Here is a 144,179-nt window from a genome sequence, read left to right as displayed (position 1 = left end):
CTTCTTGCTGTCTTAACTTTTTTTTTTTTTTTTTTTTTTTTAATCAACATGGAGCTGAGTTTACATTACAGATTTCATAAATGTTTGGCGAATCAATGACTTGTTGCCAGATCAGATTGTCACTGGCCAACAAGAAAAGGAAATAAAGTAGTTCCCAATTTTATAGTTTCTGTTACCTCAAGTCTACTACTTTTAATTAAAATAATGAAATCAGTGGATAGTGGAGCTTTTCAAATAGACCTTATTTTTGAAACATTCATGACACTTTGTTTTGTACCTCTTTAATGTATTTACCATGTAATATCATATAATGTAGCTGTTTGTGCTGGAGTGTTACTTATCTCCTAGAAGGCAAGCCCCTTGAAGACAGGAACTCTTTTAAAAATAGCTTTTTATTTTCAAAATACATGCAAAAGATAGTTTTCAACATTCATCTTTATAAAATCTTGTGTTTCAAGTTTTTTCTTTCTCCCTTCCCCAAACCTCTCCCCTAGATAGCAAGTAAGCTAATATATGTTAAAACAGGTGCAATTCTATGCATATTTCTACAATTATGCTGCACAAGATAATTCAGATCAAAAAAGGAAATAAAAAAACAAGCAAACAACAAAAGTGAAAATACCATTGTAATCCATATTCAGTCTTCACAGTCCTCTATTTGGATGCAAATGTCTCTCCATCACAAGTCTATAATTCACCTCATTCTTGAAGAGTCTCGTCCATCACAGCTGATCATCACATAATCTTTTGGTTTTACTCACTTCACTTGGCATCAGCTCCAGTAAATCTCTCCAGGCCTCTCTGAAATCATCCTGCTGAACTTTTCTTATAGAACAATAATACTCCATAACATTCATATACCATAACTTATTCAGCCATTTTCTAATGGATGGGCATCCACTCTGTTTCCATTTTCTAGCTACTACAAAAAGAGCTGCTATGAACATTTTTGCACATGTGGGTCCCTTTCCCTCCTTTAAGATCTCTTTGGGATATAAGCCCAGTACAAACACAGCTGGATCAAAGGTATGCACAGGTTTATAGTCCTTTCTGCATAGTTCCAAATTGCTCTCCAGAATAGTTGGACCATTTCATAACTCCACCAATAATGTATTAGTGTCCCAATTTTCCCACATTCCCTCCAACATTCATCATTATCTTTTCCTGTCATCTTAGCCAATTTGAGAGCCATATAGTACAAGGACCTTAACTAAACTTTACAAGCACAATTTCATTGTGGTCTCTAGACCATTCATTAGCACTTAAATGTTCAGTGTCATATCACTATCATACACAGTAAAACGTAAAATTGCAGAATTGGTACACTTACACTTTTCAATAAGTGGAATATAAGGTGTCACAAAAATCTTAGCTTAGCCTTGAGTTTTAATAGCATAAGGCTATTAAACTCTTAATTATAAGTTTGAATTGTGTAAAACTGCACTAAGACTTTTGGGACATTTCAAAAATTAGGAAGGCTTCACCAAGACTGGCTCCTAATTGTAAGAAGCAAGTTTAATAGGGAATACAGCAGATATTCATAAAAGGAAAATTATCAATATAAATCAATGGTAAGTGACAATGTTGGAATTGAATTTCAATAAGATCATTTTGAATTGAGGTAGGTGGTCAGGTAAAGTTATATAAAAATGAAGACAAGCTTTTTTGCTACTATAACACTGTGATCTTCCCTCTTACAAGATTCCCCAAAGTACTCAGATTTGAGACACTATGTGGGTTAATATTTACTCCAAACTAGGTTTTCAGCACTCATTGGTATATTCATCTTTAACTAGATAGATATAGCTAGATGGACTAGTGGATTAAGTGCTTGGAACTGTAGTGAAGAAAGCCTGAGTTGAAATCTAGTCTGATACTTTCTAGCTGTGTGACTTTGAGTAAGTCACATAATCTCAATATCCTCAACTGTAAGGTAGGGATAATATTAGTTCAGAGTAAGAGATATTTAATCAAGCAGCATAATCAAATGACAAGAAATGCTTTTTACTAATCACTGTTGGGGATACTTTTCCATAGATTGTCAAACCATCAGTTGGAGGAAAGGATATGTGCTGGGAACACATGATCAGAGAATGTGCAGGTGAAGATACATGTATCTAGGGAATATCTATGAAGAAACATATGACTAGGTCACACGCATGGTCAAGGCAACTCCAATGCTGAAAAAACATTAACATCCTTTTGTAATGTCATCAGCTGGCCATTTTGTCCACTGAGTGGAGGTCTCTCCTTTCTTTACAACACTGTCTTCTTTGTTAGGTATCTCTGTAGCTGAGCAGTTGTCCTTTTATTTGAAGTCACTGGCATAAAGACAATCATTGACCCATTTATTGGCAGGTAGCATGCTCCTGTTAATGTAATATTGCTCAAACAATTGCCTTAGTCTATCTTCTTGTTAAATTTAAATTATCTATAGCCTCCAAAGTGGCCTTAATTCTAGGAAGATAACATGAATTAGTATGCTCAGAAAAGAGGCAACTTAATGGCCTTAAATGGCCCCAAATTTAGTCAGGAACTCATCCACTATAATCTCCTAATCTTTCAGTATATATTTGTTGTTGCTAGAGTTGGGATTCACACATTGCCAAGTCATTTGGGTTCCTGTCTTTTCACTTCAATCCTTTCAACCCTTCAGTAGTAGTAACTTCTATTTTAGCAGTGGTTAAAGCCACAATCATACCAATGGTTTGGATAGCAATTGCATGCAAGCAGATTTTTCATTGACAATAATTATAATCCTGGTAACTTTTCCTTCTATTAACTTTCAACAATCCAGCTGTTTCACCCAGTAGCAAATTAAATTTTTTCATATTCTCAATTTCTCTGTGAAACTGGAAGGAAAGGACTTCCACAGGGAAAGGCTTTTGATTTTTGTTTCTTATGTATACTTTAGACCAACTTCTGTAAATTTAAAAGGAATTGCAAAGAATCTAATTTGCCCTTGGAATTGCAGCCAACTGCTTTCTCCCTATTGGCAAAAGCTATAATCTGTAGCAGGAAATTCACATAATTCTTTCTCTGATGGTCTCTCTGCTTCCAAGTTCTCTCTTCTCCAACCCATCCTTATCAAAATCATTTCCCCAAAGCATATATTTTGTAAAGCACGTCGTTCCTCTGCCCAAGAATATTCAACTTGTTTTATAAAGCCTTCCAGGGTCTGTCACTAGACTACCTTTCCAAAGATTTCATATTACTCCCTTTCTTACACTCTTAAATTCCAGATGAATTGTTTATTAGCTGTTTCCTGAATTTGGCATTCCTTCTTTCCCACCCCGGTATTTTTGCACAATTTGACATCCATGCCTCAAATATATTCCTTTTATCATTTTTCCCATTGAAATTCTGAACCGAAAGGTTTTACTTTGCCTCCATCTTCTAGCGGAATTCTTGTGTGTGTGTGTGTGTGTGTGTGTGTACATGTATATAATATATAAAAATTTTCAATTACAGGCTAACAGAATTTTTTAAACCTTTTTTAAAGTTTTGATTTCCAAATTCTATCTCTCCCTCCTTCCCTCTCTGCCTCTCTTCCTGGAACATTAAGCAATCAGTTTATATATATGCAATCATGTAAAACATTTCCATATTAGTCATTTTGTACAAAAAGATTCCAATAAAAGAAGAAAAGAAAGTGAAAAACAGCAAATTTCCATCTGTATTCAAATATCAGTTCTTTTTCTGGAGGTGGGTAGTATGCTTCATTACTGGGCTTGTTTTAAATGATATTTTCTGAGAATAGCTAAGTCATTCACTCACAGTACTTCATCAAATAATATTGCTGTTACTGTATACAACGTTCTTCTCGTTCTGTTCATTTCACTAAGCTGTTTATGAAATATTTTCAGGTTTTTCTGAAATCATCCTGCTCATTTCCTACAGCATAATAATAGTCCATTATAATTATATACCACAGCTTGTTCATTAATTGATGGCATCCCTTCTCTTTCCAGTTCAGAAATTTTTTCTTGATCCTTCAGTTGTCAGTATTCTTTCCTCAAATTTTATCTTATTCCCTGTCTGTATAAATGTATCTCTTCCCCTCTATAGAAACACCTTGAAACCAAGAACTTGTTTATTTTTATCTTTGTATCCTCAATGCCTAATATGGTACCTTGAATGGATCTAATAAGTACTATTGTTATCTATAGTATTGCATTAACCAAATCAGATTTGTTGAGTGTAAAAACACTAAATTCTTCTCTTATGTGAAGAATCTCTAGTTTACACCAAGAAATCATCTGGCTAATTCTGTTTTACTACAGAAACCAATAACAACAATAGCTCATTTTAAGTTTGCAGAACAGTTTACATGTTATTTATCTGAGCTTCACTAACCTAACTACATCCCCTATTTTACAGATGAGGAAACTGAACACAGAAAGTTTAAAGGACTTGCCAAGTACCACAAAACTGGAGAGTATTCTTTTTTTTTTCTCTTTTTTTTAATATAGCTTTTTACTTACAAGATATATGCATGGATAATTTTTCAGCATTGATCATCATATAGTTTTGTTGTTGAAGTATATAATGATCTGGTTGTGCTCATTTTACTCATCATCAGTTCATGTAAGTCTCTCCAGGCCTTTCTGGAATCCTCCTGCTGATCATTTCTTACAGAACAATAATATTCCATAACATTCATATACCACAATTTATTCAGCCATTCTCCAATTGATGGGCATCCATTCTGTTTCCAGTTTCTAGCCACTACAAAAAGGGCGGCCACATACATTCTTGCACATACAGGTCCCTTTCCCTTCTTTAAGATCTCTTTAGGATATATGCCCAGTAGTAACACTACCAGATCAAAGGGTATGCACAGTTTGATAATTTTTTGAGCATTGTTCCAAATCGCTCTCCAGAATAGCTGGATGTATTCACAACTCCACCAACAATGCATCAGTATCCCAATTTTCCCACATCCCCTCCAACATTCCGCATTATCTTTTCCTGTCATCCTAGGCAATTTGACAGGTGTGTAGTGGTATCTCAGAGTTGTCTTTAATTTATATTTCTCTGATTATTAATGACTTAGAGCATCTTTTCATATGGCTAGAAATAATTTCAATTTCTTCATCTAAAAATTGTTCATATCTTTTGACCATTTATCAATTGGAGAATGGCTTGATTTCTTATAAATTAGATTCAAATTCTCTATATATTTTGGAAATGAGGCCTTTATCAGAACCTTTGACTGTAAAAATGTTTTCCCAGTTATTGTTTCCCTTCTAATCTTGTCTGCATTAGTTTTATTTGTACAAAAGCTTTTCAATTTGAAAGAATCAAAAATTTTTATTTTGTGATCAATAATGATCTCTAGTTGTTTGGTCACAAATTCCTTCTGGAGAGTACTCTTAAGGCAAGTAGGATTCAAACTCAGATCTTCCTGACTCCCACTCTGTCGTTTGCTTAGCCACTGCCTTAACTAATGTCTACTATGCTGATTTTTGATTGGCTCCACTTATATTTAAGGGAACCCATACACTATTTGTTGCTTTCTATTTAATTCATTAATCCCTTTCAGTTCCCAGAACCTCCATCCTCATTTCAACCACCATAAAAGACCCCACCATTCCCCAAAATTATTCTATTTTTAAAATTCAGAATTCTGAAATTCCCACCTCTCATCAAAATTTCCTGTCCTTTCATCTTTCCGGATCTGAAAGAGAGCCTGTTCTTTGTTTTTATTGATTTCTCTTCCCTTATCTCTCTCTGTATCAAGGCTATTTTCTGCTTTCATTTTTCTTCCTTTTCAATCACAACACAAAGCATTGTTTTCTATATTTGAATCCTTTGCTGCAATATCCTTTTTACACCCAACTAATTCTCAACTTTAAGCCTTTCCTTCCCTCCCATCTCTATCTCTTATCTTCTTCACTCCTGTTTCTAATGTGCCTAAGGCATGTATTAAATGCTTATTGATTGATTGTAGCAATATTCCATTAAATTAATGTACCTTTATTTGTTTTGTATCTTGCCCCCTCCCATCCATCCCCCTTCTTTGCTACCATAAAAAGTATTGCAATCAATGTTTTTATGTCTATGTGGCTTTTCTTTCAATCTTTGATTTCCTTGGAGTAAATGAGTGCTGTTGGGATCCTTGAGTCAAATGATAGACATTTTATTAACTGATTTAAAACCATAACTCCAAATCCCTTTCCAGTTCACAGCTCTACCAATAGTACAGAAGAGTACCTGGTCCACCCTGTTCTTGTTGAGGTCAAGATGGGTCTTTGTAATCACTGCTGAAGTCAGACTCTCTAACCTACTATTTGCAGAAGCTCTCTTTTTTTGGACAAATAAAACATTTGTTCCAGTCTTGAAACATTTGCTCTCCTATGGAAGCACTCATATCTTTTGATGACCTAGCAGAAATCACTAAAGTGACTCAGCAATTGCATCTAACCATTCTGTGAGGATCCTATGATATTTGATCCCAGGAAGGCGAGCTTGGATTTTATTTTTGTGTCATTAGAGAAAGTGATACAGTGGATATAGTTCAGAATTTGAAGTCAGAAATATGTCTTGGACATTTATTAATTATATGATCATGAATAAGGCACTTAACCTCCTAGCCTCAATTTCTTCATCTGTACAAATAGGACAATAACTAGATTTTTAAGGTTATTTTTAAAGAATTTCCTAAGGCAATCTGGAATTATGCCCAAAAAGTTATCAAACTGTGCATACCCTTTGACCCAGCAGCGCTACTACTGGGATTATATCCCAAAGAAATACTAAAGAGCAGAAAGAGACATATATGTGCCAAAATGTTTGTGGCAGCTCTTTTTGTTGTAGCTAGAAACTGGAAGATGAATGGATGTCCATCAGTTGGAGAATGGTTGGGTAAATTGTGGTATATGAAGGTTATGGAATATTATTGCTCTGTAAGAAATGACCAGCAGGAGGAATACAGAGAGGCTTGGAGAGACTTACATCAACTGATGCTGAGTGAAATGAGCAGAACCAGAAGATCACTGTACACTTCAACAACAATACTGTATGAGGATGTATTCTGATGGAAGTGGAAATCTTCAACATAAAGAAGATCCAACTCACTTCCAGTTGATCAATGATGGACAGAGGTAGCTACACCCAGAGAAGAAACACTGGGAAGTGAATGTAAATTGTTAGCACTAATATCTGTCTGCCCAGGTTGCATGTACCTTCGGATTCTAATGTTTATTGTGCAACAAGAAAATGATATTCACACACATGTATTGTACCTAGACTATATTGTAACACATGTAAAATGTATGGGATTGCCTGTCATCGGGGGGAGGGAATAGAAGGAGGGGGGGTAATTTGGAAAAATGAATACAAGGGATAATATTATAAAAAAAATATATATATATATAATAAAAAAAAATTAAAAAAAATTTCCTAAGAGAGTGTGTGTGTGATACTTTGTAACTCTTAAATTGCTAGATAAACATCAATCTCTTCCTAATCTTCATACAATCATAGAATCAAAGAATTTGTGAATTTGAAGGACCCTTAGCATCCATCTATTTCAATTTATACACAAAGGATTTATCCAACAAGTGTTGGTCTAATCTCTGCTTAAAAATCTTCAAGTAAGGGGAACACATCACCTCTGGATGCAATTTTAGACATTGCTGAGAAGTAGTGCTGATATCAAGACTTAAGTTGCCTCTTTATATCTCCCAACTATTGTTCCCAGTTCTGACCTTTGGGGCCTATCATAATCTCCATATAAGACCCCTTCAAACACTTGAAGACAGTTTTCCCCTAAAAGTCTTCTTTTCTCCAGGCTAAAGATGCACAGCTTTTTCCACCAATTCTGTTTTGTCTTGAATTCTGTGCCCTTTCATGGCTCTGGATATTCTCTAGTTTATCAATGTCCTTCTTAAACTATGATGGTCAGACTGAACATAATATCCCTGGTGAGGTCTACCAGAGCAGAGCACTGTGAGACCATCCCCCTCCCTTCCTGGAAGCCAGGCTCTTCTTAATTCAACCCAAGACCACATTCACTTTATTTGTTTACCACATCACACTGCTGACTCATGTTGAATTTTCAGTGTGCTAAAACCTCAAGATCTAGGGTTTCAACAACGAATCCCTTTTTTGCCCCTTTCAGTCCAGGAATTATTGTCCTGGAAAGAAAAAAGAGAAAAAATAAGAATTAACTATTCATTTTATCTTAGAAATATCACTTACACACATCCCATTCTTGCAATGCCATCACCCCTCACACTGAGACTATTGCAATAATCTGTTGGTGGGTATGCCTGCCTCAGGTCTCCACCTCAGCCTACCACAACTCAACTGTCAAATTGTTCTGCCTAAAATGCAGGTCACCACCACTACTGGCTGTCCCCCATGCTGACCAACTCTCTCCTTATCTCCATTTCTTGACTTTCTTGACTTCCTTCAGGTCCCAGCTAAAGTCCCACCTACTACAAGACTTTCCAAAGCCCTCTTAATATAATCTTTTTGGGATTATCTCCAGTTTAACTCTACATTTTATTTGTATATTTGTATATTTTATACTGTTATTTGTATAGTGCATTTGTCTGCTCAGTTGATCATGAGCTCCCAGAAAGCATGAACTAAGTTTGCCTTTCTCTGTATTCTCAACATTCAGCACAGTGTTAGGCACATAGTGTATGCTTAATAAATGCTTGCTGATTGTTAGATTAACTCTTCACCTTTAGTTATCATCATCCTATTCACCCCAGTCATTCTTTAATCCTTCTCTTTCCCTAATATAATATAGGTAAAACTCTACAAAAGAAGCAATAATAACAGACATTTTTTTTTTTTTTTTGTCCTTCTTAGCATTCCTAGACTGCCTCAGCTCACTCTCTACTTTGGCTTTCTTGACCTGCCCTGGAATTATCCTGGCCAATTTTGGACTTAATCAGATGAGAGTCAGGGTTTCACAGCATTTCCCCAGCCATCTCTAAGCCAAGTGGTAAACGGCTCCCTGCCCCCTCCCAAGATATCTTCCCTTCATTTGTTTCTTCCCCCAATATAAGCTCCTTCAGAGAGGCCTGGTTGGGCTTGCTTTTATTTTTATCTCTAGATTTCTAGCACTTAGTACAGTGCCTGGTACCTAGGAAACAATAAATACTTTATATAAACAATTAATCCAGGTTTTGTTATCTAGTCTACAGAAGAATGGGAAGAGGGGAATAACAAATGGGAGGGGGGAACAACTCAGGTTTTGCTATTTAACCTGCAACAAAATGAGGAGTGAATTTAATCAAATGGCACATTATATTAACAAGAATTTTTCCCCCACCACCACAGTTGTAAAAGATGAAATTAATCAAGTGGAAAATTGTCTGCTCTGCTTTTGAGCATGCCTGAATTCAAATGAATTGAAGTCCCTTTTTGTTGCTCTATCAAGCAGTTTCAGGCTGATCAGCTGTTTCCCAATCCCTCATCTATTTCCTCTTTCTGCCTATTGGGCCTGTAGTGTAGTTTGATCATCTTATCACTTATGTCACTGATTCTGTGAGATCTTCCTCACAGTATTCTCCTTTAAACTTCCCCTGCCAAATTTCCTGACAAGACTAGCTTCTAATAATATGGACACTGAATGGCTCTCAAACCCTAACATATACATGCCTTCCCTTTTCTTGCCCACCTTCTTCTTTCTACGTATAAAATAATGAGGTTCCGGTTGATCCAGAGACTTCTTTGTTACAACCTTCATAAATGCCCTGAGAATTCATCAGACTTCTTAATCAGTTAGTCACTGCCTCAGTGTCCATTGTGGGACATCATCAACCAACCACTACTATTCTGCTCTTCTTCTCTGACCCTTCCTAGATGGTCACCAGTCAGCACCTTGGGTCTATGACATCATTTCTTTATTTTTTTATTATAGCTTTTTATTTACAAAACATATGCATTTGGTAATTTTCTTTTTTTTTTTTTTGAAGATCTTACATTTGGCCTTGTCTTTATTAAAGCCCAGAAAATAAACCTCAAGCATAGCAAAAAGTGAATTTCTTTTCTGGTTTTTTTTTTGGGGGGGGGTTAAAGCCTTTTCTTTTTTATTTATTATATCTTTTTATTTACAAGATATATGCATAGGTAATTTTCAGCATTGACTTTTGCCAAACCTTCTGTTCCAACTTTTCCCCTCCTTTCCCTTCCCCCCTTTCCTAGATGGCAGGTAGTCCAATACATGTTAAATATGTTAAAGTATATGTTAAATCCAATATATGTATGCATATTTATACAGTTATTTTGCTTCACAAGAAAAATCGGATCTAGAAAGGAAAAAGAAACCTGAGAAGGAAAACAAAAATGCAAGCAAACAATAACAGAAAGACGGGAAATGGTATGTTGTGTTCCACACTCATTTTCCATAGTTCTCTCTCTGGGTGTCGTTGATTCTGTTTATTATTGAACACTTGGAATTGGTTTGAATCATCTCATTGTTGAATAGAGCCATGTCTATCAAAATTAAACACCGTATGATCTTGCTATTGTAGTATACAATGATCTCCTAGTTCTGCTAATATTTCACTTAGCATCAGTTCATTTAAGTCTCTCCAGGCTTCTCTGAAATCATTCTGCTGGTCATTTCTTACAGAACAATAATATTCCATAACATTCATGTACCACAGTTTGTTCAGCCATTTTCCAACTGATGGACATCCACTCAATTTTCAGTTTCTGGCCACTACAAAAAGGGCTGCCACAAACATTTTTGTACATGTGGGTCCCTTTCCCTCTTTTAAGATCTCTTTGGAATATAAGCCCAGTACTAACACTGCTTTGCACAGTTTGATAATTTTTTGAGCATAGTTCCAAATTGCTCTCCAGCATAGTTGGATTTGTTCACAATTCCACCAACAATGTATCAGTGTCCTAGTTTTCCCACATCCCCTCCAACATTCGCCATGACATCATTTCTTGAAGGACAAGAAACTGACAGCTACATTGAATGAAGGGTTCTGGGTCTTTTTAAAAAAATTTTTATTTAATGTCTTAAACTTCTTTGACAAATCTGATGAAGCCTATAGCCCGCCCCCCTCTCAGAATCATGTTTTCAGTCTAGAATAAAATATGTAGGATTACAAAGGAAATAAAATTATATTGATTTTTTTTTTTTAGAATGTTCATGGACATAGACTTGTGAAGAAAGCCATCTGCATCCGGAGAAAGGACTATAGCAACTGAATGTGGATCACATTAGTATTTTTACCTTTTTATTGTTGTTTGCTTGTTTATTTTTTTTCTTTCTCATTTTTGTCCCTTTTGATCTGATTTTTCTTGTGCAGCAGCATGATAAATTTGAAAATATGTGTAGAGGAATTGCACATGTTTAACCTATATTGGATTATTCACTGTCTAAGGAGAGATGAAAGTGGAGAGGGAGGGAGAAAAATTTGGAACACAAGATTTTGCAAGGATGAATATTGAAAACTATCTTTGCATGTGTTTTGAAAAATAAAAAGTTATTATAAAACAAAAAAGAAAAAAGTTCAGGACTTCTAGATAAAAAATGCCCTGGTTTAGTTCATTTCTCTTAAGGAAAATATTCATATTTGTAGCTTAGCTTCTATTATTGGTCCTTTCTTCCTCTTCTCCTATGTCCCATTCTTCTTACTTTCAGCTTCCTATCATATATTGTATTTCTTCTGCCTCTTCAAAATATTCTTCACCTTTGTTTTTGCCTTTTAGCTCTTCTTTCATTTTTTTTAAAAAAAGAAATGTTCTTGATAAAGAATATATTTTTCACAGCCTAGAGAAATGCATGTTGTAGTTGCTTATTTCATTCAAATAAGGCTTTGCATTTTGTTGTTTAAAAAACTTTTCTCTTTACTGACATCATTTGTTGTTTTATTACTATTATTAAAATAGCATTTATGTATCTCTTTAAAACTTTCAAAGCTCTTTACAGATACCATCATATTTGGGCCTCACTGTCATGTGAGGAGAGTGCTATTTTTATCCCAGTTTTACAGATGAGGAAATTGAAGCTAAGAGAAGTTAAATGCCCTGGCCAGGGTCAAACACTCTACTAAGTGGGGAGAGGGTAAACTTGTGTATTATTGATTATAAATCTAGCAGTCTCTCCATAGTGTGCCAGCTTGTTGCTGCACACTCATTTCTTATCAATTGAGGTAATTTTGGTTTAATACATAGTAAAGTGTTTGACACAAAGGTTTGTTTTTGTTTTATAAATGTTTTTCTTTTTCTCTAAATTTCTAAATACATCCTGCCCTCTATGCTGCGAGAAAAGTAAGAAACAAGAAACTCAGTAGTTCAATAAAGTAAGACTATATTAACTGTAATTGACAATATATATGCAATAGTTTAAGTCCATAGTGCTCACTGTATGAAGAGATTTTGCTTTTTTTTTTTCCCCTGCAGTTCTTATATTTGTATTCAGACTTTTCTTACAGATAGGCTGACCTACCAAAATATTGTAGATCAAGGTTAGATTTTTTTTTTCAACTTAACATTCCCTCACTAGATCTCAGATTAGTGAAAGTGATGCTCAGAAACTTATATGTGGAAACTTCTGAAATATTCTACTCAACCCTTTTAACAAAGGGAAAGGATCCCTTTGTATAAAAAATATTTGCAGCAGAACTTTCTATTGTAGCAAAGAACTGGAAACAAAGTAGGTGGGAATTTGGGGAATGAATGAATTATAGATTAATAATTTAATAGAATTATTATAGCACAAAAAGGGACCAAAGGAACAGATTCAAGGAAATTTAGAGAATAATATAAAGGAAAATATCTGAAAGACTTCAGAAGTTCTGATCCATGAAATGACCATTCATAACCTCAGAAGGCTGAAGCATGTTTTCCACTCTTTGATAGAAAGGTCCGGGACTGCAAATGCAGAAAGTTGCTTTTTTACACATAGCTAATGGGGCTTTTGTTTTCCATAACTAAGATTATTTGTTATAAGAGAGGGCTTTTTGGGGGAAATAGGTAAATAATGCTAGTGATTTCAAAAAAAGGAAAGAACATTATTAAAATATTTTTAAAACTTAGAAGAGAACAGAAGAAAGTCCAAGTGAGAACACAGATAAGGAAGACAGTTGTGATATTACTGTTTTAAATATGTAGATAGTTTGGTGAACAGAGGGGTGATCTTGTAGTCAGAAAGATCTTCTTTTAAATCCTACCTCAGCTACTTCCTAACTTACTAGCTGTTTGACTCTGAGCAAGACAATTTTTTTAAGCCTGTTTCCTCATTTGTAAAATGGGGATAACAGTAGTATCTACCTCAGAGAGTTGCTTTAAGGATCAAATGAAATAATTTATGTAAAATGCTTTGTAAATCTTAAAGTGTTATATAAATGCTATTACTATTTTAAAAACTCTTTTTTTCCCTGTTCTTTATTTGTTGAAATGTTCATGTTTGTTGATTTTAAAATTTATAACAAAAATTTCTAAAAATGGATCTTTTGTTTCCCCTATCTTCTTACATTTCTCCTCAGACTCCTTCTTGTCCAAATCTTTGCCAACCCAACACTCAATTTAATAATAAATTATTAGATTTATGCATTCTAAAAAGAGGTAAAGCTTTGCTTTTCTGTGCAAAGCAACCACAATCAATAAGACTGATGTTCACATCAGGTCTGTTATCTATCATTTCTGTCTACTAAGGTGTAGACATTTGGGAGGGGAAGCCAGTCTTCTTGCGACATTCAGTAATCAATGATTATCCTCCTGGCAATTGATAAAAGAATGTCAAAATTTCTTTAACTGTGGACAACTATCATTTGGAATGGTGGTGAGAAATCTGCTCTCACTTGGTAGTAGAACTTAAAATAAGTATTAAACTATAAAAATATTGACAACAATAACACCTTGCATTTATATAATAATTTTTTTTTTTAACAATGCTGTCCAAACATTACCTCTTTTATTTAGATCCTCATAATAACCCTGGGAGGTAGATGCCTTTATGATCCTCATTTTGTAGATGAGGAAAGTGAGATAGAAAAAGTGACTTTAACATAAAAGGGAAATAATCTAGAGCCATAGAAGCTAATAAGCTGCTGGATGAGGCAGTGATTGGAGACCTAGAGCTGAAATCAGAAAGACTTGGGCAAGTTCAGCTCTCCACCTTTGTCTACTTCAGTTTTCTTAGTAGCAAAATGAGGATCATAGTATCACCTATCTCATAAGACTGTAAAGGATATAAAATTCTATGTTTGGGAAATTCTTTGTAAGTCTAAACACAATATAAATGCTATTGTTGTTATTACTATTATTATTATAAAAGTCTTAGGATTTAGAGATGGAGGATATCTTAGAGATCATTCAAGTCTAGTGGTTCAGAAAGTAATTCAGAGCCCTCTGGGTGTCTCCAAGACCCTTTCAGAGGATCTGTGAGATTAAAACTGTTTTCATAATAGACTCAGACATTTCGGTAGATATCATTGCATAAACAAAATATTTTGGAAGGATAACGTTTTAAATAATTTTTAAAAGCACAAAGGGACTCCAAGACCAAATAAGTTTGAGAACCTTTCTAGTCTATATCTCATTTGCAGATGAGCAAGTACATATAAGTAATATAGTTTTGAGTCCTTTTTGCTTCTATGTAGTTTACTGCTCTTCTAGGTCTTTGTAGAATATCTGTGAGTTTAGGGGATCACAAATTTCATCTTCAGTCTTTAGCTGCGTTGGTCCTAGGATGAAAGATAAGTAGTTTAAGTCCAGGCTCATTCATAAACAAACTCTTTCAATATTCAACTGGAAATAAGCCATGATCATATTCAATTTAATTCAATTCAACAAAGAGGTTTTAAGTACCTACTATCAGCCAGAATCTTTGAAAACAAAAAGAAAAGAATTCCTGGCCTCAATGAGCTTACATTCTGTTAGAGAAAATAACATATACAGATATAAATAAATACAATATACATATAAATTTGGGAGGAGAGGAGAACACATGAAGGCTAAGGTTTTTTATTCCAGTTCCAGGGAACAGTACAAGAAGGGCAGGGAACCTTCAAGCAGAATATAGCCTATGATGGGATTCAGTAAAGAGGATGTTCAAACAAGCCTTCTTTATTTAGGGGAAATACAATATGAAGGCCTGTCAGGAAGAAAAGGAAAGAGGTCAGGTCTTCAAAGACTGGTACCACAAAACAGTAAAGCCCAGTGAGTTTGTGTGGAGTTCTTACCTGAGCAGAGCAGAATAACCCACTGGAGCCCAGATTTGGGGTTTCCTTTATTTAGTAGGTCTGGGAAGCTGCTGAAATCCTTACAAATATGAAAGAAAATGTGTTTACCACAAGAACATAGGTTCCAGAGGGCACACTGAAGGGATAAGGAAAAATAAGATGGGATGGGATTGACAAAGATAGGCTGGAAGGAACTTCCACCAAGTTAGCCTATAGTTCACAGGAATCTGCCTGAATTTGTAGAGAAGCCTTCTAAAACCTAGGCTAACTGCCATACTAGGATTTGTAGATTTAAAGCAGAAGATGGAAAAAGTAATTTTTTTGTTGTTGTTGCAGATTTTCAGCCAAGTAGAAAGATATATACATATATGACTCATTAACTTTTAGTTATAAGGATAAGGAAGAAATTGGATTGCCAGTTAAATAGTTTTACTTTGAGTGTATTTCCTTAAAGAATAATGGGCATGTAATAGATTAGAGAATCAAGTTTCTTTTTTTTTTTTTTTCATTTTGAATAAATCAATATTCATTTGCTCAGGTTTTGCCATTAGAGGTAAACATGTTTCAATTTAATTTCACTGATTAGAATTTATTTGCATGCATTAAAATTTATTTCCTCACTGGGGACAGTGCTATGTATCATTTGGAGAATAGGGAAACCATCTGCTAGGTTATTGGCTGGGCAAGGCAGAAATTAATCATTTCAGAATTTACTGGAACAAAATGGAATCTTGGTAATGCCAGCAATATCCTAGACTCCATTAAATAAATGAAAAATGAAATATATACAAAATGACTTTAAAAATCAATTTCAGAAATATTTTGGATTGTTTAACAAGAAAATTCCTCCAAACTTTTCCTAGAAAAAAGAAGGTATAATGCCAGCAGCAGTGTTTGGGAAATATTCCATGGGTTATCACCCTTAATAAAAATATACATATTAATAAAAACAGGCATTGAAAATCTGAAGACTAATATAAGAGGGTATTCCTTAAATATTTAGCTGACATCTGCTGGATAACAAGTTATACTATAACATCACAGGTCTCTAAAATAACAAAGTATTTCACATCTCAAAGTACCAGTTTGTTCTCAGTTTCTAAATGAGAATCCTGAAAATCTGACACTTGTGTATATATATTTTGAACCATTTTGTACAATCAGAATTGCCATTTTAAGTGAAATATCAGCCTCATCAGCCTTTCATTCACAGGAACAAAAAAGCCATAGTTTCATGCTGTCCTGAACTTAACCATTTGGATTAGTTTATCCACTAGTCCCACTAACTCCAATTTTCTAACATCTCAGAGACAATGGGATTTGGTATAAAGAACACTAGCTGTATAGTCAGAGTACCTCAGCTCACATCCTTTTTTTTTTTTTTTTTTAAATGCTTATTGCCTATATGACTTTAGATATTTCACTAAGCCACACTGAATCTATTTCTTCATATGTAACATAAAAGAGCTTAGACTATATAGTTTCTGAGGTCTCTTCTAGACTGAAGATCATGACTGCCAATAAGGGGCAATTATTTTCAGCAGGGGATAGCCTATCTTTTTTTTTAGGGATAGGGTAGATATTAATTTTTTTATGTAAAAAAAGTTTATTTTAACATATATACAACCTACAAATATGCACTGATCAAAAAGCTTAATCAAGCAAAAGTAGAGTAATATAACTATTCTCTGACTAATGTTATTCTCCCAAGAGGATGTGATTTGTAGGACTGCAAAAGAAGCATTCTCCATTTCACTCCAGCATTTCCCTGACCAAATAATTCCTCCCAGGTCCATGCTTCCTGACAAGACAAGATAATCTTATCCTCCTGTCTGCAGTCAGGATTTTTCATCCAAAAAAGATACTTGCTGTTGGAGACACCTTTATAATGCAGCTATCATCAGCTGAGGAATTCGAGAACTCTGACCTCTTAAACTCAGAACATTATTTCCAAAGCTGGATGCATCCATGTCAGGATTGCTGTTTGGTTATATAAGCAGAAAAGGCATTTAGGAACCTCCAAGATGCAAGTTATGCCCTCCCTACTGTAGCTGTCATATGAGAGTAGGCAACATGCTGTTAGAATGGAGATCACTACTTCTCTCTCATGGAAAGTCTAAAAAAAAATTACATAATGGCACCTGAAGAGTTTAAAAATGTACTAATAACTTACCAGTAACAATCATAGAGTTATTAGGGCAGAATGAAAGATGTATATTAGAATTCATGCCAGAGGAGTAGCAAAAGATTGATATTTATTCTTTTTCCTTTGAGGTCATATACATATTTCCCTTTGATTTTCAGGTTGCTTTAAATACTGGCTTGCTTCAGTTACACTCAAATTGTCTTGAATAGACAAAGTTGAGTCATTTGCCATCTTTAGTTATAAAATATATCCCTCTGAAATGAGAACAAAGACTACTCTTCAAAAGAAATTCATTCAAAGTGTCTAATGCAGGAGCAGCAAAACTTTTTTTCCCCCAAGGGTCATTTGGACATGTGTAACATCATTCTCCAGACATACCAAATTATCAATTGATGGAATTCAAGCAGTACGAGGTATCTAGTTTTCAGCTCATCAGAACTTAAAGTTGCCCTAGCAAATGAATTACGGCTGGACATTCCCCACCCATTCTAAAGAAATGTTTATTTTCATTGATTAAAGCAGTTGACTGTACAAACTTACCACTCAAAAGATTATTTTCCTTAATTTCTTTGCTTGCAATTAGGGTACACAGTTTCCAGGGAAGCTATAGATAGGGCCAGCCGGTTTCTAGTAAATGTTGAACAACCTATTGTCCAAGGGGGCAAAAAAAAGTAGGGCACATTTGGATAGGTTTAATCTGTATTATTAACATTTTCTCCATCATTCTTTTTTAAAATATATTTTTACTTATTTCATCAAATATTTCCCAATTTAAAACATTTTTAGTATTTTTTTTTTTAATTGTGAGTCCCAAATTCTTTCCCATCCTCTCCTTCCCCATCCCTTGAGAAGGCAAGCAATATATTGATTATATATATATATATATAATATATATATATATAGTCATATTTCCACAACAAAATATATTTTCCATATTAGCCATGTTACAAAAGAAAACATTCACACCACACAAACATACCACCACACATACCAAGAAAAAGAAAGTGAGAAAAAATATGCTTCAGTTTCCACTCAGAGATATCGGTTCTCTCTCTAGAGGTAGCATTTTTTGTCACAAGTCTTCTGGAATTATCTTAAATTTTCTTATATGAACTGATGCTAAGTGAAGTGAGTAGGCCCAAGAAAAAATTGTACACAATAGCAAGTATATGTGATGATCAACATATGTGATGGACATGCTCTTTTCAACAGTGAGGTGATTCAGGCCAATTCCAATAGACTTGTGATGGCCAGAGCCATATGCATCCAGAGAGAGGACTATGGGGACTGAATATGGATCATAACATAGTATTTTCACATTTGTTGTTGTTTACTTGCTTTTTTTTTTACTTATTTGTTTTATGGTTTGATTTATCTCATTCTGAGAGTGCAAGGTTGAGATCTCCCACTATTATAGTTTTTATTTCTTCTTGCAACTCTCTTAACTTCTCCTTTAGGAAGTTAGATGCCATACCACTTGGTGCATATATATTTAGTATTGATATGGCTTCATTGTCTATGCTACCCTTTAGCAGGATATAGTTTCCTTATCTCTTTTAATTAGATCAATTTCTGCTTTTGCTTGATCTGAGATAAGAATGGCCACCTCTGCTTTTCTGACTTCACTTGAAGCATAGTAGATTCTGCTTCAGTCTTTTATCTTAATTCTGTAAGTATCTCTCTCCTTTAAATGTGTTTCCTGTAAGCAACATATTGTAGGGTTCTGACTTTTGATCCAGTCTGCTATCCACCTCCGCTTAATGGGAGAGTTCATCTCATTCATATTTACAGTTAAAATGACTAATTCTGTATTTCCTGCTATTATATTATCCCCATATTGTGCCTTTTTTCCCCTAGTCCCCCCTGAACCCCTTCCCCAGTATTAAACTTATGGGCCCCACTTGTGTCACACAGCCCTCCCTTTTTAGTATCCCTCCCCCCTCCTTCTAAATCCCTTCCCCTTTCTTGTATCCTTCCTTATTCCTCTTTGCCTTTTCCCTTTTCCTCTTCCCCCTTTTAATGAGGTGAGAGAGAATTCTCTGAAAAACAAATATGTCAATTATTAACTCTTTGAGCCTACTCTGATGAGAGTAAGATTCACACAATATTCCTCCCCCTCTCTAAATTCCTTCAGATATGGTAAATTTTATTTGCCTCTTCCTGGGATGTAGTTTTCCTCTTTTTATCTCCCCTTTTCCCGTTTTCTAATATTATCCCCTTTCCCTTTCTACTTCCCCTTTTTTTTAATGTTATATCAGTAAAATCAAATTATACATGTGGATTTTCTGTATATCCACAACAGAAATACAGTTTTTAAGAGTTCCTTTTACCTTTTTCTGCTTCTCTTGAGTCTTGTTGTTGAAGATCAATTTTTTTGTTTAGATCTGGTTTTTTTCTTAGAAACAAATGGAATTCCTCCATTTCATTAAATGTCCATCTTCTTCCATGGAAGAAAATGCTAAACTTAGCTGGGTAGTTTATTCTTGGCTGCATTCCAAGTTATTTTGCCTTTTGGAATATCAGATACCAGGCCCTTCAATCCTTTAATGTGGATGCAGCCAGATCTTGAGTGACCCTTATTGTGGCACCTCGATATTTGAATTGTTTTTTCCTGGCTGCTTGCAATATTTTTTCCTTAGTCTGATAGTTCTGCAGCTTAGCCACAATATTCCATGGAGTTGTTTGGGTTTTTTTAAGGGTCTTTTTCAGAAGGTGTTCTATGAATTCTTTCAATGCCTATTTTCCCTTCTGTTTCTATTATCTCTGGACAGTTCTCTTTGATGATTTCCTGTAAAATAGAATGTAGGCTCTTTTTTTTCAACTTCAGGAAGTCCAATGATCCTCAGATTATCTCTCCTAGATCTATTTTCCAGGTCTATAGATTTTCCCAGTAAATATTTGACGTTGTTCTCCAGCTTTTTATTTTTTTGATTTTGTTTGACTGATTCTTGGTGTCTCAATGAATCATTCATTTCTATCAGTTCTTATTTTTAATGAGTTATTTTCTTCATTCACTTTTTTTAGTTCTTTTTGTATATGTCCAATTGAGTTTTTAAATTAATTATTTTGCTCTGTGGAATTTTTTTCTATTTCGCTAATTTTTTTTTTTTTTTTTTTTTTTTTTTTTTTAGTGAGTTATTTTCTTTTTCCAGTTCACAGATCCTATTTCTTGGGAATTCTTTATCTTTTCTAATTCAGAAATCCTTTTTTCCTGTGAATTCTTTATCTTTTCCAATTCAAATTTCAGGACATTGTTACTCTCTAGCATAGCTTCTCTTTCCTTTGCCTATTTATCTTCTAACTCCCTTTTGAGGTCTTTAATGGTCTTTTCTAGGAGAGAGTTATGTGATGGGGGCCAAGTAACATTCCCCTTTAGGGTATTATCTAAAGATTATCTGCTGTTAGCTTCCTTAGGGTTAGAGATCCACTCTTTTTCTATGTAGAAGCTGTCAATTGTTCTCTTGAATTTCTTACTCATTTTTGGTCTGCTTTCTTGGTAGGGGGTTACCAGCTTCCTCTACAGAACAGAGATATTATGGAAGGCAACTGTCTTGTGAACGGGCTGGAAAAGTTAGAGGGTGCTCTGGGAGAGAGTTCCCCCCCACTGGAAGTTTTTCAGAGCCGGGCGGGTGTGCCCAGTGAAGAACCCCTGCTGTGTAGCCAGCGACTGCCCTGAGGCTAGAAGCTGAACAGTGAAAGCATCACAACCCCAGGCCAAACAACCCCCCCCTCCCCATGGGGCCTTGGATATTAGCAGCTGACCAGCAAATAGCCCCAGTGCACAGAATGGAATTGTCTCTGCCCTGGGAAGCACAGTCACTGTTGTGGGAGGTTAGCTGCTGTGGAAGTACCACTGCTTTGGGCCGAACCCCCCACTGTGAGATTAGAGGCTGCCTCAGGCTATGTCTCCCCCACTGCCTTGCAGGTTCTTAATTGCCCCAAGGAAAAGCCTCGGACAGCAAAAGGTGCCCCCTGATCTGTGCTGACTCACTTCCAATTTGGGGTAGCTATAGGCAGTTTCTGGCAGGTTTTTTTTGTTTTTTTTTTTAAAGTGGCTTGATTTTTCTGCTGGTCTGCTCTTTTGCAAGCAGAGTAGAGCTATCAGCCTATGCCAGAATCCTCTGTCTCGGTAGCTTTTCTAACCCCAGAGGCCTCCCCAGCCCAATTGGCACAGTAAGCTAGCCTTTAGCACTGCCTGTGCTGGTCCTTTTTCTCCCCCACCCACCCCCCCCCCCCCCCCCCCCCCCGCCCTGCATTACAGACCTTTTCTGATGAAGTTCCAGATTCTCTTCAGCTGGTAAGTTGTTATGTTTCTAATCTTCGTGATTTTTACCAGTCTAGCATTATTTTTGAGGCTGAATTAAATAGTTGGTATTGAGGGTAAGAGAGAGTTTAGAAATTCATGGGTATCTTCTCTGCAATCTTGGCTCTACCCCTTGTTTTTTACTTTCTCATTTTTCCCCTTTTTGATCTGACTTTTCTTGTGTAGTATGATAAATGTGAAAATGTTTAGAAAAATTGCACATGTTTAACCTATATTGGATTATTTGCTGTCTAGGAGATAGGGGAGATGAAGGAAGGAGAAAAATTTAGAATACAAAGTTTTGCAGGGTGGATGTTGAAAATTATCTTTGCATGTATTTGAAAAATAAAAAAAACCACTATTATTAAAAAATACTCTGTCTTTTTTTTTTTTTTTTCATTTTTCCAAATTATCCCCTCCCTCCCTCCACTCCCTCCCCCCGATGGCAGGTAATCCCATACATTTTACATGTGTTACAATATAACCTAGATACAATATATGTGTGTAAATACCATTTTCTTGTTGCACATTAATTTTTAGCTTCCGAAGGTATAAGTAACCTGGGTAGATAGACAGTAATGCTAACAATTTACATTCACTTCCCAGTGTTCCTTCTCTGGATGTAGTTATTTCTGTCTGTCATTGATCAACTGGAAGTGAGTTGGATCTTCTTTATGTTGAAGATTTCCACTTCCATCAGAATACATCCTCATACAGTATTGTTGTTGAAGTGTATAGTGATCTTCTGGTTCTGCTCATTTCACTCAGCAACAGTTGATTTAAGTCTCTCCAGGCCTCTCTGTATTCCTCCTGCTGGTCATTTCTTACCGAGCAATAATATTCCATAACCTTCATATACCACAATTTACCCAACCATTTTCCAACTGATGGACATCCATTCATCTTCCAGTTTCTAGCTACAACAAAAAGAGCTGCCACAAACATTTTGGCACATACAGGTCCCTTTCCACTCTTTAGTAAAAATACTCTGTCTTAATCAGAGTAGCTAATACTTTCACAGTTGATCATTGTTACAATTTTGCTGTTACCATATATACTATTCTCTTGGTTCTTCTAAGTTCACTTTGTATCACTTCATATATGTCTTTTCAAGTTTTTCTGAAACCATTTCTTATAGCTCAATTGTATTCCATCACAATCATATGCTTAGCCATTTAGCCATTGATGGGCATCCCCTAAATGTCCAATTCTTTGCCACCACAAAAACAGCTGCTATAAATTTTTATATGGATATGTTCTTCCTTTTCTATCATTTTTTTCGGGTAGTGGTATTGCTGGATCAAAAGACACACAGTTTATATGGGCATAGTTCCAAATTGTTCTCCAGAATGGTTGGACCAGTTCACAATTCCACTCAATGGTGCATTGTTGTTGAACGTTTTTCAGTCATATCTGACTTTTCCTGACACCACTGAGAGCTTTTTTTTGTTGTTGTTTTGTTTTGCAAAGATACTGAAGTGGTTTTATATTTCTTTCTCCAGATCATTTGACAGATGAAGAAACTGAGTCTGAGAGGTTTGTTTGTTTGTTTTTTGGCAAAGATGCTGAAGTGGTTTCTTCAGTTCATTTGACAAATGAGAAAACTGAGGCAAACAGGGTTAAAGTGACTTGCCCAAGGTCAGACAGCTAGTGTATAAGACCAGATTTGAATGAATGAAGATGAGACTTCCTAACTTCAAGTCCATTAATCTATCCACTGAGCGACCAAACTACCCTTAACAGTACATTAATGTATCTATTTTTCCATATTCCTCCAACTTGTCAGTTTCTATTTCTATCATGTTAGATGATTTGAAAGGTTTGAGATGGTATTTCAGAATTGTTTTAATATGCATTTCTCTAAAGTGACTTGCAATATTTGTTATCACTTAATTCTAGACAATCAACCTTAGCCTACACAAATGGGTACAAATAGTAAATGTTCACTTAACATTCAATAATAAGCTCTTTGCTGGTTTGAGCTGTCTCCAGCACACCCCAAGTTAGGGCTTATATTAAACTGCTTGGCTGTTGGTGCTCATTAAGGTTGTGAAACTCTTCCCCTCTGTCATCTGTATTCTTTCTGCTTGCTTTTCAGCAAACTGTAGAACAGAAAGACTTTGCTTATACTCAGGGCAGGTATGTCTTTGCATGAATCTTAGTGATGGTCTTTTTCCACATAAGGAGGGTATTATTTTCCCCACTTGAAGGGAAAATAAATCTTTCTTCCTCTTTATAAGCATTCAGTTCTTGGCTATCATGTTTACTAATTAGGCTCAAATAAGGTGATGCTTCTTAGCATTTTAGCATAATGGAGAGAATACCAGACTTGGAGATAGAATAACTGGATTTAAAGTTTGATTCAAATACTTACTATTAATCAACAATCAATCAAAATTATTTATTAAATTCTTACTAAGTACCAGGAACTGTGCTAGGCAGCAAGAAACAAAGATAACAGTCTTGGCCTTCAAGGAGCTTACATTCTATTAGTAAGCATGTGACCACAGGTAACAACTTCTCTGAGCCCGTTTCCTCAATTGAGAATACTAAAAAGGAGGAGACATGGATTATAATTCAATCCTCAGATACTCACTGTGTGACTATGAGTAAGTCACAACTCCCTCCCTCCCTCTCCTTTTCACTCTTCCTTCCTCCCTTCTTCCCTTCCTCTCTCTGTCCCTCTTCTTTCTTATTTGCCCTTCCTCTCTCATTTGCCTCCTGGTAGGTTCTGTGGTCTGTTTCAACTCCACAGCCCCTGGCATCCTTGGACTGATGACCTGGTCCCTTCTTAACTTGCTCTCTTATACCCTATTCTCTGCCACACACTTACTCCCCTCCAGTGCTTAGGCCTCCTTCCTGTTCCTTTCATGTAATACTCCATCTCTCAAATCTGAGCATTTTCATTGACTGTCCTCCATATTTAGAAGATGTTTCTCCCCCATCTCCTCTTCCTTCTCACTTTACCCCCAAATACCAGGACACCAACTGTGATTACAAAAGCCAGTTCCAAAGGGGCTTACTTTCTTATGGAGGAAGATAACCTCAGGAGGCAAAGTTTAAGAGGTCTCCTGTTCAAAGGTAAAACCTCTAAACCTGATTACATTCTCTTGTGGTTTTCAATTTTCTAATTTATTTCATTTTTCTAATTTAATTTTCATAACTTTGTGGAAACCAAATAAATCCCCATCCATTTCTCATAAAGTCTTAGCCAAAGTCTCACCTTCTGAAAGGAGGCCCTTCCCAATCTTTTATCTTAGTGCCTTCCCTCTAATACTCTCTCTGCCTCTGTTTCTCTTTCTCTGTCCCTCTATGTCTTTCTGTTTCTCTCGGTCTCTGTCTCCTCTCTCCCTTTCTGTTTCACACATTCTCTTTCTCTGTTTCTCTGTCTCCTCTGTCTCTCACACATCTATACATCATGTAACTTATTATCATTATGTATTTTATTTACATATTACATATTATCATGATAGCTACATATGCCTATCTTTTTTTTTACCTAATTGTTTTCACCCTCTCCTCCCTTAGACTGCAAGCTCCTTGAGAACAAGTTCCTTTTTTGCCTTTCCTTGTATCCCCCTCCCTTAGCACAGTGTATGGCACATAGTAATAAATTCTGGCTGACTGAAAATGTAAATGGGCAAATACCTACAGCTTTTAACCTTAAAGAGCTGCTTGAGGGTGCTACTAAAGTTCCTTGCCTGTCAACCCATAGGTGTTATTTGTCAGAGATAGATCTTGAACCTGAGTCTTCCTGATTTCTGATTCAGTTCTCTATGTGTTGAACCACATCAGAACTATCTCTCTGCTTTATGTCATAGTTAAGAAAGGGAATTCACAAATTTGTCAAGTAAGAAAAACACATTTGAGTAAACAGGTCATTAGTAAATTAGACAAAGATACACAAGTGTATTGTTAAGAATCTTTTGGTGAATTAAAGCAGCAGAAAGGTTGGAATATACTATTATGGAAGCAAAGGAATTGGGGCAAGTGGTACAGTGTCTAAAGTACTACTGGGCTCATTTTTTGAGTTCAAATCTGGTCCTACACATTTACTAGCTATGTGATCCTAAGCAAGTCACTTAGCCCTGTTTACTGTAGTTCTTCATCTGTAAAGTTAGCTAGAGAAGGAGATGACAAATCACTCCAGTTTCTTTGTGAAGAAACCCCCAAATGGGGTCACTAAGTCAGACAAAACAGAAATCACTGTTGATCAGACAATGATAATCACTGACAATCAGACACAACTGAAATCAATAACATAGGAGCTAGGATTACAACCAACAGTGATTTACCCAACAAAACTGAGCATATTTCTTCAGGGGAAAAATTTACATTTAATGAAATAGACAACTTTCAAGCAAGATGAAAAGACTAGAGCTGAATAAAAAATATGACATTCAAAAACAAAACTGGAAAAGCATAAAGAGATAAGAGAAAAAAACAGATGAACTTAGTCAAATTAAAGTATAATTTTCCCATTTTTTTGTAATACAGCTGATATGGAAAATTTTCATATGTATAATTGTTATCTTGCTTGCCTTCTTAGTGGGTAAGGGAGGGATAGGAGAAAAGAAAATCTCAAATTCAAAATTGTTTTAAAATGTAAAAAAATAATATATTTAAAAAATAAAAATCATCACATTAAAAAAATTAAAATGCCAATGGATTTGTCAGTTATTCTAGATGTTTCTGTCTCTTGCTCTCTCTTTCCTTTGAGGGAAGTACCTTCTAAGGACTTAATTTGACCAAACTGATTCAGTTTCTCTTTCTCAGTTTCCAATATCACCAGTTAGTTTCTATTTCTTCTACCTCCCCACCCAGAAATCTTCCTGAACCCAATTGTCAGTGTTTACAAAATAACCACCTGCCTAGACTGAATTTTAAGTTTTTCAGTCAAAAAGCAAGACAACTCCCCAACCTTTTTTTATTTTCTTTTTCCTCATGTTCCTGTTTCCTGATTTTCTGTGCCCTGACATTTTCACTCATGTTTGAATTTCTTAGCCACCCATAGTCAATCCAATTTAAATCCACCAGTCATGATCCTCTAATTAAAAAAAAAAAAAAAAATGCTATAATTTCTAAAAGTTTTCAACCTTTTGTTTTACTACTATTGTGTATTATTTATTGTGTATTATTTACTATTATTATGCATAAAATGTGAAAGAGAAATATTGGTCTGGCCTAAGAAAGGATTTCTCATTTTATTTTTATTTGTTGAAAAGTAGTATATAGAAAAGATAGACAAGAAGCTTTGTTGAGAAGCTGAGGACTGTTTTTTACTTTTCTTTTCATCCCCAAGGCTTGACATGGTGCCCTTTTGAGTAGTAGTATTGAGGGGTGAGATACCCTAACTGCAATGAGAGTCCCTAGGCTGGTGTCAGTGTCACAGATTTTGCAAAAGAATTCGCAGTGCTAGTCTCCAAGCGAGGTTTGGCAAAAATGGGTTTATTTTCACTGAGTTCCTCTCAGTGGGCTGCTTCCTGATTAGGAAGATAGTAAAGATTGGGATACAGAGTCTTGATTTTATTTAGTTTTCTGTAGCTTGGGGCTAGGGAGGGGATTTGAGGGATTAATTTCCAAACCAATAAGGATGGTGATTGTTTCCTAGATAAAAGTGATTTTCAGATCAATTGGAGGTGGGAGTTTCCAGTGGGAACTAGCTAGGAGGGTGGGAATGCTTTTACAAGCCAGAAAGGGCTGAGGTTCAGAGTTTTTCCAATCCATGCCCACCTCCCCAAAGATCAGTGGGACACAGAGTCCGATTACATCAAGGGGACCCCCAAACCCACTGCTATGTTTCCCTAGAAGTTATAACATATGAGTAGGTCCTTAGTAAACACTAGTTGATTTTGACTGGAGCACAATAACTCTCAAAGATTAGGGATTGCAATCTGAATCAATTGTAGGACCCATGCACTATTTGAAATCATAAATCTAATTTCTCTTAGACAGTGAGGTGATTCCGACCAATTCCAGTGGTCTTGTGGTGAAGAGAGTCATCTGTATCCAGAAAAAGGACTGTGGGGACTGCGTGTGGATCACAACATAGCATTTTCACCTTTTTTTTTTTTAATTGTTTTTTGCTTGCATTTTGTTTTCTTTCTCATTTTTTCCGCCATTTGTAACATGCTCTCCTGGCAGTTACAATTACTAGTCTGTCCTAGGCCCAGAGTACCTTTGACCACTGATCTTTGCAGTGTGAACTCTACCCGGCTCGCCTCCTCTGAGGCCTTCAAAGGTCTCTAGCCACGATCTCTTGAATCTATAGTTTAATAACTGGTAGCACGCTCAAGAACAGCCACATGTAATCTTAAAAGCCTTTATTATACCTACTCACATAATGCCCTGACTGATTTTTTTAATGAAGCATAATAATTGTGGAAATACATATAGAAGAATTGCATGTTTAACATATATTGGATTACTTGCCATCTGAAAGAGAGGGTGGGGGAAGGAAAGGAGGAAAAAAACTGGAACACAAGGTTTTGCAAGGGTGAATTTTGAAAACTATGCATACATTTTGAAAATAAAAAACTTTAAAAAAAGAAATCATAGATCTTTGAAATATTGAAGGAGGGAGGAATAAACTGAGAGAAAGAAATGAAAAAGAATGGGACAGTAGCTAACTTGGAACCTCATTTCTAGTACAATAGCTCTCATTTCTGTGCTCTTTATAGCTTATGAAACTCTTTAAATAGAACTGATAGGGGTTGAGGTCCTTTTAAGATTCCTTTCTGATTGCCCAACCCCCATGGCTGACCTTGATTCACAAATCCTGGTCAAAAAGCACCCTTTTGAATATCCGGGCTCAGCCCCACTATCTGCTCAGCTTCCCCCAACCCCCACCTGATCTGAGCTAACTGAAAAGCCCGCCAAGAACTTGGGGTACTGCCCATCTCCTTTTAGGTATAAAAGGGATAAACTGGAGCTCTCTCTTTGTAGGAGCCCTTCCCCCCAACACATAGTATTTTTCTGGCACCCTGGCATCTTTCTAACTGAACTTTACTTCCAATTTCTACAATAAACCTTTTATTTATCAATTTAGGTTTTCAGGCTTGTAAATTCATTTACAGGACACTGCGCCTCATGGGACTATCTTACTATCTTTGCGCCAGCAAACAGGATTCCCCCTTTCCTTTTCCTCATCAGAACTTCACAAAAATCAGTCCATTTGTATTTTGTAAAGTGGTTAGCAGCCGTTTACAGATGAGGTAATTGAGACTCAGAAAGCTGAAAAGACTTAAATCTCACTAGGTTTTGTGGGCAAAGCTGGGATCTGAGGCCAGGTGTTTTCACTCTACCTTCAGAGATTTTTTTCTACTCTTTCCATAGTATGCATACTGGGCACCATGGAAAGGGTTAATGCAGTGGGAAGGAGGGAGGAGGTCTCAGCTAATTGTCTATTGGAAATATTTTTCTGCTAGGGTAATGATGCTGGGAGTTATTCTGGGTTGTTTCCTGAGGCATGATGATACAGGAAAGGAGCAATCATTTATTCTCATTAATATTCTAAATTTTCCTCTAATAGACAAGTATTAATCATTTGACAGGTAGGCCCCACATTTTGGCTGAGGCTGGCTCAGAAAGTCCCTGGGGGGGAATGCACACAAAGCTGCCAAAGGGCAGCTCAAGCCTCAGAAATGACCAAAATGCATTGATGGAACTGACAGTGCAGTGACAAGGACACAGGCACTGAGAGGAAGCTGGGAGAGAAACAGCATTTAGGAACGGTTCTATTTTATGAACACTGATGTTTCCCCTTTAGGATACTGGGAAGAGCTGTTGGGGGATACATTGAACAAAATGCTGGGAGTTATAATTAGAAATGATGAGGTTTAGATTTAGGGAACCAAAATGAAATTAGGGTTTCTGGTGGTCAGGGAGTTAAATGATAAGGTCTAGTGGCAGGTTTGGGGTTCAAGGAACCAAATGGAGAGGTTTGGCTCCCCTGCAACCCCTTGGGATTTGGCACAAGGGGAGGGAGTTTTGGGGACCCCCTTCTGAAAGTGCAGAGGTTCTCTCTAAAGGAATTTACAGACCCCAAAATCTAGATTGATAAAAGGGTTTATTATGGGGATTGAAAATAAGGTAAAGTCTAGTTAAGGAAATAGGTGAGGGTAAAGAGAAGATGGCACTGGAAAGAGCATTACAGTGGGTAGAGGCCCTTTGCAACATGCCCTCCTGGCAGTTACAATTACTCGTCTGCCCTATGCCCAACAGAGTACCTTTGACTACTGACCTTTGCAGTGTCAACTCTACCAGCTCTCCTCCTCTGAGGCCTTCAAAGGTCTCTGGCCACGATCTCTTGAATCTATAGTTTAATAACCAGTAGTATGCTCAAGAACAGCCACATGTAATCTTAAAAGCCTTTATTATACCTATTCACATAATGCCCTGACTTGATGCCCTGACTTGTTGGTTCCCTAGTGAACCTGGTCTGAAGACCCACGTGTTCACTACCAAACTCCTTACCTCTCATGGCTATCCATCAACTTGGCTCAGCTACCCCAGGTTAGGGAGCCAGGTTAAAGAGAGCGACTGCTGTCTGCAGTGGGCTTATAAAGGGCCTGTGAGGTCACACACACAGCCAATCAGCGAGAGAGTCATCACCCATTTCTAAGCTATCTTAATGTGGCCAAGATCCCACCCACAGGGCAGTCCTAATATCCACAGAGATTACTTCCTGGGGCACTCAATCTCCTGTTGTGCTGTGGTGCTGCCCATTTAAAGGGCCCTTACAGCCCTTGGCATCCCAAGCATGGATCTGGCATAGTTGGAACCTCTTCGAAGAGAGAGTTTTAGTTTGGCTCTTTTTATAATGAGAGATTTAGCTGAAAAGAGCCATGGGTGAAGTCCCAAGTTGGCTCCTCGATGGGTTTTAGCTTGAGCTAGAATTTGAATTGAATTCAATGAGTTTTAGGACTGAGATGATCCCACTCAGATAACAAGGATGAAACTGTTTGTCCCTTGGGCCAGGGTCCCTCACTGAGGCAGAGTTGAAGATTTTCTCCTCCAAGGATTCTCCAAGTTTCAGGGTTCCCTCTTCAGGAAGACCCAAGGCAAAATCTGGCCTCAGACACTTACTGCACAACCCTAAGTAAGCCATTAGTCTCAGTTTCCACAACTGTAAAATGGGATAATAATGATATCACTTATCTTCCAGAGTTTTTGTGAGGATCAAATGAGATATTTGTAAAGTATTTAGCAGAATATCTGGCACATATTAGTTACTTAATAAAGGCTTATAAAAAAAAAAAGTTGGCAATGAGGTTGTGTGGGACAGTATTGTTCATAAAAACAACCAGAGACTGCAAAATAAGAAAAAGCAAAAAGGGCTTATTAAGATCTCCCAAGAAAGGACATCTCCCAAATGACAAGGTGTTTGTCAGTAGAGGGAGTGCAAAGCATAACTCCTAAACACAAGATTAAATAGCCTAAAAGCAGAAGGCTCTGAAGGCCCGCCTCCCCTCCCCCCAAGACTGGCCTTTTCTCCCATTATTTGGGGGAGTCCAGGCTTACATTCTAATGGGGGAAATCTAAGCCAGAAACAAAGGAATACAAGTCAATAATAATAATAAACTCTTAATTTAAATTTCCCTAGAGAACTGATCTACTAGCAGATATAGAATTCAAAACCATCATCATCTTTAAAAGAAGTACTTAAAAGCTAATTAAGGAGTAGTGGGAAAACAGGAGAGGACAACACTTGCAACTTTTAGCTAAAGCTCCATTTGTTATTATAAAGTCTCAAGTCACAATTATAATATGGTTTAAGGCTATATTCCCATAAGAGTGTCTTCACTTAGTTAATTCACATGGTGGTTCAGGACAATTTCAACAGATTTGTGATGGAGAGAGCCATCTGCATTCAGAGAGAGGTCTATCAGGACTGAATGTGGTTCATAACCTAGTATTTTAACCTTTTTTTCTTCTTGTTTGCTGTTTGTTTTTTGTTTTTTTTTCTTTGCTCTGATTTTTCTTGTGCAGCATGATAATTGTGGAAATACATATAGAAAAATTGTATTGGATTAATTGCTGACTATGGGAGGAGGTGGGGAAGGGAGGGAGAAAAAAAATTGGAAACAAGGTTTTGCAAGGGTGAATGTTGAAAACTTTGCATCTATTTTGAAAATAAAAATCTATTTTTAAAAATTGAAAAAAATAAAAATATTTTGGGGAAAGGAGGACTAAATAATGAAAATGTGGTTTTCTTAAAATTCTGATTTGAGGGTGGCCAGAGCCTGAGAGAGGCATAGTGGTAGCTGTTCTATTATATTTAGATAGATAGATAGATAGATAGATAGATAGATAGATAGATAGATAGATAGATAGATAGATAGATAGATAGATAGACAGATAATCTCAGGATTTAGAGCAGATGAGGTTTTAACAAAAGATATTCAATTAACTATAAAATTGCTCCTTAACCTAATTGCTTAACTTAACCTTTACAAGGTGTGAGCACTTTTCTGGTTGAGGTAGAAGCAAAAATTAATCACACCCTTGGAAGCTTTAACAACCTAAACTCTAGGACAAAGCTTCTTAAGCTGTGGGTTTCAAACCAGTATGGGGTCATAACTGAATTGGGGGTTGCAAAATGATTTGTTATAAGTAAATGTTTGATTTGCATAACTTTTTACCCAGTCATAAAAATTTCTCAAGCAAAAAGGAGTTTTGAATGAAAAGAAGTTCAGAAGCCCTGCTATAGGGAATTCATGGAGGTAAAGGCTGGGAGTGATAATCTTGCAAGGAAGTTAAGGAGGGAATTTTCTTCTTCTTCTTCCTCATTAGCCATGGGATCTAAGATATTTGCCAAGAGGGAAATATTTAGATGTTAAAAAATTTTCCAGTTTGGATAGTTCAAAGAACAAGTGAGGGAGTTTCCCTGAATTGTAATACCTCAGTTTCCATGAATTCTTCTGTCTCAGTATTCCTGGTGACCACACCCCCTCTTTCTTGCCCCAGTGAGACTGAGAGAATAGGGGCCTTGAAGCTGTGGCCACTCTCGCATTCCAGAGTCATGAAACTCCAGATGGTTACTTCCTGCCTCACACTCCTGTCTCCTGCTCCACCATCTTCTTGACCCCCAAACCTGTCAGAATTTTTTTTTTTCCAAAAAAAGCAGTTCATTTAATTAGTGCATAGTTCTTATTATTTTTTTTTAATTTTTAATTTTATTTTATAATTATAACATTTTTTGACAGTACATATGCATGGGTAATTTTTTACAACATTATCCCTTGCACTTACTTCTATTCAGATTTTTTCCCTTTCTCCCCCAACCCCCTCCCCCAGATGGCAAGCAGTCTTATATATGTTAAATATATTACAGTATAATTTAGATACAATATATGTGTGTAGAACCGAATTTTTTGTTGCACAGGAAGAATTGGATTCAGAAGGTAAAAATAACAGTTTACATTCATTTCCCAGTGTTCCTTTTCTGGATGTAGCTGGTTCTGTCCATCATTAATCAATTGGAATTGGATTAGCTCTTCTCTATGTTGAAGAAATCCACTTCCATCAGCATACATCCTCGTACAGTATCATTGTTGAAGTGTATAATGATCTTCTGGTTCTGCTCGTTTCACTCAGCATCAGTTGATGTAAGTCTCTCCAAGCCTCTCTGTATTTCTCCTGTTGGTCATTTCTTATAGAACAATAATATTCCATAACATTCATATACCATAGTTTACCCAACCATTCTCCAATTGATGGACATCCATTCATCTTCCAGCTTCTAGCCACTATGAAAAGGGCTGCCACAAACATTTTGGCACATACAGGACCCTTTCCCTTCTCTAGTAGTTCCTTGGGGTATAAGCCCAGTAGTAGTATGGCTGGGTCAAAGGGTATGCACATTTTGATAACTTTTTGGGCATAATTCCAGATTGCTCTCCAGAATGCAAACCTGTCAGAATTAAAAAGTTATGGTCTTTTCCTAGAATTTCCACTGGCCCAAGGCACTACCCCCTCTCCCCACCCCCCTGCCCCACTCTTTGTTTCCCTGATAGCTGGAGCCCTATAAAAGTCTCTGGAATTACTTGCTGGGTGCTGGACGCTTTGAGACAAGTCCCATCCAGTGGCTAGTATGGCTAGTCCAAATTCTCTAGTATTAAAATATATTAAAAACCTAATCTGTCTTGCCTCAGTTTCTCTGACAATTCTGGAGGCTCCAGCGAGATGTGAGATCTGAGAGCAAGATTAGAGATTAGAGATCAACAGGTATCTGCTGGGAGACTTGTACCTGCTGGACCTGGACTTTTTTAGGGAAGCCCTTCCAAAATCCCATGGAGAGAGCAGTTCCAGCGGTAGCAAGAACTCACTATGGACATCTCTATTTCAGCTATGTTGAGTAACTGGTTTAAAACCCCTGCTGGTTAAGTTTTCTGTGTGGTCTGAGTGCTAGCAAATCTGGGTCTCCAGAAAAAGTTGGGCTCACAAGGCATACAACTCTGGGAAGTATCAGAGGGATGCCTTGTGGCAAATCTGATCTATGTGCCTTCTGGCACAAATTTGGGTGCTTTAGTGCACTACTCTGGGTGTTGCTTTTTTTTTAAAAAACACTGTTTGGTTCTGGGTGCCTCCAGGCAGAAATCTGGGTGTTGGGTTTTTTTTTTTTCACATCTTGGTACTCTCTGGGAAGGCAGAGAACACATTAGACTTGAGTATTGGAAGCCTATTTAAAAGGCTCAATTTGGGTTTCTGGGAGGAAGAGATAGTGGACCTGAAAACTCCCCTCACGGCATTTCTGAGATAGCAGGAGTTTGACCCTAACTTGTATGTGTTAAATGTTGTGTCCATGTGGTTTGTGTTTGTCACTTGCCTGTTGTGTTGATTTAAGGAGCTCTGTTAAGTTTTAAGAATAATGATTAAGAAATTTGGCAACTGGTCATTTCAATATTGCAAAGGTGCTTAGGATAAAAAAATGCTTGTGGTTTTTAACTTCTCATTTTCTCATACCCTGTTTGGACTAGTTTGAAAGAAAAAGCTTTGCTGCCTTTAAAATCTGTCATAAAAGCCTTTTAGAAGAAAAAAAAAGTGGGGGCAATAAAGCCTTATATGATTTAAGTTGCAGCTCTGCCTGAGGGGAGGTAAGAGAGAGAACAAAAGAAGCTGATGTTAATTGATTTGGAGAAAAAAAAACAACTCTGGTGGAAAAAAGCCATATCCTTATGGCTGGCTTATTGTCTATTGAATTTTGGGAACTTAGTTTTTAAAATGGTATTGTGATTCTGAAATTGTGGGAAATAATTATTATTGCCTTATGCATGCTAGATATATTTATTCTGGGTATAAGATCTTAGGAATTTGTTTGAATATTGAATATTACTGAAAGACAAAATTTTTAAAAGCTGTATTTGATTTGATTCAGTTTAAAAGTAGCTTGTTAAAACAAAGTCCTGATAACTTACTTGAAGAGGTCACATACCCCCAAGTAGATGGAGTATGTTATCTTCTAAATTGGGTAATTTTTTTTTATTATTCATTTTTCCAAATTATCCCCTCCTTCCCTCCACTCCCTCCCCCCGATGATAGGTAATCCCATACATTTTACATGTGTTACAATATAACCTAGATACAATATATGTGTGTAAATACCATTTTCTTGTTGCACATTAATTATTAGCTTCCGAAGGTATAAGTAACCTGGGTAGATAGATAGTAGTGCTAACAATTTACATTCACTTCCCAGTGTTCCTTCTCTGGTTGCAGTTATTTCTGTCCATCATTGATCAACTGGAAGTGAGTTGGATCTTCTTTATGTTGAAGATATCCACTTCCATCAGAATACATCCTCATACAGTATTGTTGTTGAAGTGTATAGTGATCTTCTGGTTCTGCTCATTTCACTCAGCAACAGTTGATGTAAGTCTCTCCAAGCCTCTCTGTATTCCTCCTGCTGGTCATTTCTTACAGAGCAATAATATTCCATAACCTTCATATACTACAATTTACCCAACCATTCTCCAATTGATGGACATCCATTCAACTTCCAGTTTCTAGCTACAACAAAAAGAGCTGCCACAAACATTTTGGCACATACATGTCCCTTTCCGCTCTTTAGTATTTCTTTGGGATATAATCCCAATAACAGCAATGCTGGGTCAAAGGGTATGCACAGTTTGATAACTTTTTGGGCATAGTTCCAAATTGCTCTCCAGAATGGCTGGATTCTTTCACAACTCCACCAACAATGTATCAGTGTCCCAGTTTTCCCAGATCCCCTCCAACATTCATCATTATTTGTTCCTGTCATCTTAGCCAATCTGACAGGTGTGTAGTGGTATCTCAAAGTTGTCTTAATTTGCATTTCTCTGATCAGTAGTGATTTGGAACACTCTTTCATATGAGTGGAAATAGTTTCAATTTCATCATCTGAGAATTGTCTGTTCATATCCTTTGACCATTTATCAATTGGAGAATGGTTTGGTTTCCTATAAATCAGGGTCAGTTCTCTATATATTTTGGAAATGAGACCTTTGTCAGAACCTTTACTTTTAAAAATATTTTCCCAATTTGTTACTTCCCTTCTAATCTTGTTTGCATTAGTATTGTTTGTACAGAAACTTTTTAGTTTGATGTAATCAAAATCTTCTATTTTGTGATCAATAATGATCTCTAGTTCTCCTCTGGTCATAAATTCCTTCCTCCTCCACAGGTCTGAGAGGTAGACTATCCTCTGTTCCTCTAATCTATTTATTATCTCATTCTTTATGCCTAAATCATGGACCCATTTTGATCTTATCTTGGTATATGGTGTTAAGTGTGGATCTATATCTAATTTCTGCTATACTAATTTCCAGTTTTCCCAACAGTTTTTTCCGAATAATGAATTTTTGTCCCTAATGTTGGTATCTTTGGGTTTGTCAAAGATTAGATTGCTATAGATGTACCCTTTTTTGTCCTTTGTATCTAATCTGTTCCACTGATCTACCGTTCTATTTCTTAGCCAGTACCAAATGGTTTTGGTGACTGCTGCTATATAATATAGCTTTAGATCAGGTACACTTAGACCACCTTCCTCTGACTTTTTTTTCATTAGTTCCCTTGCAATTCTCGACCTTTTATTCTTCCATATGAATTTTGTTGTTATTTTTTCTAGGTCCTTAAAATAGTTTCTTGGGAGTCTGATTGGTATAGCACTAAATAAATAGATTAGTTTGGGGAGTATTGTCATCTTAATTATATTCGCTCAGCCTATCCAAGAGCACTGAATGTCTTTCCAATTATTTAAATCTGATTTTATTTTTGTGGCAAGTGTTTTGTAATTTTGCTCACATAATTCCTGATTATTCTTTGGTACATGGATTCCCAAATACTTTATACTCTCAACATTTGTTTGGAATGGAATTTCTCTTTGTATCTCTTGTTGTTGCGTTTTGTTGGTGATATATAAGAATGCTGAGGATTTATATGGATTTATTTTGTATCCTGCCACTTTGCTAAAATTCTGAATTATTTCTAATAGCTTTTTAGCAGAGTCTTTGGGGTTCTCTAAGTATACCATCATGTCATCTGCAAAAAGTGATAGTTTAATTTCCTCATTTCCTACTCTAATTCCTTGAATCTCTTGGCTCTTATTGCTGAGGCTAGCGTTTCTAGTACTATATTGAATAGTAATGGTGATAGTGGGCAACCTTGTTTCACTCCTGATTTTACTGGGAAAGGTTGCAGTTTATTTCTATTGCATATTATGCTTATTATAGTATTCCTATACTCTTAAGAGTTTTTAGTAGGAATGGATGTTGGATTTTGTCAAATGCTTTTTCTGCATCTATTGAGATGATCATATGGTTTTTATTAATTTGATTATTAATATGGTCAATTATACTAATAGTTTTCCTAATATTAAACCAGCCCTGCATTCCTGGTATGAATCCTACTTGATCATAGTGTATTATCCTGGGGATGATTTTCTGAAGTCTTTTTGCTAATATCTTATTTAAGATTTTAGCATCAATATTCATTAAGGAAATTGGTCTATAATTTTCTTTCTCAGTTTTCGATCGACCTGGTTCAGGTATCAGTACCATGTCTGTGTCATAAAAGGAGTTTGGTAGGACTCCTTCATCCCCTATTTTTTCAAATAGTTTATATAGCATTGGGGCTAATTGTCCTTTAAATGTTTGGTAGAATTCACATGTAAATCCATCTGGTCCTGGGGATTTTTTCCTGGGGAGTTGATTAATAGCTTGTTCTATTTCTTTTTCTGAAATGGGACTATTTAAGCATAAATTGGGTAATTTTTAAACATTATAAGTTGTATTTTAAAATTTTGTCAGCTCTTTTGAACATGTGTATGAGCTTTATGGAGTTATTTGGCTGTTTACTATATTGTGAATCTTAAAGGTTTTGAAGAAAAAGAAAATAAAGGAAAGGAGAAAAGAGATGATTTTATATAAATGGGATAAGAAAGATTGATTTGCAGAAACAACTGACAATTTGAATGAGATATCTGGTTAAAATATCATATGGAAAAGTATTGATTTTGTTTAAAAAATTTAGTTGGTGTGTATGTTACAATTTGAAATAACTATAAATTACATGAGATTCCTATCCACTTTGTGATGGGTTTTGTTATGTTTGTTTGGCTATCATTTGTTGAAAATTTTAAAATTGATAATTGATAATTAAGTAGAGGTTACAATATTGTAACCTAAAAAATGTTAAAGATTTGATAGGTTGTTGGAGAAAGAGGGGAACAGTATAGTCAGGAAGAAAAGAGAGAGATGGAACTTGTTGGGAAGGGAGATAAAGCATGTTGTTAATTGAGAGAGAAAGAAGGGGGAGAGAGAGAGATAGAAGGGGAGAGTGAGAAAGGGAAAGAGGGAGAGCATGTTGAAGTGACAACTGTTTTAATGGAAGGAATTTGCTATTGGTTTGGAGAAAGAAAACACACTGGCTGGTTAAATCCTGAGAAGGATTTGGCACGTTAAAAGTTAATTATAAAGAGAAATAGAGGGTAGGAGGGGAAAAACAGGAAGGGATCTTTTGGCTTTAAAGGTGAAAATTTAACTCACCTTCCTGGCCACTCTGGCATTCTAGAGTCATAAAACTCCAGATGGCTTATCTCAAATGCCTGGTTATTTCCTGCCTCATATTCCTGTCTCCTGCTCCACCATCTTCTTGACCCCAAACTTGTCAGAATTAAAAAGTTATTATCCTATCCTGAAATTTCCACTCACCCAGTGTTCTTCCCCCCACCTTTGCCTTTGTTTCCCTAATCGCTGGAGCCCTATAAAAGTCTCTAGAATTACTTTCTGGGTGCTAAATGCTGCCTGGCTATGGCTAGTCCAAATTCTCCACTATTAAAATATTAAAAACCTAATTTTTGTCTTGCCTCAGTTTCTCCAGCATTACAGGAGCAGATTACATAGTCTAGATAGTTGCAGAAATGTCAAATCTGAAGAACATGACTCAGGGAACTTGGAAGCCAAGAAGAGAGCCAATTATCTATTGCTCTGAATTGTGGAGAGGAACAGACCTTGGAATCCAGCTGAGCCACCTGTATAGTCAAGACACTACTAAAGGAAAGCTTTGGGAAATTGCTATCAAGAAAGGATTTCTAGGTTTTGCAAGAGGAGCTATAAATTACACATATACTTTTTCTTACACATATACTACTGCTGCTAGTTGTCCTCTATGTCTACTCTTTTCATGGATGCTATGGGAGAGTGTACCACAGGATTATGGAGGTAAAGTTCCTATTTCATTTACTCTATGCTAAAAAAATTATTGATGAGAAAGAAACTAATCAGGGATTATGAACTATATAGTTTTTTTTAATAATAGCTTTTTATTTTCAAAATATATACAAAGATAGTTTTCAACATTCACCCTTGCAAAAGCTTTGTTCCATTTTTTTCTCCCTCTCTTCTCCCCAGGCCCTCCCTAGACAGCAAGCAATCCAATATATGTTAAACATGTACAATTTTTTATATATATTTCCCCATTTATTATGCTGCACAAGAAAAATTAGGACAAAGAGAAAAAAAGAGAAAGAAAACAAAAAGCAAGGAAACAAGAAAAAGGTTAAAATACTAAGTTGTGATCCACACTCAGTTCCCACAGTCCTCTCTCTGGGTGTAGATGGCTCTCTTCATCACAAGACCACTGGAACTTGCCTGAATCACCTCATTGTTGATGACTGATGTACATCAAAATAGATCATTGTATAGTCTTCTTGTTGCCGTATACAATGATGTCCTGGTTCTGCTCATTTCACTTAATAGCAGTTCATGTAAGCCTCTCCAGGCCTCTCTGAAATCATCCTGCTTGTCATTTCTTACAAAGCAATAATGTTCCATAGCATTCATAGATTACAGTTTATTCAACCATTCTCCAATTGATGGGCATCCTCTCAGTTTCCAGTTCTTGCCACTAGAAAGAGAGCTGCCACAAACATTTTTGCTTATGTGGGTCTCTTTCCCTCCTTTAAAATCTCTTTGGGATATAAGCCCAGTAGTAACACTATAGTTTGATAACTTTTTGAGCATAGTTCCAAAATGCTCTCCAGAATGGTTGGCTTAGTTCACAATTCCACCAACAATGTATTAGTGTCCCAATTTTCCCATATTCCCTCCCACATTTGTCATCATCTTAGCCAATCTACACACTTAGAAGTGTGTAGTGGTACCTAAGAGTTGTCTTAATTTATATTTCTCTGGTCAATAGTGATTTAGAGCACTTTTCCCATATGACTAAAAATGGTTTTATTTTGTCTGAAATCTGTTCATCTGTTCATATCCTTTAACCATTTATGATTGGAGAATGGCTTGTATTATAAATTTGAGTCAATTCTCTATTTTAGAAACGAGGCTTTTCTCAGAACCCTTGGATATAAAAATTTTTCCCCCAGTTTTTTGCTTCCTTTGTAATCTTGTCTGCATTGGTTTTGTTTGTACGAAATCTTTTTAATGTAATATAATCAATCCATTTTTTTTTTTCTTTTTGCTGAGGCAATTGGGATTAAGTGACTTGCCCAGGGTCACACAGCTAGGAAGTGTTAAGTGTCTGAGACCAAATCTGAACTCAGGTCCTCCTGACTTCAGGGCTGGTGTTCTATCCACTGAGTTACCTAGCTGCCCCTAATCAGCCCATTTTTCATTTCATAATGTACTATAGTTCTTTTTTGACCATAAATTCCTCTTCTCCACAGATCTGAGAGAGACTATTCATCGTTCTTCTAATTTTCTTATAGTATCACTCTTTATGCCATTTTGACCTTGAGGGTGTTAGGTATTGGTCAGTGTCTAGTTTCTGTCATACTATTTTCCAATTTTCCCAGAAATTTTTGTCAAATAGTGAGTTCTTATTCCAGAAGCTGGGGTCTTTGGGTTTGTCAAACACTAGATTACTATTGGCATTGACTATTGTGTCTTGTTGACTTAACCTATTTCACTGATTGAATACTCCTCTATTTCTTAGCCAGTACCAAATTGTTTTGATGACTGCTGCTTTATAATATAGTTTTGGGTCTGGTACAACTAGGCCACCTTCATTTACATTTTTTCATTAATTCCTTTGAAATTTTTGACCTTTGTTCTTCCAGATGAACTTTTAAATTATTTTTTCTAGCTCTTTAACGTAATTTCTTAATAGTTTGATTAGTGTGGCACTGAATAAGTAGAATAATTTAGGTAGAATTGTCATTTTATCATATTAGATCTGCCTACCCATGAGCACTAGATATTAACTATATAGTTTTAAAATATAAACCCAGGGGATTACATCTTCTAAAACTTGAAATAATCACCCTAATGGGGAACGAATTTGTAAACCCAGAGGCCCTAAATTGGAGAGAGTGTCCCAGAGGAGATATTATATGAGATTTTCTTTTGTTGAGTTTTTTGTCTGTGAATGAAAACTGTTTACATGTAATTTTGCTTCTTGTGTGGCTCATTTCATTATATCTTGTTCAAATGATTAAGATTCTGTGAAATTCAGCAAATTCAGGGAGGGAGAAAATTTAGTGGGATAGAACAAAAGATGCATTGACTATGTTCCTAGAGTGGTGTTTCCTATTTAGTGTCCTTGAACCCTCAGGAGATCACAATGATGGTTCGAGTCAAATTAAAAATTCTTTTATGGTACCATAAGCAGCAAATAATTGCTTAATTATATTACACATATATTTTTACTCTGTGACAAATAGATATATATTTGAAGCATCATAGGATGCTCTTGCAGCAATTTGGAGTGACTGTGCAAAAATTATCATTGTAGTTATTATAAACAATTAATTAAAAATTCTAAAGGTATATTATAATTAGTTTGTTAAATTACTCTGGGAGTCCACAACACATTTTTGTTATAGTTGAAAGGAGTTCATAGAACAAAGAAAACTTGGGGAAACTATTACTTTGGACCAAATAGAACTAAGTGCTGCCATTCAGAAAGAGGTAACAAAAAGGTTATCAGTACCAAGGGGATTCATGGGAATCTATATATCTCTATGGTAAATAAGAACATCATAAAAACTAACACTTTCTGACCACTTTTCAGGGAGCTGCACAAAACTGTAAATTTAGCATGGGACTTTCTAGTTATCAGGTTAGGGCATTATTGCCCCCTGGTGGTTAAAATTGATAAACTGATGTTTAAAAATTAAAAGACTACAAAACCTTAGAAGAAATTTTTTATTCTAAAGGGATACCATTTGCTTACTTGGTTGTTTGTTTGATTGCCACAAAATAGTTTATACTCGCTGGAGCAAAATCTGAAGAATGAGGAGAGGAAAGGGGAATTGAGCTGGAATTTTAAACATTTAGTTGAGAATTATCTTAAACTTAGAAAAAATCAGTGACAGTTAAGCTGCCACAAGACTTCATTGATAAAGTATATATGTACCAGGGAAAGAGCCATTGAGTCAGAAGACACTGGACTTAACATCCTTGCAGATTATTTTCCTCATCTATAAAACTCTATGGCCTTGGTGATCAGTCTTCTAATTTATTCTGGTACATTTAAGGCACCAGAAAGGTGCCCTCATGGCCTCCCCAGTCCTCAAATACAGTAACCAAAACATTAATTATAATTTGAGAAATTTGAAATTATATGTCATTAGAATAATTTTCTTATATATTTTTTTTTTCAGAAATAAACATTGAAATATTTGAGGAGCTTATAGAAATTATACCTTTTCATTTGAGGTTATTTTGGTCACATATTTTCCTATCAATAAAACCTATCTTTAGCAGGTACTTTTAAGTTCAAGATTTTGTATTTTAAAAACTAATTTCTCCAAATTACACAGAAAAATCATTACTATGTAGAAATTTTATTCTGGATGTTTCTAAACATCCACATTAACTGTTTTTCACTCATAATAACAAGCAGGTAAAAATTCTATACAGAAAGAAAAGACATTTAGGCTGATACTAAGAAATATGAGGCTGTCACAGCTATACTATACATTGGGGGAAATTGGCTGCTATTTTGTTTGTTAAGACTGACAAGTAATGAGCTTCAATTGTCCTTGGGCAAATTCATTAGTCCATCTGTAGTAACAGAAATTACATTTAATATATCAGATATATTCTCTAATGACAAGTTTTTCTGCCATTGATGAATTATATGAGGAATATCTATAGTTTTTTAATGTAGGGCACCTCAAAATATCAATTTTTATAATAACACACTTTTTAGGGATAGCTTAGAGACTTCCTCTTAATTAAGTTAATTGTAAATATAAGCAAACATTTGAAGACTCATCCCTAGAACTAAAATGTATTTCTTCTGTATGGCTGTGTACTACCATGTTTCTCTTTCTTTTAGGTTTAATAAAAGTAACCTCAATGGGGATACAAATGACAGAATGTCTTATTTAAACATAGAGTGAATATTTTGGGATTCCAAAATAAATTAGGTTCTCAGTTTTATTTTATTTTTCAAAAATCATTTATTGAAATCTAGAAAAGGATAATACGTAAGCTAGAGGAAGAAGTGTCAGTCTATGTTATCAGCGATAATTACCACAGTCGGTAATTCTACAAGTATAGATTGGTCTTTCGTTTGTTGTATCTGCTACTTCTAGAATTTGAAGAACTCTTGTTCCTTCAATCAGTTGCCTGTAAACCAAAAAAATGGTAAAAAAAAAGTTTCACTATTAATTTTTTCTTATAATCTTTATCATGCCATCCAACTTATTCAGTTCAATTCATTACTTTGGCACCATGGGCTAGGTTCTGTGTTAGAGACACAAAAACAAAACCAGTTCTATTCTCAGGGAGCTTATGTTCTCTTCAGGAAATATAACATATATAGAAATAAGTAAAATATATAATGTATATTATATATGTTTATAATATATATATATATATAATTAATACAAAGCAATTTCTCCAGTGCAAAGAAACACATTAGAAAGGTAGGAAAGACTTGGCATAAGAGTAGGCATTTCAGCCAAACCTTAAAGCAGAGACTTTTTTGCCCAAGAAATTTTTGTGATCCCAATTTTACATGTGTATATATACATATATATATACACATGCAAATCAAACATTTACTGATAATAAATCATAATTATGTGGCCCCCTACATTCGTTACAAGACTCTATAAGAGGTTAGGAATCACAGTTTAAGAAGAGGAGCCTTAAAGGAAGCTAGGGAACTTAGTAGATAAAAGGAGGAAAAGAGAATTTTAGGTATAGGAGACAGCTTGCACAAAAGCAAGGAGGTGGGAAATAGAATGCTGTGCATGGGAAAAAAGCAGCAGGCCAGTTTTGTTTTTGTTTTATTTCAAAGATAATTTATATTTTAGTCAGCCATAAATCTACAAGTTGAATCTCTCGAATAGGTTTTCCTTGGGCCTTTACCAATAAATGAAGTTTTTCTTTAAGTAGAAGACAGGGTTAAAAATAGACACTAGACCTAGATGGATGGGGGAAAAAATGGGAATAGAGCAGAGAGGGATAGAATGAATGAGGGCCACATGAATACATGAGAATGAATACATCCATCCATGAACACATGAAAATGGGCTCCCAGAATTTTGTTACTACACCTACACTGAAGAGATTTCTTGAGAAAATGTGCAGATGAGTGCCCTGTCAATACAGACCTGGAATTTTCTTTAAGTTCTTTCTATGGGTCACCCCGAGTCTGAGGGGGAAGATAGATTGTGATGGGTTTTTTTAAATGAGGAGCTCATATTTCATTCCAGAGGCAAGAGAAAGTCATATAAAATTATTAAGCAGAAGAGTAACATGTTCTAACCTATGAGTATTGTATGAGACAAAGTGAGTGTAATGGATACCTTAATGAATTTTGGAACCAAGAGAATCAGGGTTTAAATCACATTTCACATGCATACTACCTATGTGTGACCACAGACAAATCATTTAACTTGCCTCTGTGTGTGTGTTTAATTTTATTTATTTAATTTTTAATTTATGGAAGAATTTCTATAACATAGTATAATAAAAAAGATGACTGCACATGAATCTGTAAATCTATTGTGAAAAATTTGCTATTCCTTCTTAATATGTGATAGTTAATATCATTTTTTTCTTCCCTGTTTTTCTCAACTTAGAGATGGCTACCATCAGATGCAAATAAATGTATATGCATATATGTATATATGTAAAATTATCCTCTCTCTCTCTATATATATATAGATATATTTCTATTTACCAGTTCTTTCTCTGGATGCAGATAGGTATTTATAATAATCAAAGCAATTTATTTACTTCGTCTTTCTTAAAAGAATATTGCTGTTACAATGTTCTCTTGATTCTGCTCATTTTGTTCATTATTTTGTGCCTCTTTCCCTGTTTTTTTAAGATCATTGAGCTCATCACTTCTTATAGCACAGGAGTATTCCATTACAAGAATACATTACAACTTCTTTGGCCATTCCTGGTTGATGGGCATTTCTTCAGTTTCCAGTTCTTTGCCACCACAAAGAGAGTTGCTAAAACATTTTAGAACATATGGGTTCTTTTCCTTTTTCCCTTTATCATTTTTGGAAACTGACTTAGCAGTGATGTTACTAGATCAAAATTTCCTCATCTGTAAAATCAGGAGAATTCAATGACCATTACAGCCATTCCCAGATCTAAATCTATAATCCTTCAATATCAAGTTGGCAAGTGTGAAGAATACATTGGAGTTAGGAGAAAATGGAAAGCAAGAACTGTTAGAAGTTTACTGCAACTGTATCTAGCCCTGGTAACTAGTGAAACCTGCTGTCTGAGGTAGGGTCTGTGGGGACTTTAATTTGATATTATGACATACTATAAAAATTATTTGTGATAATTTTTTAAAAAACGAAGTTTATTGCAGTAGTCTAGACGTACCCCTAAACTATGAAAGAGATTGTGTGAGTGGAGAGAAGAGACTGGATATGGGAGATGTAGAAATTGACAAAACTTACTAACTGATCATGGGGAGATAAACTGAGTCAAGGGTATTGCCATAGCTTGGGTAATGAGGATGGATCGTTCAATTAATGAACATATATATATATATGTGTGTGTGTGTGTGTGTGTGTGTGTGTGTGTGTATGTGTATGTGTATATATATATATATGTGTGTATTTGTGTATGTATATATGTATGTGTATACAGGTTATAGGTCATATGTATATATACATATGTATATAAATGTATGTATACATAAACACACACACACACACACATATATATATATACATATATATATACATATATATATATATATATATATATATATATATATATATATATATACATCTTTTAATCTTTTAATAGAAGAGATAGTCTCAATTTGAAGAAAGAGAAAAACCTTTTTGGAAATGGCCAAGGTGTGGGTTTACTTTGTTTAACTATATCTATCATATGAGAATTCTCATTTTATTTGGTGTGGAATTTAGAAACAAAAATTAAAGGTCATGTGAGATGGAGAATGAGAAGTAGAGGGTAACACCAAAGTTATGAATCAAGAATACTGGAAGAATAGGTTGGGAGGGGGAGGGAAATTTGGCAAGTGGTTGAGTTTGGGGAAAAAGATAATGAATTCTCACTTTGACATATTGAATTTGAGGTTCCTCTGGGACATCTAGTTTGAAATATTCAATAGGTATTTGGTGAATTGGGATTGAAGCTCAGGGGAGAGTTTGGGGTTAGATATATTGATTTGGCAATCACCTGCATAGAAATGATAATTAAGCCCAAGGGAGCTGATGAAATTACCCAGAGAAAATAGAAAGAGGGAACAAAAGAGGATGATAGTAGCCTTAGTAGGAATTAGGGAACTTAGAAAGAAAGGTTGACTTGAAGGAAAGGATAATGAATTCTGTTTTGGACATGTTGAATTTGGGATATTTGTGAGACATCCAAATGGAACTTTCTAACAGGCAGATGATGTTAGGGGCCTGGAGCTTAATATATCCAAGGCTTATTCCACAAACTAAACCCAATCAGCATTAGTCACAAAGCCTCCAAATCCAAGTGATGCTCATTTGCCTGACTCTACATCCTCAAAAGACTTGGGGGTCTTTGGGGAGTGACCTGAAGTTCTCCATTGCCAAGATTTCACACTAATTCTAGAACGTGACAAAGATCAATCATCATTTATGAAAGTTAATCGGATTAACAGGGCCAAAATTTTATTATAGCTTAGGCTATAAAGACAAAGTCTAAAACCAAGACTGGTACAAGGTGATCTGTGGTCCTGTGGAAAGACTAACCTAGCTGCTCATCTTTTCCAATCTGCCTCCTTCTGTGACTTCTGATAAAGACTGAGTTATATCAGCAATTGAGAATGTTCAGGGAGAGAAAAGACCCCCACCCCATGACTACAATACTTTATTAGTGAGGTGAAAGAGTATTTACACCTCCATCATTTCTCAGCTGCTGATCTTTCCCAAGAGTAGACTCAGTGAACAGAGCATCGCCCTGGGTCAAGAGGCCCTGAATCCAAATAACAGCCTTCTTCACTGGACACTGGGCAAGCCCCTTCATCTATTTGTCTTAGTTTCCTCAAGTGTAAAATGGAGACAATAATAGCATCCACCTCTCAGAATGACGGTAAAGATTAAAAGAAATATTTGTTAAAAGTGCCATGGAAGAGTTTATTTCCACTTTCTCTTCCCTTGACTTATCTTTATCAAGGTATGATGTTCTCACAAAGGTTGCATCTGCCAAAAAAAAAAAAAAAATCAGAAACAGAACATTTTGCCAAATTCCTGATTCCAGCTTTGTGGACCTCCATATTTTACAGGGACCTGGTATCTGACAATAATCAAAAGCTTAAGAAGCCTATGAATGTTTAATGTGAGCTTTCAGGCTTTCAAGCCAATTTGGATATGTATTTTCAAAGATCTGAAATATCTTAGGAAAGAATATCTTAGTAGAAAATAAAATGTTCTTTTCTAGTTGTACTCATGGCAGATGTGGAAGAAGCAGCTGCTAGCTGTACCAGAATCCCTTCTGAAAAGATCAAAAATTTTTGCAGAATTGAAGGACAAACATGTTAAGGATGTGATTATTTTTTTAAAATCTTCAAAAGATATGGAGGAAGATTATTCATGAAGGAATGAAAGCCTACCATACAGAGATGTAGATGTAGATTAGTGAAGTTTGACTGAAGAGAATGGTGTGAAAGCATGAATTCAAATCAACTTTTGTGATTAGAATTAAGAGATATCAATAGTGTCAGTCCAGAGGTCCATAAGTATTGCAGGGTCCTTGCCAATTCTTTAGTGGTACTTGGTTAAATTCCACAAGATTTCAATTAATATGTTGAGGATTTTGGAACCTTAACCTTTGGGTCATCCTAAGTAATACATTGTTTGGGGTTACCCAAATCTGAAGAGGAAGAAGCATTTATGTAGACTTACTATGTGCCAGGGACTGTGGTAAATGCTTTTTTGCAAATATTATTTCAAATTCTCAAAACAACCTAAGATAGGAGTGCTATTATGATCTCCTATTTTACAGATGTGGAAACTGAGGTAAACAGAAGTGAAAGGTCTGGCCCATGGTCATACTTCTAATTGAGTGCCTGAGTCTGGATTAAAACTCATCCCTTCCTGATTCCAGGCCCCAGCCTCTATCCACTATGACACTAGCTGTCTAACTTGAACTGAACTGGTCATAACTCAAGAAAAGGGGGGTTTCCCTTTTAGCATGTATGATAATGCCCTTATTGTAAAATCTCTTGGCAAATATGGAATTATCTGCATGGAGAACTTGATCCAGGAAAACTAAATTGTTGGCAAATGCTTCAAAATTATCAACAGCTTCCTGTAGCTTTTCTGTTCCCTCCCTTTGATTATCTTTTCTGTGGGATGGAATGAAGAAGAAAAAAAGACTATTTTTGTGGAAGGTGGAACTGATGATAACAAGGAAAACCAGATCAACAGGCTTATTAGAACAATAAACTAAAGATGTCTACTATGATTAATATTTTTTCTAATGTTCTGTAAATTTAAAAATGCCTTTGATTTTATAAAAAGGATAAAAGTATTTTGGGCTAGAAAAGTCTTTCTCAAATTATTTCATCCCTGAAAATTGGAATTTTGTAGAAAGATCTGTGACCAAGCTCAAGAATGAAATAGAAATACGTTCATATTCAGAAGACATATGTTATAAGGGGCTTTTTTTCATAATGGATTCCAATGTTCCATTATTTTGTTGTTTGTTTGTTGTTGAGGCAATTAGGGTTAGGTGACTTGCCCAGGGTCACACAGCTAGAAAGTATTAAGTGTCTGAGGCCACATTTGAACTCAGGTGCTCCTGACTTCAGGGCTGGTGCTCTATATACTGTACCACCTAGCTCCCCGCAGTTCCACTAATTTTTGAGCAAAATCTTATCGTTTTGCATCTCACCAAATATTTACTGATTAACTACTGTATTCAAGACATTGTAGGAAGTAGGCAAATAGAAAGATCATACTTCTTTCTCATTTAGTTAATAATTTAACCAGGGATGAAAATAAAGATACACATAAATAAGTATAGCATGAATTTAGAATCTAAATGTTACATAGGTTAAAAAAAAAGTACTATGAAAATCCAGAGAGAGATCTTACTATGGAAAGAGGCAACCAGGGGAAGGCTTATGGAAGGAACAATACCTGAGAAAAGCAAGGGCATGGAAATGGGAAAAAGAAAAGACAAGTTAAATTTTACTATATAATACTAGGTCTATAACTATATATATATAAAATTCTGTACAATGTTGTAAAATATATTAAATATATTTGTAAAATACATTAACAATATATTTCAGGTCTAAATGCCTATAAGTATGTTGGTATTAAACTCCTTAAAATTGTTATCTGAGATATTTCAGTATTAATCATCATCCTTTGGCAACCTAATGTTATCAGCAAGCTGGATAATTTGATTTCTTTATTAAAGTTGATTAGTTGTGAGAATGCTTTCACTTAGTGAGCAGAACTAGAAGAAGAACATTGTACACAGTAATAGTAACATTGTGCAATGATCAACTGTGATCAATTTAGCTCTTCTCAGCAACAATATAATGGTTTCAAGACAATTCCAAAAGACTCATCAGAAAATGCTATCCACATCTAGATAAAAGAACTATGGAATCTGAAGGTAGATTGAAGCATACTATTTTCATTAAAATTTTTTTTTTGCATTTTTTTTTCCTTTTCCAATTTACAGACACTTTTTTTTCACATGTACTATGTGATTAATATAGAAGAATATTTTATATAATTGTATCATATCAATTATATCACCTATATAAAATTGTTAATCATCTTAGGGAACAGAGAAGGCAGGGAGAGAGAATTCAGAACTCAAAATTTTACTTTAAAAATGAATGTTAAAAATTGTCTTTACAGATAATTGGGAAAAAATGCTATTTAAAAGAAAAAAGGGGAAAAAAGGCTTCATTTTTGGAACTTTACCTTCACAAAGCTCTGGATTTAGGGATTCTAATCCAAACAATAAGCTATTATACAATGTATCACAGTAATTTTAGAATTGATTATTCACAGTAGCAGATTAAAATACAATACAAAGGTAATGTTCAATATTTTATTTTAATTTTTTTGGTGAAGCAATGGGGGTTAAGTGACTTGCCCAAGGTCACATAACTAGTAAATGTTAAGTGTCTGAGTCTGCATTTAAACTCAGATCCTCCTGCCTTTAGGGCTGGTGCTGTATCCATTGTACCCCTCAGTATTTTAAAAATATATTTCTACAAGAAATTTGTTTTAAATGTCAGTTTTATTCATCTTATAGGTCATCACTGACTTTTTGAGCCTCCATTTTACATTTTAAAATTGTAAATAGACAAACTTGTTATACATACCCAAAAGCCACATATTTTCGATCTAGATAAGGAGCTTTCTGTAGTGTGATATAGAACTGTGACCCATTGGTGTGTCGTCCTTTGTTGGCCATGCCAAGAACTCCTCTTTTATCATGTGGCACTATAAAGTTTTCATCTAGGAAAGATCAGGAGGTCATGTAAATGCTGCTTATTAGTTAATTTCCTCCATTATCTTCATCAGTAGTAACATATAATGAACAAAAAAGAACACCTTTTTACATTCTCATTTGTAAGTGTTTGAGTCTATTGGCAAATTTTTAACATTTGGTTTATTTCCACATTACTTTCCATTTTTTCAAATAGCCTCTAAGAAAAATAGATATAAAATCTCATTAATATGTATAAAGGGCTAGGATTGAGCAAATGCACTTGGATAACGGAGCACCTGAGACTAATTGCCAATTGGACGGTTCTCTATTAACATGTTTGAAGGTTGACCCTCCCCAACTATTCTCTTCTCGCTTGGGGGACAAAAAAGGGGAAGTGACTTGTGTGGGTGGAGGAGGAGAAGGGAACTGAGGCATTCTCCTGGCAGTGGAGAGAGAGGAAGGTAGTGTGGAGATTGCTAGATTTAATCCCCTGACAGAGACCCCAAGAGACCAAGAATAAAGATTTTTGGTGATCCTGACTCTGGCTGATTTCTGGGAAGACAGAGTTCCAGCATTTGGCATCCAACGTGAACTAGGCACCCTACCTCCACTGAAGTCCTCATTAATATGGACTTTGCTATTTTTGACATAAGACAAAATTAGTATTAATGGTAAATAAGATAAGTTTGCTCATAAAATTAATAGTGAAAAAAGAGAAGCTTACCCTACTTAAGAATAAAGGTCAATAAACTTTTTTATTTTTCCATTACCACTTTAGTATCAGTGTTTAAATTCAACCAGTCAGCCTGCTGATTAAACATGATTCTTATCTATGAAAGTATTTACAAGCTAAGCTAAGATTTATACTTGGTTCCTTTTTTCCCTTGTCCTGTCCTTGTCTTCAGCATTTTTATATGTAGTTTAAAGATACACAACTTCATTTCCTTGGAGAATGGTTTATAGTTTTTTACAATAAAACTATCCTTCCACTTAATTAGGAAAAAAAAAAAAAAGCCTTTTAGGGACTGTCCAACAGCTATTCTTCTAAGAATGTGGTTTGATCCTAAGTATTTATGGTAATAAATTAACTAATTTCTTGGATTTGGGCACTCCCTCCATTATTGTAATCACAATAATCTTTAAAAGTTATGACAGGAAAAATATTAACAGTAACTTACTGGCTAGTCTTGAGGCTGAGCCTCTTGGAATATAGCTAAGCTAATCTTAGTGAGTATATTTGTTCCTACTTGGAAATCTTTTCAAATTTTAGGAGACCTGACAGACCTTGGCACTCCATTGGTTTAACTTTAAGAATTCCAAACCACAATGAAATAGTAGAGTAAGACTTTGACTGAGGATGCTTTTAAAAATTATATCTGATGGTCAAGCTAAGTTGGTGAGTGGGTTAAGAAGTGGACAGTAATTCTTTGTGTCCATCATAATTTTGTAATACTTGTTCTTGCCAGTAATTGCCTTGTGCAAATAAGTCAGGCAATCTGAAATGAGATAGTTCCAAATTAACCAAAACTGGGATCTGGAAGAAGACTGAAGCTGGCAGAGAATGTTGACATAATAGAGGAGACTAAAGGTCAAAAATGAGTAAATGGGAAGTGAAGATAAGACCAAGACAGAAATAATACACAGAACTTAATGCCAGTCAGACTGGCTAGAAAGAGGAAAGAAACATGAAAAGAGGAAGATTAAAAACTGAAATTATAAATAAAACTGCTTGCCTTATATAAAAGTGGGTGAAAGTTAAATTATTTGGGTCAAGAATAACTGGATGGTTGGGCATATATAATTTTAAAATGTAAAATGAAGATTTAAAAAAGTAATCCTAAATGAAAATGTAAATGAAAAGTGTAAAGTAGATGAAACTAATTCACTTTTTTTTACTTTACTATAGAATTTATTTATTTTAATAATAAAGCTTTTTATTTTCCAAACATATGCACAGATAATTTGACAACATTGACCCTTGCATAGCCTTGTGTTTCTGATTTTCTCCTCCTTTCTCCCACCCTAGGTGGCAAGCAATCCAATATGTTATACATGTTAAAATATATGTTAAATCCAATATGTATAAACATATTTGTACAATTCTCTTACTGCACAAGAGACATCAGATCAAAAAAAAAAAAAGAAAGTAAATGAGTAAGAAAACAAAATGCAAACAACAACAAAAAAAGTGAGTAGGTTATATTGTAATCCACATTCAGTTCTTACAATCCTCTCTCTGGATGTAGATGGCTCTCTTAATCACAAAATCACTGGAACTAATTAATTTACTTTTGGAAAAAAAACAAATCTAAACATATCAAGTTTCTTGATAGTGGCAAAGTATTACATCAATGAAAAACAGAGTAGACTGGCAGAAATATTTATGGAAAGTTTTTATTGGCTTTTAAAAAATCACCAATATTCTGTAACCATGGAGAAATTTTAAAACATAAGTAAGCATTTATTTTTCTCCTCCCTTCCAACAAGTTTGTAATTAGAAATAAAGCTTTGCTTTTTATACCATATTCTATCAAGTATTATTTGGAGTATGATTGCCCATTTATCAAGTAAGAATAATCTCATATTTGAAAATATGAGAAGGGCACAGGAAGGCTTTTAAAAGCAACTATGCTCAGCAGACCAAATCTTTATAATCACAAAATTAACAGAAAATACAGATAAAGAAGATCCCACCCTAATTATTTTATTGATTTACAAAAAAAGTTACAAAAACTTGTTCATTACAAAAAGGCATTTGATTCCATCGCCCCAAGCAAAGACCTACAGACCTCCTTCTAACACAATATCTTGTATGTCTTTGTTAAACTTCTGCAAAGGTAACTATAACGATAACCCTAAATTCCAAATGTTACTGAGTCAGGCATAAAAGCAATGAGACATATGCTCAACAATGGTGTTTGTCTCTGTGATGAAGGATATGTTGGCCAAGGTCCAAAAAAGAAAAGCTATTTCTTACAGATGATAGTGTACTGATTGCATCAAACTCCAGGACATTATAGAGAGAGAGATTCCAAATTTCTTTTGCTCTCAGTAGCATTTTTTTTTGCCATGAGCATATTACAGGAGAGTACTTAGAATATTCCCAAATACAATGCAATTCTGAGTTCTATAGCCTTGTTAGTTAGCAAGGGGGATAATGGAAGGGGAAGTATGGAAAAAGCAGAGGCAGCAAGGGGATCTATGAATATACTATCTGATTTCAAGTGAAAAATACTTCTTCCCTGAACTGAATAGGATTATGAACAGATGAATCTAGCTCACTGACCTGCCTAAGAAGTATCTTCCTGCACAGAATTTTGTGGTTTCTCTGATTGTTGATGCTACTGGGACACGATGAATTTATTCCCTTTCTGCTTCCTCTCTCTGATTGACAAACAGGTATATAACTTCCTTGGGAATTTCTTAAAAACAAAAACAAAAACAGCCTGAAAAGCTTTGTTTACTTGCTATATGTACTTTTATAATGCATTTGTCTCTAAACTCCAGATAAAGATGAGCTGATTTTTATTACATTATAAGCCAATGGTTTCTAGAGAGGAGTAAAGCACACAATGAAAAAGAAAAGAACCCACAGAAGATTTAACCTTGAGCTCATACTGAAGTCTCTCTCTGGAGACACAAATAGGGGCTTTCAGCTCCATATAGTAGTTCATGGTAGAGAAGTCATACCTTGAGCCTGTTCAATTAGTTTTATGTTTATTTAAAAGACACCACAAGAAGTTACCTTTATCCACAAAGCCAAATGAATGAATGAAAAATGTTTTATGTCCAATATTTGACCTACAGTTAGAAGGCTGTATTGAGGGAGATAAAATGAACATTAATATATACAAAATATGGGGAGAGGAATTGGGACCTGACTTGTGATTTTCATTGGTATAGGGAACTCTCCGGTAAGGAACCTCCACCAAAGCAGATTGGCTCATTCTCTGTTATTTATGGTTTTGGAAAGTTGCCAGAAAGCAATGAGAGACTTCCAGGAGTCATATGAATGTATTAGCCTTTCTGATTTTGAGGCTGGCTCCCAATTCCTCTATTAGACGCAACATATCATGTAAAATAAATACAAGACATGGTCTTTCTTATTTAGCCATCACTATATACATTATGTGTTTATCATCCCATATTTATAAGGCCACATGATTAATTGAGCTGATTTTCAACCCAAATTTAACATTGGGTTCTTTAAATTCTGGATGGAAATTGTCAGCAGGGTTTTAATTAAAGCCTAATATGAATGTGTTACTTAAAGTTTATGCTAAAATGAAGTAAATGAACTTTTTAAGAGATGGGAAGGGGAATAGAATAAACATTTATATAACACCTAATGGTGTACCAGGCACTTTTGTAATTATCTCATTTGATTCTCACCATATTCCTGAGAGGTAGTGACCTGACCAGGGTAACAGTGTGTATCTGAAGCTGGATTTGAATTCAAGTATTTCTCAATTCATTATGCCACTAGCTGCCTCTCCTGGTTGTAACTAAAGTGGTTATTTTAAAATATTGACTTGAGAACTAAAGACCATTGAGTCTTTACTGGAAGTTTTGTATCAAAATTGCAAAATGAGACTTTTACTGGAAATTTTTTGTTTAAATTGCAAAATGACACCTTAGTTTAAAAGGCTTTCCGTAACTGTGCTAATTCCTAGACATTTCTATAGGAGATAAAAATATTCCATTCACAGAATTTTGCAGTGAGTGGAAATCTGTCAAAGATAAATATTAGCATCTAAAAGTGTTATATGTCATTGCTTTCAGGGAGTAAAATTATAATTTTTTTCAATTGTTTAAGAAAATCATTGTTACATTTAAACTTTTCTCATAATTTTGCTGTTGGTGAATTTTTCTTTCTATTCCTTAATTGTATTAAAAGGAAAATCATTTTCTAAAAAGTTATAAATTGGTTGGGGTTGGTGGCTGTTATTCAGTATTGGAAATAGTCATGGGGGACACACACACAAAAAAACGTGCAGGGAACACTCATTCCCTCTTTTTCATTTATATTAGTAGCCAACTGAGCTGTCAAACAGAATCAGATGGCAATTAATCTTGACATAATACTGGCTGACCCCAGGCAGACTGATAGTTGTGTCTTCCAGTGCCAAGGAATAATGGAACAAGATGGGTCGAGAGACTGGCCATAGCTATTTCTTTTCTTTGCTAACTCAGCACAGAAGGTGATCCTAGACCATAGTTTAAAGATGCATAGTAAGTGGGAACTGAGTATGGATCACAACATATAGCATTTTCACTCTTTTTGTTATTGTTTGCTTGCATTTTGTTTTCTTTCTCTTTTTTTTTTCTTTTTGATTTGATTTTTCTTCTGAAGTAAGATAATTGTATAAATATGTAAGCATACATATATTGGATTTAATATATATTTTTACCATGTTTAGCATATATTGGATTACTTATCTTCTAGGGAAGGGGGTAGAGGAAAGGGGGGGGAATTGGAACACAAAGTTTTGATACTCCTTTCTCCTTCTTTTCCTCCCTTTTCAATCTATTCAGTTGACTTAGACCTAGCACAACCCTCAAGGATATGCCCTAAGGCTCTGTCCTAGGGCCTATTCTCTCTTTACTCAGATGCCATTGCTCCTCTTCCAGAACAAAGGACAAACAACCACCCCTATGAGTAGGAGTAGGGAGCTCCCCACTGTGAGGACCCAATTGGAAGTAGTCAGTGGGCCAATATAACTCCTTTTTTTCCCTTTCTTTCTCTTCTTTCCCTTCCCTTCCTTCTATCTGCATTGGACATCATATTCTTAGCTGCAGGTGCTCTATCCAGAGGAATGTCAAATTTGATCACTGAAGTCCCAAGATATTTGGGGGCTTACAGGCTAGGACTAGTTCTTACACCCAAATCACTCTAGCTCTCATTGATTGACCCACAACAGGTTCCAGATTAAGCCCCAATTAGTCACTATTTGGGCCCTGATTGGATCATAGTGAATGTAAATAGCAATTGTTTTTATTTGGCCATAAATCCTTAGAGTCTTTCCTTCTTAAATTAAGTTTTGTTTTTGTTTTTAACCAGGTAACTCTTGCAAAACTTTGTGTTTCAAATTTTTCCTCCCTCTTTTCCTTACTCTACTTCCCTAGACAAGTAAGCCAATATATATTAAATTCTTCTCTCCATATATTTCCAAATTTATCATGCTGCACAAGAAAAATCAGATCAAAAAGGAAAAAAATGAGAAAGAAAATAAAATGTAAGCAAACAACAAAAAAGAGTGAGAATATTATGTTGTGATCCATACTCATTTCTCACAGTTCTCTCTCTCTCTCTCTCTCTCTCTCTCTCTCTCTCTCTCTCTCTCTCTCTCTCTCTGCAGATGGCTTTCTTCATCACACAGCCATTAAAATTGGCCTGAATCATCTCATTGTTGATGAGAGCCACTTCCATCAGAATTGATCGTCATATAATATTTCCGTGTACAAAGATCTCCTGGTTCTCCTCATTTCACTCAGCATCAGTTCATATAAGTCTCTCCAAGCCTTTCTGAAATCTCCTACTGGTCATTTATTACAGAACAATAATATTCCATAACATTCATGTATCATAATTTATTCAGCCATTCTCCAAATGATGGACATCTACTCAGTTTCTAGTTTCTTACCACTACAAAAAGGGCTGCCACAAACATTTTTACACATACAGGTTCCTTTTCCTCCTTTAGGATCTTTTTGGGATATAAGTCCAGTACTAACACTGATGGATCAAAGGGTATGCACAGTTTGATAACTTTTTGGGCACAATTCCAGATTGCTCTCCAGAATGGCTGGATGTATTCGCAGTTCCACCAACAATGTATCAGTGTCCCAGTTTTTCCACATCCTCTCCAACATTTGTCATCTTTTCCTGTCATTTTAGCCGCTCTGAGAGGTGTGTAGTGGTATCTCAGAGTTGTCTTAATATACATTTCGCTAATCAATAGTGATTTAGAGCATTTTTTCATATGACTACAAATAGCTTTAAAGTCTTGTTTATATTCTTTGACCATTTATCAATTGGAGAATGTCTGCCTTGTTTCTTATCCTTGTATTAATCACTGATTGGGCACTGTCTCAGTCAAAGTGAGACATAAAAAAGCCATTATCTCCCATTGCATTCAAGGCTATCTCCAGTCATCCTGATCTATATCTGGCCCCTGGACCCAGATGGCTCTGCAGGGGAAAGTGAGGCAGGTGACCCTCCCTCACTTAAATCCAATTCACTTGAATGTCCCAGCAATGTCTCCCTAATGTCTTGAGCCTCTTTGGGAACAAAGGACAAACAACAACTGTATAGAAGCTCTCATACCTATAAAACCTGTCCCAGACTCTCATCTGAGTTCTAGGCTTGCTTCATTAACTAGCTGCCCACTAGATATTTAAAACTGGGTGTCCCATAGGCACCTCTAACTCAACAGTTCTTAAACAGAGCTCATTATCTTTTTCCTAAAACCCACATCTCTTTGCTACTTCACAATTTCTACTGGGGATACCACCATGCTTCCAGTTTTCTAGTTTCACAACCTCAGATCATAATCTCTGACCCCTTAATGCCCCTCACTTCAAACAGCCCAATCAATTGCCAAATCTGCCTTCTATTTCCAAAAAACCTCTTGCTTTCTACCTATTCCTATGGTCACCATTTGGTTTCAGGACCTCATCATCTCTCACCTGGATTATCTCACCTATACACTTCAACAGCTTCATTTTTCCTGGCCCAAGTCTCTTTCCACTCCAATCCATCTTTGATTGAGTTGCCAAAGTGATTTTCCTTAAAGTGCTGATCTGACTATATGACTTCCCTACACAATAAACTCCCTACTGCCTCCATAAAAAAAGACAAGCTTTTATTGCCCTTCACAAATGATCCCAACCCATCTTTCCTGCCCCATTATAGAGTAATTCCCTTCTGGTCAAACTGGCATTCTTGTCATTCTTGCTAAAGGGCATTCCATCTCTTAAGCTTTGCCCTGGCTGTTCTCTGAGCCTGGAACATTCTCTTCTGTGTCCAAGAATCCCTTCCTTTAAATACTAAGCTTTTCTGATCTTCCTAACTGCTAGTGCCCTTGTACCTAAGCTATCTTGTATGGATTTTATATTATTCTGAATATTTTACATGTCACAGATGTATATGAATACTTTGTCTCTCAGACAAAATGTGTGCTTCTTGAGAGCAGAGAAGTGTATAATACATTGATGTATTTATCCTTTACCTATTCTATTTCCCTCTCCAATATATTTCAATTTAATATACAGAATAATATAATATGCACATCTAACGAAGGAAAGCACCCCACGGATACTTTAGGAATGATTCCAAATTGCTCCCCCAAGCGGATCCGTTTTCCCACAGAGCCTCCACGCTGCATGAAAGTAGTGTACCAGACGGAGAACGGGCCCAGAAACCAGAGGGACTCGGACGGGTTCGGTTCCTGCCCCTGACACGTGACGGCTGGGCACTTCATCTGGGCTCCTTCTCAAACTACAAATTGCGGAGAAGTGCCACCCTGCATCGGTGGAGGGGAGTCTCCGTATGCTAATGAAATCCCCCGCCAGGCCCCGTCCCTACCACTAATTCAAATATAAGATTATTTGTTTAAAGAGAAATGTCCTTGATTATAAATAATGAAAAGATTCTGATCAATAAGTTCTTATGTTAAGTCAATCAATAAACTTGTATCGGGCGCCTCCACTCCATGCCATCCTACTGTTGGTAAGCTGTGGAGAAGTCGCGCAGTGTTTCTATACCACAGAGCGAGATAACCTATTCCGTCAAGGATTTACCGCGGGATGCGAAGTGTTTTCCCGGGACTAGGAGGCCCCACCCCCCTCGCGTATGGGCCGCCCCTCTGAAAGGGGGGGAGCCGTCCAGACGGCGGCTGTGATTGCAGTCCGGACCCCGGGGCGTTTTGCCTTTGCCTTCTCGGGCTTGTTTTCTAGATGGGGAAAACAAGGTTATTGAGCGACTTGCCCAGCGTGTCCGAGGCCAGCCTAGAACGGTCCTGACGTGGGGCTCCCCCCACTGTGCCGCCCGGCCATTGCCCCTCAAAACGCCTAAGGAAGTTCTGCTTTCTTCCATTCGTTCGATAAAAGCCGCCCACGCCAGCCTGCGGAGCGAAGTCCTTCTACCACAGCAGGACGCGGGCTTCCGGCGGTGAGCGGGACAGGGATGGCGACATCCGAAGGCGCGTCCGTGGCGCGCGAGAGCAAACCCTTCCTCTTCCTGTTCCCTAACTTCAGTCCCAGGATCTCTGCTCTCGGGGCGGCAGGCCATTAACTTCTGTACGCGCTTACCGAGCGCCGGGTACCGAAAGATGCAATCTGACAGACCACTAGCGACAAACACGTGCAAACCAACCCGGACCGGATAAATGGGAAGAAGGCTTGGGAGGCTTCCTGCGGGGATCCCAGAAGGCTGGGATGAGATAGGGAGGGGTGAGGACGGAGGGCGCGCTTCTCTCCTTACTGCCCTGAGGTCTCCTACTGGCATTCCATTCGTAGCTTGCTAGTTCTATGGTCAGATAACCAGGAACCCAAGTTACTAACCATTAATCTTGGGATAATGTGTTCTGGGCGCGAATTTCGGTTCCTTTTTTTAAAGAACCTGTCCCTAGGCATGCTCTAAGAGATAGCCCCTTCTATAAATGTCCAGCTAAGGTCCTATTTTCTCTATTATCCCTAAATTCTATTTTGTAAAATTTTTTTAGTGTTGACAAATTGTTTTTTAATTGTTCAATCTGGTAAATAATCTGCGGTAAAGATTCAGAAAATGAATATTCAGATAAATCAGCACGATAATTCCATTTTACAATCAGGGTAAGAAATGAAAGTGAAAAGTGAAAGAAAGTTCAAGGACATTTATAAGCTATGGTAGAAATTCAAAACCCTATTATTACATTTTCCATGAGTAATAAATTCCTACCAGCATTTGCTACTTTACAACTGGATGTTAAAGTGGAAGTTATTACTCTCTGGTTAAAACTGGTGGTATTTCTAACATGTAACTCTCTGTAAAAAAAAAATATTATCTTTTTGGCTTCAATCTTTATTTTTATGATGAGAATCACCTTTTCATTTTCATAATTCTTGTGACCATCCTTAATTCTTGTATTTTGATAAGCTCTACATATTTATTTGATACATGTGTGTAGATGGGTTGAAACAAAATAGCATAAATATTCAATGACAAAAATTGTAATTAGATAATTTAGGTAATTTCTATATAATTTTCTCCATGTGGTTACATAAAATTAATAATACAGGAATAAAAAACCCATTTATTGAGCATGTACAACCTTTATTTCTTTAACCTACCACGCCTAAGAATGGTTATGATCAAATTAATTCCCAGGTGCTATTTGCTGATGTTAGTTATCTGATATTTTTACATGATCTAATAATTCACAGAATATTGATTAGGATTGAACTCTCCGGGCCTGGACCTACTATAAATTATTATAATTCTCTACTTCTTTGAACTTTCTTTTCAATATTTGAAAAATGTGGGTCTACTCCTAAAATTAGTATATGCCTTTGAGATTCCAGTTCAGAAAACATTACAATAAAGATCAATTCAGTCATTTTTCAGTCACGTACAACTTTTTGGGGCCCTATATGGGGTTCCTTGGCAAAGACACTAGAATAGTGTACCATTTCCTTCTTCAGCTCATTTTATAAAGAAACTGAGACAAACAGGGTCACACAGATAGTAAGAATCTAAGGCTGGATTTGAACTCCAAAAAAATGAATTTTCTTAATGTCAGACTCTAGCACTCTATCCACTGGACCATGTAACTGCCACACAATAAAGATTTAGTATATCAATCTTTATCTTAAAAGCAGTGATAACAAAGTTATATTTATTTAGCAAATCAATAAAAAAAAGTAATTAGTAATTTAACCTAAATTTGAAATATTACTGTTTCTTTTTAAGATTTTGGTCACCATATTGAAAAATAATATTGTTTATACTAATTTAAAAAATAAGATGCTAGGCAAATGACACAAAAATTATTTTAAATTTGCTTTTTTAAATAAAATACTAGAAATTAAGATGCTAAAAAAAAGAGGAAAGGATTTACATGTACAAAATATTAACAGTAGCTCTTTTTGTAGTGACAAAAACCTAGAAATTGAAAGGATGTCCATCTATTGGGAATGGCTGAACAAGTTATGGTATATGAATGTAATGGAATGTTATTGTGCTATAAGAGCAGGATGATTTCTGAAAAACCTGGAAAGGCTTACATGAACTGATAAATGAGCAAAATGAACAAAACCAAGAGAATACTGTACACAATAACAGTATTATGAGATCAATTATGATTAACTTAGCTTTTCTCAGCAATATGATGATTCAAAACAATTTCAAAGGATTTATGATGGAAAATGTTATTCACAGCCAGAGAAACAACCTATAGTCTTAATGTAGACCAAAATATACTATTTTCACTTCCTTTATTTTTTCATTTGTTTTCTTTTGATCTGTTTCTTCTTTCACAACATGACTAATATGGCACACTTATATAATCTATATCAAATTGCTTACTCTTTCTTGGGAGGGAGTAAGGAGGGGGAGTTGGAAAGGGAGAAAAAATTGAAACTAAAAAAAAAAAAAAAGCTTCTATCTGTGATTTCATTAATATAGGAAACCAGGAGACAAATAAACTTCCTTTATCAATGAAAGTTGCCACTTTCTTTGTAATAGAGAATTGCTGAAAGCTTAAGTAAAATTTGCATAGGGTCATGTAACTATTATGTCAGAGGCAGCATATGAACCCAGGTCCTTCTGGCTTTGAGGCTTATTTTCTATTCCCAAAATATACTTCCTCTCGATTCAACTTAATAAGTGTCTCAATTTACCTTCATTTAAAAAGGTCAGTTTCTGTATACAAAATTGACATAGATTATATATTATGTGTCTATAATATAAGCATATAGTGTAGGACTCAAATATCCCACTGTGGTCTATTATAGACCATCGATAAACTGTAAATTACTAAAGCTAATTGGTATTTCCTAATTGTGGTTGAGTACACTATTTCTGGGCAGCTAAATGACACAGCAGATAGAGTGCCAGGCCTGGAGACAGACTCATCCTCCTGAGTTTAAATCCATCCTCAGACACTTATTAGCTGAGTGATCCTGCACAAGTTACTCAACCCTGTTTGCCTCAGTTTCCTCATATGCAAAATGAGTGGAGAAGGAAATGACAAAAAACTACAGTCTTTGCCAGTAAAACACCAAATGTGATCACAAATCCATAACAATGACATACTATTTTTAGATGCAAAATAAAGACACTTTAGAAAATCGAAACCATTTGTTGGTTAGGGATTTGGCTAAGGTCTAATTATATCTGATATTTACTTTTTCTAATATCAAAACCTCAATATAATAGGTGACATAGGTTAAGATTGGTGACAAATAGCCTAATTATGTTTCAAAAAAACATTATTTACCTTCAAATGTTGGTCCATAAATTGATTCACCACCATCTCCTTTTCCCATATAGATATCTGAATAATGGATAGAAAGAAAAGATTGTGTGAATATCAATCACATAATTCTTAAATGTCTAATTTTCTAGCAGGGACTATGCTAAATGCTGAGTATGCAAAGACAAAAAATGAAACAGGATTTGTACTTACATTTTATCAGTGGAAATAATATGTGCACTTACAAGTGAACATAAATCCAAGGTGATTTTTTTTCTTATTTTTGGAGCAGAGGAGAAGAATACTTGTCAGATGGAAATTGGTAAAGTCCTCATGTAGGAGGTGGTATTTACTTTGAAGGAAACTGGATTCTTAAGACTTGGAGGAGAGGAGGAATATGTTGTAAGCACACAAAACACAACTTTTGCATGGACACAGAGATAGAAGATGGAAGACTGTATGAGGACTATCCAAAAGGTTAATTTAGTTGGATTGTCAGGGGATCAAAGGGAATGAGTGTGTAACAAAGCTGAAAATTCAGGTTGAAGTCAGATTGTAAAAAGCTTTCAATGACAGAGGAGCTGGTATTTGGTCATAGAAATAGCCCAGTACCATGGAATTTACTGAGCATGGGAATAACATGCTTTAAAATAGTCGTTTTTGCAGTTGTATCGAGGACAAACTGGAGAGAAGAGATGGAGAAGGGAGACCAGTTAGGAAGCTATTGCAATGGTCCAGGGGAGAGATGATAAGACCCAGCAGTAGGGAGATATGAAAAGGAGGTAGATGCATGAAATCCCATGGAGGTATAAATGACAAGAGCCTGCAATTGACCTGGATGTGTAGCTTGATAGACAGGGATGTCAGCTCCAAGGTACTCTGTGACTTAGCAACTAAATCCTAGGGATTTGACTGGGTCACGGAGAAGTGAATCACATAAGAATCACCCAACTAATAATTCAGAACTGGCAATGAAGCCAGGTTTTCTTGATTCCAAGCCCAGAACTTGAGTCATCATGCCATCTTTATCATTATGCCTCTTTTCAAATAAAGCAGGATATAAAATAAAAAATATAAATAAAAGATCAGGATAGAGAAAATGAATGTACACTATGTAGGTCAAAATTTAATAAGGACAAGTGGGAACTTCATTTAAATTTGATTTTAGATCTGTTAGTAATATCATCATCATCATTGCTAACATCTATGTAGTTAACATTACATGCCAGGTACTGTGCAATTATTTTACAGATTACTTACAAATTTACAAATATTAGCTTATTTGATCTTCACAATAACCCTGGGAAAGGAATCCCATTATTATCTCAGTGTTACCAGCAAAGAAACTAAGGCAAACAGAAATTAGTGATTTTCCCACTAGCAAGTATCTATTTCGAACTAAATTGGTTACAAAACAAGAAGTAGCTAGTAAGCTTATCAGATTTCAGATTGAAACAAAGTTGGGAGAAATAGCTAAATATGTAGAATAAAAGAAGAAGGAGAGAAAAAGAAAACTTCTTGAATGATGTAAAGGAAGGACTGGATCTAATAACAAGAAATTGAATAAAGTTCTAAGTAAATTACTGCATTTAGGTTTAAATAAGCAATTACTCAATTATTTTATTTGGAATCAGATTTGTAATTTCATTGATAAAGAGAATTCCCAGTAAGGAAATGCAGGTACTTCCTCTGTAACCTGTAGTCTGAGGAGTTACACGTTTTAGTTTCCTTCATAAGTACAGAATGGGAAAACATATGGCTAGATAGCAGTTTATATGAAAAAGAACTGGGGGGTGGGATGTTTCATGGAATATAGTCCTATAAGCTTCATTTAAATGGACACAAATGGTAAAGTAGCTAATGCAATTTTAAGTTGCATCAGTAAAAACAGAGTGCTCAGAAATGTGATAGCCCAATTATATTCTATACTGGTCAGACTATACCCAATTCTAGATACCACCCCATTTTAGGAGATTGTCCCTGGAAGCTGTAGCCAGGATGATAAAAAATTTTAAAGCCCTCTCAAAACCAAGATTAGTTGAAGAAACTGTCAAGATATTTAACCTGGAAAAGAGATCAGAGGGACTTGGGGTAGGGAGGAGAAACATGATTCCTATTTGAAAAGTTATAAACTATTATAACGACCAAATAGGAAAGGAATCAGACTTTGTTTAGTTACATTAAACAGAACAGTACCTATGAATGCAAATTATAAGAAGAAATAGTTTTACTCAACAGAAAGCTATATTTTCCCAAAAAGAACAAGTTTCCAAAAATCAAATAGGCTGTTTTGGTAAGTAGCAAGTTTCCCACTGCTATAAGCATTCAGATGGCTTACTTGGTGATTACTTGTCTGGGATATTAAAAAAGAAATTAATTCTTTAGGAGGAGGCTGAAATAAATGGTTTCTTCAGAGTCTGAAATTCTATGATTCAGTTTGATTCAACATTTACTAAGATCTTAGTATATGAACAGAGCTACATTCTATTTTATACTCTTTAAAAGAGATTTCAGATGATGCAATCTGCCCTTGAGTCAGACAACTTCACTGGAAATCTAACTGATGTCTTTATCCCTGTCCATTAATAAGTGGCAATGCCAGGAAACAAGCTGGTTATCGAGCTCAAGTCCAGGATTCCTTCTACAATACCATGCTATCTCATTTAGCATCTAATTTCTTCTTCCCCATAATACTGTAAGATGGGAAAAATTAGAATACAAATTCTTTAGAATTCTAAAAAAAGTCTTAAAATTAGTAGAATTATATAGAGAGAAGCTGTCTATTTCACAATTTTATCTACTCCTGTTTTTCATGTAATAAAGGAAAACTAATAATATTCTTATTTTCATTATGTTTTACACTCGAACTACCCTCTAGCAAAGGCAAACTTTTATTTAAAATGCAGCCAGCTGTCATATTTTAAAAGCTCATCATGTTTAAAATCAGAGACAGATGTTAAAGGCAGTCTGGGAACTCTCTGCATAGGAAGAAGTTTATATCTTCTCTTTATTGGTGGAAAAGAATATCAACTCATCCAATTTGAAGTGACAAGTACAAAAATCACGAGAAACATTGAGGAAAAACTAAAGAAAAAAAGTAAAACCATCCAAGAAAAACAATAAAATTATGAAAAAAAGTTACCCAATTAGAAAAGAAGGTACAGAATCTCAAAGATGAAAATATAACTCTGAAAATTAAAATTGGGCAAAGGGAAGCCAGTGAAGCTATAAGAGACCAAGAAATAACAAAACAGATTATAAAGAATGAGAAAATAGAACAGAATATGAAACATCTTAGAAGAAAAATAGCAGATCTAGAGAACAGATCAAAAAGAGAAAATATAAGAATAATTGGACTGTCAGAAAATTGTGACCAAAGACAGAACATTGACACAATAATATAGGAAATAATCCTAAAAAATTGTCCTGAAGCGATGGAACATGAGGGTAAAGTAGAAATTTTAAAAATTCGCTCATCACCAACTCAACAAGATCCTTTGTGGAAAACACATAGGAATATCATTGCCAAATTTCAAAACCCCCAGATCAAAGAGAAAATTTTGCAAGAAGTAAGAAAAAAACAATTCAAATATTCTGGAGCTACAATTATAATTGTATAATTATCAGCAACTACAACAAAAGACCGTAAGTCCTGGAATCTTAACTATAGACAAGCAAAAGAATTAGGCTTATCGCCAAAAATATCATATTCAGCAAAATTATCTATAATTTTGAATGAGAAAAAAACAGACATTCAACAAACTTGAAGATTTTCAGGACTTTCTATCAACCAAATCCAAACTTAAGAGAAAATTTTAACATATGATATAAGAAAGATCAATTTAAAAAAAACTTAATATGGACAAACTATTTAAAAGTGGACAAATTATTTATATTTTTATTATGTATATATATATATATATATATATATACACATACATATATGTATGTAAGATTCACATCAACAATAGGGTAGTTCAAAAGAAAGATTGGCAGAATTAAGGTAAAAATAGCAATGTTATACAAATGAGGTGCAGAGCATGAATAGACACAAAGCCATTAGGGAGAGGAGAAGGGCTGTGAATTCTGAAAACCTACTCACACCAGCAATGGGTTCAATAGGCAACACTACATATCTACTATGAAGGGTATATCACCTTCCAACATCTATAAAGAAAGAAATAAGGGAGGAGGGATGGGGGGATGGTGAAGCAAAGTGTGAAGGAAGAAGTCAAGGTAAGGCTCCCTGGGTGGGGGGAGGTTAACTAGTAGCAAAGCAAGTTGTATAGCAGAATTTAATGAAAGAGTCAGCAGGGACAGGAAATTAGTGTGCATGTAAGTGGAGTATGTGTATGTGTGCATGCATGTATATCTATCTATCTCTATATATGTATCCATAAATGCAACTATTCTTAACTGTAGCTTGTTTGGGGGTAGTGAGGGGGATGAAAGGGAGATATGTATGTGTGTGTATGTGTATGTATATATCTACACATACACACACACACACATACATATATATGTATATCTCCTTTCTGAACTATAGTCTGCTTGTGGGTGGAGAGGAGATGAAAGGAAGAAAAAAAGAATAAAGTAAAAAAGATGAGCAGTAGAGAAAAGAACAATTTGCAAAGAAGTAAAGAAAAGACACTCACAATTTCTTCTACTAATATCTATACTTTCTTAAATGGTATTTGTTATTATGTACGTTGAATCCTCCCTGACGTTCTGCTGGGCACTTGATAATGTTCTCTTTAGTTTTGTTTCGTTTTGTATTGCTTTGCTGTTTTTCTTATTCAGTTTCTTCAAATAAAATAAATTTGAAAAAAAAAGTTCTAAATTATGTGGGGAGGGGGAACATAAGAGGGAAAGAAATTTAAATATAATTAATTTATTTAACTTCCTGACAATATCATCAAATTTAAGCAAACATTTCTCCACAAGCCAGTTGTTTAAATTACTCAAATTAGATAAAGATATTGGTACCTAATGAGTGCTATTGATAAAAATGATCATTATTTGGATGTCTTCAAATTTTAATTTTATGGTTATTAAGGCACTTGGTTTGTGGAGTGACAAAAATAAAGCCCTACGAAATATTTAGAAATGGATACACTTAATACCAAGAAAGAAATTCTCTAAATTAACACCATTTACTTTAGTTTTCATTTGTTCATGTAAACATTTTGGGGATTCATCTAATGTCTATCACTAATAGATTTGTGTCACCTGCAAATTTGATAAGCATGTCATTTATACTTTCATCCTAGTCATTAACAGAGATATTGAACAGCATGGGGCCAAAGACAAGTCCCTGAGGCACTCCCATGGAGACCCAGTAGTATACTTTTGACATGTTTCCCATTGATAATTAAAGAATTTTTAAAAAGGAAAATCTCTTCTTTCATTACTACTTTAAAAAAAAGCTTTACCACACAATTAAAATATTATTTAACATGGTTCAGTAAAATAATATTTTAGATATGTTGACTTATTGATACAACTCAAATTTATTTAAGGATAACTTACCTCCACCTTGTAACCAACCATTTTTGACCAATCTATGGAAAATGGTATTTTTATAATGCAATTTTATACCGGATTGAGAAAACCCTGCTTTCCCTGTGCATAAGGTCCGGAAATTCTCACAAGTTTTGGGGCAAAGATCAGCATAGAGCTAAAAAACAGAAAAAATAATTTGCAAAATTCAATTCTCAAATTTCAAATTTTAAGGGTTAGAAGTAACTTTAAAAAAATTATTTCATACCTCAAATATCAATCTTCCAATAACCCGTTTATTTACTGTAACTTCAAAAAAGACCAACGGATGCTATTAATTTAGGAGATAAAGAAAAAAAGATCAAAGTCAAGTAAAGCACTCATACCACTGACTAAACAAAACAACATAAATTCTGATCTAAATTCTCATCTGGAAGGGAAATTGATCCCGATGCTGAAAACTTGATTATACTCTATCAAAAACATTTCTTGAGGCAGTATAGTCTCAAATACTGTTGCATCCATTTTCACCTAGATATGAACCCCTCTATCCTTTTTTTCTCTCATGTTGACAATACACATTTGAGGGAAATTGTCTAAGCCCTTGCAAAGACATCTAAAAACAGAAGAATACTATACTTCTGTGAAGTTTTTTTTTTTTTTTTAAGAAAAAAAAATCTAAGAAAGAACATTTCAATCAACCAACAAGCATTTTTAATATTTTACTTTTCCAAATACATGCAAAGATGGTTTTTAACATTCACCTTTGCAAAACCTTGTCTTCCAAATTTTTCTCCCTCTAACTTCCCCTCTCCCCAATATAGCAAACAATCCAATAGAGGTTAGACATGTGCAATTCTTCTAAACATATTTTTATTTTGTTATACGTGCAAGAAAAATCAAATCATAAGGGAAAAAATCAGAGAGAGAGAAAAAAAAGCAACAACAACCAAAAAAGTGGTGAAAATACTATACTTTGATCCACATTCAGTCTCCACGGTTCTCTCTCTCTCTGGATGTGGATGGCATTTTCCATCACAAGTCTATTCAATAAGCATTTTTAAAGCACTTACTATGAATGGAGTGAAGTAGAGTATACAAAACCAAAAATAACAGTCCTTGGCCTCAAGGCCTTCACACTGAATTTCAAATTCAGTTTTTCAAATTCATTTCAAATTAGTTCTTATTTTAAAAAATAACTTTTATTTACTCCTATTAGTACAAACTGAAGTAAAACATAAATAATTTGTTTGAAAATATTTATTTTTATTGTGTGCATTTTCATTTCTGGAAATCAAATTCTAATTGTTATTATTCAATAGCCTTCAATGAAAATTATTATATGAATAAAATTATGATTAAGTTTATATGCTTCTGAATTGATATAAATCTTTGTTAAACTTTGTTAAACTTAAGGAAAACTGAATTTCCTCAGAAAAAGAAACTCAGGTCAAAGTTGTTAGGAAAACAACTTAAAGTTTTAGATTATGGATCATTTAATTTTTGTCTTTTTCTTCCTAGCTCTGAATCGGGTACTTTCTAAATAATAAATCCTTAATAATTTTTAAAGAATGAATTGAAGAAAATATGAACAGGTCAACCTTCTTAAAACGTTTAGGCATAAGTTCATAAATGAGAGTCTATATGAAATTGGTTTTTAAAAATATTTTTATAACTGCATTCCAACAGTCTTTTTGTAATTCTATGTATTTTATCTATTAAAAAATTTTTTTTGATAAAGGAGGAAACTTCATTAGACTATTAAGGGTATTCATGATAAAAAGTTAAGCTTCAAGTTAATGATTTAACAATTTTATCTATTTTCCCTAGGTACATTTTGTTTTTCTTGCTGTGGACAGTAGTTCAAAAGAAGGTGGGAAGGACTATTATAAAGTCTTACTGAGAAATGAACAATAAAGACTGGAAAAACTAGAAAGCAGAGGATTGTCTAGGGCCATTACTTTTTATGACCTTGTGCAAATACAACAGCCTATTATAGATGCTCAAATCCTACCACAAAATGAGATCTCTAACTTCCCTGAGGTTATTAGCACTGTTCCCTTCTACAGAATTTCTGGGAAGAAATTCTTGAGTAGTAAAATACAAATGCACTATCTAAAAGAATTTAGTCATCCTCAAGTCAATTCAACAAACATTAAGCATCTACTATATGCAGAGCACTGTTTGGAATGGGAGAAAATTTTGACATAATGCAATTTCTAACTTGATGGAGCAAGTAACTACAATATTACAAGAAAAATGCAAAGTGAAGTAAGAGAGGTTATAATCTGCTGGAGACTTGCAAAAGGTTTCAGGGAAAAGGTGACTTTTGAATTGGGCTTTAAAGAATGGGTAGGAATTCAACAAACAAAATAAAGGGATCTTTCTGGTACAGGGAATAGACCTGGTCATCGAGTTTAGATCCAGGAAAAATTGCAGTATGCTCATGTTTGACTGGTGCAGAGATTTTTGTGCAGAGGATAGGTTTCCAGTTTTAAGATCGGTACATAAGGGAGATGAGTCTCATAGTGGGAGAGGAAGATAGGTAAATGTTCAAATGCTGCTCAGGGCAATAGACAAGGATCCTGGCCAGGGAATCCTGCAGGTGTAAGCTGCAATTGTCAATAGCACTGATTGCATGTTGTTCATCCTTCTCCTTCAGAACCAATGACATCAGGAGAGGGACGTCTTGACTTGCTCATGAATTGGATTTAAGTGAGGAATATCTGAGCAAAAATGTCAGCCTACCCTCTCTTCCAATCTTTTAAGTAGTGGCAACACATAAGTTAAAATGACTGGCGATGGCCCAGAATGCAGTGACTGTGAGGTGCCAGAGGAATGAGTCAAGCCACTGCCAGTGACCTTTAAAACAGCCCAGAGGTGGGGGAAAAGAGCCAAAAATGAAGGGGCTGGCGAAAATGTGAATAGTAAGGAAATAAAAGCATTATATAGAGACAATGTTTAGAATTATTTTAGTGATTTAATGAAATAAATTGAGTAATTTATATAGTAAATTAGTATTTTAGTAATTATTTAGTAAATACAAATTTTAGTATTTTAGTAATTTTAAGAGAGGAGGAATGGGATGGTAACCAGATAGAAGAGAAGGTCAGTGAAAGAGTTTGAGGAAAGTCTGATGGAGTGTGTAAATGAATAATGACTCATTTATGTATAGTGCTTTAAGATTTGTAACATGTTTTATATATATTCTCTCATATGATAGGCGGATGGGAAGAACTTAGTAAAGAAATGATTAGAAATACAAGAAAGAAATAGAAAGGGAGGCTGGAGGCTGGAGGCAGGGTCCTGTTGCTTATTATCTCTGTTGACACCTTCAAAGTATTTCTTTGATCCTGTCCTTCCATGTTAGGCAGTCCCATTTTGATCATTTTCAATGACATGTCTTAATATCACCTCAAACTTGATGTGTCTTCACAAGATCCTTGAAGATAGGATATTTAGTTTTTAGTAATAATAGCAGCTAATTTTTATATAGTGCTTATTATGTAACAGGTAACCACACACAGATCAAGATTAGAAATGATAATCACAAGCAATCCCAATAGACTGTGGACAGAAAATGGCATCTACAACCAGAAAAAGAACTAAGGATCAACACATACTATGTTCATTTCTTTTTGGCTTGTTCTCTCTCTCATGGTTTTTCCCTTTTGCTCTGATTTTTCTTTCCTAATTCATAAAACAATGTGTATTAAAAACTAAAATTTAAAAAAAGATTAGAGATAATAGATTTCCCTTTCCCCTTTTTTACCTTGGAGTTCTTCTGACCCCAGTGTTCCTGTCCCTCTTCATCTCATCATGCCTTTCTTTGCCTCTGCATTTTATGGGCTATTTAATGGTTACTGTTTTAGGAAAAGTGCTTATTATTGGAATCAGAATTGCATATGGAAATGTGTATTTTCAGCAATCTCTAGAGAAAGATGAGTTTTTGGTGGTTGCAGAACCTTAATCCCCTATTTCCCATAGGTTCATTTTATCAGTATTCTCCTTTTTTGACGTTTGTGCATCTTCTAGGAATGTTATACCATACTCTTCCCTTTCTGTGAGAGTTGAGTTTACATGCAGGGGTATGGGATAGGGCAATATAGAGTCTGAGAAGATAGATACCAGGACATATTGGATGCATTCTACAATAAATGTTTCTATGGGCTCAAAAAATCAAAATAAATACTGAAATAAACCAGATATCAATATTGCAAATTGTGTCTTCTGGGTCCAGTGTCCTAGAGGGCATTGAGAGGTACTATTTTATTATGTCCTACAAAGCTGAGGAACTTTGGCAAGGTTCTAGTAGGACCTCCACTTTAATGGGATTTATACCTATTTCCTGCTAATCTATTATGTATTTCAAAAAATTCATCTTTCTCCTTGAATCAACATTTCTGCGACTATAAAAATAACCATTGTTGACCAAGTACTAGGGATATCCTTGATAAGTACACCATGTTTAATGGGGTCCAAAGACTAAATGAGAATATACTTAAGAAACACTGAGACTTATTCCCTTAGTCTATTAGGAGATCTTAAATTATCCAGTTTTTGAACCTTGCAAAAATTATTGAGCAACAAAATTACATAAATCAAAATTCAAAATTACGTAAACTGAAATTATGTCATAGCAATCATTTTCTTATACAGAACAATGGCACTGGTAGACAAAGTAGAGAGCTGGATGACAATGGAAGCAGTGGGAAAGGAATACTTTAAGGGCAGGTATATAAAAAAGGGATTAATCAGATTTGTTTCTATTTGGTCCCAGAAAACAGAACCAGGATCAATGGGTAGAAATTTTAAGGAGATAAATTTGAGTTAGATAGATGAATAAACATTTTAACAATTAAGAGTTATCAAAAAATGGAATTGGCTGTGCCATTGAAGATCTCTTTGTAGAAGCTAGGAGACAAAGCTGCTGAGTCCACTTTCTTGGAGTCTATCCTTGATGCCCAAAAGGGCCATGAGAGTTTCTCACTAGCTTCTGAGAGCTCTGTTGGAAGACTGGAGCCAAGATGGCAGAGAAAAGGCAGGAACTTGCCTGACTCCAAAATTCCCCTCCAAACAACTTAAAACAATGCTTTAAAACATGTGTGGCAGTGCCCACAAAAGGATGGGGTGAAAGTTTTCCAGCCCACGACAACTTAGAGGGAAAGGTCTGTTACCCAAGGTGAGAGTAGAGGTCACTTCAGCATGGCCCATGCCAGTTGCTGTCCATACCACAGGGACCAGCAACAGGCCTTGGGAGCAACTGAATCAGGGGCTGGAGAGGTTGCTTATGGAACATCAGCCCACAGACAGTAGGGCTCAGGCCAGGAGAGTGCAAGGGTCTCTCTGCTGCCCTGGGAGCAGGCCTCTGCCCATCCTTCTGTCTGGGTCATAGTCCCAAGGGAAGGAGGCTTGGGGCTGCAGGGGCCTGAAGACACACCTCTGGGGCAGAAAAGAGTGCTTGTGGACCCTTCACAAACCAGGGCACAGATCAGTAAAGTAATGAACACATCTCTCTTTAGATCATACAGCCTTGGTTCACAGACCCCCAGAACAAGCTGAAAATAGCTTCAAAAAACCCCTGCCATGCCAAGAGCAGAGCCCAACTTTAACATGAAGCTAAAAGTCAAGAAATAGGCTGGGAAATGAGCAAAGAAAGATCCTGACCAGAGAAAGTTACTATTGTGACAAGTAAAGTCAAACAACCAAGTCAAAACTGCTATATCCAAAGCCTCCAAGATGAAGATGAATTGGTCTCGGACACAAAAAGAATTCCTGGAAGAGCTCTAAAAGAATTTTAAAAATCAAATAAGAAAGGGAGAGAAATTTTGGGAAAAAGAATTGACAGTGATGCAATACAATCATGAAACAAGAGTCAACATTTTCTAAGGGACACATACATATACAAACTGAAGATAATAACACCTTAAAAAGCAGAATTGGCCAAATGGAAAAAGCGATAAAAAAATTCACTGAAGAAAAAAAAAAACTCCTTAAAAAGCAGAATTGTTGGGGCAGCTAGATGGTACAGTGGGGCAGCTAGGTGGTGCAGTGGATAGAGCACCAGCTCTGAAGTCAGGAGGACCTGAGTTCAAATTTGTCCTCAGACACTTAACACTTCCCAGCTGTGTGACCCTGGGCAAGTCACTTAACCCCAATTGCCTGAGGGTAAAAAAAAGAACTGAATTGCCCACAGACTTGTGATGGGAAGTGCCATCTGCATCTAGAGAGAGAACTATGAATGTGGATCAAAGCATAGTATTTTTATCTTTTTTTGTTTTGTCTGCTTGTTTTTTTCTCATTTTTCCCCCTTTTGCTCTGATTTTTCTTGTGCAGCATGACAAATATGAAAATATATTTGGAAGAATTGCACATATTTAACCTATATCAAATTGCTTGCTGTCTTGGAGAGTGGGAGCAGAGAGGAAAAAAAATTTGGAACACAAGATTTTTTAGAGGTGAATACTGAAAATTATACTATTTAAAAAAAAAAAAGTAGAATTGGCCAAATGAAAAAAGAGATACAAAAGCTCAATGAAGAAATTAATTCTTTAAAAATTAGCTCTGGAAAAATGAAAATTAATGAGACATCAAAAAACAAAATATAGGGGCAGCTAGATGGCATAGTAGAGAGAGCACCAGCTCTGAAGTCAGGAGGACCCGAGTTCAAATTTGACCTCAGACACTTAACACTTCCTAGCTGTGTGAATCACCTGGGCAAATCACTTAACCCCAATTACCTCAGCCAAAAAAAAAAAAAAAAGGAAGCAAACAGACAAATCAAAACAATGGAAAAACAGGAAAAAAATGTCTCATTTAAAAAAACCACTGACCTGGAAGATAAATTGAGGAGAGATGATTTAAGAATTATTGGATTATCTGAAAGCCATGATCAAGAAAAGAGTCTAGACTTTTTTTCTCCCAAGAAATTATCAAGGAGAACTGCCCCCATTTGCTAGAACTGGAGGGTAAAACAGAAATTAAAAGAATCCACCAATCACTTCCTGAAAAAGATCCCCAAATGAAAATTCCAAGGAATGCCATGGTCAAATTCCAAAGCTCCCAGGTCAAGGAGAAAATACTTCAAGCAGCAAGAAAGAAACAATTCAAGTCCTGATTTGTAGCCCAAATTTGTCCAAAAGTGTGTCCAATCGTGTCCAAATTTCCAAAGTTCAAATAAATGCTGACACAGAAAATTTAATATCTGGCACTTCCCTGTGTAAATCCAGTAGGATAGCAGGAAATAAATTAAGCATTACTTGTTTTTTGGTAGCTTAAATTCAATTTTGTCTTAAAAGAATCCCCATTTAGGTAATATTATTTGCATATTTAACAATGTTTGATCACTTAAGATTAAGTATCTCTATTTTGTTCAGCCTCAGACATTCCAAGAGTAAACTGGTTAAAAGAAATTCTAGGTTGTATTAAATGGAAGTAACAGTGGTAGAGAAGACATAAAAGATGATGTGGTGGTATACATTAACCTTTTGGAGTCCCCCTTTTTCTTGTCTCTGGAAGTCTAAAGACCTTCACAGTAGCATCCTATCTGTGCCATCCCCAGTGCTCCAAAAGTATTCCTCCTTTTTCCCACCCCCAATCATTTGCTCACTTATTTAATCAATATTTATTAAGTGCCTTCATAAATCATACATTCTCTCATTACTTTTGACCTCAGATAGATGTTGGGAGGAAAGCATTTTACTTAAAGTCACTCATATGAGAAGGACCAAGAGGCCTCATTGGACTTAGACTTAGTCTGTTCGACTTAACGAGGCAGAAGAGAAGTCAAGAGGTCAACACTCCAATTCTGAAGAGCTGGATGGGACAGTATGGAGCCAGTTCCATTACTTATAACTAATGTGAGAAGCAATAATGACAATAGCTAATGGGGACAGAGAACTTATAGTGCGCCAGGCACTGTGCTAAGTGCTTTATGATTATTGTTTTGTGTGATCCTCACAATAATCCTGGGAGGGAGGTGCTGTTATTTATCCCCATTTTACAGAAGAGGAAACTGAGGCAAACAGAGGTAGGCTCCCACAGCGTAAAGTAAAATTTAAATCCAGATCTTCCTGATTCCAGGCCTAGAGCAAGAGTTAGAAACCTCTTTCTGCCTCAGTTTCCTCATCTGCCAAATGGGAGGAGTTGAACTAGACAATTTTGAAAGCTCCTTCTAAATCTATGACCCAGCTACTTTACAACTCGATTGTAAGCTTTTCAAAGGCAGAGGTTATCATCTATCTACTCTTTTCTATTCTCTATAGCACCTAATATAGTTAATGTGCATGTAGCATGCATTCAATAAATGTTTTTGTATTAATGATGAATAAATATCAGTGATCCAGGATTCCATTATTCCCTTAAAAAAATAAGCACAACCTGCCTTGGAATTTCTCAAGTAATCAGCCACATAATCTGAAGTAAGAGCTTGATAAAGTGCTATGGGCTTAAAATCTTTAAGACCCCATCTCTTATGAGCCCATTTCTGCAGACAACCTTCATTGCCCATCAGCTGATCATTAATAAAACACATCACTGTAGAAGGGTATCTCCATGTTTCACCCTTGAGTTCCTATGAAGGAAAAGAAAAAGAAAAATTATTAGATTGGAAAAATTGTTATTAGATCCTTAAAATATAATCTATGATTAGCTGAAGGATGATTTAATTTACTCCCTATTGACAAAATCTCTTTTTTCATGCTTTGAAATTTTGCTCTGTTGAAGAAAAAACATTTAATATGCAGGGCCATTTTAGTTTCATTTACCAGAAGCAATTTTACTATTTATAATTTTAAATTGGCATTAACATATTCATATCTTTGTACCTCTCTATATTTCAGGATTTGAGGAAAATTTATAGGAATCTTGAAAAAAGAAAAGGTCATATGTTGTTAAAATACAATTTGGGGTTAACAGTCTAGAATGGTAACTACTTAGTTCCTTCCTTGACCATTCCCCTCAAGGATTGCAGGGCTCCATCAGACAAAGACTTTTTTAATGGAGAGTGGAGAGTCCAGTCCCTTTAGGAGGATGGTGGAAAGTTAGGATTTTAACCAGATTAGAGGTATTCATTTTTAAAAGTTTAGTTTCTATCCCATAACACCTATTTCTGTTAGAAAGATCTTTCTTCCTTTTGTCCTGGATTTATAGTCATCCTTCTAAGGGGAAGAAGGAGCCACTTCTGGAAAGGAATTTTAAACAGAGAAATATTAATTTTTAGGTAAGATACAAAGGAGCTGCTTTTACAGATCTTTCAATAGTTTAAAAAAAACTGTCAAGAGTTTGGCCTAATAGGATTGAAGATTTAAAAGCACAGCTGGACATTTTAATCATCTTCTATAATGTGTACAAGATTAACGTGGTATATTAGTGCACACATAACATTCTTATTACATTAACTATTTACATTTTATTCATCATATCATTTTGAATACAAAATGAAGTCACAATTTCTGAAGACAGAGATTTTACTTATTTCATACTTTGGAAGGAGTTAAAGCAAGGTAGGACCGTATAAGGTCTGTGAAATCATTTAGTTTGGCCCTGCCAAGGCAACTGCAGGCGATGATGAGCTGAAAACTAGTTTCAACAACTTTCCACTTTTTGAGTTTTTAGGTTGATAATTTTATACGGCTCGAGAGGTAAGCCACTAACTAAACTAGTAAATGGAAAAACCAGTGATTGCCCCAGCAGGGAATCTGGAAAGAGAACCCATTTCTCCTCCATGCTTTTCCCCAGGTGATGTGCTCTCTTCTCTATTCCATCTGTTAGAGTCTCAAATTTCCTTGGAAGCTCTCCTCAATTACCAAATTCCCCCAAGTGCTTGTACTTCCCTCTTTCCTCCCTGCAGCTTCCTGACTCAAAACGCACCTTGTACTTCTTTTGTAAATGTTTTTATGTGTCATGTCCATAGTTCCTCTGAGGAAACGCACTTTTTGTGGGAGGAGAGATGGTCTAATTTTTGTCACCATATCCCCAATATTAGGTATTCTGCTTTGTATACAGTAGGCACTTGATAAATGCACAATGGCTCAAAAGAAAGGTGAGAGGTGGAAAACTTGGAGATCCCTCTACCACCAATGTTCCTGTGGACCACCTGTGCTTGGTCTGTGGCACAGCCTTCCAAGCTGGGCTGAGTGGCCACAGAAGAGTGATCCCAACATAGGGAAGGGTGCTCTTTGAGTACAAAGGACAACAACAAATGGATGTCTTAACTCTCATTCCTATGGGTTTTTTCTGGCAAGGCAGCTGGGTTAATCGGCTTGCCCAAAGCCACATAGTTGGGCATGTCTGAGACTGGATTAGAACTCAGGTCAGCCTGGGCTAGTACACTATCCATTGCATCATCTAGCTATTCTAATATAATTCATATCAAAGCAATAAGAGTATTATTGTAAACAATTATAATCATTTTCATCAATCAGCATTGACTGACATCCCATTAATGTGCTAAGAAGTACTACACAGAACACAAAGGTCAAGTCTTACCTTTATTAGGTTCTCCCCAGAATAAAGGTCTATAAATATTTTACTATTTTGCATAAGCCTGACAGAAATAACTTGAAAAACATATGATTTAACAAACAACATGCAAGCATACCCTTTCAGATTTAAGACAATTCTAAATAGAAATAATTAAGATAAAACTTAATTGTTTGAAAAAAAAGTTTTAAAAGTACCCTTTTTTTCTCTCGTAGAAATTCTTGCCATGCAAATTCATGAAGAGGAACTATTATAGGGTCTTTAAAATTGTCTGGATGAGAATGCTTCAGACACTAGATTTTAAAATGAAAGAAATAATTTTTCAGTGATTTTGCTCATAAGATAAAATTGTTCTACTTATATTTTATACTATTTCAGTTAGGTCTGAATAATTTAGTTTGCCTAAAGCAGGTTTCTTAAACTTTTTCCACTCTGTTGGCCTGAGAAATTTTTACGTGATGCTGGGTATATGAGTATATAAAATGAGTATACAAATCAAACATTTATTGATAATAAATCTTAACTTTGCAACCCTCCCCCCATTTTCAATTACATGACCCCATATGAGGTTGCAAACCATAGTTTAAAAAGCTTTGTATTACAGGTTCATGTTAGTTGTTTTTCATCCATTCGTGTTCTTTTAGTTCAAATTTCCCTTTAATTATCATTGAACTTATTTTATATGCACTTTCAACAAGACAAAAGAACATTTTTAAAAAATAATTGGTAAAGTTGGTAAATTATCAAATGATGCAGATCAAACTTTATTTTTAGAAGTTCTTCTGGAATTCTAAAAGTATGTCTATATTAATTATTTCTGTCCAGAAATGAAATGTCTAGATATTTTAAAGTCAGGGGTTCAAAAAAAGTAAGCAAACAAAAATCACAACCATTTTTCTCCCTCAAGACCTTTTCCTTCTAGAAAAATCTGGAAGCTCTGAGGTGGGGGATAGAAATTGAAATACATTAATTACTTAGCTGTTCTTTGAAGTACTATTTAGAGGTCAAGAGCTTTGTTAGTTGAGGAGTGCATAAATTTATTATTCGTAACTTGATTTTATTATAAGTATATATAGGTCAATTCAATAAACATTTACAAAGCATGTAATATATGTAAGGCACTGTGTGAGGCTGTAGGAATACCAAGTTAGAATCAATCATGAAGCCTGATTTCAAGGAGTTTTCAAGGAGTTTACAATTTAAGAGAGAAGAATGACATTAACGGACAATTAGTTCATATGATAATAGGTACACATTTGTTAAATATATATTTTTACAGATCTTAAGCTAATGAAATTCAAGGAAACAGCTTTTCATATACTGGAGAAAATTTAAAAACATGAAAAATCAACACTACAGTAAAACAAAGATAGTTATTGCTTCTTTAGGTTAATGTCCTCTTCAACGTCCAGCAATTATAGAAGTCTTATTTTGAGAAAAAAAAACAAAAAAAGTTGAGGGAGGACCCCAAACTTAATGAACACAACCTTTTTACATGTAGAACCATAATCCTTCTTTCCCCACTGGCTTTTCCCCATCTGCTTACAAACATACGTAGGTCCCTCCAATTTCAAAAATTCCATCATTCTCTCCTTTTATTGTTTATAAAAACCATAGGGTGTTTCTGTGTTGCCCATGTAGGTTATATGCATCCAACATGTCTAAAATTGAACTTATCTTCCCCCAAATCCTTTTCTTTTCCATATTTCCCTGTTCTCCAGCTCATCCACACCTAGAAGTTGGTCTTCTGTTACTTGATTTCCTAGCTTCAATTTAGGGACTGGGAAATTATATGACTTGCTCAGAGTTAGCTAATCAGTGAGTACAGTGGAAGTTGAACCCCACATCCTAGAGACTCCAAATGCAACACTTACCCCTATACAATGTTGTCCATTTCCTTAATAGATACTTCAACCGAATTGAGCCCACCAAGTGTGGGCCCTTAAATGCCAGAATCTTTGACTTCTCAGCATTATCAGACATTACCTTAGGAAAGACTACATTCCCACTAAAAAGATAGTCTCACTCCTTATTTCTAATCTACTATCCTCTGATGGTTCTCCTCCTATTCCTCCATACTTTCCTTTGTCTTCCCTTAATCTTCAACTCTTTATACAACTATTCCCTAAAGTTCTGTCCTGGATCCTTCTCTGCTTCCTACTCTACTTTTATATCCCTGATAAACTCATTCTCTCTCATGGTTTCAACAACCACCTCTATTCAAGTGGCTCTCAAATCCATAATATATATTCCTCTATACTATTCCACTAAAGATTTACACCCACAACTCATCATAGTGCAGAGGTAACCCCGGATTCTCAAAAGCTATGGTGGTAAAGTGCAAATTTTGGCTAGGAAATCTTGGAATAGGGCAATAGATCAAGCACCAGCTCTGGGGTCAGGAGGACCTGAGTTCAAATCTGATTTCCTAGCTGTGTGATCCTGGGCAAGTCACTTAATCCTAATTGCCTCAAAAAAAATCTTGGAAGTATAGGCCTAATACATCCACTTTTTGAGGCTGATAGGTAAGTTCATAAAGGCTCATCACCATTTCCGCCAGGCAGTAAAGGTAACAAATTATTTCTGGATACAGACAGTCTCTCAGATGACCAGCTAAGTTATAAAGAAGAAAGTACCTGCATAATGAAACTACAGGCCCTTAAGGACTGTCTTATATTTGATGTTGTAATAATTTGATCCTTTTTACTAGGGAGACCTAGACTCTGATTCTCCTAGAGGGAACCCTGGATGGGGGATGAGCCAAGAGTGACTCCTTTCTGCCTAAACTTAGAACTTCAGTGTGAGGCACTTTTTATTGGAATATCTGATATATAATTTGGGGCCAAACAGTAAAGGTGTTGCTCTGTGCCTGAGGCTTATGGACACAGAGTGGGCTGCTTCCTATCCCTTGGAGTCATTCAAGCATCAGCAATAAGCAAAAGAGCTTTGGATATCAGAAAGTGCCTTGGATGTACTGAAGGCATGTACTGGACAGAGTTTTTGTTGATTGCTTAGCAGCTTGTGAGTTAACGAAAGAAGGGGAATAGTCTTCTTCAGCACCTAAACAGAAGTGAACTGGGTGTCTTGTGGGAGCTTAAAATGAATGAAGAGAGGATTTGTTACATAGAGAAGAGAGAAAAAGTGAGATAAGTGGGATGGCATGTGTCCAAGCTGGTGAACCTTGCCTCTGGTCTGAAAAACTCTGAATGTTGAAGTCTTAGTCTAGTGTACTCCTTATTTAATGAAATAAACTAGTTGGAAAGAGGAATAAGAGGCTGTTTGTCACATTTAGTCTTGGACCATTGAATCGTGCTTTTTTTTTTTTTTTCTCTTTCCTATCTCCACCAGAGGAAAAGCCAAACAAAGGAAAAACCATTGCATAAATATGCTTAAATAAGTAAAAAAAAAAAAGATACCCATATTGGTCATGGCCAAAATTATGACTTATTTTGTAAATTCATCTACTTCTGTGTGGCGATCTATAGCCCTCTTTATCACATCCCTGGAATTATGGTTGGTCATTTTGTTAAGTAAAAGTGTTAAGTTCTCTGTTTTTAACAATGCTGACATTTGGTATTTAATTGTTTACTCATATTACTGGAGATTACAAGGAATTGTTATTAGAATTTTACTGTCAGTCTCTAAACTCTGAATAGCAGGAGCTGCACCAAGCCCTCCTAGAGACAAGTTTTAGAGATCAAGCAGCTGTTTAAGTAATCACTTTCACAGTGAGGAATACAGTTTGCAAACTATTGCAAATTGCAGGTTCTTCTGGGAAGGAGACCTCCCCGTTGCAGAAAAAGATGAGATTTTATACATAAATCCAAAGTGAGATGGGAGGGAAAAGGTAGATTACAATACAATCATTTTCAGAGACTTGGTGGTTTCCCAAGACAAGCCTAGGAATGCAGGACAATATGGGTGTTTTCCATTCCTGTGGGAGCAGTTCATACATGATTGCTTCAATCACGGGTGTCAGTACTTGGAGGGGAGATAGGACCAGAATTCTGAGATGGGGACAGGTTCTACAATCTTTGATTCATATCACCTAACACAAAGATGTGCACTGTCAAGAATTGATTGATCATTTCAAGCTGCATGGTAAGACTAATTCCCAAACCAGAAAAGGCAGCTCTGAGAAATCTGAATTATTAGTTATTCATTACATCTATCATCTTGATAATTATGAGAATTATAATAATTTTTTCTCATTCCCTTCTTTCAATCAAAAGGCCAGGATAATCCTGAAGATCAACCAGGAACATTTATTTGAGACATGACCTTGACTTCAAGTAAAAAATAAGTGTTTTGAGGTGAATGCCAAGGTAGATGGCAAAGCAAAGAAGAGAAACATCAAACGAGGGAGGGCAGAAGAGAAAATATTGCCAAAGTTTTCAGGCAACCACGAGAGTAGATCAAAGGAAAGGGGGATAAATTCTTCAGAATGTTCTGAACCCTATTCCCTGACCCCTGCTGATCTCTGGAGATAAGGGATGACTATAAGGTGGGGCTAGCTTTTATTGGCAACCTTCAGATTGAGAGACTATTCCATCAGTAAAAGAGGTTGGGCTCTGGCATATCAGTTCCTCCCAAAGGTGGAAAACAGCAGGTAATGCAAAAAGCTGCAGACTTGATGTAGCCTCTCTCCAAACGGACTGACAAGCAGGGCTGGGAACAATTGGTCACTGAATCAACAATAAGGCACATGTCTTATTTGGAGCTAATCTTGGCTTATAGTGAAAGGTATATATATGATTTCTGTCAATTTGCTGCCCATTTTTTCTTAGAAGTTTTTGTAAAATATTAATTCTCAACTTGTCATCTGTGATTTGGAGGCTACTAGGATTTGTTTCTATACATTCTGTATATAATCTGCTATAATTCTGTATATAAACTTGCACTTGCACTAAAGCATTTTGATGGTTACTTCAATACAGATTGAAATGTGGCACTGCTTAAGCCCTTTTCTTTCCCATTTTTTATTATTTCCTTTGAATCAATCAATCAATCAATGTTCCTACTATGTTCCAGGTACTATTTTGAGCACTGGGGATTAAAAAGAGAGGCAAAAGACAACCCTTGCCCTTAAACAGTTAAGGATATCATGTAATCCCTTAAAAAATTCATTTTACTTTTTATTGCTATTTTAATAGAGTAATGGAATTTCTCTTTCTATCATTTCCTGCTGGATTTTGTTGGTAATATACAGAAATGATGCCTTATGTGGATTTATTTTATATGCTACAATTTTGTTGAAATGATGGTTTCAATTAATTTTCAGGTTGAATCTCTTGAGTTTTCTAAATACAGTCATAGAATCTGCAAAAAGTGATTTTTATTTTTTTTTTGCCTGTGCTTATTTCCTCAATTTCTTTTTCTTGTCTTATTGCTATTGCTAAACTCCCTATCACGATATAATATAGTAATGGTGACAATGTTCTTCTTCCTTTTATGCCTATTTGTACTGGAAAGAAATCTGGTTTATCCCCATTATGTGTGCTAGCTCTTGGTTTTGGATATACATTATTATTAATGAAAGACCATTTATTTCTATGTTTTCTAGCTTTTTTTTTGTTTGTTTTTAAACAGAAATGGGTATTGAATTTGGTCAAAGCCTTTCTCTGCATCCATCGATATAATCACATATTTGTGGTGCATGGTGAAATGTTTATTGTTGCTTTCAGTCATATTTGACTCTTTGCGACCCTCTTTGGGGTTTTCTTGATAAAGATATTAAAGGGGTTTGCCATTTCCTTCTCCAGTTCATTTGCCAGTTTCCTTTCTTATCCAGGATGTAGAAAGAAGTGGGTTGAGGAGAGGATTCCTGGTTTGACTTGAGATTGATAGGGTTCACTTTTCTCCAACCCATGTGTATTTGGGTGGAGGAGTGGGGCGCGAAAGAGGGAACAAGCAGCTGGATCTCTTAAAAAGATTTTTTTAAAAATGTCTAGAGCAGGAAGGAAACTGAGGCAAATAGTATGAAGTGACTTGTCCAGGGTCACAAAGCCAAGACCACATTTGAACTCAGGTTTTCCAGACTCCATGCCTGGAACTCTATCTATGTACTACCTAGCTTCCCAATTATGTTTATAGTTTTCCGCAAATTGAACTAATCCTTTATTCTTCTTACAAATTCAACCTGGCCATAGGATACAATCTTTGTAGTACATCTATGGCTTCTCTGGCTAATATAATTTTTCTATAAATGCTCATTAGGCATATTAATCAAGTTGTTTTGTTTTGTTTTCACTTGCCCTAGTTTAGGTATAAAGAATGTTTTATCTTAGAATTTGGGAGGATCTTTTTTTTTTTATTACTTTTGCAGTTTTTGTAACAGTTGTTCTTTGAATACTTGATAAAACATATGTAAAGCCATCTGTTTTTTAGATTTTATACTATGAGAATTCATTTTGCCTTAGTTATTTTTTTTTGAGACAAGAGTGTTTAAATGTTCTCTTTCTTATTCCATTAATCTGGGTAGTTTGTATTTTTGTAAATATTCACCCATATTATTAAGTTCTTGGGATTTGGAATACATAATTGAGCAATATAGTTTCAAACAATATCCTTGACTTTATTTTTATTTTCAATTTTTCTATTTTTGATATTGCTAGTTTGGTTTTTCTTTTTAAAATTAGCTAGTAGTTTTATTTTTAAAAGCATCTGTTGGTTTTCTTAATGAAATGATTACTTTTTGATTTTGTTTTGATTACTAAAAGATTCTTCTCTGATTTTAAGGATTTTTATTTACATCATGAGCTCTTTAAGAAAGGGGAAGGTCTTTTGCCTTTTAATGTAATCAGCAATTAAAACAATTCCTGGAACATAGTAACTAATAAATGCTTAATGACTGACTATATGGAATTTTTAAAAATTTGTTGATTTTTGTTGTTGCATGCCCTATGCATTGTTTTTTTAATGAAAAGTAGTTATATTGTAAAAATGTTAGCAGTCTCATTGTTGTCATCTTTAATGAAATTATCTATTGTATCTGTTTTTTTTGATTCACCAATTCTTTGGGATTAAGTTGTTTAGTCTTCAGTTAATGTTTGTTACTTTTTTTCAAAGGCTCTTTGAGTATAATTTTTATTGTACTTTGGCAAGCAACAGATTTAATATTTCTGCTTTTCTGCATTTGAGAGATTTGCATATCCTAATATGTCATTTTTATTGTTACAAAAATCCCATAAACAGCTGAGAAATAAACTTTTTTTTATTCCTATTTCAATAATGGAAGGAATTTATCATATTTAATTTCTTCTAAAATTCTTTTTAGTTCCTTAAGTTTTTTGTCTAGCTCTGAAACAATAGTATTGAAATAGTGTGGATTCTACTGTCTAATTTATTATGTTATCTTCTATTTTGTGGATGAGCTCATCGCCGTTTATGATTTAATTGTGCATTTTTTTCCATCCTGTTATCTTAGATCTTCTTTCTTTGTTCCTCACCATCTCTTTACAAAGAGGATCTTATGACATGAGTGCATTCAGCATTAATGCTCCATGTTTAATGTAACTTTCTCTGCTCTTCTTTTCTTTCCCTAACTTAGGCCCAAAAACAAATTCTTGCACTTTCACAGCCTTCTGTGCCCTCTTCTTGGTGATCTCAACAGTTCTTCTGGGTTTAATTACCTCCATTTAGATGACTCACAAATTTGTACCTCCATCTTTAATCTCTCTCCTGAACACCAAAAATTAAGTCACCAAATGAATATTTCCATCTGCATAACTTAATGTATCCAAAATGGTGGTATCTTTTTCCCTAAACCACTTTTCCTCAAAACCTTCACATTTGTTGAAGACATTAGCATCTTCCCTAGTCAGCCAAGCTCATAATTTCATTCTTAATTTTCACCTCTCCCTCATAACTCATATCCAATAAATTGACAAATCTTGAATCTGTCTCCATACCATCTCATCCAATCTCAACTATTCACATGACTGTACTAGCTTGGGCTCTGAACTATTTTAAGAACCTTTTAATTAGTCTTGCTGCTTGTATTCTCTTCCTTTTCTAATTCATAACTGCCAAAATAATCTCAGGCACACATTTGAGCATATGTATCACTGAACTATTGCTCAAAGACCATTACTCCTTGTTGCCTCTAGCATAAAATTCAATTTCCTCGGCTTTGTATTTAAGGCCTTCTACAATAAAGTTTCCACCAACCTTTCCAGTTGTATTTCATATTGCCACCCTTTGATATCCAAGATGTTCCAGAAAAATTGTATTATAATAGATAGTCCATCAAATACCATACCTAGGCATAAATCACTCCCCAATGACTGGAAGTTACTCCATCCTAAATTCTGCCTCAAAGCTCCTTTATCTTCCTTCAAGGTTCCCTCCCACTCAGGTTCTTCTGTGAAATCTTCTTTGATCCTCCCCCTCCCCAGTTAATAATGCCCTCTCCCTCCTCAAATTATTTTGTATTTGTTATTTTCCCTGGTAGAAGGTGAGCATCTTGAGGGCAGTGACGTTTAATCTTTGTCTTTTAGTTTTGTCATATTTCCAATATCTTGCACTTAAAAAAAAAAAGTCAGGGATCCTAGATCTGTGATTTCATTTCTATGGAAAACATCTAATGAAGATATTAATGCAGCATGACAACTATTCTTCAACTTTCAATCAAAATAGAGGCCATGGGTATTAAGTAGTTAAATGACTTATCCAGGAACATCCAGCTGGAGTTGGTAGGACTATCTGATCATGACATTCTGTTCAAAAAATATTCAGCAACTCTGTATTAGCTACAACTGGCCTTCTCAGATATTACTTCCTTCTAATGTACTCTACATTATAGCCTAATCATGCCTGAATATGCTCTATCCTGTTCTACATTCATGCTTTTTGCTCGTGCTGATTACTGTGCCAGTAATGTCTTCTTTCAACCTTCTTCACTGGATAAATTATCTTTAAAAATTTTCAGATGGCTTCCTCTCTGTGATACCTTCCCTTATTTACCCCAATCACATATCCACAAACTTGTCCTTCACAGTAACCTCACCTTTAGCTTCACATTTCACTTTGTTTTACTCCTCTGTAATGCACTTATCATGGTGATACACAATAATACAACAAATGTTTTATCCCACTCTGGTCTATAAATCGTCTCTCTTGTGACTCATCTCACTCAAAACAAATACCTTGTGAAGATTTTTATAATAATCAATATGTGTAATGAATATATTAATAATCTAGATTTTCCAGTCCCACAATGTTGCTTGAAATGATCAGTTTTTGACAATGATCTCCTATGTTAAATGAAGTGAATCAGATTGCAGAACCTGTTCCTATCATAAAACTCTAGTCCTATCCCCCACCAAGTAAACACTTCTGGGATTTGAAACACTTAGGAACTATTCCCACAGAATTAGAAAACTCCATTGTCCTGCACTTGTGAACTTGTTATGGGTGAACACTCGGGCCCTGAAAATGATTGTATTGTATCCTGCCTTCTCCCTTCTTTTTCACTTATGATTTGTGCATAAAATTTTTGCTTTTAATGCAACAGGCAAGGTCTCCTGCCCAGGAGAGTGTCTAGTTTGCAAACTGTATTCCTCACTCTGAAAGTGATTAAACCACCACTTTATCTCTCTAGGCCTGCTTTGTGCAGCTGAGAGATGAGAGACCTCTACAGCAAAATTCTTTTAATCTGTACTGGTCATGTTAAAAAAAAAATGCTGGTTTCATTCTATATGCGGAGTCCCTCACCTATCAGTAGATGGGTCCAAGACTTTGTAACTGGTCTCACTGTACTTACTAATCAAGTCTGAAGTCTTCCAAAGCAATTGGTTTTTTGCTGCTTGTTATATAAATCACTCTCTTGCCTCTCTGCTCCTGCACTCTTATCACTTGATAAAAATTCCCCAAGTTTCTTTGAAATTGTCCCTTTGGACATTTCTTACACTATAATAATATTCTGTAACATTCATATGCCATAATTTTCACCACACCTGATGGGAGCTACCATAAATTTTGTATAAAGCCAGTAAGATGCACAGAGGATTGAGATATGGACTTGGGAGTCAGAAAAACCTGTCCAAATCCTCCCTCTAATGTTAGCTTTGTGATCATTTGGTCTCTGTGCACCTCAGTATCCTCATCTGTAAAATGGAAATAACTAAGGGAATGATGAGGACCAAAGAAGATAAAAAACATGAAACAGTTTGCAAACTTAAGACCTTATTTAAATGCTATTATAAGGGTCCTTTTCCTTTCTTTGAAGTACAGGTAGGCCTAGTTAGGGGTGTCAAGGTGAACCTATTTTTTCAACTTTTGGGGAGATAGGGTTGCCAAGTGCTTTCCAAAACATCTATTTTTACAGCTCCACCAGGATTAAAGATCCTGTATTCCTGAAGTCCCTCCAATATTTGTCATTCTCTTTCCATCTTTGCCAACCTGATGACTATGAGGATTGCTTTAATTTGTATTTCTCTAATTGAATGTGACTCACTTTGGCTGCCTTTATGCCGCATGTCAAATCCTACCCACTGAGATTTCTCTTTCCTCAGGTTGCTAGTAATCTCTCTACCATTACTTTCAATCTATTGATGAGAGTTAGGTAACCCATATCACTATTAGTATTTCATATTTGTTTCCACCTTGTCTCCCTCCCCCTCATATTGTGCTCTCTTTGAAGGAACTGTTTTGTCTTTGCATCTATATATCTATACAGTATGTAAACATATATCTATATATTTGTAGCTCACCAGAGTTTTTCAAGTAGAAAGTGCTTCATAAATGCTTGTTGCTGTATTATCTGTCTCCTACCGAGCACAATGCTCTGCTCAAAGGGTCTTAATACTCAAACTGAATGTCTGTTTTAATACAAATTGATAGTTTATTGCTCCTTTTGATGTTTCATTACTTATTTTCACAAACATCTGAAAAAAAATCAACTTTGCCAGAATGCAACCACCTTTCATATGTCTATTTCTTGATTTGGTCTGTTTTTACTTCCCTAGAGGAATTTTAAACAGATAAGAAGTAGAAGGAGCCTGAGACTATGTAATATTACATAATATTTAGCAGGTATAGCCAAAGCACTCAAGGTCAGTACCAGTTGGATTCCCAACTGTGGGGTTCAAGTTAATTACAATCTTTTACTTCTACAGATGGAGGATGATCAGGGCTTAAAGATCTGATTGAATCTCTGGGCTGCTTCGTATTTTGCTCTATATCAACCACCTAATAACAAATCCTAAGTGTGCTGCAATCTAGTCAAATTTAGGGCAGTGCTATCTTTACTTATATTTTGCCTTTGGAATCTTGGATCCAAGAGAGTTCTATTTAATTGTCTTTCACTTTATTTCCTTTTGTCCTCATGAATGTATATGTGCTTTTTCTCGAAAAAAAAATAGCTTATTTTTAACATTTTTTTGTTTTGGTAAGTGTTTACTAAAATGTTAATGATTAAAATAAGATTCTTCCCCAACATCAGTTTTTAGAAATTATTTTGGAGGCATAAAGCTAGGTATATTTATATAGATATTTTATCTTAAAATATTTTTTTTTTTGAAAATGGGCCTGATTTAAAACCAAACCAAACCCATCCCTAACCTCCATCTTCTTTGATCCTTAATACCCTTACTTCAATCCTTTTAACTTGAGGAAGGAGAACTGGACTGCCAAAAGTGGTGGAAGTGGTAGGGGGAGGTGTGTACTCCCAGTTCTGCTTCATCTGTAAAATGACTAATTATTTAGAGCTGGAAAGGATCATAAGAGATCACTACAGCTAGTCACATAAATGACTTGCCCAAAATCACACACAATAATAGGGGCAGAATTAGAAGTTGGATTTTCTGAATCCAAATCAGAGAGTCTCCAGAATATCACACAGCCCAACGTGTAAGTACTATTTGATCCAAGTTTCTTGAACAAAACCCTTCATCTCTCTGCTCCTGGCACTCTCTCTGGCCGTTCCCCATTTCTGTTACACTTTCTTCAACTTTTTGAGTACTAACCTCCCTAACTTCCATTAGATGCCAAATAAAATCCCAACTTCCACAGGAAGCCATAAATCCAGTGCTTTCCCAGTGCTAATTCATCTCGTCTATAATTTGCTTTGTATATATTTGCGTTGTCTCTCCCACTCCATTGTAAACTCATTTAAGGCAGGGATTACTTTTTGCCTTTTTTTATATCCCACTCGATCAGCTCGGGGCCTGGCACATAGAAAGTACTTAACAATTGACTGATTGCCTCCTAGGTATTCTAATTTCGACAAGCAGGGGCGTGATTACAAAACTGGATGTGTTAACATTTTTACACTTCAAAAGCTACAAATCGGGGCACGACGTATTGTTGATTGTGTGGACTGAGAAAACGATGGCCAAAATAACTCGGGCTAAACTTTTAAGTAAGCCGTGAGGATGACGTTTTTGGCGGGAGAGGGGAGCTGGTTGTTACATTTACCCGAACACTCGTAAGCCACTTAAATACTGTGTGATTCTTAACAAGAAGGAGCTAGCCAGCTGCTTCCAGAACTGATCAGAGCGGCATCTTGGCACGGTGGCTACTCCCTATTCTTTATTAAGAACACTCTGAACCCACGGAGGAAGGTAAGGAGTGAGCCAGAAAACCAGCCCCGTAAGTGCAGGAAATCTGCTTTTTGAATTGTGAATCCCAGCTGTTATACCCAAGTCCTTCTCCAGTAGGGAGTGAAGAAAAAATTATTTCGAAGTTGGGTCCAGTGAGATGTTCATAAAAGCGTTAAGAGCTGGAAGGGACTTTAGTTAATTATTAAGCATCTGCCGAGTCCGGAGAGAAGCTACATAGGGACAATTAAAAAGGCAAAACCAGTCCCTGCCCCGCAGCTACCAGGAACAAACAATAATACAGAAGGACGTTCAGGTGCTTTAAATTCTTGACCCCCATGGACTTTTTTTCCTGGGACGTCTTCACAGCACATATTTCCCGACTTCATAGTTTTAATACCAGCGCCTAACTCCCGGGGTCTTTGGGAAGATCGAATGAGATCCCATTGATAAAGCGCTTAGCACCGCACTCTCGCGTTTTTAAGGCGCTGCTGCATTATTAGGCTTTTTATTCATCTGTTGCTCTCACTAAGTCATTTCGGAGGAGAAAGCCTGCCTGGGTGGCTCGGTAAGAACGCTTTTTATCTCAAGCAGGAATCTTAACCCTAAAAGAAAATTCAGGACCAGGCCGGAGCCGCTGAGATTCCGCTCCGGGGGGCAGTTTCTGGCGGGCCCGGACTGGTTTTGCCTTGGGGTCTTTCCTAGCTCCGGGCTCGGTTTGCGGAGCCAGAAATGGGGGTGCTCCGCCCCCGGCGCCTCCCAACTCAGCCCCCCTCTGCACGTGTCCACCAGAACCTGCCATCTTTTACCTCTGCTGTGCACTTCGCTATCTGAAATGGGACCTCCTTGAACAGCCCCACCACCTTCAGCTGGAGGACCACCTCAGGTGGCTTCTTCAGACCGGGGCAGGAGAAAGGTGCCCAGGGCTGGCTGGGGGGCCGGTTCTCCATGACCCCCGCCCACCTGTCTCCTGAGGGCCCCGGATCCCGCCTAGCCCCGAGCTAGCCGCTCGCTCTCTTGGTGGAGAGACCAAACAGAGGGCCGTCCCCATGGTAACCGCGGCCCCGGGAGTGATTCCCCCTCCCCCTCGGAAGGAGGGGCAACCCTGGAGGGAGGCAGATAGTGGGCTCAGTTCAGACGCTTCCATCCCACCCCGCAGTGGTCCGAGGCGCCCCGCCTACCCACCCTCACATGACACTTAGGAAGGTCCCCAAGGGGCGTTTATTCACACCGCCGACTTCCTATTTTGCTCTGCCAGTCTCCCTTCCGGCCTGACCGCCGACCAGTTTCCTCACCTAGCAGCGACCCGCACTTCTTCCTTCTGAGAGTGTAGGGAAGAAAGGGTTCGATAGGCGGTTGTCTAGGTAACGAAGGGAGGCGAGGGGGCGGGGCCGAGGGGGCGACGCGCGCGCGGGCCCCCGATGGGGGGGCGGGGAAGGCGAATTCGGGGAGCGCGAGCGCGGAGTGGGGGCGGGGGGAGCCCGGGACGCGCGCTCTCGGTTCCTCCCTCTCGGGGGCTGGGCTGGGGGCGCTTCCTGCGCGCGCGCCGACGTCTTCTCCTCCACGCCCCCCCTTCAAGTCTGCGGCATCTCGGCGCGGCCCCGACTGGGACCGGGTGCGGTGCAGGCGTGCGAGTAGGCTCGGAGGGACTGGGCGGAAAGGGGCTCGCCCCGGCCCCCTGCCCGGTCCAGCTCCGCACTGCGCTGTGCCTCAGTTGGAAGTTGCCAGAGGTCATTCTCTAGGGGAGGTCGGGCTGCGGAGGGAGCATTTCAGTCATTCGGAGGGGGGGGGGGCGGGGGCTTGCTGGAGCAATGGGGGAGGGGCACCTGTTCACTGCTCCTGCCTTCCTCCTCGTCCGCAGGCTCGGCAGGGTCTCTGCACGAAGCCGCCTTCCCGAGGAAGGTCCAGGAAGATCTGGGCAGGGAAGGTCCTGGGACCTGGGCAGCCTGTCCTGCCAGCCATGGATTCCCACTCCGGCTCTTCCGTGCGCTTGAAGGTCTTCAACCTCAACTGCTGGTGAGGGAGGATGTTCGTCTTTATCTCTCTGAGGTGCAAAAGCCACAATGGGGGGGCCTGGCCGGTGGAAATCTTTTCTCTCAGCGGGGGGAGGGGGCCGTCGGTTGTGGGAAGACCTGCCCGAGGTACTTCCTTAAAATCCTGGGGGATGGGGGGATAGGAAGACCTCTCAGATGCAATCCTTTATTTCTTCATACTAAAGTGTGTGGAGAGCGAAGGGGATGTGGGAAGATTTGCTTGGGTCTTTCGGCCCTTACGATGCAAAAACCTGGATGCAAGGGGCGGAGTGGGGGAGGGGAGGTTGCTTGGGAGACCCGATGGATCCTTTGTCTCCCAGGAAAGCCCGGGTGAGGGAGGCTAGTGTGGGGGGGGAGGGTGGAAGTGGAGGATTTGAGGGCTGCAAATCCTTTGTCTGCTCAGTGCAAAAGCCTGCATAGGGAGGAGGGAATCTGGAGGACCTGCCCTGTTGTCCCTCCGGTGCAAAACCCTTGGGGGGTGGGGTACATAGGAAACCTTTGTGTCTCTGCGTGGTGCAGAATTCTGGAGGGAGGGTGAGGTGGGGCAGATGTGCTTTCGTTGTTACTGAGTGATACTGAAGCCCCGAGTAGGTTGGGGAGCAGGAGTGAGGGCAGGAGATCCAACATGTGTATACATTGTATCTTCCCGGTTTAGAAAACTGAGTGGGGGAGGGTGATAGATGAGGGCACCATGCAAAAGCCTGGATGGAAGCAGGGAATCGGACTGGTCGTACACCTGACTGATGAATATCCTTTGTTTCTGCACGGCGCAGAAACCTGGATGGGTGGGGGCACGTGGGCGGAGGTCGGGCCACGTCGTTCCAGGATGACGTCCAGTGTCCATCCCCCACCCCCATCCCCCCTTCCCTTACCAGGGAAAGGATCTCGAACAGGGCTACTTAAGTTTTGGTATAATAACAGCAGCTAATACATAGTAGCGATTTGCAAAGGTTTGGCGAAGCCCTTTACTCTTGCTCTCCTTTGATCTTTATGCCTCGGACCTCTTTGACAGCCCCCTGAAATTAGGGACCCTTTCTGGAAATCGTTAAGCATTAGAAGGACCGAGGAGATAACAAATTATAATTTTACTTTGAAATAACAACATTTTTACTCTACTGACTCTCTTTTCTTTGCCATGTGGATTTAAAAAATTGTACCAGAGTAATTGATACAGGTTGGACTTTTGGAGATACTCTTAAATGCTGGTCCTTGTGTAGTGTTAAGCTGGAAATAGCTAAATTTCAGTTAGTTTAGTGAAAATAAACATGTGATTTCCCCCCCCCCCTCCCATCCAAGTTTAGAGACCCTCTGAAATCTATCCATAGACTCTTAGTCTGAGATCTAACCCTAATATCCTGCTCTCAGTTTGTGTCATTTCTGGGGACTTAAGCCACTACACGGAGGAAAAGACTGAAAGGCTCCCATTCACAATGTGCTCCTATCTTTCCCAGGGCTATTCCCTACTTGAGCAAGCATCGGCAGGTCCGCATACAGTACCTGGGGGACTTACTGAACCAGAAAAACTTTGACCTTGCCCTGTTGCAAGAGGTATGTGTGTGAGGTGGTGGAAGGGAAGGGGTCAGGGAACTAGAAGGAAAACTCCCACATTAGGGTCCATCTGTAAAGTTTCAGCCTTCATCCTGTATCCATAGGTGTGGAGTGAACGGGATTTTGAATCCCTGAGACAGAAACTCCTGCCCAACTATACCTGGGCCCACTATTTCCGAAGGTAAGAGGGACCTTGGGACATGGCTAGTTCATGATCTCCTTCTTGCCCCCTTTTCTCCCACTCTCACAACTTGGTGTGGGAGGAAGTGGAGAGAAAGGAACTGAGGAAGTGTGTTCCCGGAGCTGGCTCATCCTTGGCTGCCTTATCAGGTCTTATCACCACCTTTGTCCCCCTCCACCCCAAAGCACAGATCTTGGCCTTGAGCTTAGTGGGGGAGGGGTGGGGCTGGAGTTGTGGTGGTTATTGTATTGTAGCACTAGGGGGAGAAAGGGGTGAGAAGGGGTTAGGGACTCTTGCTGGTCACTGAACTGAATCTGGCTTTCAGTGGATTCATCGGTAGCGGCCTCTGTGTCTTCTCCAAACATCCAATTCAGGAAATCTTCCAGCATACCTACAGCCTCAATGGCTATCCCTACAAGGTAAGCCTGTTCTGTATACTATATCTCTATATTTTCCTCCCACTATTCTGCCACTTAGTGCTGGAAAGGCAGCTAAGACAATTTTTGTGAGCCTGGAAAAGCCCCTTAGGAAGCATCTATCCCATATTTTGTTTCCCCTTGCAGGGGATAATGGGTTATAAAGAATAGACTATCTCAACTTGGTGGGAGGAGGGGAAGGTGGGTGAATCTATGTCCTTGATTTAATTGTGATTTTTAATTATGAGAACTGTTGTTAGATTTTTGGGTTTTCTAGTTTGTCTTTTGGTGGAAGGGGATAAAATTTGATTACTTAGCTATTTGATTACATCTGCTCGTGGAGAGAGTACCACAAGTCCCATTATGAAACTTCTGATTGGCTAAGAATGAAGTTGGAATTGGAAGAATGGCTACAAATCCTGAAATCACAGGGCGAAGTTTTAGGAAATTTATGCATACATTCAGGTTGGGGTTCTAACCCTAATAAGCCCTCAGTTTGTGATTTTGGGGAAAATGGGAGTGGTTCTGAGATGGTTTTGGATAAGGAGGGACACTGCATTTCAAATCTCCTTCCAGATACACCATGGAGACTGGTTCTGTGGGAAAGCTGTTGGCATGTTGGTGCTGGAGATCTGTGGGATATTGGTCAACGTCTATGTGACTCATGTGAGTAACTACCCCGGGGCAGGGCAAGACAAGGCAGAGGCAACAATGAAATGAAATGACTGAGTCCCAGATACTGTTCCCAGGTGCATGTAGTAGGTTTAGTGATAGAACCTCCGGGGAGGAAAGGATCCCGCAGCTTTTTTAGACAATCTGTGGGGAGAATATTTTCTGTAATTCCTGTCCTCCCAAGAGGGCATAGAATAGCTAGACATGGTCCATCTCTTTCTCTCTTTCTCTCTCTCTCTTTCTCTCTTTCTCTCTGGCCCTCAGCTCCACGCTGAGTACAATCGAGAACATGACTACTACCTTGCCCATCGTGTGGCCCAGGCCTGGGAACTGGCTCAGTTCATCCAGTGTGTGAGCTGTGGTACTTGGACTGAGCAGGATAGGGGAAACAAGGGTGGAGCATAGAGGGGTTTGGGCTCATGGGCTTGCTTGTACTCCAAATTGGGGGGATGGGGAGCCCCAGGGAGTGTTAATTATTGGACCCTATTAAGCTCCCACTTGTGTGCTGCAAGGTTATCAGAGTGTAGAACTGGAGAGGGCTGAAGCATGTCTGGGGGCTTTGAGCTATAGGGGAGAGCAGTGAAGGGAAAAGTTCCTGTCTCTCACCATGCTCGGGTTCTCCTAGTCATACTTCCAGAAAGGCCGATGTGATTCTGTTGTGTGGGGACCTCAACTCACACCCAGGAGATATAGGTTACCGTCTCATAAAGGAGTGGATCGGCCTGGAGGATTCCTACCTTGAGACCCAAGACTTCAAGGTAGGTGCTGTCACTTTCCTCCTCACCCACTGCTCATTGCTCCCCATAGAGAGCCAGCTGCACCCTGGGGTGAATGAGCATCAAACACGTTTTTCTCTAGGGCTGTGAGGAGGGTAGCACCATGGTGCCCAGCAACTGCTTCGTCAACCCTCGTGAGATGGAGCATTTTCCCAGAGGAGTCCGCATTGACTACATCCTCTTCAAGGTCAGGCCCTTCCCTCTGCCCCAACATTTTCCTAGACCTCTTGGTGCCCATTCTCTCAGATTGCCCATTTATCCTCTTTTTTTGTGTTATTTTGAATCTGAAGGGGCCCATCTTGCAAGGAAATGGGTTTGTTGGGGGATTCTGAGTGGTGTGTTTCTGGCTTTTTTATTATCTAGTCTGTTTCTGGGTTCCGTATCACTTGTGAAACCTTCGAGACCACCAGAGGCAGTGGTCCTGATGACACCAGTGGCCGCAGCATCCCCCTCTCTGATCACGAGGCACTAATGGCCACACTATCTATAAGGCCTGCTTCCTTTGAGCAGAGTCACAACGCGGCACATGGTGAGTCCCCCCCCCCCCCAATCACTTCAGGGCTGCACATTCCCCCGGCACCACAGAGGGGCCTCTTGCCTCTCCCTCCTTGTACCTGACTCTGTTCCCTTATTTCAGATGCAGAAACACAGGCATCTTTGATGGGCGTGCTACACGAGGCATGGACAGAGATGGGGCTAGGCCTGGCCGCGGCCCGCCAGTGGGTTTACTCTACTGGTCACCTGTTCAGCCTGGGATTGCTGCTGCTGTTTCTGGGAGTAGGATCTATGTTGTTTGAAGAAATCCCCTGGGTGGCTGAAGCCTTTTTCATGATCCTTGGAGCAATAGTGCTTCTTGGGTCAGGTGGGCTGTACCTTACATCTCTCCATGAGAGTAAGGCCCTATATGAAGCTCAGGCTGAGATAGAGCTGGCCATGGAAATGGCTAAAGAGATTCAGCCTGAAGCTGTGGAAGTCAGCTCCACCTCTTCCCTTCTACGGACCTCCATACAGTCAGAATCAAAATAAAACTTTAATAAAGAGTTATTATCTGCACTTCTGACTCTCCCTTTTTGTTGGATGTGGGAGGAGGGTAAAGAAGGAAGCTCTTTCTGTAAGCCCAGGTCCTATCCCAAGCAGACCACTGCAGCCAGCCTAAATCCTGTGTCTAATGGACCTTTATTGGTACCCACTGGGTGGGTATTCAGTGGGACCCAGTTGAGCATGGCCAGTGCCGTGGAATCCAGAGCTGGGGTTACATGCAGGAACCCAAGTAGCACTTTGAAGGAATTTGGCAGTGAAGGCAGCAGCAGGGACCCCTCAGCCTTGGTCTCCTGTCCCCTCTGTCAGTTCAAATTGGCGATACTGTTCACGGAAGTGGATCAGGTCATCTCTCTGTTTCACCACATCCAGCAGCTTCTTCAACATATTTTCTTCGGTTTGCTTCTCCACGGCTGTCTTTAGGGTCTCTAAAAGAAGCAAAGGAGATCTTAGAGAAGGTGAACGTGAATCGCTGCCATCCTCACAATTAGGGTCCCACCATCCACCAGAAAGGAGCCCCTGATTTGGGAAACCTCCCTTCCTTCTTCCTCACCTTCTCTGTCCATGTAGCTTCTCAGTTCCTGGTCCAACAGCCACTGCTGCTCTTCTAAGTCCAGCTCCTGAACCCTACATGGAAGTTGAGAAAAGCAGGGAAAGAGCTACAGATGCCCAAAAGAGAAAAGCAGGGACAGAGCTACAGATGCCCAAATTGCAAGGAAAAGCTACAGATGCCCAAAAGAGAAAAGCAGGGACAGAGCTACAGATGCCCAAAAGAGAAAAACAGGAACAAAGCTACAGACGCCCAAATTGCATATGACATACCCCACTGCCTGCCAGTCTATGTGCTTACGTGATCATAAGGTCAGCTTCCTCTGCTACCAAATTGTTCTTCTTCTGAACAAGGTAAAGCAGTTTTTCTACCCATAGTTTCTTCTCCTCTTCTGGGGAACCTATGTTATAAATTAAGGGAGAAGACATAGAGAATAGTAGGAAATACCAAGAAACAAGATTACTGCAGGAGAAATAGACTGAGCTATAAGGAACCAGAGACAGGGCTTGCCGGAAAGGGAGAGGCAAAGGGTATACTCCTTGGGCCCCCTCCCCTCTCTTGGCCTCCACTCACTCTCTTTTTCTCTTAGAGCAGACTCCAGTTTCCTGCCCTCCTCCTCCAATTTTCGAAGGGTAACTTCGATCTCATCAAGACGCCGCTGAACGGTCTAATGTAAAAGACATAGGAATTATAGAACTGCAGGGGGAAAGGACATGAGGGTCAGGAAGGAAAGGGTAGGCCCTAAGGAATGAGCAGGGATTATCCCTATTCCTGTTCCCTGCCCTCCCCCATTTCCCTCCCTCTTTCTCCAAACCCTGCTCCTCCATTTCTTCTCTTTGCCCCATGTAGGTCTCACCTGGGCCTTGCAGAACCTTTTCATCTCTGCCTCTTTGGCTCTGCGCAACAATGTTTGCCTCCATACTGGGTACTTCTCCATGGTGCCCGAATTCTTGGCAAAGTTCAGTAAGCTCTGTGACAGGGCCAAGCAGGTCAGGAATGGGCCCAGGGGCAGGCCTGGTATCTATGCCTGACATCCCTAGTGAATGGATTCTCAGAAAGCGGTAAGGGAAGAGGAAATGGAGTTTGGGTAAGTGAGGGATGGACCTTGGGAAGGGGAAGAAGGAGAACTTTTGCATTGAAAGGAATAAGAAGACATTCTGTCTCCACTAAGATTGTCAATTCCTTGAAGAGTGCAATCATTCTGTTCTCACAGACCCACAATGTGTCCTGAAGGCAGAGGGTCTAGGGCATAGAAAGGCAGTTTAGGAATCAGGGCTCATATATGCTGGCTGTGAGTCCAGACACCGGACCTACCTCCTTTCTAGGGCCAGGAAGATGCAGTCAGCGTTGGTGGTGGAAGTCCCTGCCCTGATGGAGTCCGCCTCATTCCTATGTCACAAGGTACATCTTACCTGAAATTCTTCTCCACTCACCTTTTCTACATCCGAGGTTAAAACCAGGTCTTCTTCCTCCACTTCTTCCTCCTCACTAGAAGAGATTCCCTCATCTTCCTCTTCCTCCACATTTGAAGCAACGGGGCCAAGGAGCTCTGTACCGGGAAAGGGCAGATGAGTGGCTGGAGGCCAGAGGACTTCATTTCTAGACTAATCAGCCAAGCCGCAGTAGAGAAGTTTATGCATGGGGCAGTGGGCTGGAGGATGGGCTGCCTGAAGCACGTCTCAGGTGGGAAACAGAAAATAACTCTGATCCATAGCTAGCTCAACTTTATGTGGAGTGTGAGATAAGAAAGCCCTGGGCTCTGTCTTGAGGGAGCCAAGCCAGCATCTCTCTGCTTACTTCCTCAGTGGCCTTGAGTGTCGTGGGAGGGTCCACGGGGAATGTGTAGAACCCTGGGCCTGCTTCTCACGGGAAGCTCCAACCTGGACCAGTGCACTGGACTCTGGTCAAGTTCTCCCCACCCTAGCCCTTCCCCATTGTGGTTAGCTGGTACCTGGCGGAAAAGACAGCAAGGTTTGTTGTATCCTCTGCACAGGCACTCCCCAGCCTGAGAAGCTGCCCTCTAGGGCCTCGCGGGCCAAGGCAGAACAGCTTCGGGGAGGTTTGGGGGGCCCCTCCATCTCCGCATCTGGGTTGAAGTTAAGGGATGATAGAGACCGGCGCTCAGGGCTGGAGAGTCTGATCAGTTTTCTTGAAGGCAGCTTGGGAGGACCTTCCACCTCCTCGGGGGCTGCCGGTGCCCTGGGGGACACTGCCTCATGCTCTTTTTCTTCATCCTTGCTGGAGGGTTCCTGGAAGAGTCAAGATGAAAAATTGTTTACTTAAGACTGACCTCTCTTTACAAGCATTAACCTGAACCTCAGCATTGACCCCAGAGACAATCTACAGGAAACTTAACATAAATCCACCACTTAATAAAGTTCATCAGAATGCGATCCATCTCCAGAGGGAGAACTGACACTCTGATTGCAGGCTGAAGCATACTTTTTCACTTTGGTTTTTTTGGATTTTTTTTTAAGCCTATTTTTTCTTTTACACCATGATGAGCATAGAAATATGTCCTGTAAGACTTTGCATGTATAATTAATACAAAGTTACTTGCCTTCAGAAGGATGGGGGAGAGGCAGGAGGAAGGGAGAGTATTTAAACTCATAATTTTAAAAAATGAATATTAAAATTTTTATTACATGTAAATTGGGAAAGATTTAATGAAATAAAAATATGGGGAAGAAACTGTCTATTCATTCAAAACCATCCTCTGCCCTGAGGCACTTGTCACTCTTACCTGATGTTTGGGGGCTCCATCACAGACATCTATGTTGTCAGACTGAGGGAAGTGTAGGAGGCAGTAGAAGTGGCCTGAGGATGAGAAAGGGTGTGGGGTGTGTATGACCTGACAGAAGTTTGGATCTATCAGTCCAGTTATCCATCATTCCCATGGGGTCAGGGACCCACCAGCCCCAAACTTGGGAGTCTTAATAGGAAGGGAATGGACGGCATTGAGAAAACAAATTGAGATGGAAGCAGTGTTGACTTAACTTATCCCTGGAAAGCTCCTTTTTAGCAAAAAAATAGCAAAAAACCCCGCAGCCTACTGCCCCAATTCCTCCAGCCCCCAGCAAGCCCCTCACCATCCCCGGGGTGCTGCCGGTAGCCTTCTGGCCACAGTGGGGCCTCACAGCTGTGGCAGTGGAAGCAACTTCGGTGGAAGAAGCGGCCATCAGCACAGATTCGCTCCACGATGTAAAGACGCTCCCCACACAATGAGCACAAGTCACCGGCCTCTGCCTACCTCCCAAGGAAATAGTAAGAACAAAAAGACAGAGAATGATGGATTCAGACCTGGCCCGGAGACCCTCTGAGCAATTGGAGGTTGGTTCTGTCCAAACTGCTTCAGGTTCTGGGCCCAGTTTACATATGCTTTTAGGTTATTGTTCAGTTTTTCAGTCCTGTCCAGCTTTCTGTGACTGCATTTGGGGTCTTCTTGGCTAGGACTTTGGAATGCTTTGCCATTTCCACTCGCCCAGGGTCTCACACCTGGTAAGTATCTGAGGTGGATTTGAACTCAGGAAAGTGAGTGATCCTGACTCCAGGCCCTGCACTCCACCTCACTGCTCCTGTGGTTCTGCACACCATTTGTTATTCGCTTTGCCCCTTATTGTTCCAAACCTGCCCAGAAGCCTCAGCGCTCACCTCTAAGTCGGCTGGCAGAGGCTTCAGCGGAGCTCCCGGCTTCAGGAGGGTGGGCTCAGTGGGACTTGGCATCTTGGACTCAGTCTGAAAGACCATTCACACATTAAGGGTGAAAGGAGGAATCCACAGGGTGTGAGAAGAGTGAGGGATAGCGAACATAAAGGATGAGGTTAAAAAAACGATGGAAAGCTCTCACCTCTAATCGAGGCTTTTTGCCGCCACCATCTTCTCCATTCTCCTGGAAAAATCCACAACTGGCTTAGGACTTGCCCTTACCCTCCTCCAGGTCCTTTTACCTCACCCCCTAGTCTAACAATCCTCCCCACATCTGTGAACACGCTTCTTCTCTGCCTTGGTGTCCCATTTGTAAAAGGAGAGGCTCGCTTTCTGTGATCTGTTAGATTCTAACTACTTAGCACCCTCGAAGTTCCTCTCACAGGGAACCCCTCAAAGGAACTAGAGGTCAAAGACCACCCCTATTCCTTTCAACTCCCCGTTATAAAACTAAAAAGACCATGCTTCCATCACCCCAACCGGGAACGATTCCTTTGTAGAGTCCTCTGCAGTTTGCTCAGGAACAGAACAGCCCCAGAAGTCCCTTTAGACAGGGAGCTGACAGGATCTGAGGAGAAAGACAGACAAGGTGGCCGTCAGCACAGAGAATTACTGCTCACTCCATCCCGGCCTGGGTCTTCCCCCCGATCCCTGAAGAAGTCTGAAGGAGGATTCACTCCTATTATCATCCCTCTCTCTAAGGTCTCTAGAAAGCATTTCTTTCTATGATTTATTGTTTGACCCACTCATTCTTTAGAATTAGATCATTTAATTTCCAATTGGTTTTTAGTCTGTCTCTCCCTGGTGCTTTATTGAATATAATTTTTTCTGTCTTTCTGCATCTGATTATGAGATATGCTCTAATGCAGTGACCACTTTTTGTGTAGGTGCCATGTACTACTGAGAAAAAGGTGTATTCCTTTTTGTCCCTATTCAATTTTCTCCAGAGGTCTATTATATCTATATTATCTACTATCTATCTATCTATCTATCTATCTATCTATCTATCTATCTATCATTTTCTAGAATTCTATTAATCTCCTAGGAAGCATTTCTTTAGAAACATTTAAGATAACATTTAAAGTGGATAGAGAATGCCAGGCCTGAAGTCAGGAAGATTCATCTTCCTGAGTTTAATAATATGACCTCAGACATATTTGTCTTTGTGATCCTGTCTGCCTCGGTTTCTTCATCTGTAAAATAAGCTGGAAAAGGAAATGGCCAACCACTCCATTATTTTTGCCAAGGAAATCCCATAGGGCATCATGAAGAGTTGGGCATGACTGAACAACAATAATTTCTTTACAATAACAGCTAGATGATGCAGAGGATAGAACACCAGGGAGGCCTTTGTTCTAGTTTCTAGCTGTGTGACCCTCAGCAAGTCATTTCACTTCTGTCTGCCTCAGTTTACCAACCTATTAAGTAGAGATAATAAAATAGCAATTACCTCACAGGGTGATTGTGAGAATCCAAGGTAAAGAGGTAAAGTGCTTTGCAAACCTTGAAGCACTATATAAATACTAACTGTTATCATCATCATCATCATCATCATCATAATCTTTCTGCCAGCCTTGGTGAAAGCCCTATTTGGCAGCTCAGAGTTGGCGATACCAACATTGAGAAAGTGCTGTACAAGAATAATTACCCTCATTTTACAGATGAAGGAACTGAGGGAAAAAATGGCTCGCCTGCTCATTCCTATGACCGCAGGGCCTTACAGAGATACCTGGGCTAGGAGGAGCCTTTCCAAAGGCGCTGTAGAAATGGGTGAGGTAGGCAATGAGGCCCAATGGATCAGTTCCAGCCACTAGCACTTGTGGAGGGATCACTGGTGAAATACCCAATTCTTGTTCAGCCAGCTTTACTGCCAGGGCTGTGGTCTCCAGAGCTCCAGCCCCTTGCAGGCTTGAGAAGTCACTAGGAACAAGAGTAAAAGAAAAGGCAGAAATAATAAGGGGCAATGGAGTCATCAAAGTACAAAGGAAAAGGAAATGGGGAGGAAAAATTATGGGGAGCAAAGGAATTTGTGCAGCTAGGGGAGGGGAAAGGCCACATTGAGAGTAGGAGGGAAAGGAGATGGGGGGGAGGTTAGCAGAGAACTCCTCCTCCCCCTTAAATGAGTTACAGACATTAACTTTAGGCAGAATTAAACAGAATAAGGCAGGGTGCACAAGGGGGTCTGAATGGGAGGGGTCTTATTTATCCAACAAGACTGCTAACCACCCTCATAGAAACCCCCCAAAATTCCTCTGCACATCCCATTCTCCAAGAGCAGCCCTTGCTTGTCACTCACAGCAGAGTGGGTCGGAGACGGTGCACCAAAGCACAAAGGGCCCGACCGTCGACCCAAGAGGATGAGAAGTCCATCACCCGAACCCCCGGGTATCCAGCTGTCTGCTTCTGGCACCACAAGAGCAGCTCCTCCTGGGTGCCCGCTGGTCCTGGAAGGAAGGGGTAAGGTCATCAGAACTCACAGAAATCACAACCGACAAGGCTCTTCAGGGTCCTGGCAGCAGGGACCATGGGCACTGCTCTGAGCATAGGGCAGAGAGGGCAGCTGATGGGCAAAGGACACCTAACATCGCCACCATCATCCCTCCTGTCTGCAGCACTTTGCCAAGTGCTCTCTTACATAAGGTCTCGCTGCCCAGTTTATAGGTGACAAAACTGAGGTACAGAGGAGGTGAGTGATTTGCTCATAGTCATACCTAGGCAGCCAGATGCTATGGTGGAGACATCGCTGAACTTGGAGATGGGAGGGAGGACCTGGGTCCTCAAACACTTACTAGCTGGGTCACCCTGGATTAAGACCCTTAATGTCTCCAAGCCTGAGTTCCTCACCTGCAAGGTGGGGATAATAACAACCTATTTCACTGGGTTGCTTTCAGAATCAAACAAGATAATGTAAATTGATTTACAAACTCTAAAGTACTATATAAATGCTAGCTATTGTCATTATCATCATTATTTTTTCACACATTTAATAACGTAGTATAAGTTAAGCTTAAATTCATGTCCTCTGACCTCAAACTCACTGGGTTTTTATTCCACCCTCACTCTCTCTCCTTAATAGCATTTTTAGCAACAGCAGAGGTCAGAGTGAGCTCTTTGTTGAGACAGGCTAAAGACCCACCTCCTAGGGTACATGGGCCACCTTGCTGGCATCAGGGTATAAAAGGAGGGCATCCATCTGAACTGCCTTTGCACTGGTGATGGGAGAAGAAGAGGGCCAGGGAAGACTTAACTCCAGGTCCTATCAGGGGAGCCTCTGATTTGGCAGGAATTAGAAAGAAAAGAAAGGAGGGAAGGTGGCCTGAAGAAGGAAAGGGATTTTTCTTGGAAGTGGGAGGAGCAGGGCAAGGAATGGTATCTGGGCCACAGTGTTCTGCAGGGCCACTCACTATTCTTCAGAATAGGGATGGTTAAAGTGGGGCAAAGTACTTGGCAACACAGATAGACAACAGAGGGCACAGCCCACTCACCAGGAGCAGGGGGCTTGGCAGAATCAGTCTTGTCATTCTTCTTCCGCTCCAGGTCCTTGCCTCCTATGTCATAAAGATCTTCTACCTAGAATTGGTACAGTTTTAGACTATTTAAATGACTGATCCTCCTTCCCCACTACCCACCCAGGTTAATCTAAATCCCTTTCTGTCCATAGCTCAGCCCATCATGAACTTGAACTTTTCTTTACTGGGGGACCAACAGGGCAGGTGATAGATAAGAAAGGTGACTGACCTGCTGGGGACTCACAGAGCGGATATTCAAGTTGGGATATCGAGAAGCTGGGTCTAGAGAATACTGGGATATATTTCGATGCATATTTTCAGGGGATGTCTGTGATAAGAGCTGGTACAAGCTCTCCCTGGAGAAAGAAAGAAATAAGGGGAGGGTTAAGGACCGGGGTAGTAAGCAGCAGAGTGATGAGTATGGAGGTAGTTGGTGAGTTTCCAGAATCATGGAGAGCCCATCAACATTGTTCCCCGTCTACCAGTCTCGATTCATTGAAAACTTTATTTCCATTGCCCCTACTTTACAATCTCTACCCCTTTATCGGCCTCCAATGTCCTCTCCATCTCCATCTTCCCCATGGTAGTCCTTGGCCCCAGGCTTACCTCTCTGCCAGAACAGCTAGGGGCTGAGCACCCCCTGCCCACATCTTCACTGTCCAAGCTGCATCAAAGGCTGCCAAGAAGCCACGGGCCACACCAGTGCCCAGAGGCCAAAAGGGCTGGAGGGACATTGAAGTAACAAGAAACAACAAAGCACATAGTGGGTAGGCGAGTATTCATTTCCTCAACATTCCTTCTAAATGCTCAGGCCCATCTTTAAAGTTTCCTCAATATTCCCTCTAAATGCTCAGGCCCATCTTTAAAGTTTCCTCAATATTCCCTCTAAATGCTCAGGCCCATCTTTAAAGTTTCCTCAATATTCCCTCTAAATGCTCAGGCCCATCTTTAAAGTTTCCTCAATATTCCCTCTAAATGCTCAGGCCCATCTTTAAAGTTTCCTCAATATTCCCTCTAAATGCTCAGGCCCATCTTTAAAGTTTCCTCAATATTCCCTCTAAATGCTCAGGCCCATCTTTAAAGTTTCCTCAATATTCCCTCTAAATGCTCAAGCCCATCTTTAAAGTTTCCTCAATATTCCCTCTAAATGCTCAGGCCCATCTTTAAAGTTTCCTCAATATTCCCTCTAAATGCTCAAGCCCATCTTTAAAAAGTTTCCTCAATATTCCCTCTAAATGCTCAGGCCCATCTTTAAAGTTTCCTCAATATTCCCTCTAAATGCTCAGGCCCATCTTTAAAGTTTCCTCAATATTCCCTCTAAATGCTCAGGCCCATCTTTAAAGTTTCCTCAATATTCCCTCTAAATGCTCAGGCCCATCTTTAAAGTTTCCTCAATATTCCCTCTAAATGCTCAGGCCCATCTTTAAAGTTTCCTCAATATTCCCTCTAAATGCTCAGGCTCATCTTTAAAGTTTCCTCAATATTCCCTCTAAATGCTCAAGCCCATCTTTAAAAAGTTTCCTCAATATTCCCTCTAAATGCTCAGGCCCATCTTTAAAGTTTCCTCAATATTCCCTCTAAATGCTCAAGCCCATCTTTAAAAAGTTTCCTCAATATTCCCTCTAAATGCTCAGGCCCATTTTTAAAGAGTTTCCTCAACATCCTCTCCATCTTCTCAGGCCCATGTTTAAAGAGTTTCTTCAACATCCCCTCCATCTGTTCAGGTCCATGTTTAAAGAGTTTCTTCAATATCCCCTCCATCTGTTCAGGTCCATGTTTAAAGAGTTTCCTCAACATTCTCTCTAAATGCAGGCCCATGTATAAAGAGTTCTAAATCCCAAGAGCCAGAGAGAGCATCTTCCCTCCTCTCCCTTCTTCTTCCCTACCCTATAATCATCAGGCAGAGCCCCTCACCTCCACCAGGCAGTCGCCCACTAGCTCCAGCAGCACTCGAGCCCCATGCTTCTCTTGAACTCGTGAAGCACTCTCTGCCCTTGTCATGCTTGTGAAGTCAAAGGCGGCAACGTCGGGCCGGCCACGGGCATCACAGGCAAACTCAGGGTTGCCTAGCTTGCCATGGGTGGCAAAGTCAGCAGCATCACGGGCAAAGCGGTGTAGGGCCTCTGGTACTATGTTGTCACTGCTCAGGAGCTGATCTGTGTCTGCAAAGTCCTGGAGGCATGCAATTAAAGATCCAGAAAATCAGCAAGAGAGTTACACTTGGGAGAAATCTTAGGACCAGGTCTAGTCATTGAGCACAGAAGAAAGGAATTAGGGTCCAGAGCTGCCTGAGATCACACCCCAGAGGGTGGAAAAGCTGGGATCTGAACCCACTCATCTATAGTCCAATCTTGGGCTCTTTCCTTGACTGCTGTGTTGGAGATCCCCTGCTTCCTGCACCCCCAGGACCCCATCTGCTAAAATATCATGCATGTGCATTTGTTGTTAAAGTGAAGTAGAAAATCCCTGTAAAAAACTATAGAACTCTGTGCAATCCTAATTATGAAGCTACAAGGTAGACTTAGAGTTAACAACCGAGTCCAAATCAGATATTTCTCGGTTATGTATCTTTCTCAGCCTCCATTTCCTTATCTTAAAAATAAGCATGATAACAGCACCCCCATCCTCCAACCCTCAAGGTTAAATGAGATGCAAAGCACTTTGCAAACATTCAAGAGTCATAGAAATGTCAGCAGTTATTACTATGAAGCGTGTCTCCTGTTTTGGGGAAGGAAGCAAAGCTGGAGAGGGTAGAAGAAGGAAATGGGGCCAGCAATTTGTAAGGGTCTATTATGGGAAAGACATTATGCTAAGTGCTTTTCAAATAACACCTAAAATTTATAGTGTTTATTATGAGCCAGACACTGTGCTAAGTCTTTTGTTAATATTATCTTATCCAAGGCAATCCCAATGAACTTTGGATAGAAAACATCATCTGCTTCCAGAAAGAGAACTATGGAAATTGAATGTAAATCAACACATACTATGTTCACTTTTTTGTTTTGTTTTGTTTTCCCTCTCCTGTGCTTTTTTTTTTTTCCCCTTTTGTTCTGATTTTTCTCTCAACATGATTCATAAAGAAATGTGTATTTAAAAAGTTAATACACATTCAATATAAAATATTTAATTTTAATTAAAAATTAAATTAAATTAATTTTTATTAATTTAATATATATTATCTCATTTGATCCTCACAACAGCCCTGAGAGATGGATGCTATGATTATCCCTGTTTTACAGATGGGGATATTGAGGCAGAGGATAGATGACTTGTCTAGGATGATAACGTTAAGTAAATGTTTGAGGCAGGCTTTGAATTTCAGTTTTCCTGAGTAATCTTTCCAGCATTCTATCCATCATGCCCCCTAGCAGCCCACTAGAGAGGTATCATACACTCATTTTTTAAGTTGGGCAATGTGCTGATTATGTCTGCCTAGGTTTATTTGTTGGAGAATTTCTATTCATCAGGAGAAATTAGGTTATTAAAAAAAAGAAAGAAAAGTTCATCAATAACATATATTTAACTTATTTCACATTGCCTGCTATCTTGGGGAGAGGGAAGGTAAGGAAAACAGGGAGAAAAATTTGGAACATACATCTTACAAAAATGAATGTTGAAAATTATTTTTGTATTTGGAAAAATAAAACACTTGAGCAATAAAATAAGTAAATTAAATTAAGTTTAAAAATTTATTCAATACATAGTAGAAAATTAAAGAGTTTCATAAGGGGACCTAAGATAACTTTGTGAGTACCTTGTTAAATTTAATATATACTTTAAAATGTATATATAAGGTTTATGGTTTTGTATACAAATTATTTTTGCATTTCCTAGAATAATGAAATTTATTTTTTATTGATAATTAAGTTTATAATAAAAAAACAAGAGAGAGATGAATAGCATACCAGGTATAATCCTGGAACTAAAGTTAGGAAAATTTAAGTGATTTGTCCAGGGTGTACTCAGGTCTTCCTAACTTCTCCACCCAGCAAGCTTATTATTTTTTTTATAAATAATAATGGCTTTTTATTTTTCAAAATACATGTACAAATAATTTTTAACATCTACTCTTGCAAAACTTTGTGTTCTAAATTTTTCTCCCTTCCTCTTTTCTCTACCTTCTCTTTCCCCTAGAGAGAAGTAATCCAAAGTACATTTCTTCTAAATATATTTCCACATATATCATGCTATGCAAGAAAAAATCAGATCAAAAGGAGGAAAAATGAGGAAAAAAACCCAAGCAAACAAACAACAAAAGTGAAAATATTATGTGTTGATCCACATTCAGTCTCCATAGTACTTTCTCTGGATGTGGATGGCTCTCTTCATCACAAGTCTATTGGAAGCGCAGTATTGAGATAAACTCATCATCCTGAAATATCTCATCAGCCTTGTCCTTCTGATTACAAGGTGGAACCAGGTACTCCAACCCTCCACTTAAAGAGAGCCAGCTTACAGAGCACCTCATTTCTCTGCTGGCTGCATTAGTATGGGACGTTTGTCACTGACTTCTCCACCATTCCCTGTGCCCACCCCAGGTCCCTATCACAAGGGCTCAGCTCCTCTTTTCTTTCCCCCATGGATAGATAGAGATCCTTGAAGGCAGATCCTGTCCTCTTCTTCTTTTTTTCACTTAGCAAGTCCTTGGTACACAGTAGGCACTTCATAAATATTGATTGATCATAAAAGGTGGTTATGAGGACCAAATATCATATTTGTTAGTTTATTCTATTTTATTTCAGGACTTACTATTGCAGTTTTAATTTATTTTATTTTTACTGCAAGGCAATTGGGGTTAAGTGATCAGCCAGTGAATGTTGTGAGAGCACATTTGAACTTAGGTCCCCCTGACTCTCTGGATGGTGAGCTCATTCCACTTCACCTGCATAACCCTGAACTCAGCTCCATCTCCTTATTACTTGCGCTGCTTCCAATCCTGCAAGCACAGTTACCTCCCTCAGTCCTATACTTCCCCAGAACATCCAGGTCCCGTCCCTGTCTGTGCTCCTACCTGACGAAGCACTCCCAGCCGAAGGAGACTCTGCTTCTTGGCAGTCATCACAAAGTAGTGGGTATCATCCTTGTAGTAAACAATGTTTTCCAGGTCAATGCCTATGGAGGAGGAGGAGGAGGGGAAAAGGAAGGAGGAAGAGTACAATTTTTGAATGGTGGGAGTTTCAGGATTGAGGTTTCTTATCTTCAAATCTTTCCTCAACTCATTACCAGTTGGGATTAAAGGAGGGCAGTGCCCACTGTTATCTTGTTTTTTTTTTTTTTGTTTTTTTTTAGTTAATTCAGTACATATCTTTAAAATTAATGTCTTTTATATTGGTTCCTTGCCATCTGCAGAGGGGGTAGGGAGAAAGGAAGGCCTGATTTGAATTCAGGTCCTCCTGACTTCAGGGCTGGTGCTCTATCCACTGCACCACCTTGCTGCCCTGTCACCTGAATTATTGACCATTGCTAGATCCTAGGTAAGCAGAGAAAGGGTCTATATCTATATCTGAGAAAGGGTCTGCTCCTTCAGTCATTACACACACACACACACACACACACACACACACACACACACACACACTTCATACTTGCAGCCATGCACTATGTGGCAGAGCCTGGCACTAGGAGGTGCCATGACAACCCAGATGGAGGTGCCCAGACAGTAGGTAGTCCAGGGGATGGAAGCAGCCCTGACCTGTGGCCTTGAACAGGTTCTGGAAGAAGCTCTGGTTGTAGATTCTAGCCACACCACTGATCTCCGGCACCTGCGTTTCAGCCACCGTGCGTCCATTCACAAAGTTGGCCGTGATGCCGATGGCCAGTTTACCCCTCAGTTCTCTGACCGAGAAACCTGGGGATTGGTAGAAATATGGAAAGAGATGTGAACAAAGGAAAGTGAACAGGAGTCACCCTAATGTTACTTAATTGTATTTCAGTCATATTCAATTCTTCCTGATTTCATTTGGGGTTTTCTTGATAAAGATGCTGGAGGGGTTTGTCATTTCCTTCTCCAGATCGTTTAAGAGATAAGGAAACTGAAGTAAAGTTAAGTGCTTTGAGCAGGGTCATACAGCTAGTATTTATCTAAATTCAGATTTGAATTCAGGGTCTCCTGACTCCAGAACTAACACACTATTCACTGCACCACCTAACTGCCCTATGGAGTGACCCTGTAAAGTTTAGTGGGGCTGGGATGTGTGTGTGTGAAGCTCAGAGTCAGGAGTTTGGGAGGCTTGGGAGGGGCTGGCCAAAGAATACTTAGGGTAAAGGAGTCACTCACCTTCAGGGATGAATTTACTGCCAGCAGCAGAGATGAGAACATCAAATTCATACTGGGCCAGTTGGTCAGAAGGGTTGGGTTGGAGCTGTGCCCTCCAGCCGATCCCTAAGGGGGACAGAAGGAGAAGTGACAGAAAATAAGGAATGGGGGCTAGAAGCTGAGAACCAAGAAGGAAGAAAATAGGATTGAGCTGTCCCTCTTCTGAGACCACAGCTAAGGAAGCCACTGAATGGAAGGAAAGGATGCAAAGTTACCCTTTTGAGATGGGGGCAGGAGGCCTGTGAAAGTGACCCCCCAGTGAATCTCCACCCCTAGCAGTAAAGCCACCTTCAGGAGGAGCAGTTGAAGCTGCCGGATACCTGGAAAAGAAGAGGGATGGGTGAGTACATAATAGGGAAAAAACTAAACTGAAGGGGTTATGAGGGGCAGGGAGAAGCCATGGCCAGCTCCAAACCTCAGTCCAATCACTAGGGATCCCCTGTTGCCCTGAAACTGATGCCCTCTGCCCTTTTAACTCACTGATGTGGTCCAGAGTGCCTGTGCAGAAGCGCCCGTAGAACTTCTTAGCACCAAGCCCCCGCAGGTCGTGGATGGTAAAGGGCCAGAGGTGGAGTACGTTGTGGCGAGAGAATTTGGTGCGCTTCTCCACCAGCACCACTCGGGCGCCCAGCAGGGCCAGTTCCACAGCTGTGCGAAGTCCACAGGGACCGGCTCCTACCACCAGACACTGCCAGGAAGGGAGCAATGGGGGGTCAGGAGCCCATCCTGACTGTTCCCTCACCCCCAGTTTCGTGGCTCTTCCCGTTTCCATGTCCTGCTCTAGGCCCTCTGCCCTATCTCCACCTGCCCACCTGGGTGCTGGCACAGGCCTTCCCCTGCTCATAGACGGGATGGGAGGCCCGCTTATCCAGCTTGGCCCACAGGCTCTTGGCATTCCAGTAATTGAGCTCAGCCTTGAGCTTGTGATACAAGGACAGCCTCCCACCAGGCTTCAGGCCCAGACACATGCAGAGGTCCTGGAAACTGCTGAGCACATCCTTGCATAGCTGTGCCTGCAAAAAGTTCTCAAAGAGTCCGTGGGCAGGATTCTGGGAAGCAGTAGTTGCCATGGAGGAAGCCAACAGGGAATCTAGGGGAAGGGGAACAATTGGTGAGAGAGAAATAGTCACAGAGAGACACACACACATCCCCATAGGACTTCTGGAGGAGGGGAGAAAGAGAATGGGAGGAGAGGGGGCAGAGGAGAGATCCCAGCCCTGATTGGCTCCATAGAGCCAGTCAATATCATCAGTTCCTTTTCCCCTCCTCTCACAACTTTCCAGATCCCTAGAAACAGCTCAGCTTCCTGTGATTCTCAGTGGGATGCCAAATTTGGAAATGAAAAATCGGCAGTCCTGGGGACAGTGGGCTCTATTCATCCCTTGGTTTAAAAGAGACTGCTTGTGTTCCGCACCCACTCCCCAACCAGAGCCTCAGGAGCAGGACCCCATCTCAAAGATTCTCATGGACTTGACAAATACAGCCCTAAGTATGTGTGGATTCTAAAGGGTGAGAGCTCTTAGTTCTTCTCCACAAGAGGACTTGGGAAAATAGGTTTAAAATTCCAAGGAGAGTAAAAGGAGGTAGAGGAAATAGGGGTAGGAGGGTTCAAGGACAAAGATTAGGAGGCAAAATTCCCAGGCTTTATGAGTTTGCAAGTTTGTATATTTATCCCACACTTCCAGAGCACTCTGGACATCACAGCATCACAGACACCCCGGCACTATGCTGAGCAGCGGATCACCAGCAACTTAGGGGAAGAAGTTAGGTACTTCCCTGCGTCAGGCTCCACCTACAACCCCCCAAACCACCTCAAGCATCAGGCAAACAGAGGAAGTGGGGAGAGAGTTTGTGACTGGACATCCATCCGGCGGCTGCTGTGGTCATGGCACTTCCCTCCTGTGCGCTTGAGGCTCATCTGAGGCCCCTGGAGGAGGGCAGGGATGGAAGACTTTTCTAACCAATTTTCCTCTGCCCTGAATCCCCAGCTCTGGAATCTCCCCAGAACAAGACCTCCCTTTATTCCTCCACTTTGCTAGGGGTAGCTTGGGAAGGAGCGAGCTCCAGGAAAGAGAAGAGGAGTTGGGCCAAGATTGGGGAACAAAGGAGAGAAGCAGAATTGGGCTGATACCTCGGTTCTTCCCTGGCTGGGCCAGCTTCAGATTCTGTGGGCATCAATTTCCTTCTCTGTAAAAGGGAGCAGTTTGGACTAAATGATCTCTTAGGTTCCTGCAAGCCCCGACAGTCCCCGATCCCGTCCGTTTGAGAAGTGGAGGGGATTTGTTTGGAGAAGGAGTCCTTGGGGAAGAACTCCGCGGGATCTACCCCGCCCCCTCAGGAATTATGCCCACAACGAGTGGGCAGGCAGTAGCTATCCAACGGCAACCGGACGGAGAGAGTTCTCCGCCTGCAGACGCCTGGTTCACAGCTGTCACCGAGGTGCGTACGGAAGGCCAAAGGCGGCTATCAGGGTGGAGAAACAGGACGGGTAAAAAGCAATCAAGGCACAAGAGCCTTCCAAAGGGGCCAGCCCCGGGTGGACTTGGGGCGTGGGGGAGAGCCTGAACTCGGACAGAGGTCCGACAAAGTCCCAGCAGGGATGGGGGCGCGGTGGAAGGGACCCCTTCAGGGCTCTGGGAGAAGGGACCCCAAGGATGGACCCTTCCTTGGGATCACAGACGGCAGAGGGAGGGGGTGGGCTTATGATGCCACAGCCTGGCCCGGGGCTTCGCGGACTCCAAGACATCGGCAGAGATGCATCTGCCCCGCGGGGTGCAGCCCCGGCGCTGGGCACGTCCGGGGAGCGCCTCGCCTCCCCCCTCCTCCTCATGTAGGAGCCCCGGCCAAGCTCATCGATGAGCGGCAGGGGGACCAGGGCGGGGGCGGGAGGGGCACGCATCTGGCACCGCTGGTCACTTACCGGAGCAGAGGCGCACCGGAGCCGGGATGGAGGGGCGCAGGCTGGCCGGGGAGGGGCCTGACGGAGGAGCCGCTTCCTGCTGGGGCCGGGGCAGCGGAGTAGGGCGGGGTTGGGGGAGGTGGGGCGCAGAGGGAAGAGAGGCGGAGGAAGCGAGGAGGAAGCGGCGCGGAAGCGGTGCGGAAGCCCGGCTAGCCCGGGCGGGAGCAGCGCGGGGCCCCTCTCGCCACCCTCCCACCGGGCCGGGATGAGTGTGGGCCGGGGGACTCTGGAGCGCCCTCCCTCCCCCAGAGCAGTCGCCCTTATCATCCGCGCCTGAAGCATCTCATGACTTAAAAAGGCCGGGGCTGGCCGACCTCTAGGTCCGCCCCCACTCCGCGCGAGCCGCGGGCCCGGGCAGGGCGGAGTGGAGGAGGTCGGGCGCGCTTGGATTCCCCTGCGGCGGGGGAAGGCGAGGCCGGCTGGGGGCGCGGGAGGCTGCAGGGTGGGGTGGGAGTTGGTATTTGCTGCCGGAGAGGAAATCGCTCACACTTCGGAGTTTCCGAAACTTTTCCACGCTCCACATCCCGCGATGGAGGAAAGGCAAACACGAGCCCGCGGCTTGGGATGGCTGAAGGACACGGGAAGAACGGAGTGGAAGGGCCCCGGACGGGCCAGCTTTGTCTCCGTCCCCTTTCCCCGCCCCCTTCAAAGGTTCTATTTAACTGGAAATCGTTAAATGGGGCTTTTTACCAACTCACATTTTTTCCCCTTAAAACAACCACGTTAAGTTAAATTCACGAATTTTTGAAGATGAGGAAACCGGTTTTCAGTGATTCACTTGTCCGTGGTCACACAACTGTGAAGCATCTTAGATGCTGTTTGAACTAAACTTTTCCACACCAGGAAGCGCCGTCTCCACTCCCAAAGGCCCAGCCAGACCTCAAAATCACAAAAACCACAAGGTGAACCCAGAGTCTCAATGCAGCCCAACCTAAAAGCTTGATCTTACCCCTAGAACAAACTGAGCCAGTAATCAAGGTGCTTCCTCTCTCTAAGGGGTGAGAATATTTGCGCTATCTGCGTCATAGGAAGAAGCGCAGAAAAGAAAAATGGGTTATGACAATTCCCCACGAAGTACCACGGGGCTCCTACCAGCATATTTGGGCCACTTTATATCCTCCGGCCCAGGCTGTGTGGGGCTTCCTCCTGACCTTACAGGGGAGGGGGCAGAGCCGACCAGGGCAATCTTCCCCCAAGCTTTGGCCCTGCTCGGCCCCCTGGTCAGGAAGCTAATGAGTAAGCATCTCTTTACTGCTTCAAGGGAACTGGGCAGAAAACACCCACAGACTACCACTGGGGGTTTGCAGATAGACGTAAGAGACCTCGGGGAAGTTGACTACAGCCTGAGTTTCAGCTTCCTTGTTTATAAAATTAGAACACTGCGGTGTGTGTGAGCATGAAAATCAAATAAGATAACATGTAAAAGTAAATGTAAAGCTCTGTAAACCTAAAGGTGGTCTGCCGATGATATCTATCTTTATAAATAAGGTAAATGTCTCAGAATAAACAGCTTTGAACGTCAGGTGGAGTTTGGTTTTAGAATCTTGGAATGTTAACTTGCTGGGAAAAATAGGACCGAGTTTATGACCTATTTTATAGGTGAGAAAACTGAGCCCCCGCAAGGTTCACTCTCGTGTTTAAGGTGGAAGGCAGGGCTAGATCTGACTGCGCAGTCCAATGCTTTCCATTCTGACAATCGCGGCCGCAAAATTTCTCACCTCTTTATCTAACAGTATGGACAGTCATATCATAAATATGAAAATCACAAGGCCAGTGGGCCATGACTCACACTTGGAGAGCCAGGGCTTCGTGGGAGTTACTTGCTTTGTGGCTCTCACAAAGCACACACTCTTTGCTCTGCCAAGCGAAGGCAGCTTGGCTTAATTTAGTGGTGAAGTGAAGGGGGCAAGGGAGGGGGAGAAGAAAAGAGGGTAGGCAAGGAGGGGGTGGGAAGGTCTCATTACCATTCTGGAGAACGAAAAGGAGGAGTTGCCCAGGGGCCTAAGTGGGGAAAAACTAGAGAGCTTTCCTGGCTTCTCCATAAAGGCCAAGTTAGTCCTTCACAATTTCATTACTTAGTTTGAAATGAGTTCCAAGGTTATTAGGCACACCCATATCCAAACATGAAAGCTTTTAAAAACAAAGTCCAAAGTCTCATCTTAATAATGGCTCATTTTGTGTTGTCTACCTCATGTCTTTCAGAACTGATTATTCAGCACCAGCAGCTAAATGAATAAATAACACGGGTTTTTGGCTCATGACTCAGTTTGACTAGGAGCAAGTTGTCTCCACGTTTTGCTACCCAATGTGTCTTGTGGGCCAGTAAAACAAAATGGAAACCGAAGTTGTCTTGTAGCTGGCATTTAAAGCCCTCTGGGGGTCTGACTCGTTTTCCGAGGCTAATTTCTTGTTGCTTGCCCTCACGTACCCAATGCTTCTCCAACCACACTGCCCCACTGGCGTTTCCTGTCCATGACACCCCATCTCCAATGAGATTCTGCTTCTGCTCCAATGCTCTGTCCTCAGGCCTGGAATGCACTTGGATACAGAGTTGTAAGCTTCCTTCAAGGTTCAGCTTCAGAAAGAAATGCTTGTTGATTGACAAAAATAATTGAAGGAGGAGATATACGCCCGGCATTATGCTAGGTGCTTTGCAAATATCTCATTTGATCCTCACAATAACCTCACATGGGAGGTGCTGTTCCTATTTTACAGATGGTTGTGACTTGTCCAGTCTGGGACCAGTGCTCTCTCTACTGTGTCACTAGCTGCCTAATGTGGATAGAGTGTGAAGTCAGGAAGACCTGAGTTCAAATCCTCTTTCAAGACTTACTAGCTGTGACTCCTGGCAAATTTTATCATCTGTAAAATGAGGACAGTAACAGGAGCTCCTTCACAGAGTTGCTTGTGAGGATGAAATGAGATCATATGAACAGCACTTTACAATTAAAGCACAGCATATAAAATGCTAGCTTTTGTTTCACTTAACTTAATTTGTAAAAGATCTCCAGAGTGGCTAATTTAACAAATGTCTATAACTGGTATCCACACAGCAACCTTGAAGTTTGCAAAGTGATTTCAGTTCAGAGATTTAAATCTGGGTGGAACCTTAGAGATTAGCTAATCTAATCCCTCATTTTAAGCATGAGGATAAAAATTAAGTCCTTTCTGAATTATACAAAAAAAAATTATTCTCCATCGAAGACTGTATATTTTGTGTTTCATTCTGTTTCGTTTTCTGCTATGTGGCATTGCAGGGCACAACAGGTGATACCCAATTATAGATTTAGGTCCCCTGGGTACCCATCAGTTGGAAAGCAGCTGAATAAATTGGAGTATTTAAATGTAATTGAATACTAGTGTGCCTTAAAAGAAAGGAATGGTTTCAGAGAAACTTGGGAAGAGCTGTATAAAAAAAATGTTGCAAAATGAATAGTACCAGAACATTTTATTTATTAACTTTCTAAAGACAGATAATTGTGAAAGATTGTAAAATGATCAACCATGATGCCCGAAGAAATGATGAAAAAGCATTGTACAACATCTTAATAGAGGATAATGTACTAGATGCAAAATTAGATACTTTTTTGGACATAGCCAATGTGGAAATTTTTTTTTTTTTTGCTTCACTAACATATTTGTCATAGTTTTCTTTTTCTTTTCTTTTCTTTTTTCTTTTCTTTTCTTTTTTTTTTTTTTTTCAGTGGGAGATAGGAAGGCAGGAGAGAAAGTAAATGCTTTCTAATTGAAAATAAATTTTTGAATAGAAAGAACTACAGGTTCCAAGAAGGATCCTTGTCATATAAGTCCAATTCTTTCTTTTTATAGATGAAAATAAGAACCAGCTCTTCCTCCCCCCTTCCCTTAGTATTCAGAGAACCAGCCCTTTTCTTGGTATTTAGAGTAGAACAATTGCTATGAGGGGAGAGGCCTCTAGCTCTCTCCCATCCATAGCTGAGTAGCTGAAGTTGGCACAAGTTATCCTGTTGTTTCGAAGTTGTCTCACCAGTGCCAGAGACCTACTTTCCCCACTCGGGTCCTCATGAAGTCATGAATTTGTGTTAGACATGGAACAGACTAGACCCTATGTATGACCTGTGAGCTTCAAAAGACTGAGTCATACAAGGACTTCAAGAACTGAAGTTGAGACCAGAGTTTATGTCCAGTCAAGCCTGGCTCACCCAGCATTCTTAAGGAGCAACCAGTACTCAACCCAAGTGATGTAATGATATCTAGGGCTACTAAAAGGGATAACCTATTGGCTCTGCTGAATTTCTGAAGTGAATTTGGTTGAACAAACGTATTGTAGAAACTTAAGTTTGAGCTCACTCTCCTAAGGAACTAAAGTGGTATAAGGGGAAATTGTGTTATTGAGTGTGGAAGAAAACAGTTTGAACTCCTGTTCTTGCCCTATCTTAATAAATATTCCTTTGTAAAAGTTACAAAACAAAAAATAAGAATGACTTGTTAAGGTCATTCAAGTATTGCAGGAAGTGACAAGCCCTTGACTCCACGCGTACACTTTTTATGACTTTCCTCTCTGCTTGTTGCTCACACATCTAAGAAACAAAAGCATGTATTTCTCTTTCAAGCAAAAAAGAAAAATGAACAAATTTAGTATTTGTAAACATCTACTTAATTTTCAGACAAATTTGGATGCTTTTTGTCCACAGTATATCAGAAAAATGTTTATAAAAGTAAAAGATAGTCTATGTGATATCTTGCAATATATTTCTATTCATTCAAGTACCAAGTTCTGGTGCTTCTGTAAATATCATACTTACCTATGCCAACTATTGTCAACATTAAACATCTGGGGCCATCAGGAAGAGTCAAGAACACTCTCTGTCCAGCTCTTCCCAAAAGCTATTCCTTTGTCCAAAATCTTCTCACATTAATTGAAATCAGCATACAGATTCAGGTACATTTCAGGTAACTTTTTAGTTCCACTTCTGATAAGCTCTTCTACTTTTCAATCCCAAATTATAAATTACAAAAATTACCTCATTTCTGCCTCCTTCTTTACTGACTATTAGTTTCTGGAAAATGTATTTTAGTACATGACAATGCAATAAAAATATCATTTGAATAGGTGCTTTTTTGAAAATAGAGCTGAATCATTCCTAATAATGAATCCATGGATCCAAAATGGAAGTAAAGGAATTCAAAGTGGATTTTCTTTTTTCTTTTTTTTTTTTTTTTACTACAAATAAATAAATTAAATTAATTCTAGTTTATGAAGGCACTTCTATCCTGCTAGCATGGTGACTGGGGGAATAAATAAACCAAGCAATATAACCTCAGCTATATGCAAACTGCCTGTGAGTGCACTTAAAAAAAAAAAAAAACCTCCAAAATAATCTTTATTTTTATTCTTAAATCTGGAATTACTAAAGAACCTCATTCTTTGAAAGGAAATTAAAATGAGCAATTTTCCTCAGCTATTTTACATATTAGTTATTGATGAAGAAACCCAGCACAACCAAAATCCTATTAAGGAATAATAAATATTTCTAAACAATTAAAATGTTACCTTGCATTTCAGCTAGGATCAATAATAGTTGAAAATACTCTATAAATGCTATTTAGATAGTGCTTTGTTCAATCAATTTTCAATGGTGTCCAACTCTTCTGACCTCATTTGGAGTTTTCTTAGCAAAGACATTAGAGTGATTTGCTATTTCCTTCTCCAGCTCATTTGACAGATGAGGAACTGAGGCAAACAGGGTTAAAGTGACTTGCCCACAATCACAGAGCTAGTAAGTGTCTGAGGTCACATTTGAACTTATAAAGATGGACTTTCCTGACTACAGACCCAGTACTCTAAAAGTTCCATCCTCAAACTTTCTAGAAACAAATGGATTTCTTTTTTTCTTTTTGCTGAGGCAGTTGGGGTTAAGTGACTTTCCCAGGGTCACACAGCTAGGAAGTATTAAGTGTCTGAGACCAGATTTGAACTCAGGTCCTCCTGACTTCAGGGCTGGTACTCTATGCACTGTGCCACCTAGCTGCCCCAACAGATGGATTTCTAGAAGTTTCTAAGTTAGATTCTTTGTAATTTGGAATATATTTTTCTGTAGGCAGTGGTATGGGTTTTTTTTTATGGCTACACAGCTAGTCCATAAAAGCTGATTTAATCTGTAATGTAACTTACATATAAAGCTACTACTACTATATGTTTCAGTTTTAGATAATATTTATATAAATGTTTATATTTATATGTTTCAGTTTCCCAAGAACTTTACAATCAAAATCTTGAAGTAATGAATTATCTGTATTTTACAAATGAGTAAAGCAAGTCAGAAAGGTTCCATTCAATTGAATATTTAATAAAGCCTATGTTCCAAATACTGATGATACAAATAAAAATCTGAAGCAGGCCTTGTCCGGGTCATGTGACTATTAAGTCAGAGCCATGACTCAGTTTTTTGATTTCAAATCCACTGATCTCTGTACATAATTAAGAATAACTTAGAATAGAATGATGAATTATATTATTTCTATGGGAATATGTATGCTAACATATTCCATTAGAATCTAAGCTCCTTGAGGCCAGTGATTGTTCCAGTCCTTGTACTTATATTAATAGTGCCTGGTGCTAACTCAGTGTTTAATTAACCCTTGATTGATTTTTAGCAGAATTGGGAGCATCCTTTGCCCAGTTGTCCCCATTTCCAGGCTGCTGCCATATTCAAAAGCACAGACAAAAGTATTGCCAGATTATATGTTGGCAATACCAGTTCTTATTTTTAGACTTGGCTATGTTGTAATGTTACATTTGAGGCAAATAATGCCTATGGAAAATGAAATGCCTTCTATTATTAATTATACCTTATGAAAAGGGAAGGAACCTTTTATTTCACAAAAAATGCAACAAAAGGAAATAAGCTAAAATACCAAAAGTAACTTCCTTTCGTATCACTTGAGATATTTCTAATTTACTTTTGCAAAAGCAATGGAGCTCAGTGTATTTTGGGGCCAGCTCTGCCACAACAGATGACTGGGTAACTGAAGGTGGGCCACTTCAACCCTTTGAGCCTCAGTTTCTAAAACAGATGATCTCTAAGGCTTCTTTTCCTACCTTTGAAATCCTATGACTTTTGTATTAAACTCATTTGGAAAAAAAAAAAGCAAACTGTGGAATTAGAAATGTAATAACTTGTTAGGCTTTTTTTTTTTAATAGAAAAAACCTTTTATTTATAACTAAATAATTTTTAAAGCTTATCTTTCCAGTGATTAGCCCTTTATTTCAAGATAATTTATTCTTATAAGTGATAAAAACAAGCAGACTTCCTCACAAAAAAGTAACAACACACTGACTCAACCATGAACCTTAAGTATAAAAAAATTAAGATGATCTCCTCCCCAAGAAGGCTTCTTTATACCTCTTAAATTCAAGAATACTTAATAAAGTTATTATCATAAAATTAATCACAAATTCAAGGCTTATTTCAAAATGAATTTTGTGTTGAAATTGTTTCTGTGAAACACTGTACAATTCAAACCATGAGATATGTAATACCATCTCAAATTACATCAGAAAAATTTTATCATGCCTATAAATTGGACATTTTGTATCAGTTTTAACTTCCTTCTTCTGGATGGGTCACTTCACTTTTTGTAAGGGATGGGGGAGAGAACATGCCTAAATTAAGAATCTTACTTTTAAAATGATGGAATATGTGTAGGGGGCAAAGGGTAAGCTAGAGTTAGAAAGAACAGGTTCTTTTTTCTCCTTTAGTAATTGGTCTCATAATTATAAACGATCATATTTTAACACTGGAAGGAAACTCAATACCTCAGTTCATTCTACTTTCAGAGAACTTTTGACAGTTAGAAAGTTGTTCTACCTATTGCAATGTTCTCACTTCCATCCACTAATCCTGGCTTCAAAGATATGAAGTTGGCTAACATGTCTTCTCTCAAGTCTCCTCTGCCATGCAAAAAATTAAGGGAAGATACTTTTTCTACACTGAGAACAAAGGCACTCAAGTTGCTTACATTTTCATAAAGTTTATGAAACTAGACTTAAAAATTATAACCACTTTTTCATTTCCCCCCAAGGAGTAACTATGCTAGATAAAGTTATAAACAAAATTTGGATTTACCACTTATAGAAAGAACCTGTAGAGAAAATGAAGGCTTGAAAATGTTTATGAGTTAATAAATATTTCACATTTATTTACAAAGTTAAGCCACATAGGGCAAGAACAAAATACTACTTTAGCCACAATTCTTTTAATAAAACTTTATAGCTTCTCCCTTTGGCCCAGTTAGAATTCATATAACGTTGCTCTTTGTCATTTTATATAAAATAAATTACTTTGGAAATCAAATTCCACATAATAAAAATATAGCACATCAAATATGTAAAAGAAACTGTGATTCTTCAACAAACCTGAAGGAGACTAGTACTTCAACCTGCAAAATACATATTTGAAGGCTAGAAATTAGAAATACCTAAAACTAGCATCTAATGCAGAAGACCCTACCAATAAGCTATGTCCAATATTTAGTATCTGGTTCTCCTATTCTATCCCAGAATTATATAAATTGTAAACAATCAAATTATGTTCTTGGATTTTCTCAAGAACTCTTAATTAGTTATTCAACAGAAAACTAGTGCTGTGTAAAATACACATCACTAAAATTTGTACTCAACACAGTTTAATATATCTATGATGCCTCAATCAAAAAAAGATTAAAAGCACAAAGTGGTTACTAATTCTGTAAGGCTTAGTAGGGGTTCAAAAAAAGGAAATCTGGTCTTTGAATAATTAAAAGCCATTTTAATAAATTATGTCTAACTTCTGTGTAAATTTTCCTTTAGATTGGATTAGGGTTAGTATAGGCTACTATAGACTCCAATTTTCAGAGAAACAGAATGTAATAACAAACTAGATTTAAAATCACTTTTCCAATGAGTTGGAGGACCCTGGTGTCAAGAATATAAAGTACCGCTGTAGAGTAATAAGATGAAAACATTAGGCTGAATTCCACACTTACCCTGAATTCTCTCAATATTCTTTGAATATTACTTTTTAAGACATGCATCCTAACTGTAATTCTGCTATATATTTGCTTTTCTCAAAACAGGAAAATTAAGAATATTCCCTCTGTATACTTACACATATGTTCTTTCAGTTTTCTGACTGTTTGGATTCTGAATAAAGAGTTTACTATGTATTATTTCCTCTCAAGTATAATGTAGTAGGATTTACAGAATCATGAAATAATTCAAGTACAAGACTGTTACTAATTCTTTGGTGTTTTTGGGAGGGTCAAAGAACATACTCTTTTAACATATTATAAAGGCTTGGCATATAAAGCATTTTTTTTTTTTTTTTTTTTTTAGCTTTTAGTGGCAATTCTGTATTCATAAGTAACAAGGAAGCAAAACCAACAAACATGTCAAATTTAAACTAACCCATGACTGGCTTTTGTAGTTTATCAAAGACTCAAAATACAATTCGCAGAATTGTCATCCTGAAGATTAGAAATATAACACAAAGGGATGAATTTCAACTTTTTCATACAAGTTACAACTGCTTTCATTAGACACTAGAGCACCTGAGTGAAAATCCAAGACCTACAAGATGGAATAAAAGTGACAGTTTTTCACCAATATTACCAAACAGGTCAGTTCAAGTCACACGATAGTTCAAATCAGACACGTTCAATCTACTTTGCTGCTTTGAATGTAAAGCATTATAAATATTAGTTTACTAGTATCTGAAAGGATGGAAACAACTCTGTGTATTAGAACCAACCAATCAAATGTCATTAACCACAGTAGGGTTAGCTTATGGACAAACAGCCCATATAACACCCATAGAATTACACTTTTGTTCAACTGTTCATTAAGCTGTATAGGCTGGGCCAGTGTTTCCTGGCCTGTCAACTTGATTCCTGGTACTTCTGCATATGCTGAGCTGAGCATGAAGGGGCCACTTCTAAGTTCCTTAGCTGCTTCTCAATGAGCATGAAGATGCTCCAGAGTCTCCTTGGACAGGGTGATTATATGCACCTGCTCAGATGGTGAGGTTTCCATCTGGCTGTCCATCATATTGAGACTCTGGATGTGTTCGGTTTGGTCATGTTGAGCAGAAAGAATCAAACCCTGCAGGTGTTCTGGCTGCTGAGTGAGTACTGTTAAGTCAGCGGCTTGGTCAGCTGCCATGCTCTGGGTGCCTTCTGTTGTAACAATGCTGATTCCTTGACTGTGACTAGGCATGAAATTGATGTTATGGACTGAGTCTGTGACTAGGAGTTGAATTTCTTGCTCTCCAGAGGTGGAAAGTTGATACTGTTGGAGATGGAGAATATTCCTAACTTCTTCTGGGTTGCTGCTGCTGGGAGCACTAGGAGCTTCTGGAAAGGGTTTTTCTTTGCTATGGATTTTGAAGTGAGCCTTTAAGTTGTCTAAGCGTGCAAACTGCAAATTACACTCGGGGCAGGAAAAAGGCTTTTTGCCTGTGTGTAATATACAGTGTCTCCTCTTAGCACTGGAATCAGAGAAGGATTTCCCACATATGCCACAAGAATATGGCTTTTCTCCTCTATAAAAAACAAAAACAGAAACACACAAAATTTACATTTTACAAAACATTTCTCAAAACTGAGTGTGAATTTTTGGGCTGGCAATATGCTGTAGCCCCAACAGTACTTGACTAGGAGGCAGGAGGCACAGGTTCTAGTCTTGGCTCTGTAATGTGACACCTTCTCTCAAGCTCCTCATTTCTAAAAAATAAGGACGTTGGATGAGAATTATCTCCTTACATTTAGATTGTAGGAAATGCATCATCATAGCCTTAATTCACAGAAATAACCCAAATGTTGATATCATAAACAACCCCTTCAATATGATCAATGTTGCTATAGTAAAAAAAGTTTTTGAGCAATTCCCAAATATGTATATTGAAAAATTGACAGTATATGGAAAAAATCCAGTCTAAGACTAATTTGATTGAATTAAAATATTCTATGCACCCTTATTTTTTTAATTGTAGGTTTAAATTTTGAACTGGCAGTATTTCTTCAAACAAAATTTAGAATTTCATTGTTGAAAAATCCTATTGGAGTAATACTTTCAGAAGGCTTTTAATATATGACAATATCTGAAAAACCATACCGATGGATTCTGATGTGTGTTTGAAGAGAACTTTTTGCTGTAAAAGACTTGCCACAGATTTCACAAGTAAATGGCTTTTCACCTTTAAGAAAAAAGAGAGAAGTATTGTGAAATATATTACAGTCTAAGCAATTACCTCTATTATCAAGAATAAAAAGATTTTGCAAAAGGCAAACAAGGTTCAACAGGCTTCATTAAAAACACATTAAATGTTGAAGGTGCTATGGAGAATACAAAACAATTGGATTATATAGTTTTCTTCCCCTGAAACTATTAGTTGAAGAAACTAGTATGTTTATGACAACTCACGACAATATGCAGTGGATCAAAAGTCTTAAAGTGTAATTAAGCTGAATAGCTTACAATTATATAATATACCTGATTCCTACATTTTCAGAGAGAGAGAAAGAGGGAGAAGGAAGGGGGGAGGGGGAGGGATGGAGAGAGAGAGCAAGAGAAAAGGAGGAGAAAAAAAAAAAGCAGCTCAGTGGCCTTTCACATTTAGTCCTCCACCTACACTAAAAAAGAAGGGAGAAAGTACTTATTATTTTTCTTCTTTGGGGCCAAACGGTCATTAAAGTTTCATGGCATAAAGTTTCAGTGGCTTTGTTGCTGGAGTGCTTTCAATTTATAATACTGTAATTAGTGTTCATAATGCTTTCATGGATCTTACTTTATTTTGTATCCATTTATATCTTTCCATGATTTTCTATATTTTGACCATATAGTAATAGTCTATAATCTTCATATATCAAAACTTGTTTAGCTATTATCAACTGATATGCATCTACTCTGTTTTCAATTCTTTGCTATTACAAAAAGTGCTGCTATAAATATTCTGATAATTTTGAAGTTTTTCTTTGATTCACATACATATAGTATGTTCATTTTTCCCCTTTTCCCCAACCCAAAACCCAATTCCTTTAAGGCATAAGCCTATAAGTAGGATCTTTGAGTCAAATGGTATGGACATTTTAGTCACTTAATTTGCAAAATTCCAAACTGCTTTCCAGAACAGCTGGAATAGTTTGCAGTTCCAGTATTCCATCTTTTTGTCATATTCAGTAATCTACTGGATGTAAACTTCAGTTGGTTTATCTATTAAGAGTGAGATAGAATGATTTTCCATGATTGCTAATAGTTTGCAATTTTTGTGTCTTTTCTTTTTAGGTATGTTTCTTGTATACAACAGAGTAGGCTTGTGTTTTCCTCTACATTTTTGGGGGGAACTGCTTTCTTAAACATTTTTTATTCTTTTCTCTTCACTTGGCATTTTGTCTCTATGGTTAATTTTGTTTAAACTACTTTGAAGCTATTCTATTCCCCCAGGTGCTCTCCTCTTTCTTCATTTCAATTTACCTTTTAAAACCCTAGTTTTAGGGTTTTACTTTTAAAATTATTAGCATACTTCTTTTCTTCCTTTATCCCTTCCTTTTATTTTCTTAATTAAGTGACTCCAACTCCAGCTATACTTTGCTGGAGGAGGAAAGGGTTTTGATAGGCTTTGCTGACAAAAAGAAGGAACTCAAAATGGACTCTAGGCATAAGCTAGTAAGTTAGATAGTGCTCCTTTTTTAGGAGCATGACAACTGGAGCTTCCTGCTTCTTGTGAAAGCTACATGCTTCCAAAAGTAAGTGTTGTAAGGATTATCGTTCTCTGGTGTTTATAAAAATTGTTACCTGATTGGGGGGGGGGGGGCGCAGGAAGAGGGAGGAGAAACGGAGGCTACCTTCTTTGTTTTCTGTTCTTTTAGCTGTAATTATATCTAGCTTTTACCTTTTCAGTCTAGAAGGTTGAAAAGATTTGGAGAAACTGTTAGTCCCTCATCTTGAAAAAAATGATTTATGGAAATACTGGATAACTGGAGTCCTACCTAGACAGTGATTTATCTAAAAATGTGATGCAAGAGACATATTATTATTATAAGTAAAAAGCAGTGTGACCCTAGACTGTGGTAATAATAGTATCTACCACTTATATCACTTTAAAGTTTGCACAGTGCGTTACCTCACTTAATTCTCACAACAGATCTTATAAGGTAGGTGTTATCACCATCTCTCAATGGCAGGAAATGGCAAACCCATTTCAGAAGGGTTGGACTACATCAAAACAATCCCTTCTAGCTTCTAAATCCACTTACTGTGGATCATTCAGAATGAAATATTTCATTACTTTAGAATTATAGAGGTGTTCCATGATTTGAAATAAACTGAAGACTGTGAATTGGATTTAATAGGCTTCTCAAATTATCAACGTAAGTGACAAAAATTCCCTCACTTAAAACCTTATTTATAAATAAATCATTTCATCTCAGGAAACATTCTACCATTTTCTTAATAGACACATTCTCTGTCTTTCTTCAACCCTTTCCACTTTCTTCTATCATTTGTTTTTCTGACAGCTTCTTTCTTTGTCTTGCTTATTTTTAAAAACTAATAGTGGCATTTCAAACTGTATCACAAAGCAGTAATCAGCATAAAATCAACTGACAGCTAGGTGGCACAGAAGACAGAATACTGGCCCCGGAGTCAGGAAGACCTGAGTTCTGATCCACCTCTGACACTTACTAGTTGTGTGACCCTGGGGCAAATCACACAGAGGTGTGGAACACGGTTTATTATGTCATAATTTTTCAATGTATTGATCAGTTTTTCTGAATATTCTTTTTCTTTAAGTTCTTTTTACAAAGATGATTAGGGAGAACAAGGAACAGAAATGAAAAAGAGTATATAAAACAAAATGAAGCAAGAAAAATTTATTTTAAAAGAAAAATGGATCAGCTTCACCAAGCTATTTTAATAACACTGATTAAAAAAAAAAATTGAGTTCCAAATTCTTTCCCTCCTTCCTTGCTTTCTCCATCTCCCCAAGCTATTAAAAAACAAAAAATTTATAGCAACAAAAATGGAGAAACAACTAAGTGTCATTTAGGATACTGCTTAATCTTGCTGGTGGCACAAGGAGTCATGTTAAGTTATTGACTATTCTTGCGGACTAAAGCCAAAACCTAAATTTTTATAGACAAGAATGGGCATCGCCAGGATGGGGAAAATTGTCCAATTATCTATCAAGTAACTATATTACGCAGAACACTACACTAGATACTTAAGGGTAAGGTGGGGAAAGAAGGGATTAATAATGAATGCCAAAGTAGCATATACAGCTTCCACTCACATAAAGCTTACAGCTAGCAAGCATTATTAATACCAGTTCACATTCTACGCTAAATAACCTTTCCCGCCCTTAAAGAATTTTTATCTTAAGGAAACAAGTCTGATGTTTCTCTAATTATCCATAAAATAACAAAATTTAAGTTTTAACAAATAAAATATATGTAATAAAATAGTTAACAATAGAACTTCAGGCAAGGTGAAGAATCGGGATAGCTGACTAATTTTTTCAATATATTTCTGTGATTTTGTGTGGTTTCACATGTATAACTGATATCATACTGCATGTCTTTTCAACAGGTGGGGAGAAGCAAGAGTTTGGAACTCGAAATTTTAAAAAGATGCTAAAAATAAATAAAATAATAAGTGAATAAATAAAATAATTAAAAATACATTTCTGTGAAGGTTCAGGCTAAATGGTTTTCCATGTAGCCTAGCATTATCCATTCATCTTTCTTGGGTTCATGGCAGGGTCTTGTCCCTTTCATCATTCAGCTCCATAGGGTCAGAATTTATTTTAGATGAGGCTATCCATGATTCCTTGTCTCCTTCCTCTGAGGTCCTCACGCAAATTCCTAGACTGCTATTCAATCATCTCTTTCCCCTACTCAATTTATATGGTTTTCAAGATACTTTTTTCAGTTTTCAAGATTCTTCTTTCCTACAAATATTTTATCTAGTCAAGTCAATCCGGATGCAAATATGTAAGAACATAATCTATTAAACAATGGAACTAGAAGAGGAAAAATGTTCAAAAAATAAAGAAAACTAGCTGACTTTTTTCCATTTTCAGTTGCTAAAAGCTTACTTATTTACTTATTTAAGTCATGTAGTAAGGAATACCCTTCAGATGGTACTTTTTTAATTAGGAAGAGGAAAACAAATTTTTTCACTCTCATGTAAAATCATGAAGAATTTCCTTATACTGAACACATTTGTTTCAGAGAACAGGGCTAAATAATGCTATTGCCTTGAATTCTTCAAAGTGTGAATAAAGTAATTTCTGGGCAACTATTTTGTGCATGATACTGTCCTGAGAGCTGAGGGATTATAAATGGACCCAGATCCTTGGTTTTCGGTTTACATTTTTGTTGGAAAGAGAAGATATATACATGAAATGGCTAAGTAATAACATAAGAGAGTATATAACAAAATAAAAATGTATGGTGTAGACAATAGGTACTATAGGAATCAGGGAAGAAAGCTCAAAATGAGATGAAAATATGACTTAAATAAGAAAATTTGATATTGGGAATTAACATTAGGTCTAGAGGACCTAAAAAAAGAACAAAAAAAAAAAAAGAGAGAGAGAGAGAGAGAGAGAGAGAACAAAAGGAATCATATGTGAAATGACAATCAGATTGTCACCATCAACATGTGTTTATTAAGTATCGATTATGTGCCAGTCATTATATAAAGCACTGAGGATATTAATACTACGCATGAAAGAATTACTCAAAATAAGCACATAAGTCAATGGAAGAGATAATAAGTGTCTATGTGTAAATGTACATACACATATCATAAATATAAAGTTAATAAAGACATATACTAAGTAGTTAAATAAAATGCAGTTTGAGAGGAAGGGTGGTAGTTGGAGATAGGAGGCAGAGATCTGGAAAGGCTTCATGCAGAAGATGCTGCCTAAGCTCTATCTTAAAGAAAGAAAAAAAGACTATTTGGTAGAGTGCTTTTTAAACATGGGAGGCATCGTATAAATGCATGGAGATGGGAGATGGTGTGTTTTGAGAAGAGAGAGAAAGCCAGTTTGGCTGGACTGCAATTTGGGAGGATGATAAATAGCTAATGAGCCTGGAAAGATAAATTAGGGCTAGGTTATGTAAAGCTTTAAAAGCAGAGTTTATATTTTATCTGACACAAAAGGAAGCCATTAGAAATTGAAGAGGAAATCAAATGATCATATCTAGGCTTAAGAAAAATTATATTGATAGCAGTATATAGAACAAATCAGAGAGAGAGAGAGGCTTGAAGTGAGAGAACTAATTAGGAAGTAGCTGCAATAGGGAGAGCCTGAAAGCAAGGTAGCAAATGTATCAGGAAAGAAAAAGAGTTGTATTGGAGAGATCAAAATGGCAACATTTAGCAACTGATTAGATAAGTGATGGGAGGGAGAGTGAAGTGTCCAAGATTTGAGACTGGAGTAATAGTGGTGGCCTGGGACAAAAATAAGTAAATTTGGAGGAGACAGAGAATCTAGGCAAAAATGGAAGTAAGTTTTCAGATGATGAATTTAGTTAAATAAAAGTGGATGGAGAGGCTTAAGTCTGATTAGAAAGATGCAAATAGTGTATAAGGACATTAAAAGGAGAAGTGGTAACCATTAGGAGCCAGAAAAGGTTCCACAAGAACATGGTATGCCAAACAATAATCAATTGAATGAATTAGGAATGCTTAGCAAGGAGAAGAGAAAATTCAGGGGAGAAAGGATAGCTATGGTACAAAAAGGGTGCCAACTTTGGAAAACATTAACATGGTACTGTTTATACTGATTCTGCTATTTAATGCATAACCACAGGAAAATCACTGAACTCTGGACCAGTTTTCTTATCTGTAAAATCAGGAGCAGGACTAGATGATGCTTAAGGTCTCTGCCAGTTCTAGATATGTGATCCTATGGTCTATTATCCCATATTCAATATCTGAAGGCCAGTCATGAGGAAGAAAAATATACTTGTTCTGCATGGCCTTAGGAAGAAGACCTAGGAGCTATGTGTCAAAGATATAGAGACAGGTTTAGGTTTTATATAGTCATTAATTAGGTTGTATAAGGAATTCTTATTCAGGTGTTACAGACATTTCACTCAGATTCTGAGAATTCTAGGCTATCCTGTAAGGAATTGGGAGCCACTGGCAATTTTTAAATTTAGCAAAGGAGTGACAAAACAAAAGATATTTACAATTTTACGAAGCATTTAATTCACAATCTAGGATTATTCCTCTCTCTATATTTTATAGATTAAGAAAAGGAGCCTCAGAGAGGACGGATTAATTCTGCCTAGGTGGCACAGTTGACAAAATACTAGAATTAGAAGAGAGCTTTGAGATCCTCTGGTCTAAACTCATCATTTTAAATATAATGAAACTGAAGAGGATCTAGAGAGATGACTTGCTTAAAGTCATACAAATGTTTGAGCTAGGATTAAGTAAGATTCAAAATATGTTTGTTGTTGTTGGTTTTTTTAAAGATCAGTTAGTGCCAACAATAAAAATATTTCAGATTTAAAGTGACTACGTTCTGTTAGAAATCTGGTATTAATACATCACAAATATAGTTACCCTGCCCCAAAAGCTACCAAGCCCAACACTTTTACTTTGCTTACCTTAACATAAAAGGTTTTGAATTTCTTTTATCATTCCTATCTCCTTTCGTTGCTCAAAGCTGACTTTCCTGGAGGTGGTAGTGCTCAACTATTGAGTAACAAGAAGTGTTGTTTCTAGGGGGAAAAATTATTTGAGTGGTTCTTACTGCCTATGCTAACTTTGATAGTCAGCTGTACTTTCCCTCTTCTCTCCCAAATATCTTGGTAACCATGTCAAATGTGAAAAGTATTCTAAGTAGGATGATTCCTTGGCTATGATTTGTACTATTTCGTGGCCTTCAGGCCTCTAATAAAATACTATTTATAATACCTTATCCAGGTGTGAAGGTGACTTGACAACAGGCCTCTGAAATGCTGTACATCAGAGAACAAGTTCTGGCAGGTCTTGGGGGCTGAAAGACGCCTTTCAAAAGGACTTTGAACATGTGTACTTGCAGCCCCAGAACCAGATTAACTAGATTTGAAGATGCTCATCTACCAGAGGTCTGGTCATGAGGTAATCAAATTTTTGACTATAGGAAACCAGAAAGATCATCAACTAAGAGTGACTTTTTTGAATGAAGGGAGTTAAAAATCTTTCAGTAGTAGAATACCCAAACAGATAAAATCATGACTCCATAAAGGAAGAAATCTATTATAAATAGGAATGCTTCAATAAAAATGATGTCTAAAGTAAATATATTCTTAGGGGACTACTAATTTTATAGGTAATGTTATAAAAACAAACAAAAACCTCACCCTTTCCTATGGACAGATGCTACCAGAATTAGGCTAGATGTTGGAATCCTAATAAGCTAGGTAGTATAAGTATTATACCTATTTTAGGGATGGAGGAATTGGGATTAAGTGGTTTGTCCCTGGTCACATTACAGCAGAATAAAGATTTGAATCTAAGTCTTCTTGACTTCAAGTCCAACACCCTATACACTGGACAAGACTGAATATTCCAACAAAATATATAACACATTACCTGTGTGTGTTCTTAGATGTTTCTTTAACTGAGATACATCCATGAATTTGCGATGACAGTGGTTACATTCCGGCAACGAATGGCCTTGTCGCAATAATAAAAAAAGTGTCAGTGCATGTATGTTTCCCCTGTATTTCTTCAGTGATCTGTGTTAAAGCACTTCCCTGCAAAATAACCACTTTAATATAATACTTTAACAAAACAATGACTTTCATTATTTCTGAAATGATTTCTATTTCTTTATCTTCATCCTTTATTTCAGTTAACTCAATCTGAGTTGCCTTAAATGAACTTTTTCCACCTTTCATTTCTGAAACTTGGGAGGGGCCAAGCCCCATGACCTCACCATTCTCAACCAACCATTTGCTTTCTCTGAATGTAGGTGAGAAATAAGAACCAAATAAATCAAGGACAGAAACAACAGGGGCTAAAAGCTACTGAAGACTTCTTTAGAAGTAAATATTTATAGTCTACCTATGTCCCATGGTCCAAATAGTATGTGATAATGAACTAATGAAAGAAAACAGCTATACCATGTCAATGAAGGCCTAAGTAATGAACAAGTGTAAGGTATCCTTTAAAGATGAAAGAGCTAAAAAAGTAGAAGGGGAATGGTATAGCATACTACAATACAGTATCCTAATATTATGGAAGGTAGCTCAGATTTCTTTGGAAACAAATACCAATTCTATTTATTATTTTACTTAGTTCTATTTGGGATGCCAAAACTATGTTATTTTTCTTCATTTCACCAATGCATATTTCCACAAAAATCTTTGTACCTGTATGAACTCGGTAATGACTCTTTAGCTGTCTTTTCTGGCTGAAATACTTTCCACATTGATCACAGGTAAAAGACTTCTGTCCTGGGTGGGGATGAGAGAGGAAGATGGGGGAAGAGGGAGATTAAAAAAAAAAAAAAGAAAAATTAACTTTGTCTAAGCAATAAAATGCAGGGAGAAACCATTCTACCACTGGGAAAGGTCTATTTCATCTAATAGGGAAAAGTGATTCTCAATTATACCACCATGTTCAATATTATGCAGAATTTATGGATACTTAACACTAAAAACTTTTTTTTTTTTTTTTTTGAGATGAGGGGGAACAGTCTGAAAGATATCATTACATATTATTCAATAGACATAAAGACATTATGGTTAATACTTGTGCTAGAGAATTCAGATAGTTATAATTCTGACTAAAGAAATGGATGGCTTTTAGGTATCAATTTGATTTGCCCAGAATATGGTTAGTTACCTGTGTGCAGGCTCATGTGTTCCAGTAGAGAATGTTTTGTAGTTAAAGCCTTATTGCAAACAGTACAGGTATATGGTCGTTCCCCTGTATGCATCCTTGTGTGAACCTGCAATGAGTGCTTCTGGGCAAAACCTTTTCCACACTCATTACATTTGAAAGGTCGTTCCCCTAAAGCAAGTCCAAAAATAGAGAACATAAATTCAGTCCAAACATGTATTTAAATACCCACCAGGCACAAGACACTCAGAAGCATTTCAAAAACAAAAATGGGGAAAAAAACAAACAAACAAACAAACCAAAAAAAAAAAACTCAGACCAAGCATCAAAAAGCTAAATCTAATAGGTTTATGAAACACAAGTTTGATACCAACTATAAAAGATTCAAAGGACCAAAAGACATCAAATAGTGTTATGAGAGACAAAAGATAGTAGAGACCACTTGTAACTGAGGGCTTTGGGAACGAATGAAGGAAAAAGGTTTTGCAAGGGGCCTTGAAGGACAAGAATGGCAACAGTCAAAGAAAGGGTGGGGAAGTGTTTGGTTTCAGGTAATGGGGATGGGGAAGCAGAACTGTAGTGGAAAGAGTGTTCAGTTTGAAGCTATTATGTTATGAAATGAATAGTGAAAAAAAAAAAAGGTAAGATGAGTAAAGTGTTAATAAAGTAGGCTAACACAAATAAGTGCAAGGGGAATAAATGCAGAGTTAATTAGAAAGAGAAACCAATTTTCTTAATGATTACAATAATGTTAAAGAAAACAATTTTGAAAGAGTTCAAAACTCTGATCATCAGGGACTAATTATGTTGCTGAAAAGGAAGAAGGTTCATTAAGATATGCAGCTAAAAGTCCTTGAATTTAAAAGTCTATCCTATTGTGATCCTAAATGATAATTGAAACTATGGATATTGATGAAATTGCTGAGGGAGAGAATACATTCAGAGATGAGTGCTTAGTATCCAGCTTTTCGAAAAGACAAGGGACCAGTAAAAGACACTAAGAAGAAACTATCTCCATGATAGAATCTGGGGAAAAAACTATCAGGGATAGGGTGATTAATAGGATTAAAATATTGCAGAAAGGTTGAGGAGGATGGGGAGCAGGAAGTGTTTACTGGAGTTCATCAATTATCTTTGTCAGAGCACTTTATACAGATTAGGAAGGATTAAGAAATAGGTAGATGGCAATGTGGTAGAAAACTGTCTTGTAGGAGCTTAGCAATTAAGGGAAAGAGATAAATGGTGGTAGGTAGAGTGGCTGGCAGGGTCAAACAACAAAATTCAACAAAAAAAAAAAAGTATTAAGTATCTAGTACACTTAAGATATTATGTCCTCAAGAAGCTTATTTCCTACTGAAGATCAGAGGATGAATCTTTTAAGATACAGAGACTAAGCATGTATTTACATGTCCATGCATATGGAAGGTGTCAGACATGGTCCCAGAGGTGGCCTTCAACACAAAAGGCTTAGCTTTGGCAAAAACAAAGTTACTAACATTCTCAACTAATCAGTTAAATGCAGGGTATAAGGAATTAAACAAACAAAATATCTGACACACCAAGAAAGCATTATACCTGTATGACTTCTCTGATGGATTGCTAAAAAGTGATTGTACTTAAACACTTTGCCACATTCCTTACAGCAAGCCTCAGAACCAGGACGTTTTCTTCTTCCAGATACTCTCTTGGCTGAATACTGATCATCTTCATCCCCAACAAGTTTGTAATCTTTAAGTTTAACAGATCTCTGAATTCTGCGCTTGCTATAGCGACTCTGACTGCCTTGTACATCCTGGGACTTAGGATCACAGTTCTCATCTTCTTCTGTGGGCATTTCCACAGTGCTTGACCCACAAGCACGCTCGGATTCTTCCACTTCTCTTACTGGGATCTGTTCATTTATTATACTATTGCTTTCTTCTATTGTTTTTGACATAGAGTTTTGTTTATTTTGAACAGAATTATTTTCTCTGAGCTGAATGTCTTCAAGTGAAGCCATTTCTGATTTTACTGCTTGAAAATTTTTGACTTTTCTTGGTCTCCCTCGTTTTCGCTTTGGAAGATCATCATTTTTCTTGTTAGAAATAACAACTACTGGAGCTCCACCAGTGGCCAAAGAAGTTGGATTTGTTGAGTTATGATTGCTTTGATAATCAGTGTAAGCATTTACTAAGTCATACACTTTTAAAAATTGAGCAGTAGCCAATATTTGTTCTGCACTTTTTTCATTGGCATGAAGATAACCAGTATAGATAAATTCCAGCAGTATACTAAATGTGTCTGCTAACATACCTTCCAGCATATAAATGGACTGGCCTATCTCACCTTCTTCTGCAAACATCATTGAGAAATACTCACTACTGGCAGCAAGTAAAGCTTTGTGGGCCCGGAAATGTACGTTTTCCACTATTAGAGTGATATCACAGAGAAAGCCTCTTTTCCTTTGTTCTTCAAAATTTGTCAGAATGGTACCACTATGAACCTCTGAATATACAACAAGCTTCTCAGAAGACACTGCAGTTTCTTCTGCCATTTTTATTCCAAGCCAAAACAGACTAAACCTACAGAAAGAAAAAGATACTTTAAACATAAAACATAGGCTTTGGTAAACTCACCAGTGGCAAAAATAAAATGGTCATGTTTTATCTGTAAGTCAGTATAAAACAAGACTATGTAAACATGCAAATCTGTGATTCTGTCATTTTAAGGAATTCTCAGGATGAAAATTTCCTCCTATTAATGCAGATTATAACTGGGTTAATATTGACCAAGTTTAGTTCTGGGGACATCTCAAAAATCATCTCCCTATGTCATCTGGCTCCAATATGGTATTTCTTTGGGGGATCTCAAGATATAGCTTGATGTAAATCTTTACTGATACAGGTAAAAGGGACTCCCATTTCTGTGCAAACAGTTCAATGTAACAAAGCAAAATAAAAACAGGACAAAATTTATTTTGCCCCACAGAAAGAATGCAAAAACTCAAAGGTACTCATGAATAGCCAACAATTCAAACAAACCCTGACATTCTGGTGACAGACATCAGGCCTTGGCTTTTTATATCTACCCTAACAATTTGGATTCTTAGGGAAGGGAAATGAAATTGACATTTCTAAAGAGATTCCCTAAATATCATAATGAATTACAACACAGGAGATAAATCCTAGGAAATTGCATGAGGCACACAAGTGAATAGCTCAGATTATACATCTAGTAAAAGTAAGAAGCTGGTATCTGACCCTGGTGATCCTCCCTCTAAACTCAATACTCATCAAAGGTAGTTTCTAGTATAGTAGATGGAAAACTGGATTTGAAATCAGGACTCTTGAATTAAAATGATTTTACAGATTTATATATAGCAATACAGATTTGGACGAAACACTGCCGTCCTACAAGCTGTTCTTTACAACCAATTGGTGATATCTTATTGACAAATCACAACCTCTTAATTTTGGTTTCTTCGTGTGTTAAATGGGAATAACATTTACTTATTTATTTTATTTTATAATTATAAATTTTTTTGACAGTATATATGCATGAGTAATTTTTTTATAACATTATCCCTTGTATTCATTTTTCCAAGTTTTCCCCTCCCTCTACTCCCTCCCCTAGATGACAGGCAATCCCATACATTTTACATGTGTTACAGTATAACCTAGATACAATATGTGTGTGTAAATCCAATTTTCTTGTTGCATGTTAAGTATTGGATTCCGAAGGTATAAGTAACCTGGGTAGATAGACAGTAGTGCTAACAGTTTACACTCACTTCCCAATGTTCCTTCTCTGGGTGTAGTTATTTCTGTCCATCATTGATCAATTGGAAGTGAGTTGGATCTTCTTTATGTTGAAAATATCCACTTATGGGAGTAACATTTAAATTAGCTACCTCATAAAATGGTTATGAGGGAAGTGCTTTGTAAACTTAAAAGTTTCAAGACTAAACATTTTTAAAAGCATTAACATTTCATTTTAAAACGTCCATCTGTAAAGTACATCACAAATTAGAAAGTAACGTCCTGTTCTGGTCCTGACCCTCTCATCACTTTATCTGGGAGACTTTTGAGTATATAATTTAATTCTTGTGCTTCAATTTCAATAAAATCACAGGGGAGAATAAGTTGCCTTCAAGATCTCTCTCTAGTTCTACCTAATGGAACGATAGAAAAAAACCAGAGCATGGTTTTTTTATTTACGTATAACAATCATACTGAATGGAAGATAATACTCTGGTAGGGTATGGATAAGAAAACTCAAAAAAGTAGATAATTTCATTTTAGAAAGTTTTCTTTTCTTTTTTTTTTTTTTTTAAATCGTAACTCCAACTATGACTTCATTAATATAGGGACCTCCTAAAGAGAATTTCCTCAACCAAAACTGACACATATTTGTTCTCAATCATAAGGGTCTTTCAAGTGTTGCCTGGGGCGCTGAGAGATTAAGCAGTTTCCGCAGTCAGAGCCAATGTGTGTCAAAAGCAGAATCTGAATGCAGGTCTTCCTTTTTACACAGCTACGTTATGGAATATAATTTATTATGAAGCGCTGGGGAGGACTCTAAAGAACTTCTAGTCCAAGGCTTCTTACAGTTTTTATTTTTCTGGCATCAAGAACTTCTTAGGCAACCTAACATGCCAGAGGGCCTCCTTCTTAGAATGTTATCTCGTTTCTAAAAATGTTTGTTAAATGTATAAAATAAATCGGATTACAAAGAAAGACAGTTATAGCGAAACAAAGTTATTAGTTTTAAGTTCAGGGGAAAATAACACAGCTCCTTAATTTTGCCGCGGGAAACGATAAGGTGAAAGGTAGCGCGGATAAGCCTGACCCCGCACTCATTTGAGGGCTCATTTAGTGCTGAGTGATCTCACTTAACTTCTCTCGGGCTCAGTTTCTTCATTTGTAAAACGAGGCGGTTCTTACGACTCTGGCTTTATGACCCCCAAAAGGAAGCTGAGTAGTTGACGACGGTGCCTGGTACTTTTATACAAATAACTAAGGATTTAAATTAATTAGAAGACTCAGAAAAATGGGGGAAAGGGAGTGACGTCACCCACGCGGGCCCCCCTCACTGACAGCTTCCAAGCCCGGTTGCAGATGTCGGTCGCCAGGAGGGGCTGCGAGGACTCAAGGGCCAAGGGGGACGGAGGAGGAGGAGGAGGCGGCCGGGGTGAGCAGGTTACCTTGGCTGAGGCAGCGGGGCTCCCGTGGATCACCCGGACGAGGCCCGAGGCCGGGCTTGGGGCCGTGGCCTCCCCCACGGGGAGGAGGGATGGCTAGTCCAGTCGGGGCCCGCCCCTCTCCGCCCCACAGCGGGGATCCCGGCCAAAGGGCAGCTAGGGCAGGCCCCGACTCTGGGGCAACCCAAGCCTCAAACTCTCCGCCTCTCAACAACCGCAGGCACAGCCGGCCGGAGAATTAGTGTCCCGGCTTCACAACCCCGGAAGTAGCGGCGTCCCCTCCCTCAAACGTGCGTGCGTCATGACGTTTCCGACGCGAGCACGTGGTCCACTCCCACTGGGAAAGGCCAGAGGCTCAGGCTCGGATTCCGGGTGGGATAGGGACGTTGGGAGCGCGCCCTGGATCCCCAGAGCGCTTGCGCTGGAGTCGGGCCCGCCTTTTGGGTGGGTTTGCTTAGGTTACCTGCTCAAGCCCCCAGCGATGAGCTAATTGTGAGTTAGGGGCCTAGAAGGGCCTTAGAGATCAGTATAGCCTTGGGGATAGGGTGAGAATATAAAGTACTCCCGCGAGAGGTAACTTCCTCTCCTCAGGCGAGTAGGTGGACATCTTTGTTATCCTCCTAAGTAGATTTGATAGGGTTAGAACCGATGTGTATCTCACAGGCAATTAATTTCAATGCTATTTAACATATACATACATATACATATATATATGTATATACGTACATGTCCCAAGTACAGGACCTGGGCCCGCAAGCAGGGTAGCTGCCCACTGTCACCCCTTGACCTCCAACGCCCCTCAGACCCGGATGGACTTAACCCCCAACCCCTGGGAACAGAGCCTGGCGTCCAGCCCGTGCCCTCAGCTGTCACACGGAGGAACTATAGTACCGGAGAAGCAGCCTGGGGACTGGCGGAAGTTTTTGCACCAAAAGCTGTGGCGCTGTCAAATGGTTCAGCGGGAGGGATTTAATCCGCTGAACAAATACCATTAAAGAAGAACCGTTAACACTTGATGCTGCGCCACTTTGCTTCCGAAGGACCGCAGAGTTAACCCATCTGACTGGGAGCCGAAACTTGATAGTGTCTCCCCGTTAGAATGGGACTTCCGGAGAGCTTGCGCTATTTTTCTATTTTATTGTTTCCCCTAGTCCTCAGACTTTTTAACCAGGGGGCCAGTTCACTGTCCCTCAGACTGTGGGAGAGCCGGACTACAGTAAAAACAAAAGCTCACACTCTATCTCCGCCCCTCAGCCCATTTGCCATAAGGCACCCCCCCCAACTTCCCCAGTGGGTGTGTTTTCTATCTTCCCCGACAGTTGTTTTTATGAGGTACCTTTCATTTTCCTCATTTTGGGCAGTCTTTTAAAAACATTTTTTCTTGTTGCCTTAGTAGATCATTAGTTTCATTTGTTCCATTCTAATTTTTAGAAAGTTTGTTGGTTGGGAAAGCTTTTGTACCTCTTATGCTATGTGACTAATTCCTTTGCAATTCTCTTATACAGCTATAATTTCTAATTTTACCTTCAGTGCTTTTATTTCATTTATTTTTAAAATTTTAAACTTTTAAAAATATTGATTTCTCTCATCCTGGAATCCTATTTGAACTTATGCTCGAGTTCTAGTTTTCTTTAAAGCTTTTCTGGTAGGTATTTTAGGGTCATTCTCTTCTAAGTTTGTGTCTTGAGCATCACTGTAACCATAATAGCCTTTATATGGTGAGATTCTTTTTTGTTCATTCTCCCAATCTGCTTCTTTTTTTTTTTAGTTCAATCTTTTTTAAAATTAATTTTATAATTATAATTTTTTTGGCAGTGCAGATGCATGGGTATTTTTTTTAAACAAGATTATCCCTTGTATTCATTTTTCCAGATTTTCCCTTCCCTCCCTCTACTCCCTTCCCTAGATGACAGGCAATCCCATACATTTTACATGTGTTACAGTATATCTTTGATACAATATATGTGTGTAAATCCAATTTTCTTGTTGCCCACCAACCTACTTCTTGACTTAAGATTTTAAATTAGGGCTTAACTGAGCACTTCTGTTGGGAGTGTTTGTCCAGGCTACTTACTCATTTCTCTGGGTACCAAGTTTTGAGTAGGATCTCAGGGACTTCTCATTCTTAGGGACTTGTAAGCTTTCAGGATTCCCAAATCTTCTGATCCAGGGACCAATCCTTACATCTAGTCTCCTGATCTGAGTTCTACAAGTTTCTGAGCAACGTGGGTTTGCTGCATTTGAAGTTATGGAGACTGCAACTAGCTTTGGTCACTATCATCCAGCTGGAAGGTCCTCCTGGTTCAGAGTGACAGAACTACATGCTTTCTCTTTGGTCTGCCCTGGTTATTGCATTAGGCAATAATCTTGGCTATTCTCCTTTAGACTTCAGACTAAACTGGAATCTGGAACTGAGACATTATTCTACTCCCGGGGATTGATTCACCCAGATGCTTTCTTGCTTTTCAACTTGCTTGCTGCTCAGTACATAGCCTGGGGTGTGCAACTGTTCATCATCTTGGAATGTTAATCTCTAGGCACAGATCCCATCCCAGAGCTTGGGTTTCAAACTTAAATCTCCAGGGAGGCCAGGCTGGGCATCGGAATAAGATCAAGGCCAATTCAGAAAAGGGAACCTGCCCAGTACTAAGTGACCTGGGGGGCAGAGATCAGGGATTCAGGTCCAAGTTGTTGCAGAAATCTATGTGTGCAATGTTAGTTATCAAGAAGTCTTTGGTTTTCTCATATGGTCTTTGTTTGTCAGGGAAAGGGTTGTTGGCTGCCTAATTCATTCATGGATGGCTAAAGTGGTAAATTCCTAGGATTCCCATGGGTTGCTGAGGAGAAGGGTATGATGCTAAGTCTCTGTATAGTGAGGCTTGGATTGTTATATCTAGGTCCAGTTCCCACACAGAGGAGTAGACATCCTGTAGAGAACCCCAGTGGCTGAGCTGGAATCCTAGGTCATGTTAGTAAGTGAGCACATAGTAGATTTTTAAAAAATAAATATTTACTGTTAAGTTTATGGCTTTTCTCTAGGTGGAATAGTCACTGATTATTGAAGATAAGTGGATAATTGTCCAAATCATCCCACATATAAGACTGTCTTTGTCATATTTATTTCCAACCACTTGAGGAATACAAGAAGTTGCAATTTGGACTTTGTGATATGCAGAAGGCAAGTGGCAGTTATGAGTCTATGGTATTTTTTGGATATAGGGAAAGAGTTAAGTTTGGGATGCAGGCAGAATTTAGCAGTCTGCCACTTCTAATATCACCTGAAAGTGTGGGTCAACTTGTCTAATTTTGGCAACAGGTCTCCAGTGGCTATTAAAATTATCAGGATCATAGAGATGGAAGAAATCCTAAGATAATTTGGTCCATTTCCCTCATCTTACAAATTAAGGAGCTGATGCCTACAAATATTACATGTTTTGCCTTAGGTCTTATA

The 144,179-nt window shown here is 38.1% G+C and overlaps 4 protein-coding genes across 12 annotated transcripts; 1 reads left to right on the top strand and 3 right to left on the bottom strand.

Annotated features, from left to right (window-relative positions):
* Positions 1 to 43,498: 43,498 nt before the first annotated feature.
* PPIL6 (peptidylprolyl isomerase like 6) lies at positions 43,499 to 93,072 on the bottom strand. Of its 2 annotated transcripts, XR_012489230.1 has the most exons (9): positions 92,788 to 93,072; positions 79,637 to 79,732; positions 77,341 to 77,529; positions 69,226 to 69,288; positions 68,988 to 69,135; positions 63,483 to 63,539; positions 54,290 to 54,425; positions 50,894 to 51,086; positions 43,499 to 43,692 (listed from the first exon to the last, which is right to left on the bottom strand). XR_012489230.1 is itself a non-coding variant. In XM_074310137.1 (8 exons), the coding sequence occupies exons 1-8, from the start codon at positions 92,926 to 92,928 to the stop codon at positions 43,584 to 43,586; spliced, it is 939 nt and encodes a 312-aa protein (XP_074166238.1). In that variant the 5' UTR covers positions 92,929 to 93,072; the 3' UTR covers positions 43,499 to 43,583. The 2 variants fall into 2 exon arrangements, 1 of the variants encoding a protein (XP_074166238.1); XM_074310137.1 differs by lacking the exon at positions 54,290 to 54,425 and having other exon boundaries at positions 50,894 to 51,029.
* SMPD2 (sphingomyelin phosphodiesterase 2) lies at positions 92,211 to 98,657 on the top strand. 3 transcript variants are annotated; one of them, XM_074310136.1, is made up of 11 exons: positions 92,211 to 92,546; positions 93,840 to 93,994; positions 95,463 to 95,559; positions 95,664 to 95,740; positions 96,066 to 96,159; positions 96,733 to 96,822; positions 97,093 to 97,175; positions 97,454 to 97,586; positions 97,687 to 97,791; positions 97,968 to 98,133; positions 98,242 to 98,657. In XM_074310136.1, exons 2-11 carry the CDS (start codon positions 93,939 to 93,941, stop codon positions 98,628 to 98,630), a joined length of 1,290 nt encoding a protein of 429 aa, XP_074166237.1. In that variant the 5' UTR covers positions 92,211 to 92,546; positions 93,840 to 93,938; the 3' UTR covers positions 98,631 to 98,657. The 3 variants fall into 3 exon arrangements, with proteins under 3 accessions (XP_074166237.1, XP_074166236.1, XP_074166235.1); XM_074310135.1 differs by lacking the exon at positions 92,211 to 92,546 and adding an exon at positions 93,202 to 93,342; XM_074310134.1 differs by lacking the exon at positions 92,211 to 92,546 and adding an exon at positions 93,400 to 93,708.
* Positions 98,658 to 98,761: 104 nt separating this feature from the next.
* MICAL1 (microtubule associated monooxygenase, calponin and LIM domain containing 1) lies at positions 98,762 to 116,099 on the bottom strand. Of its 5 annotated transcripts, none has more exons than XM_074310131.1 (26): positions 115,643 to 116,099; positions 114,854 to 114,909; positions 113,535 to 113,812; positions 113,203 to 113,410; positions 112,938 to 113,042; positions 112,684 to 112,788; positions 112,099 to 112,254; positions 111,418 to 111,518; positions 108,321 to 108,578; positions 107,013 to 107,128; positions 106,636 to 106,762; positions 106,383 to 106,467; positions 105,194 to 105,341; positions 104,627 to 104,817; positions 103,379 to 103,465; positions 103,040 to 103,080; positions 102,844 to 102,927; positions 102,282 to 102,438; positions 101,936 to 102,009; positions 101,144 to 101,441; positions 100,626 to 100,741; positions 100,049 to 100,162; positions 99,766 to 99,859; positions 99,493 to 99,592; positions 99,196 to 99,269; positions 98,762 to 99,070 (listed from the first exon to the last, which is right to left on the bottom strand). In XM_074310131.1, the coding sequence occupies exons 3-26, from the start codon at positions 113,790 to 113,792 to the stop codon at positions 98,922 to 98,924; spliced, it is 3,246 nt and encodes a 1,081-aa protein (XP_074166232.1). In that variant the 5' UTR covers positions 113,793 to 113,812; positions 114,854 to 114,909; positions 115,643 to 116,099; the 3' UTR covers positions 98,762 to 98,921. The 5 variants fall into 5 exon arrangements, with proteins under 5 accessions (XP_074166232.1, XP_074166227.1, XP_074166231.1 ...); XM_074310126.1 differs by having other exon boundaries at positions 103,040 to 103,085; positions 103,381 to 103,465; positions 115,643 to 116,098; XM_074310130.1 differs by lacking the exon at positions 114,854 to 114,909 and having other exon boundaries at positions 103,040 to 103,085; positions 103,381 to 103,465; positions 115,643 to 116,098.
* A 9,267-nt stretch (positions 116,100 to 125,366) lies between these two features.
* ZBTB24 (zinc finger and BTB domain containing 24) lies at positions 125,367 to 141,023 on the bottom strand. Of its 2 annotated transcripts, XM_074310132.1 has the most exons (7): positions 140,732 to 141,023; positions 137,125 to 138,110; positions 135,553 to 135,720; positions 135,078 to 135,161; positions 134,296 to 134,379; positions 126,814 to 126,895; positions 125,367 to 126,241 (listed from the first exon to the last, which is right to left on the bottom strand). In XM_074310132.1, exons 2-7 carry the CDS (start codon positions 138,080 to 138,082, stop codon positions 125,656 to 125,658), a joined length of 1,962 nt encoding a protein of 653 aa, XP_074166233.1. In that variant the 5' UTR covers positions 138,083 to 138,110; positions 140,732 to 141,023; the 3' UTR covers positions 125,367 to 125,655. The 2 variants fall into 2 exon arrangements, with proteins under 2 accessions (XP_074166233.1, XP_074166234.1); XM_074310133.1 differs by lacking the exons at positions 125,367 to 126,241; positions 126,814 to 126,895 and having other exon boundaries at positions 134,334 to 134,459; positions 140,732 to 141,002.
* Between the last annotated feature and the right edge of the window lie 3,156 nt (positions 141,024 to 144,179).

This window comes from Sminthopsis crassicaudata, chromosome 4 (genome assembly GCF_048593235.1).
Source record: "Sminthopsis crassicaudata isolate SCR6 chromosome 4, ASM4859323v1, whole genome shotgun sequence".
Classification (NCBI taxonomy): domain Eukaryota; kingdom Metazoa; phylum Chordata; class Mammalia; order Dasyuromorphia; family Dasyuridae; genus Sminthopsis; species Sminthopsis crassicaudata.
Note: the sequence above shows the minus strand (reverse complement) of the source record. Positions and strands in the feature narration are given on the sequence as shown.

Coding starts and splice junctions, on each gene's coding strand:
- PPIL6 (XM_074310137.1), bottom strand. CDS start 92,928: ATGGAGAACCGGCCCCCCAGCCAGCCCTGGGCACCTTTCTCCTGCCCC. Junction 63,540..68,987: donor TGGTTGGTTACAAGGTGGAG/GTAAGTTATCCT, acceptor TCCATTATTCAG/ATATCTATATGGGAAAAGGA. Junction 43,693..50,893: donor CGAAAATATGTGGCTTTTGG/GTATGTATAACA, acceptor TTTGGTTTACAG/GCAACTGATTGAAGGAACAA.
- SMPD2 (XM_074310134.1), top strand. CDS start 93,400: ATGGGGGGGCGGGGAAGGCGAATTCGGGGAGCGCGAGCGCGGAGTGGG. Junction 93,709..93,839: donor TCAGTTGGAAGTTGCCAGAG/GTCATTCTCTAG, acceptor CCTCGTCCGCAG/GCTCGGCAGGGTCTCTGCAC. Junction 98,134..98,241: donor GAGTCACAACGCGGCACATG/GTGAGTCCCCCC, acceptor CCCTTATTTCAG/ATGCAGAAACACAGGCATCT.
- MICAL1 (XM_074310126.1), bottom strand. CDS start 113,792: ATGGCAACTACTGCTTCCCAGAATCCTGCCCACGGACTCTTTGAGAAC. Junction 113,043..113,202: donor AGGCACTCTGGACCACATCA/GTGAGTTAAAAG, acceptor CTTCTTTTCCAG/GTATCCGGCAGCTTCAACTG. Junction 104,818..105,193: donor CGTCTCCGACCCACTCTGCT/GTGAGTGACAAG, acceptor TCTTGTTCCTAG/TGACTTCTCAAGCCTGCAAG.
- ZBTB24 (XM_074310132.1), bottom strand. CDS start 138,082: ATGGCAGAAGAAACTGCAGTGTCTTCTGAGAAGCTTGTTGTATATTCA. Junction 135,162..135,552: donor ACACATGAGCCTGCACACAG/GTAACTAACCAT, acceptor ATCCCCACCCAG/GACAGAAGTCTTTTACCTGT. Junction 134,380..135,077: donor TCATTACCGAGTTCATACAG/GTACAAAGATTT, acceptor TATTGCGACAAG/GCCATTCGTTGCCGGAATGT.